Here is a 144,179-nt window from a genome sequence, read left to right as displayed (position 1 = left end):
AAATTACGAGGTAGTTAGGAGCAGTACAACAGGAGGTGGAAAGTATTGAACTGTCATTACGGAAAATTTAAGAATGCTTCGACCAAGCAAAGAAGGAAGTTTCAGCAAGGGCTTCAGTCAGCAGCTTAGTGTCGATCCCCAAAACACCTCGTACATTAAATAATTATACAGATCAATGGAATGGGACAAAAACTCATTTTAATATTTCTAATACATACAAAATAGAAATATTTCACAGACTGCAACAGCACTGGAAGAAAACAAATCAATGAAGGTAAATAACATAACAGGATGTGGAACTGTCAGCAAGCACAAGTACAGTAGATAAAGAAGAAGAACGATAAACAGCAGTTTTCAAGTTAAAAAGAACTATGGGGACACAACAGAAGATTAGACAGCAGACAGCAAGCTGAGGACAGCATTATCAGTAATACCAAAAGTAACAGTTTAAAGGCAAGAAAAGAGGATGAGTTAAGCTTTCACTTTGCAATGGAGGAGTTTGCTATACACAATCTGCTACACACTGTTTAATGTATTAGTTAGCATATAAATTGAGAAAACTAGAATAACTATTTGTACAATAACCCTGAAAATACAATGGTGGCTTACGTCAACTATTTTTCTTCAAAATATCCACAACCAGCAGCATCTATGAACAACTGCCTGTTCTGAAGACCACTCTCAATACATCTTTTTAAGCCACTGATGTTAAAATTGCATTTTACACTATCATTTCAGACACTTGTGTTAATCACCTCGGCAGGAGCACATTTTATAGTGTCGTTACAAAGTCATACAGCTCTATTACAATGGTGATTTTTGAAAGCTGAACAAAGAGAAGTGGTATACAATTCAAAGTAGAAGTATATTTTTTTCATCTCATAATATGTTAACATAATACAATTCCGATACTGAACGAGCCTTTCAATAAGCAAATGTTTTCAGTGTCTGAGATCTTGCACGGCAGTTTACTTCAATGAGGAGCAACTAGGTCACATTTTCTTCTTTCCAAATTTTTATATTGTAAATAAAACAAATTATAACTTGGTTGGCCTTAGTACAAGAAAATATAATAAAGTCACATTATAATGACTGTATATACGAAGGCAAAGTAGATGTAATGGTGAGAAAACTAAAATTATCCTTTAGCTTTTTTAAAGACTTTATAAAAGGTTATAATGGTCACACCTTTTTCTTTAAAACAGACTTATCTCTAATTTATTTTCCTTCCAGGAGAAGCTGTCTCAAATAATTAGATCACATTTTCTTCTTTTGGCACTGTATAATGTAAAATGTGCTTCATAGAGAAAAAAACATTTCTTACCTTTTATCTATTCCACAATAACAAAAGGACACTGATGTTTAAAGTCAAGCATTATATTTAAAATAAAATGCATTAAAGCATTTCAGTATTTAATTAAAATAAGGGCATGTAAATACAATTAGATTTTAAGGCAAGATACTTACAGTAGATAAGCCTATTGCAAACAGTACACTATGGCAATTGTTTAACTTAACTAATTTCTGCCATCTAGTGGCACAAAAGCGCATACATCAATGGCAGCACTTTGCTTTTATTTTTCACAGCAACAAAATTGAAAGGAAGTCAAAGCAATTGATAATGTGGTAAAGACTTTTAAAATTGCACAAAGCATCGTCCATTTACACCAAAAACTGTTCAGCAAACTACAGTTCTGGCAATGAATCATTTTCCAAAGGGGCACTTAGTTCTCATTAGAAATCCGGTCACCTTGTTTTTAGAACGAAACATTTATAACCGTCCGTTCATTTTCTAACTGCTTCATACAATTCAGGGTCACGGGGGAGCCGGAATCAAATTCTATCCCGGCCAGCAACAGCTGCAAGGCAGGGTGCACAATGGGCAGGGCACCAGGAACCATTTAAATAAGTTTAGTTCCCCTTCGAAAATGTTGCATTAAACTATGAGCGCAGTATTTTGAGTTTTAAGTCAGAGAAATCACAAATCAATCAGAGTCAATCAAAGTTTATTAAATGCACAACAATACAGCACGCAGCAGTAGTTGCTGGCAATAAAATGTCAAATCAGGTTCATCCCTTCCTTCACAGAATGCTTGATATTTATAATCAAACACCTGTAGACAGCAAAAACCAAATGCAGGCACTAGTGAATTTAGTATGCGCAAGGACAGTTGTTCAATTTAAAGGCTGTAAATTTACAAGTGGTACCAAGCTTCCACCAACTATACTGAAGGTAAGCCAAGTATCCATATTGACTTCATTCTCAAAACACTAAGCACGTCCGTTATTAGAAAGCTTCAGTGTGTAGTCCAGCTTGATTGTATTTTTGTAGACTAGTTGACATTTGGACTCTTGTGTCAGCATTGTTTTTCATTTTATGGCACCTATGTATGCATGCAAACAATTACCACTGCTTACTCTTGGCACTCACCATGAACTCTCACTAGTGGCACAATATCTAGAACTCTCTTCACAAAGCACACATTATTCACAAAGTATTGAATAATTATCACTTTTTAAATTCTCATGGTATATGACATTTCCAATAAAAAATGTAATGTTGCCTTAATTTGAAATTGAAATGAAATTTTTAATGATACTCAGAGTCTCAAATAATCCAGGATGCAGTATTGCAGATACAGGTCAGATAAAGGTAAAAGTAGCTTGTGTGTAGTGCAAGGAATCCAGCAGAACTTCTACAGTGAAGTAAAACTTCGCCAGTCCTTTGAACAGAACTTTGGTTGAACTTTGAACTGTGGGAACGTTCAGAAACCTTTGAGCATGAATGTATAAGAATTATATAGGATTAATGATACAGTTCAAGATTGTGTTTTAATGGTTAATTTACCACCTGCTTACTAAAAGGTAATTCTGTAACACTGCATACTGTTACTAATTACAGAGTTGTTTGGCTGAAAGTATTTCACAAGAAACCATTTTATCCATAAAAAAAACTGATCATTCTTTCAGAGTGAAAAAACATTTCTTCTGTAAATTCTTATAACAATATTCAAATGAATTATCTCCTACTTCAGCAAGATGACAAATACCTACAGTATGTTTCTGTGGCATTGTTGCTAAGGTAGTTTGTACCTAATTTTCCACAACTCAAATTATTACATCAGGTAAGTACAAAAACAGGAAGTACTAAACGCAGGAAAACTTACCTGAGCTTCCATTTGTGTGCGTGTGTGTCCTGGTTCCTTCAGTGGAACATCCTGGTAAGATTAAACTGCATTTGTTGTTACTTGAGCAGAGAGGATAACATACCCGCTTCAGAAATATGGCAAAGGAAGTTGCTGCTTTATATTACTACTACTTTTTTTTAATCAGTAAGAAAGTTATTCCAGTATTAAATTGCATTTTTATGGTTTTGTGCAGCTTCTACATAAGGAAGGCTCGTCTTTCATGACATTAAAACTTACAGAAACTCAAGCTTCAGCTGGCTTATTATACTGCCTGAAGAATTCACTAAATGCAATTTTACTCTTGGAAAGCAATTAAAAGATCTAGGCTGAAGAGATGTTATTCAAACAGGTTCATGGCCTTTTTAAGATTTTGGTTTTAGTTTGATGGTTGTGGTAACGAATATTTTAGGAGCTTGCATCAAACTGCCGACTTTTTCAGCAGTTCATCTCACAACATGACACCATTTTCACCCCTTTGAATGCATAATGTGATACATGTTTTCACAGCAGTAACAAATGGCAAACAAGTGCTCTCCAGCAGTGTTTTGACAGGAATGTGTTACACACAACACAACCCTGTACTATTAATTAGCAAAATTCCCTACAGTTGAGAAGGCACAAAGTGGTTTTAATTCATATCAAACCGTCTGTACAATTTACGGTTTCGATTTTCATAAATCATTCAGAAACAAATCTGTGTAAAAACTGTTGCTCTAATGCATCTACAAGATTATCAAGATTAATAACTTTAGTTTGGCTTTATCATGCCATGCACGAGGCATGGTTTTAGACTAAATATAATACTTAAAACAGGTTGAACAAGCTAAACACGTTCATTCTGCCTGTGATAGCACAATCCATAATACCCAGCTTGTAAATAATGAATCTACAGCATGGAAATCTGATACGTCTTTCAATTAAAATACGTATGAATGATAGCACATCATGGGCAAATCGCAAGAGAGTAGTAGTGCATCTTGTAAGTGCCACATCTTGATGAAATGTACTTCTAAAATGACAATTCCTTACATTTATACTGCTCTTTTCATTACTTAGGTTCCCAGAACACTATGGAATACATATTAAAGGCCAAGTTCATGCACATAAAACAATACATTTAATTCATCTATCAAGCAAGGAAAAGCTGAAATCAAATATAACAAAGACCACAAAAAAGAGGAGGCCATTCAACTCATCAAGCTCATTAGATTGCTAGTTGCTAACGGATGTGGGAAAAAAGGTGCCCTCAGCGTTCCTGAGGAGATGAGCACTAGAAACATTTTAATTCACAAATTTTCCCTCTGATGGGATAGTCTCCAAACCTTGTTAAAAACAGGGAAGTTGCTTGGAAATAGCGCTTATGTATACAAGAACTTACTACTGCAACACCAAGTGAAATCCATAGCACTCGAAAGTTTCAGTGGTCACTCACAGGGTACAACTATCAGACACAGCTGTATCAATCCATTCAAAATATTTATTCATCCCCAATGAAGAAATGTAAGTGCATCTAAATAGCTTATATAAGAAAAAACAAATTATAAAGGGATAACTTAAAAGCTAAGGGATAAGCTGGACATCTGGCTTAAAATGTGTGACGTTTTTTCCTGTTGTATGCATGGTCCATTTTTTAGAACACACCAAAAGTCAGAATCAATAAAGCTCTACTACAGCATAGAAACTTGTATACCAAAACACAAGTAGCAACTACCTGAACCCCAAATGCTTAGGACTAGGAAGTCAACTCCCTTTCTATTTTTTAGTTTCATCAAATGGGCTCCATAACAAACCTGGAGGCTTCTAAAAATATTAAAGTTGAAGAATGTGATGAGTTTTCCTTTCAATATTTATAGAAGTCATAAAGCTTTACCACCACCAAGAAAGGTGATTAAGGTACCTGATATTTATCTTCTTAATCTGGCAGTCTAAACTCATGTGTCATTCGGAGGTGCTTACTGCAAGACCAGAAAGACTGTCTAGAAATGTTGAGATAATAGTTGGAGAGGCTTTATCGACATTAACTGTAACAGTACGAACACCTTCACTTTCTGTACATGAAGCAGTCTGACCCAGTTTTTAACTTTCTCCCAATGTCTTATCCACAAATATACAGAACTTCATGCATAATGGCAGCCATGTTCGATTAAACAGATACAAATTTTCACAGAGATTTAACTTGTTGTTCACACTGTCCTGTTTCGGTCATTTCATTGTCCTGAAAAATACATTTTCATTTAACAAAATGAAACACTGATAGGAGAGATACCAATGTAAACCTTGTTTTGCCGACAGCAACTTTCAAGCACCCCGATTTTGCCAGAAAAAAATGATTTTAGAAAAAAATTCAAAAAGGCCTTTGCAGAGCTAAGAGTATAGGACACATCTAGAAAGTAATTTGGCTGTCTAAAATGTATGAATATTGACACCAACTCATTACATTTTTCATCTTTTTCCGTGCAGAGCTAAAGTATGTTTACTACAGTCCATTTCAAAAAGATCATAAGCCACTTGCCAAGACATACCAGTTATAGCAAGGCTAAATCAGGTATTCATGAATTTTACCTGCATGTAAAATATTTCTGAAGGCGAGACTGTCAATTTTGAGGGAAACATTTCTCAGTTTTACATTTCATAGGGTAATAGTCTTTCACAGGAAATACACAAATAGAATTAGGGTGAAAAATAGGGTGAAATTAAAAAAAATGTCGTCTTTAGCCAAAAACGTCTAAATTTGTCTGAAATTAGTAATGTGAATATATCCTGCTTTTGAATATCAAGCTCTGTAGGCAGGTAGAAAAACAGAGGGACACCATTAAAAAAAATCTTAATACACGTATAGCATGGTTGAAGTTTTTATTTTGTAATAACAGAAATAAACCAGAAAGGATGACTCAATGTGTCGTGCATCTTTTTTCAGAAAGTACTTCTCCATCACAAAAAACACCTTAATGCAAAACTTTTTATAATTCTGTTGCAGTGTCTAAAAAGGACAGGTTGAACATCCCTTGAACAAAGAAACCTTGAAGCTGGAACAGTAAGTCATTATAACATGGTCGCACACGTACAAAGATAAACCTGCTAATGGAAATAGTGCAGACCCAAATTCTAATATTAATGAAATAAAACCAGATTATCATAATGTTGATAACTGCTAAAACAGTTCTACCACAGACTATTAACGAAAACAAATGTGGTAAAAACGAGCATCTACATTTGATGAATAATAATTGGAATTTCTATTAAAAATGAATTTGTATTTTCAGAAATGTAAAAAAAAAGAGAAAATCAACAAAAACTTTGAAGAAAAACCTAGGTACAGACATCACTACTAAACTGGAAACCAAAGCACAAACTAAAGTTTTTATTGTATACCAATTGCTTTTTCGTACCCCAAAATTAATGTCTCATGATAATTTACTTCTTTGCTCCAACAAGCGATAAAAACTAGACACACAAAAGAAAAAAAACAGTTAGTAGCAATGTCACGAAAAGGTAGTCACTGTCTGTAGCTATGACGTCCAGTCATCGTTTCTATGTCCAGTCATGTTGAGGGTCATGTCATTTAAATCATCTCTGCAGAAACAAAAACATCACAACCATAAATACGCAACATTAAAAACATTTGTTTTTGCCATCAAGTTTTCCTGAACTAGGCACACACCAGACACAGGGCTTTTTTTACATAGCCTATGGTGGCAGCTGTTTAAAGGTAACTGGCATATTTGCATAGGTTTTAAAATACATTAACATTAAATGTAAAGTTCAATTTCAGAGTTCAAACCAACTCTGAAATGTTATCAGGTTCAGTAAATCAGAAAGAGGTCAACAGCCCAAGCTTTCTTCTAAATAATAAAATCAAAACAAAATCAATGTGTGAACGTAACATTCCTTCCAAGTTTTTTTTTTGTGTCTTACCTAGAAAAACTGCCACATCACAATTTGTAAACTACAACATTTGTCTACCCTTTTCCCATTTAATCATGTTTTGGCATCTTCTCCCTCTACTTTTCTAGCCTCTTACCTTTTTTATAACCATAAGCAGGACCACAAGGCTTAAAGGCCAGTAGTTAAACTGGATTAATGCTTTCTGAAGTGTGTATATACAGTATCTCAAACATTCACAGTCCTTCTCGTCTGCACTCATGGAGCGCATGTGTTTTTTTCAATTTCCTGCTTTCTGACTTATGAAAACAGATTACTGGACCAAAAAGCTACCAGCAATTGTCCTTGCAGCAAATGCCACAGAAACCAACCGTTTCACATGCTGGGGGAAAAATGAAAATCACAGGAACCTGTACACTGTTAACACAAAAACATCTGATCATGAAAAAGTATATATTATGTTGCCCTTACTGTATTAGAAACAGTCGAATATTTGCTTTTAAAGCAAAATGTACATCAAAACCTCACTTGGATTTAGGAAGGACCAATGGTGAATTCCATCAAAAATTAAACCTCTGAGATTTAAGTGTTCAAAAAAAGCAAGTTTTTATTAACTCAGAACAAAATGTAATCATTTTAAGATAGGAAAAAACTAAACAATTTTCCTATTTACTATTCCATATGCTTCACATGATTTTGCCAACAATTTTCCCAAACCTTATATTAATAAATACAACAACAGACCATTATTTGGTTAGACAATGAAGCATATTCGATGTAGAATTTAGTCCCTGAGAGGGAAGGAAGAATAGGGAAGAGACACTCTCATGGTGAGGTAATGAAATGGAATTGTATATGGTCTACCTCTCCTTTCCACACTCCTCTGTAAACACTCAGCTTACCCGTATTTGCACTTACCAAATCCACACGGATGGCGAATTAGTATGTCCGCTGACGCTTGTGAGACTCTTCTTTGGGGGGGTCCGCAAGCATCACCTTCAACTTCACGCCATTCACCACTTTGCCGTGCAGGGCCGCCATCGCGTCGTTGGCGTTCTTTCTTTCAGAATACTTGATATAGCCCACATTTCGGCCTGGCACTACATACACCTCCACAAGGGATCCAAATCGACTGAAAGACGGGACCACAAAAGGTTCGAACCGATAAGCCCACGTCAAGTACATTCTGCTTCAGCTTTGTGCGTTTTGATACTGAGAAACCACAGCAAGGTAACAGCACTGCATTTTCAGGATGAACTGGGTTAAGCATCTAATTATGTGCCCGTGCTTATCTATAACCACAAACCAAATCCTCCAATTACCATTACTTCCATCCTAGAACTCCTATCCCTACCAGACACAATCTTAAGATGCAGGCAGTTAAGGTTATTTTAATATTACTCCTAATGCCAATAGCCTAACACTGATCCAATTACTTTTTTTAGTTATACCAGTGCCAACCCCATTTGTAAAGGAAAGGGGTAGATTTACGTCCTTTAACTCTAACAACACTCTCCTAAAATGACTTTCCTGGGTAAACCCCCCCCACCCAAGCACCATCTCTGTTTGTATAGGGTTATTACCAGAACACATCCTCCAGCACGTCCACGGGTAAGGGAGCAGGGTTAAAGACCACAAAGAGCCGCTCTTTGACTCTGCTGTCGGAAGGGGCAAGCTTCTTGTGGGGAGGCAAGGCTACGTCTGTCTGGACACGGGGCATCTGAGGAACACTGGCTGCTGCGTACCCCTTCAAAAGATCAAGACGAAAGCTCTGGGCTCAGCCTGATGCTCCTTAACAAGTTTCCCTCCTAAATATTGATGTAATTTACAAATAATATCAAATTGTTACCTGGTAAAACTCTTCCGCATTATTCTGAATACAAAAAAAGAAAAAAATCCCCAAATCAATTTTTTTTGTTAACTGTCCTAGAGGAAAAAGAATCCTAAACCAAGTTCAAGCATGAAACGACTGACTGCGACTGGATATCATTTCTGCACCATACATCCAGAATATGTGGTGAAATCCACAGATTAAACAAGCTACTCTTCCGTCGACTACTTACGGTGTTTGCTTTCATTAACTGTTGGCCGGCAGGGCTATTCCACACCATAGACATCATTTGGGCTGTTACCAACTGTAAGGCCATCTTCCCCACAGGGCTGCAAAAATCAAACCAGTACCACTGTATTCATATATTACAGATGTGTGGCCACAACTACTATAAAAAGGAAATTCAAAACTCACCCACTTTACAAAAATGTCATAACTAGATTATACAGTAGAAATTACATTTACAGGTGCATTGAACATTTTTATAATTTCCATTGAATGATCAATACCCTTTTCCTTCCCTGTTGTATAAAATCACCTCAATGCTCTATAGTGACCAAGAGCCAGCTCACTCTTCAAGTGAACCTGCACCAAGTTCTAAGATTATGAATCAAAGCTCTGCAGGTATTTTGTGTGGCAAGATGTGGAAGACAGAAAAAAAAATATCCTAAAGTGTTTAAACAGTCAAAAGCAGTGTTGGAATAGAACGGAAGACATCTTGAAAATACGAATACAATTCAATGTCCAGTGTTTGCATATCAATAGGATGGCACAAAACCAAACAGCATCATTATGCATGCAGTGTGAAACAATGGATACAGTTGTATGAAAGAAGAATTTAAGTGACTTAAAGTGGACCATTACTAGATTTGCCAGTGAAGCTATTTTGCACCTCAGCCTGAATGCACTTGCACGTTTAGCAAGAAGATCAATGGTGCTTTTTTGGAATTGAGGCTTTAACAAAAAAAACACCTCACAATAAGAATAACTATAAGAGTTCAACTCTCAGCAAGGGCAAGAAACGTACATGCCAAAGCAGTCTACATGAAAGATGTGTCAAAGCTAAAGACCACTTAAATTGCTGTGTTCAGGGAACAGGTCAGTACACAAGTCCATCCACAGTACATAAAACATCACACATTTGCGTGCAGAACAGACTACTGTAGAAAAAAAATAATGCTATTCTGGTTTAATTCTACATTACTAATGTGGAAAAATTCCCAAACTCTGAAAACCTAAATGTTTTGCCTTACCTGGACCTGTCGTCACCATCATCTACGTAGACAACAGCCAGACGGTTTCCAGGAGGGTACTCAAAGCCATTCAGCTTCTCCTTAGCATATACAGCCGAGCCTAGGTTATTGTACCGGACCATAGCTTGACCTAGGGAAAATAAAATTAATGTTAAACTGAAAACTTTAAACATTTATAAAAAAATTCATGGGACAACAAATTATGCCAAAATATCTTTGGAATTATATTTCCAAGACAAAGTAGTAAACTCTATAAAATGCCTCTTTGCATGGCTATTGAAATAGTTATACCATTATGGAAAGTGAAGTAACCATTTTCCACTCAGAACCATTTAGCAGACCTGAAAATGGGTGATGGCTGAAGAGCTTTCCAGCCTACTTTTTGGCAGAACATAAGAGTTTTGGCCATGAAAGCAAATTAGGGGTTATTTTAGATTTGAAGAAAAGAGTTTTGCTTTTAGGTCCAACTACACATGTTGTATCCCATGAATGCATTTTTAGGTTTAGAAAACCATCATTACTTCTGTATGGAGCCACATTGCGGTCAGCTTGTACTAAGATTGGTCCAACGTAGAAGGGACAAGTGCGGATAGCTTTGGAGTGTAGAAGGGGTAAGCTCAGGGACTTGCAGTTTTTGTCAATTTGTGAACTGCAGTTAGTGAATCTGCTTGGTCAACCCACATTCAGAACTATACATGGCAAGTTATCAGGTGCTTCAAATTGGAGCCAGGATTAATTTTTAACACACTTCCTTTTATTTGTTATAATACCTTTGTTAAATCCATAAGGATCCCTCTGCATCTCACAATAGTCCATCCCAGGAATCAGATCAAAGAGACTGTAAACTTGCTCCTGCGTTATACTTGCTCTTGACGACACCAACAAGCACCGAGTTATAATATCCGTGCTTCGCATTTCTCCCATTCCGTAATTTACGGCCTCAGCTTCATCGGGTGAAAAAGAAACAAATCTTAATTCTGTGACCACAACCTTTGCAAGAGGAAGGGTTTCTAAAATTAAGCTTTTACACATGCTTAAAAGAAATACAAAACTGATTTTCATCATGTTCAACAAAAGTTATACAATATTCTGTAGACTTCAAAATTGAGTTGATAAGTTTCTTTCCAGAAGCACACTGCACATTACTGACAATTATATTACTATCATAAATGTATCTATCACAACTATTAAAGTCATTATCAGACCTAATTACTAGGGAAGTCATAAAATATATTTGTGAAATACTAAGCAAAAAAGTAATGTTACAAGATACAATTTAAATGGTGTTTTAAAGCTACGCTAAACTACTGGAAAAAAAAGGGTTGTCAGTTTCTTATTTCTTGATACAATGCATCATTAACTTAAATATATGGCTATACCAAGAACAGTTTTATAACATTGACATCTAGAAAATGTCCTTGTATTTAATGAACTATAACAACCTACAAAAACACTATATTCTGTAATCTCTACCAGTATTTTTGTATATTCAGAGTGACTATGTATACTTCACTTATTTCAAGCACGTCCACCACATTCTGCAGCAACCTACCAAACTGATATGCATTCATTCCTGGATCGCTGGTCACGTGGTCGGTTCTGACATTGCTAAAATAGTCATTTTCAGTGGTCACATTTTTGTTCCTGGGTTCAGCAAGAATAGCTCTGAAGGCTGAAAACAAAGGAGCTTGTGTTAGAAGATCCACTCTTTAATACTGCCATCAAAAGTGGAGTGTTAATAGACTCATTTAGGACATAACATTTTAGCCATGCATAAATTAACTAGCAAATGGGCAAAAACAACTCAATTGTTTTTCGTATGAAACATTTAACCAATTACACTTTTGTTTGCACAGATATTACAGAGTAGGAGTAAGTATTGCTTACTTTTGTCGCAGTTTTCAATAGCTGTTGCTGCTTGGGAAGGTTTGAGATATCTCACATAAGCCAAGCCTTTGCTCTCTCCAGTAGTTTTGTTTTTTATAATAACGCAATATTCTATGTCACCATATTCCTAGAAAACAAAGATTCACTCAGGAGTGTGCAAAAACAAATGACAAAATAACAAAGGAGAACGCTTTTCATAACAGCAAGAAATCAAAGGGTTTATCTTGAAAATGCCGATTCGATCTCTGTTTAGTCAAGTCTCAGAGGGTGACAATGTAGAAGGATGTAGTGCAAAAAGTAAATCCATGATGTACTTAAATGTGCCTCTATTTCACCAATTCCACACAGAAAGCAACACACTTTGTAACAGTAAATAAAACACAGCTCTTTGAGAGATCTACAGCTATCTTCTAATTGAATAAATAGTTAGTTACCTTGAATGTTTCTTTGAGATCATCTTCTGTAAATGTTTTGGGAATCATGACAAAAATTCTTGTCAGCTCCTCATCCTCTACATCCCGATGGCTTCCTGAGGACCTGGACTGAGCAATGAACACCTGCAAACAGAAGAGTCACGTAAAGCCATCAGCAGTCTACGATAAACCCTATAATGAGGAAACCTTAAAACATCTAGTGTAAAACTCAGGAAAGGCTTTTTAAAAAATTAAACTGACAAACAGGCAGTATGGTTGCACAGTGGTAAGTAATGCTGTCACACAGTCCTGGGGCCTTGGGTTCAAATCCCAAGGTACTATGTGTGGAGTTTCTATGTTCCATGGGTTTTCTCCAGATGCCCCAGCTTCCTCCTCAGCCCAAAGACATACTGGTAGGTTAAGTGATTTCTGTAAAATTGGCTCCGATACATGCGTCCATTTGTATCTATCTGTACCCTGCGATGGACTGCTGTCCTGTCACAGGTGTATCCCACAAGTGACTGTGGAAACAAAACACGACATTGTTTTTCCTGTCCTTCAAACTTGTACCAGTCAACAGCCACAATCAACAGAGCCTTGGAGAACAAGTTGTTTGAGGTCAGAAGTGCTAGCAAATCTTTAATTCACAGAGGATGGCACACAACTGACAGTCAAATGCAAAGCATCTGTACCCAGGTCTTTAAAAAGACTATGACCCATACACTACTAACAGCTGCCACATCATTAAACAGGTTTGTTCCTCTTCGAGACACTGAAAATAAAAAAAATGAGCTGAAAAAGAAAATATCCATGCTGTCACATATTTGCAACCAGTTCTCAAACTTGTAACAAAGAGGAAGTTGTGGTTGTCACAAAACTGTCTGCTGGGTTACAAGAATGCAGATCTCACCAGTCACTGATAGAGGTGGCAAAGACCTGGTAGTGCATACAAAGGATACTGCAAAAGACAGCAAGATTTTAGTGGGTTTTTTTGAGTAATGCCTTTCTTCCTGCCACTCTGCCATACAAGTTGGATTTAACTCACAGAAGAGTTCTCCCATCTCAGTCAGTAAATTCTGTAGCTTTTTCAAAGTCACTTTTGGTCTCACAATGGCATCCTTAGACAGTTTCATCCTCATACAGCTGCTCAGTTTGGACAATCTGATCTATGCAATACAACACCTTCCACTTTATCAATTTTACCATGCGCAGAGATATACAGTGGTTCTGATTTTTTTTTCACACCCTTCTCTTACAAAAGAGATTCCACAACTTGTTTTAAAAACAAAATGTATGCCACACTGAAGGTTTTGTATTTTTCATCCGTTTCGTTTTTTGCTTGGAAAGTGTGGAATATGTTGTGTTTATAACAAATATTAATACTTGGAACTAGCAATTAACACTGCAAGCTTTAAAGCTACAATGTGAAAAACGTGCAAGAGTATCAGGAACATATGCAGGGCACTATCTAAATGAAAGGAAAGTTAGAATTATCACATGGTCACGATGATAGGAGTCACTAAAATCTAGAAACAAAAGTTTGGGTATGAACAAAGTATTGGTGGCTATAATAGATTCTGGAAAGAAAAGCAAGACAGAAGTTGCCGTCTCAAAGCACTATACATCAAATGCAGTCAGTCAGAAGACAGTTAATATTTTAGAGGCTACATGGTTTAAATCTGCAAAGAAAGTTTTGAAAGGATTAGCAAAAGGGGTATGTTACCAAGTCAAAAGCTGAAAAGAGTGCTTTTTTAAACAATGTACTCTGGAACGTAAGTGATAAAGAAGAGGCCATTATTACCAGTGAGTTCAATTTCACTCCTATAGATCAGAAAGGCTGGTTAAGTCTGAAACAGAAATGTTTAATGACTGCTTTCGTCTCATTTGTCAGGACACGCTAACGGCATCGGCCTTTAATTGATTTAGTTTCTGCAAGCAGCATGATAAGAAAAAGAGGATCAGAAACCACTAGAGAATACTGTAAATATAACTCATAAAATGTCCTGTTTTAAAACTCTACAGCTAAAACCTAAAGCTTATCATTTCTGAAAAGGCGATTACGTAACACTGCTAACACTACAGAAGACTGGTATGAGCGAAGTTACAAAATGAAGATTTGGAAAGATAGTATACAGAATTTTGAGATGGGTGGCTAACAAATACTGCATATACTGCATACTGCTTGAAGCACAAGAGAAATACCTTACCAAATTCAGTTCCAAAAGCAGAGGCCTTAACTGCTCAATGGATCAATTCTGAAATAATGAGAAATTACTTCAGAGCATGCAAATGCATTTAAGAGCTAATTAGAGACAAAACACTGAAAGCCTATGTTAAAGGTTTATCAAACTTCAATACCTTCTAGGCATTCAGAATATCGAAGAAGAAAATGTAAAAACATTTTTAAAGCGGGGAAAAAAAAAGGTTGTTTTAAACCAGTTTCCAGGCTAAACTCCCCCGTGGAATTGAACAATCAGGTCTTCCTACAAATGCCACTTAATTCAGATGGGCAGACAATTCTTCAGTTCAGCCTGATGTGATGTGTAGGTGTTGCAGGTGAATAATAGTCTTTGTGCAACACCCAGGTGGGTACTGCACTAAAGTGATGGATGAAGTGGGATTCTTCTTTCATGTAATTCAGTTCTTCTGACTCGACAGGCCTCACTAACTATAGAACATGTTTCTAAATATTTCAGAGCTATCCCAGACTCTTTTAAACGTGATTTGTCAATTGCAATCATACTACACAACACTTACTTTAGATGCATAGTAATAATGACTTTTGGCAGATCAAGTAAACATTTAAAGCCTTTTTTGTGTCTTTATATCATCATAGCTTATATCTTAACCCTTTTTTGGCTATTACACCCCTTACTTTCAAAATAAGGATAGTTTGCAAACAATGCCACTACACATCATACAGCTCCCTACATTATAAAGAAACAGAAGTGCTGCAGTCACTGAGGCGTTAAGATCAGTGTGGCTTCACCCCCCCACTATTCTAGCAGGAAAAACAGAAGTCAAAACACTACAGCTCTTAGATTCAATATACAATCCCCACTTGTATTTCAAAGTAAAAAAAAAATATATGAACAGATGATTTTTGCATACCATTTCATCTGCATACATAGTTTTTCCAGCTAGTGATCGGGACCTGCAGGGGTTAAGTGCAGTTCATCTAGAAATATCACCTACTCCCCCATAACTAGGGCGAGCCATGCAGAACGCAGTCCACAGTTTTGGTCAGAACCATAGCCTTAGGTGGGGGACTCCTAGAACTGCAGTGTCTGGATTCATAGAGTCCAGTTTTTGATACCCTTTACTGATTTCAGAATTGATGACTTGTAGGTCCAGAATTAAACCAGGGCCCAGGCAGTGCGAGGCAGCAATAGGCACCACCATGCAGAATCAAAAACCAAATCCTCCTATACAAATATGAAATTATACACATGATAGGGATTACCCCCTAGCAATGCTGCCCATTTCTACAGCAGTAGAAACTGGGTGTAGAAGTACTTCACTCAGGGTACAGAGGCTGCAGGTCCTAAGCCCACAGTCCAAAGGTCATGAGTCCAAAGGTCTACATACTACACTGATCCCCGTTTCTTCAATAAACTGCATTAAAAATACATACACAGTTATTGCCAAAAGTTTATAAAAACTTTACAGTAGAAGCACAAGGCTGTATTCCAAAGAAAGTCACTTCCTTTTTACAGTATAGCTATTACCCACAGCAGGAACTAAACAGAGCTTCTCAGTCCCTTATAAAGAAAAGCATCTTACACAGAAACACCGTGCAAAAGTGACATACATAAAAAAATTAAATAACTGATATTTAGAATGCTCTTTTTTTCTAAACTCAAATGGTGTGAAATGTCAAATCTCTTGTATTCTCAAATTCAGTTGTTGGGGAAAAAACACATGCATTTAAATGCTCAATATAGCATTTAAAACGCATGAATGAACTTCCGGAGAAACCATTTTCAATCTAAATTTAAAGAAAAAAAAGCAGCTCGAGTGGCAATATAAAAAAATGATGTAAATGAGCACTTCAAAGGCTCAAACTTTCATGCTGCACTGTGATCCGGAGCTTGAAGGTCACATTTTACCATTTACCGCAAGGGCTGGAGTTGAAGCCAGGGCTCCATCATTTTCTTCTTCCAAAGCACTTAGTAGGATACCGTGGAAAGGATGATTTGGAACAGAGGATTGACTTGTGGAATCAACACTTTTTTCCCCCCCAATACCTAAAGAAAATCAGGTGTTTGCTGGCACCCTCTGTAAATGAATCTGTGCTACAAGCAGTGCAAAGGTGTATGCCACAGCTGTGATACAGCCATAAAAAGAACACCGATGAGTAAATAAGTACATTGTTTTATATTGCTGCCCAATATGACACAGTAACGCCATCATAACCACATCTGACTGGTACAGCCTTATGTTAATTGAACACAGATGTTCATCCACATTCACACAATGCTTCAAAATATTAAAAATCCTTTTCCTTCCTACGGGTGGTGGCTGGAGATTCTTCCAAATAATGATGCCGGAGGAAATCTCAATGGTCTGAATGCAGCATCCCTAAACCCTAAAAAATGCCCTAAACATAATGGCATTGTATGCTAATGCGCTTTACAGTTAAAATCCATTTTCAGTGCAGCCATTATCCATAACTGCCTCATCCTAAGGAAGGGCCTAACCCAGCCGGCACCTTGCTCAAGACAAGTGTACACCCTGGATGAGATGACAGTCTAAAACAGGGGACACAGGAGTAACTTACAGACACCGGTTTGAAAATTATGTTGAATACACGTTAACATTCTTCAATGACTTTACAGCCATTACAGATCATGTAGCTGAAACAAGGGTTTTCCATTAAACCACAATGAACAATATCTGGAACATGTTACCGCTTTACGTAACGTAAAACGGTTACCAACATGAATAAAACACGCTGTGGTATTTGCCAAACAGGCTACAACATAATGGTTGAGTTATGATCCCATTTACTTTTCTTTCATTTGCACACAAACACATTCAACAAGGGGTGTAGGGCTGTTAAATCCAGTGTACTGGCCAAAGTTCCCCCTGCCTTTATCAATCATGGCCTCCTAATGATCCCATCTATGAATTGGCTTCTCCTTCCTACTCTGTTCTCCACCCCACTGATAGCAGATGTGTGGTGAGCGTACTGGCGCACTATGGCTGCCGTCACATCATCCAGGGGCTACACAATGGTGGTGATGGAGGGGAGTCCCCATTACCTGTAAAGCACTTTGAGAGGATTGTTAAGAAAAACACTATTAAAAATGGTATTATATAAATCAATAGCCAGGCAGGACAATGTTGTTTCTTTGTTTTTACATTTAAAAAAATACCTTAGAACTAAAAATGAAATTAATGCATGCTACCTTACAGTAGAACCCCAAGCATGCAAGCCCATTTGTTTAGCTTTTGGTGAAAACATTTTGAAATGCTATTGTTACATGTCCTTCCACACATGAGATGGTTATCTGTTCGGGGAAAAATAACATACATCTCCCACCCTGGCCTTTCTATAACAAACACCAGTCATTGGTCCATCAGGTGACATCATACCAGAGCAGTCTGGCTGGTCACTTCACATCAAGTAGGACAAAATTAAAACAACCGCGTGTGTGCGTCTTAAAATCCCTAAATCCGATTAAAAAAAACTTCACTATCAGTTTGGGACTAACCTACCCCACCTATACAAAGATATTAATGCATATTTAAATCTATATATACGTATAATATTTACATCTAGATTCAATTGAGCTTTTATAAATACCGTCATTTTTTTAATCATTTTTACAACACCTAGGAAAGCTATAAATTATGTGCTATCTGAGGAACTTGTGCTCAACGCGTGCGAGAAAATAAATCTGCAAGAACTACAGTTACAGTATTTTGGACGTTTTGATGGCGAAGGAGCAAAGCACGGCTGTAATCCAGTTCGGCTGCATTTACAAAGACATCTTTTCTTCGGGATACGTTCAGAAGAACCGATTCAGAAGAACGTAGGTTCAAATAATACATTTTCGACATGTAAAGGGATGCCACATTTCAAATTAAAATTCAAATAACAGCCCCTCAGCTAAAAAGAAAACCTCAAACGTCAACAGGCATAAGTGGCAAGAAGTGCATGCAAATTTCAGGAAATCAGGGAAACACAATATCCATTCTGAAAATGGATTAGGACGCAAAATGAATTGCAGACATAAAATCGTTTAAAGGTGCAGTTACACGAACCTTTCATCTTACTTTGCTAAGAGATAGCCTTGAGTGGTATTTGAACGATATACAATAACTCCGGCTATATGCAAAATGAGGAGCGAGGCCCAGAAAACGCGAGCGCAGCTTAACGAAGCGCCTATGAGTTTAGCTTCACGCATTTCACTGTTTACGTATACAAGTTAGTGGGATACGAAATACACTATAAATAAAACCAATTCGACGGTTTGGCGAAAGAGCAAGCGTCACATTCGCCATGATTCCTCGAAATTCCATCCGCATTTTGTCAACGACGCTACGTGTGCTGAACAACAAGACAGCAAATGCAAAACGCCAGGAACTTGATATATACAAACCTTAATGGGTTTGGTTCCTTCTGCAAGACATTTCCCGTGCATTTCTTCCATAGCCCGACATGCTTGCGACGATTTGGCGAACTTAACGAAGGATACCCCTTTTGACTCTTTTGTTTGCTTGTCTTTCACCACCCAGATATCTTGAATTTCTCCGAAAACCGAAAAGTGCTCACGGATCACCTCTTCAGAAGTGGATTTGCTCGTCACTAAAAACAAGCGGCTGTTTGGAGGGTCGTCGAGACTGTCAACGGACGGCCTAAAACTATAATCTTCCATCTTCTTAACCTTAGGCCGCGGCTGGTTTGGAAATGTGCACTCTTACGGTTTGCCGTTTGTCAGACCAAAACCTAGAATCACTCGGATAACAAAAAAAATCAGACCTCACGCCGCCGCTAACCCTTTACAGCCACAAGAGCGCAGCACCTCCTCTTTTAATGCCACGGAAATTCTATAGCGCCATCTGTTGGCATGGATCCGGAATGCATCAAGTGGAAAGCACCACCGTGAACCCTTCTCTACTTCTCTACAGGCCTTCTGCTCGTGATGTCCTCCTCTTGTCGGTCTCCAGGCCCCCCAGAACAGGTTCTCTTCACCCCAGGGCATTTCCAAGACAATTGCTTCTGAAGAAGTGTTTCAAAAATATGATAAAAGCAAAGAAAAGAAATGCAACACTGACTTGGGGTGTGGTAGGACTCTGAGGAAGTGGAGGAAAAAATGCGGGGATGAGCCCAGCACTGAGACCACAGGGAGGAAGCAAAGCAAGAGTGACAAAGAGAATGCACACTGGCTGGATTCCGCAGACAACATCTAAATATATATCTCTGTCCTGAGACAACACCAGCTCAACCTGCCAAAGTGAGGGTTCCACTTTGATCTGACCAGTCACCTCTGAATTCACAAAAGTCAGTCATTCTCTACCATGAAGAACAGCCTATAATATACATGTAATATATTAGTATAATAATATACATGTATATATTCATTAAACACAAGGCTCTGTGGCTAAGGATCTGCGCCTGTGGCTGGAAGGTTGCTGGTTCGTATCCTGCTGCCGGCAGAGGAATCCTACTCTGGTGGGCTCCTGAGCAAGGCCCTGATCCCCAACTGCTCCAGGGGCAACGTATAAATGGCTGACCCTGCGCTCTGACCCCAAGCTTCTCTCCCTGTCTGTGTGTCTCTCAGAGCAAGCTGGGGTATGCGAAAAGACACATTCCTAAATCAAGAAATTGTATATACTGTAGCCAATAAAGTGATCTTAATTCAGTTTTAGTATGTGTTGGTAAAATTGCCATTTAAAAAAAAAATAATCATGAAAAAGTTAGTTATTTGTAGTCATTTTAATCAATATAATCACCTGCAGAATAGGTGGCTTGTCTTTGGACAGGTAATGTTTTCCTATTTTTTTAATTTCCTGTTTTATTCTGCAGAATTGTCTATATTAAAAACATCAATTTCAGTTTCTATATAAATATTTTATATTATAGCCCCGACTAGCTCTGTTGGTAGAGCATGAGACTCATAATCTCAGGGTAGTGGGTTTGTGTCCTACGTCGGGTACAAGGTTCTTTATTAACCCATACTGGGCAGCAGTATGGGGCGGTGTTGGCGGTGGAGGATTATGTTTCCATGACAAAGGCAACAACACTAGCACTATCCATGTGGAAGAAAGGCCTGGCAATCTACATCTGTCTCTTGCCATGAAAACTCTGTGGATAGTGATGGGGTAACTGTCCATAGGGTTGCCATGAATCGACAGCACTCATCCCATCCCATTCTATATTATAAATGGTACACCAGTGTGGTTCTATTTTTTAAAAACACATTTTGCTGAAGGACAGCGTGGCGGGCACAGTGGTTAGTGTTGCTAACCTTTGCCTCGCTGGGGCCTTGGATTCAATTCCCGACTTGTGGTGCTTTCTGTGTGAAGTTTGTATGTTAATCCCGTGTTAACGTGAGTTTTCTCCAGCTGAGTTTCCTCCCCCAGTTTAAAAACATACTGGTAGGTTAATTGGCTTCTGGGAAAACTGGCCCTGGTGTGAGGGTGTATGTTTGTGTCTGTGTGAGGCCTGTGATGGTCTTGTCCAGGGTGTACCCCGCCTTGTGCCTGTTGCCTGCTGGGACAAGTTCCAGCTCCCCCAAAACCCTGAGAAGCAGTTAGAAAATGGATAGATAGATAGATAGATAGATAGATAGATAGATAGATAGATAGATAGATAGATAGATAGATAGATAGATAGATAGATAGATAGATACTTTATTGATCCCGTGAGGGAAATTGCAGTGCAACAGCAGCTTAACACACACAACACAGCCACAGTGTAACGAATTATATAATAATAGTACAATACATACAATACAATACAAGAGTTACTCACAGTCCGGACACACAAGAACAAACTAGAACAGAACAGTACACAGAAAATCGTATCACACGTATGAATATAAATATAGATGTAACCATAGATATAAATATAAATGTATTGCACAGGTCCCTGGCATATATTGCACAAAAGTGGTTGTAAACGGGAAAAAGAAAAAGAAAAAGAAAGAGAACAGATGTAGCAGTAGATGTGTATATGCGTTTAGTCCAGAAACAGGTCACTGTCGCTGTTGCCTCTGCCAAGACGCAAGGTGGATGCGTTGTACAGTCTTATGGCAGACGGCAAGAATGACTTCCTGTAGCGCTCCCTGTCGCACCGTGGATGAATCAGACTATTGCTGAACGTGCTCTTCATTCCTGCAAGCCTGTCATAGAGGGGATGGGAGAAGTTGTCCATGATGGCCTCTAGTTTGGACATCATTCTCCTCTCAGCCACTACCTCCAAGGGGTCCAGGTCAGACCCAATGACAGAGCTTGCTCTCCTGATGAGCTTGTTCAGCCTTTTGGAATCTACTGCTCTAATCCCAGAGCCCCAGCACACCACTGCGTAGAAAATGGCACTCGCTACCACCGACTGATAAAACATGTGTAGCATCTTACTACACACATTGAAGGACCTGAGCCTCCTCAAGAAGTAAAGTCGGCTCTGTCCGTTCTTATAGATGGCCTCGATGTTCTTAGACCATTCCAGTCTATCGTCGATGTGCACTCCCAGGTACTTGTACGAGTCCACCATCTCCACGCCACTCCCATGGATGTAGACAGGAGTAGGTTTGACCTTTTTCCTCCTGAAATCTACCACCAGTTCCTTTGTCTTTGTAACATTCAGTTCCAAGTGGTTCACCCCACACCACTCCACAAAGCTGCTGACCAGTCCTCTGTACTCCTCCTCCTGCTCACCCTTGATACATCCCACAATTGCAGAGTCATCTGAGAACTTTTGCAGGTGGCATGACTCTGAGTTGTACTTAAAGTCCGAAGTATAGAGGGTGAAGAGGAATGGAGAAAGAACTGTCCCTTGAGGTGCCCCTGTGTTACTCACTACCAGTTCAGACACACAGTTCTGAAGTCTCACAGACTGTGGTCTGCCCGTCAGGTAGTCAGTGATCCACGAGGTCATGGAGGCATCGACTTGCATCTCCTCCAGCTTCCTCCTTAGAAGTAAGGGCTGGATGGTATTGAAGGCACTGGAGAAGTCGAAAAACATGATCCTTACAGTGTTGCCAGCCCTGTCCAGGTGTGAGTAGGCCCTTTGCAGCATGTAGATGATCGCATCCTCCACACCAACACTGGGCTGGTAGGCAAACTGTAGGGTGTCCAGTGATGAGCTGACCAGGGGTCTCAGGTGGGATAAGACCAGCCTCTCCAGTGTCTTCATGATGTGAGAAGTCAGTGCAACTGGTCTGTAGTCGTTGAGGGCAGAGGGGCGCCCTTTCTTTGGTACCGGGACCAGGCATGATGTCTTCCAGAGCACCGGGACTCTCTCCAAGCGCAGGCTCAGGTTGAACAGTCGCTGGAGCACTCCGCTCAGCTGATCAGCACAGGCCCTCAGAACTCTGGGACAGATGTTATCTGGTCCTGTGGCCTTACCCTCGTGCAGCCTCTTCAGCTCCTTCTTCACCTGGTCAGCTGTGATGGTCAGCCTGGCCCGGGGGATGATGCTCATAGTGCTTTCAGTGCTGGAGGTGTTAATGGCGGAGGTGTTGGAGAGTGGCAGCTGTGGGGGATGGGTGGGTGAGCAGCCGTCGGGGCTTGTAGCTGTAGGCGGCCATGTTTGTGGGGGGATGGAGGAGGTGTTGGGCAGTTGCAGCTGTGAAGGGTTAGGGAGCGTGTGGCTGTGGGGGGATGGGTGTTGCGCCACAGAGGACCCAGAATCAAACCTGTTAAAGAACTGGTTCAACTCGTTGGCCATCTCCAGGTTCCCTTCTGTTGCAACCCCAGCCTGTTTGAAGCCAGTGATCTCTCTCATGCTGCTCCATACATCTCTCACCCTATTCCTTTGCAGCTTGTCCTCTACCTTCCTCCTGTAGGCGTCCTTGCTCTCTCTTAACTTCTGCTTTAGCTCCCTCTGTACACGCTTGACCTCTTCCTTATCTCCCCCCCTAAAGGCTCTCTTCTTGTCATTCAGAAGAGCCTTCAGGTCGCTGGTGATCCAGGGTTTGTTATTTGAAAAGCAGTGTACGTCTTTGGTGGGGATGGTGTTGTCTACGCAGAAGTTAATATAGTCAGTGACACAGTCCACCATGCTGTCTATGTCGTCCCCATGTGGTTCGAACAGCACATCCCAGTTGGTGGCCTCCAAAGCACCACGTAGATCCTCCATAGCATCCTGAGACCATCTCCTCACAGTCCTCATGGTCACAGATTGGCGCTGGACAATAGGCTTGTATAGTGGTGTAAGCAAGACAAGGTTGTGATCTGATCTGCCAAGGGGGGGAAGGGCTGTGGAACTATATGCATCCTTAGCATTGGCATATAATAAGTCCAGTGTTTTGTTTTCCCTGGTCGGGCACTTAACAAACTGGTGGAAAGTAGGCAGAGTGGTGGAAATAGATACGTGGTTAAAGTCCCCTGAAATAGCTATAAAAGCGCTTGGGTGCTTTGTTTGTAGCCTGCCTGTGACTGTGTTTATGACGTCACACGCTACCTCTGCATTTGCCGTAGGTGGAATGTAAACAACAACAAAGATGGCGCATGTAAACTCCCGCAGCAGATAGTATGGACGCAGTCCTACGGCTACCAGTTCGATGTCCGGGTTACAGACGCGCTCCTTAACATGAATATGTCCAGGATTACACCATCTGTTGTTTACAAGCACCGCGAGCCCCCCTCCTTTCCTCTTACCGCTCTCGGTGTTTCTGTCCGCCCGCACCGTCTGAAAGCCGCCGATGGTAACGTTCGAGTCCGGAATAAGTTCCTGCAGATGGACATATTTGTTGAATACTTGCTGAATAAACACAAAAAATTGAAAATAAAATAGAAACCAATCCACAAAAATGCAGTTATCAGATGAAGAGCATTGCTCTGTAAGGGAAAAAGTAAAGGTTTATGCTGAAAAGAGAAGAAAAAAAACACAACTGTAATGAATGCGTCCTTTCAGGACCCTATGCAGATGACACAATCTGAGGAAGAGTGAGGAAAACACAGGGAAAAAAGCATGCAGGGGTCAGGATTGAAAACAGGGGGTGTGTCCATGGTGCGCAGGTGTTCTGGGGGGTGAATCCAAGGCAAACTGTCCAAAAGGGAGTCCAAAGGGAAATCCAAGATGAGGCAAATGTCCAGAGCCGGGTGGTCCATCCGAGACTAAGACAAATGGGATTAAAAACCGAAGGGGGATTCGGGGGATTCGGTGGACGGTCAGGGGGAAAAGGGGGGGAACGGGACCAGGCACTACAAGTCCCGGACTCCCCTGGAACAGGAACCAATGCAGAGCCCGGAACAGAGTGAGCGACTGGCTTTTAAGGTGGGCTGAATAGGAGGCTGGAACAGGGGGCAGGTTCCCACAATCAACCCAGAAGTGAAAGAGCTGGAGCACCCTTAAGGGGGAGGGACTACAATCATGACAACAACGTTTTGGCTGTGTAGCTTTCTTCAGGTGAGAGAAAAAGAGGAAAGTCAATAGATAATAAAGCATGGGAGAACAAAAGGCAGAGTGGGCACTCAGATGTCGAGAGAGGTGAAGACAGGTGTAAAGTGAAAACCTGCAAATGAAGAGAGAGGATTAGAAGGAAATGTGTCTGTTGTTGAGAGAAGGGGGAAGGATAATTTTGGTTTCAGATGTCTTTCTGCAATAGGAGCGTAGAAACTCCCCTTTGAGAACGCAGACGGAGAGATCAGTATGATCATGGCCATTGGAGGTGAAATGAGAAACTATGGGCTTGGAGAGATCTTTGATCCTCACAGCCCTGACATATTACCTGAAGCGGTCTCCCAGTCTCCTTCCTGTTTCCCCAATGTAGATACAGTAGCTGGGCATTTTCTGCAAGAGATCCAGTAGATAAGGCTGCTAGAGGTACAATATGTCATCTGGGTGATCCAGAATTGTCCAGAGGGGCCTTGAATGTGTGTGGTATTGGATATACAGTATACGTATTTACAGGTTATGCAGCGAATTCTGTTGCAGGGGAAAGTGCCTGGTGTGGATGATTGCTGAGGGCGGACAAGGGAGCTGTGAACAAAAATGTTAGGCAGATTAGGTGGTTTGAAATATGAGATGGTGGGGCAGGCATAAAAAATGGTACCAGTGGAGGGATCATCCGGTAAGATGGGGAAGTTTTTGTTAATGGTCCTGGTGATAGAAAGGATGTTAGGGTGACAGGGAAGCACCAATGAAATGCAGTTGTGAGACTGGAAATTCCTGATTGAGTTGATGATATGAGGGCTGTTTATGGCTAAGGTGAGGGCCCTGTCAATAACATGGGTGTATCCTCTGCTGATGGAAAAAAAGATGTTTTTGGAAATCCATGTCATCACTGCAAAGTCGTCAGAGCCTTAGGAACTGTGAAAAAGGGAGAGAATTTTTAGTTTGTGTGGGGTGAAATGAGCTGTACAAGAGATAGCTGTGTGAATCTGTGGGTTTGTAATAGACAGAAGTAGAGTCGTGGTTGGTTAATGGATAGGTTTATGTCTAGAAATGGAATAGAAGAAGATATGTTAACTGTATACTTGAGGGATGGGTGGAAGTTGATGAAGTGATGCTGGAAATGCTCTAGCTGGTCATTAGAGCATGTGGCGACACCGATGCAGTCATCAATGTAGACGTTGGGGACAACATTGGTGTAGGCAGCATAGAAGCATTTTTCTACCCAGCCGACAAAAATATCATAGCTGAGTCCCATCCTGGTGCCCATGGCGACTCCACTAACCTGCTCATAAAAAAGGTTATTGAATGAGAAAGCATTCAGTGTGAGGACCAATTCCGCAAGACGTACAAGATGTGATGTCCATGGTAAAAATGTAACATTCTGGGCCCTGAAACTGGAAATCATTAAAAAGTTAGAGGGTATGGTTGGTGTCCTTGATATATGAAGGAAGCCCTTCAACCAGCGGTCTCATAAGGCTGTCGAAAAAGGCAGAGATGTGAGTTGTGGGACAGTTGCATGCTGAGACGATAGGGTGTCCAGGGGTTGCTCTGTAAGGTCAGCAGTTTGGAGCAATGGTCAGAACTCTGACCAAATCAGGACCAACTTTGTAAGTGAAAGGTTGTGATTTCATATCCTAATTGAGATACTGCTATGGTACCCCTAGATGAAGTACTTCACCTAAATTGTTCCAGGGAAATGTCCAGCTATATGAACAGGTAAAAATGTAAAGTTGCTTTGGATGTTAGTGTCAGCCAAATAAAAATGTACAGCAACCGTAAAACGGGATGTAGTAGCTATTATGTGAAATTATTAACTGATTTTTGTATCATTCTGCAGAAGGTGATTTTGCAGTTTATTGTTTAACAATTCACCAGTTTTTAATGTAGGTCACATGGATAAATGGGTAAGTTAAAGAATTAAAAGTAAGAAAAAAAACACCAACACACAAGCCAGAGGAAAAAAAAGACTTGACACAGGTGTGCAAATTATAATGAGCTCTTTACTAACTCTTGCCTATAGCAAAATGCATCAGATAGAAGTCCTGGCACAAAAGATCAGAAAATCTGCCAGCAGCTCATTGTATCAAGGAATCCCATGAGATGCATTTCCCAATTTGGAGTGTAACATACTGTACATATAAACCTTATCTAGGCCATGGCAAAGTTGCAGTGTCATCATGAATCTCTTCTCATCCCTGGGTTGTGTTCTGGGACACAATTGCCTGTACATGTTTTTGCTCAATGAATCATACAGTATTTCTTCTATTAATCAAGTGAAGACAGCAATTTTCTGGTATGCTGATGTCAATAAAAAAGAAAAAAAGGCAATCACCTTCCTTACCATTATAATCCTGTGTCTTAGAAAAAATACAGGAATGAGTAGCTTAACCATCAAGTGACCTTCAGCAAACTTAATCACATACCTGGGAGCAGTTTTCTACATAGAGAGCAGAGACATTGGTCTTAACCAATATTGCATTACAGTAATTTATTTTACAGATAAACTGATTTTTTTTATCTATATATAAAAGAACTTTTCTTCTCCAGCCAGACTACCCATTTACCCACTGTTTAATGGCTGACTTCAAAGGCTTATGTGTGTTATTTGCTTATTGACAAACATGAAACACATTCATGTTCATTATTCTACTCGACCATGTACTTTTCTATTGCATAATTCATAATTCTTGGATGCATTTAATATAATTTAAAAAATATTCATGGTACAAAGAACTAACATTTCCTAATTTAGAATTTTAAAATGCTGTTATAGATTCGGCAATAACAATGATAATGGAAAAGGAGAACATGCAAATAAAACCATCGTCTTAGATCTATTTCAGAGGGGCTATAAAACCTTAACACACATGTCCCTTTTCAAGAGCTAAACATTCTTATTTCATGCAAAAATCAATCTTAAGAAGCCGCTACTCCATGAGATATAATAATAATACATTGAAAATATTCAACAGATATAACCACAAAGACCCCCAAATGCATGACGTGTGTTAATGAGCAAAACTCAAAGTTGCGAAATGTTATTTTGGACGACCATAGGGTTGCCATTCCAAAATATCTATGCATCAGACTTCTATCTGATGCATTTTGCTATAGGCAAGAGTTAGTAAAGAGCTCATTATAATTTGCACACCTGTGTCAAGTCTTTTTTTTCCTCTGGCTTGTGTGTTGGTGTTTTTTTTCTTACTTTTAATTCTTTAACTTACCCATTTATCCATGTGACCTACATTAAAAACTGGTGAATTGTTAAACAATAAACTGCAAAATCACCTGCATTTATCATGAATCTCTTCTCATCCCTGGGTTGTGTTCTGGGACACAATTGCCTGTACATGTTTTTGCTCAATGAATCATACAGTATTTCTTCTATTAATCAAGTGAAGACAGCAATTTTCTGGTATGCTGATGTCAATAAAAAAGAAAAAAAGGCAATCACCTTCCTTACCATTATAATCCTGTGTCTTAGAAAAAATACAGGAATGAGTAGCTTAACCATCAAGTGACCTTCAGCAAACTTAATCACATACCTGGGAGCAGTTTTCTACATAGAGAGCAGAGACATTGGTCTTAACCAATATTGCATTACAGTAATTTATTTTACAGATAAACTGATTTTTTTTATCTATATATAAAAGAACTTTTCTTCTCCAGCCAGACTACCCATTTACCCACTGTTTAATGGCTGACTTCAAAGGCTTATGTGTGTTATTTGCTTATTGACAAACATGAAACACATTCATGTTCATTATTCTACTCGACCATGTACTTTTCTATTGCATAATGCCAATCTACAGTTGTCTCGTTTTCCGCAGTTCAAACCTGCATATCTCATTATGAATCCATAATCTTAAAAATAGACATTTGGCCTTGCTAATTAACAAATCCTGGACAGAGAAGCCAATACATAGATATTTTGGAATGGCAACCCTATGGTCGTCCAAAATAACATTTCGCAACTTTGAGTTTTGCTCATTAACACACGTCATGCATTTGGGGGTCTTTGTGGTTATATCTGTTGAATATTTTCAATGTATTATTATTATATCTCATGGAGTAGCGGCTTCTTAAGATTGATTTTTGCATGAAATAAGAATGTTTAGCTCTTGAAAAGGGACATGTGTGTTAAGGTTTTATAGCCCCTCTGAAATAGATCTAAGACGATGGTTTTATTTGCATGTTCTCCTTTTCCATTATCATTGTTATTGCCGAATCTATAACAGCATTTTAAAATTCTAAATTAGGAAATGTTAGTTCTTTGTACCATGAATATTTTTTAAATTATATTAAATGCATCCTTGTCGCTTTCTGATTCATTCCGGACATATTTAGATGCATTTTTGCTCTCTTGGCAACTCAATATCTGGTAATAACAACTGGATTCTTTACAATAACGTCGTGTCAACGTTTCACCGACAACAGCACAAAAACTGCGCAATGCCACAACATAGACAATGTCCATTAAATGTCCTTTCTTCACCACACTAACCTTGAGATCGGTACTGTTTTAGATACACGCAAAGTAATGAAAAACAGATGAAGGAGCTGGTAAATTATTTGGGTATAACACCACAGTGTCAAATGTACATTTTTAATTTAAAGGTTAAAACTGTTACACTGTAATATCAAACTCTTTTAAACTTTAGTAACCCTGCTAGCAATAGAACAGTCTCCCTGCACGTAATCCGCCCTACAGGTATCAGAAACAGAACACGGACGTGGCACAATGGTTTCGTTTTTTATGATATCTTTAAATTCGCACTGAACCGATCACCCACACGCTCCCATCCTCTTCTCCCATATAAGGACGGGCTATAACTGCTCCCCTGTTTTCGTCACTGTGAGGAAGGTTGGCATGGAGCACATGATTGGCTTGCGCTAGTCTGTGACGTCAATTATCCGCGTCTGTAAATCGTGTGACCTTCTAGTAATTTGTGAAGTTTTTCTTTAACCGGCTGGAGAGGGTGCGGGTGGTGCATTGCATAAGGTTCTTTGTTCTGGGATTTATCATAAAGGTAAGGAATGTTGTTGTGTTTTTCGTCCTTTTTCCTCTTATTTTCTTCCCCATCGATGTTACGTTTGAGCATCTTGAAGTTACGAGTCGTTTAATATATTAAATGTTGTGTCCTTGTTGGAGGTGAGCAAAAAAGGCTTGCGGAAGAGCGCTCTTAGGCCGGCATGTCGATAATGTGAAACCACTGAAGAAAGAGTCCACGAGTGTTTTATTCTTTAAAGATAGATGATATGTCAATTATAAATACCGTCCAATTATTTTCTCTATTTAGTGTAAAATTGAAGCTTTCATTCGGATCACACCGGAAGCTTACTGAGTTCTGTCGCTTAATCGAGTGCAAGTGGCCTTAAAGGCGTGTAAGCGAGTATCGCCTTTTTTGTCATTAAAAACATCTCCAACAGGTGGATTAATCTTTTTATTGGAGTACGGACTTTAAAATGAAAGAAGAAAATGACAAATACGGAAGGCTTGATCAACTGTACAGTTTATATTTAAGTTTAAAATCTCCTTAAAGGTCGTTATTGTTCTGGTGTACTTCAATAGGATTGTGTGACTTGATTAAATCAACTCTATCCCATCTTAAACGTGTTAATTCGAATGTTTGTTCTTGAAAAGCTGTCTTTAGTCACCTTTGATTAACTTACTCCTGTAGCAGATCGTCAGATTATATTAACTTGGTCATAAAAATGTTTGTAAAGAAATGTAGCTGTTCACACATCATTTCAGAAGTTGACCTTTACCAGAATTTTATCACCTTCAGGACATGAGGAGTTTTAAAGATTTTATCATGTTACAATATTGTCAATTACAAATTGTGGTTTATACTTTATTCTTAAAGGATAACTGTTGGCTTTATCATGTTCAAAATAGGATGTGTCTGTAGTTTGAAAGAGCTCCACTTTGTTTAGTTTCATATAAGCTGTCACAAATCCATTCTGAAATATTGAGGTTCATAACATTGTCAGCTGTTTTGGATGATTTTAAATGTTTATTCTTTTCTTGTTTGAACAGGGAGGGATCATGGCTGATGCGGAAAAGGGAAAAAAGGTTTTTGTGCAGAAGTGTGCGCAGTGTCACACGGTTGAGAAGGGAGGAAAGCACAAGGTCGGCCCAAACCTGTGGGGTCTGTTTGGGCGCAAGACGGGCCAGGCAGAAGGCTTTTCTTACACGGAGGCAAACAAGAACAAAGGTATGTAGGTGGATTATATGCTGTATCTGTTGCACAAATGCAGTAACCTCTTGTTTGCAAGACTAATGTCTCTTCTCTCCTGTTTAAATTTCAGGCATTGTGTGGGGTGAAGATACCCTCATGGAATACCTGGAAAACCCGAAGAAATATATTCCAGGAACCAAAATGATTTTTGCTGGCATCAAGAAGAAGGGAGAGCGGGCTGATCTAATTGCATATTTGAAGAAGGCAACGTCTGAATAGAAAATGTTCATCTTAAATTAATTGCAGTGTACAGTCAGCTTTGATGTTATGTCTTTGTTAGTGGACTATATTAAACTTTTTAATCTCTAACAATCACAGTCTGTCTTGTCTTTCTCAGTGTATTATTCTGTAGTTCGCCTTCATCTGTTATGTGAATCACTATTAAATGTTTTATGTTGAATTATCTTAAGTTGTAAATTAAGGGTACAACCTCCAATTCTCAAAGGCATGTTGCACATAAGTCTACCAAAATGATACCCAGATTGTTCCAAAGAACCTCCAATTGGAAGGAGTAAACTTTTTCCCTGGTTCCATGGGTGAAAGTGAAGTTGAGACACTTTTAATCTGGAAATACTAAAATTCTAAAACTAGTTTGTGAAAGCAGCTGTACATCTTTTAAAATAATTATCATGATTGAACTGATGCATCTTTTATTTCAGTTTTATGATAGATGGGGGGCTGTTGTATGTTAGCAACATGATACGGTAGTTTCTTGACAGCGTGCTGATTAAAGCCTTGATTAAAGCTTGGCTGAGAAATAACCTCAGGATCTGCTTATCCTTGAAGAGTTAATACACTTAATAGAGCCTCTCTTCGGGGTTTAATCAGCAATATCCATTTAGTTAATTTGTTTTTAGGTTAATCTAATATTTTAATTTGTTTCTTTCTTCCCTGGTTTTTAGCAAGGACTAAAATGTAATATCTGGCATTTCAGTGTTCACAAGTTTTAAAACTTAAATCAGTTATTTTTAAAATTTGTTTTTTCTTATGCTTCTGACCTTGACAGTTAATTGAATCTGCTCTGTCATTTGCTTGTTCCCACGAAGGATTTTGCCAGGTTTCTACTGAATATCTGTATCTTTGTAATATCTTACAAAGATATTCTAGCGGTCTTCTGGACCCTAAGAAGTGAATCTGTTTAGCCTTAAAAACAGAAGACCACTAGGAGGAGCTTATCCAAATACATTGTTTTTCAGATATTGGACCAAAAAAGGAAAACACTGGGTAATCAGGGATGTCAAGTAGATTAAAAGCAAAGGTTTCCATACAGATGTGCCTCATGTGTTAAGTAAGCAAGTATCATCCCAGCATTCTTTGTGTCAGGTACAAACATGTAAGACAGGCCTGGGTGCCTATAATTACGGCTGCCGTGGCAACAAGAGGGGAGCTCTAACTTTGAAAGTGACAGCATTTAAGGTGCTGTCAGTGTTGAACTCCAAACTAAAGATATCACTGGCAATGGGGAACAGTGCGTGAAAGGGCATACTCTGCGATTGTGATATCCACACATTTGTGTGAAGTGCAAGCCAAAACAGATGAGCAACCCTGGTTGCAAGAAGACTGTTTTATCAAATACATTCTGTTGTGAACTACACAGGGTGGGATACCATTGTCTGGTTGCAGTGTACAAACAGGTTCGGGTGGGTCTGTAATGCTGTGGGACACATTTTTCTGGCATGGTTTTGGTGCACTCAATCCCTTAGGAAGCAAGCGTGTTTCTAATTACTACTTAATGGTACAGAGTGATCATCTCTACCCCATGTTGCAGTATTTATTGTCTTTCAGGATGCCAGTGCCCTCATTCACAGAGCTCGTTTGGTTGCTCAATGGTTTGTTGAGCATTGTACTGATGTTATCCATATGTCATGGTTTTCTCAGTTACCGAATCTGAACCCAGGTGTGTATTTATGGGACATTCTGGTGAGACAATCTTTTCCACCTCCATTAATTAAACTTGAGTTGATAGACATTCTCATTGAAGAATAGTGCTGCATCCCTCCTGCAAAATTCCAGACATGCTAGAGTCTATGTGTACCTACACAGGCCTTATTGGTCACACGTGGTGGCCCAGTGCCTTTAAGTGATTTTACAATATTTTGCTGTTTTCATTATTTTTTGTTCGCTGCCAACACCCTGTGCTTCTCCAGACCAAACAGTGAAACTCAAAGCAGAGCGTAAAAGTAGAAATTACAAGAGAGTGCACTGTAAATTAAAAACAGGGGGGTACTTCTTTACACAGAGGGTTGTGGGAGTGTGGAACAGGCTGTTGCATACATGTTATTGAACATGTTGTAGCCGGTACCTTGTATCTTTTAAGAAACCCTTGGATGAGATCCTGGATCCATTAGGTGATGAAAATTCAATCGAGTCTTCTCTCAATTGTTTGATTATTACACAATTAACATTGTGGATATGTAATTATTATATCTGAAAAGTCAAATGTCTAACGAATAGGAAAATGTAAAACCTTTCACACTCTCAGTGTTTGTGTGTCTCTTCTTGTGTTGCTTTTGTAAAATGTTTTTGGAGGTTATTGTGCTGAAATATTAAAAAAATGTACATCTGCGTCAAAACTACAATCACAGGGGACATACTGTAACCATTGTGAGGCTTTGACAGAATAAACAATTTCACATCTGCTCTGGCCACTATGGTCTGCTATTAATGTTCCATAATGATAGTTCGAGGAGTCAATGCAAACCAGTAAAGCAAAAACAAAATCAGAAACAAAAACAATAATGATATAGTAATGAATAAAGTTAAATACAGGAAAGTACATAAATGTTAACCTTCCAATGGCAAGCTATTTTATCTGTTTATCATTCATGAGTGTTAGTATCATCTGAATGGAAGGATTAGTAAGCTTAAAATCTAAATTTTTGTGTCAATTGCTTTACCCTTTAATTTTCTTTCAAGGTTATTTGACCTGCTTTCATAACCATTGAGGTGCACTTACAATAGGAGCAATCAGAGGGAAATACCTGCCAAGTGCCAAAACTGTCTTCCTGTTCTCTTGTCTCCTTATACATGTAAATATTAAGAGGCCTGAAGGAAATTCATTTCTGCTGGCTTTTGCCCTTTGAAATACCTTGGTAGAGCAGTCAGAATAGTTAATGAAACAAGTACACACCCAGGGTTCCTTGTAGAAATGTTCAAAATGTACGCAGAGGTCAGGCTATTAACTCTGTACTTTTCTGTCAAATTGCTGTGTTGAGAGGCTTTCATGTAACCCACTGTAGATTTGCTCTTCCGCATTGATTTAGCTTACACAAGCTTACAATCAAGCTTACAATACGGCCAGCAGCCATATCACCCTGCAGCTCACAACTGGCAGCCCAGTGAAGCTAAGCAGGTGTGTGGCTGGCCAGTTCCTGGATGGGAGACCTCCTGTGAAAAACTAAGGTTGCTGCTGGAAGGGGGCGCTCACCATGCGGCCCACGTGGGTCCTAATGCCCCAGTATAGTGACGGGGACACTATACTGTAAACAGGGGCTGTCCTTAGGATGAGACAGGGCGTTTCTCGAAAAGAGTAGGGGTGTAACCCTGGCGTCTGGGCCAAATTTCCCATTGGCCCTTACCAATCATGGACTCCTAATAATCCCCATCTAAGAATTGGCTTCATTACTCTGAGTGTTCTGGTGCACTATGGCTACTGTCGCATCATCCAGGTGGGGTTGCACATTGGTGGTGGTAGAGGGGATCCCCATTACCTGTAAAGCGCTTTGAGTGGAGTGTCCAGAAAAGTGTTATATAAGTGTAAGCAATTATTATTATAACAAGAACAATAATGGTGATGGTGTGTGATTGTTCTGGCTTAATTCCACATTTCTTGTCCTATAATGGCTGCAGAGTGTAAAGAGCATCAGCTTGATAAAGAAATCAGCTGGGCCTCATCAATCTTGTTTTGTTGGAGAGCTGAAGGGAAAGGGAAGCTGAGCAGTCTGGACTCCACGGAAACCCAGGCTGGGAAGTAATTTCACAAATAGGTTAACATTAAATTTGTTTCACAGGTCTGAAAAAATGAACTCAAAATATGTTCATAAAAACTAAAATCACATGATTTTAAAGTAGTGTGTTTTAGAGAATCCCACACAGGCTTTATTACTTAACTCTTCCATGAGCTGTATATTTAAAGAAAAAATATGAAAAGGATGATAATGTACCCTCATATGTAAGATTTCTTGAGTAGTTCATCAGCATTCTGTTTGTTTGGTTTTCTTATTTTTAGAAGTAACCAAAACCTCTCATACATCTTTCATCTTTGTGTCTGATTTTGTCATTTTACTTTTATTTCTAGAAGTATTGAAATCCATGATGGGTCTGTTTTGTTAACACCAGAGAAAGCGCACCTCTCTCATTACCATCTGTGGGAATGAAAACCAAAGGAGAGCTTCTCATTACAATGTTACTGGAAGGGGGTGTCTGGATTGAATGAGCTATCACAGTTGTAATCAAAATACAGTAACAGAACTTCAAGGATCAAACAAAAATGCATGCAGTCTAAATCAATTTATGTTGTATATGATTTCTGTTTTCTCAAGAAGAATACCCTTTATTTTAACATTATACTCAGGCTTCAATATACATTGCAGTTTATCACAATCAGAAAGCCGTAAATAAATGTCATTTCCAGAGCCTGTATAAGGGGTAGTTAATTTCTGGAGTATGGTTCCCTCTGGTGGTGTCTTTATTTTAAATAAACGTAATCTATTTTGTATCAAGGAAGTCATTAAGGCATTATAAAGCTGTATTTTGCAATATTTTCATGGTTAAAAAAATCATTAACTGCATTTGAATGTGGTAGTTTATTCTATCAGCCTGGACTAAAGTCTTCATTATGTGTGATCCTTTGTTCTGAGATTATCATGCTGTACCCAGTGCCATTGCCATATTTTAAATTATTGCTATAATTTGATGTCTATTTAATATTTGCAGGCTTCAGTGTGATTGCAGGCTTCAGTGCTACACTCACCTGACCACTGGGTTGTGGGTTCAAATACCAGGCTCTCGTATGGCTGCTAAATCTTTGAACTTTACCTTGATAGATGCAGCTGCATAAATGTATATGTTGGGTTTGATTCCAGTCTGGGCTGCCATCTTTGTGTCATGGGGTACATGTTCTCCTTGTGCATGGGGTCTTACTGCTGATATTCCACTCTCCTCCCACGGTCCAATACCATTTTGTCTTGGAATGTAAGAATGTTTACGAATGAGAGAAGGCCATTCACCTCTCCTAGGCAGTTTAGTATCTAACTGATCTAATTAGCCATCTGTTGTTTCTTGAAGAAAACCAGGCCACCAACTTCAACAACATGACTAGAGAGTATGTTCTGTACTCCTGCCATCCACTCCTCTGGGTAAAGAAGTATCTATCTCCTGGTATTGCTTTTAAATGCACTTCCACATAGTTTTCACTTGAGTTCCCTATTCCAGGTTTCACAGATTATTCTAAAACAGATCATTGGGTTGATTTTGTCAGTGCTTTGGAGCAATATGAATATTTGTGTCAGGTCCCCTCATAGTTAATTTACCTCTATATAACATCCCCGGTATGTGGTGTGAGTGAGTGTAGCCTACAGTATACTGGCATCCCATCTGGGTTGTAGTCCCACCATCTGCCTTATGCCTGCCACATCGAACTCCAGCTCATTGTGACACTAAGAATAAAGTTGTTACTGAAAATGGATTATTGCATTCCTTATCTTACACTACAGCGCGCACAGTAACTTAAAAAGCTTGCAATATGCTACAGTATTAGCAACACATTATTTAAAAGGAGAAACTATTCAAATTCTGCAATGTTTTCGTATGTACCGGTAGTATGGGAATTTTCATAGTGCAGGAAATGATTTAAAAAATCCAATAAACAGAAGACAACGTAAATAAAGTGTACTGTATAAGCACCTGAGTCAGCAGCACTGCAGAGTAGTACAACAGGCAGTAGACAGGAGTTGGTGGAAGAGTGCGGAATGCGCAAGTACAGTCTCAAAAGCTGAGTTTTGTGGACACGCCAGAATGCCAGAAAATGGAGAGGGACAGGACAGTCCTGATGATCATGGGTAGTTGGTTCTACCACAGGGGATGAGACGGAGAGGTCCTGAAAAACTGAAGACCAAGGGAAAGGCACAGTCGGCAGAGGTGATAATAAAGAGAGCTGCAGAACAGGATGAGAAGTGTACGAGAAGCAGGAATGTGAAGTCGATGGGGCAGGGGCGGACGAGTGTATCACCCCTGGTCCTGGGGGTTTCCTGGATCAGCAGTTTCTCAAACAGAAACTGAGAGAGTGTCCCTGGGAAAAAATGTGCTGAGACAGAGAGAGGAGAATTTTAAGGGTAACAAGAATCTTGCTGATGGAGTAAAAAACTAAAGAAATTATAGCACAGACAGAATCATGGGCATAAGGCATAAACAGTAACATTTATTGTTCTATTAAAAGTGTAAAGGATTTACTTTTGTGTTATAGACCCCTCGTGGGTACATGTAACTTTAAGTTCCTTATTGATAATTCTAATTATCTTAATTATTTTGGTAAAACATCTCAACTAACCCTTTCTGCACACAAAAGCTTCAGCGTCCACTATTACATCAAGAAGCAATAAAACTATAAAATAGTATAGCACTCTAAAGCAGTAAAGGCTCTCATCTCGTATGAAGCAAATTATTTCCACCAGACCTAATGACATCAATTGAACTCTTCTCCAAGTGGGAAAATATAGCATGTGAGGAACTGGACCTAGATATTCAAGCACATCACATGAAAATCTTAACAACTACACAAAGTGCTCCCACACCTAATAAACATGCAGAAGCTTCAACAATTGGAGTACACTGATGGAAAAACCCAAATACAAACTAGTTTAGTCCTCTAGCCTGATAAAGTATTTCAATTGTGATTACATTCACATTTTCGATAATAGCCAGGAAAGTACCCTTTTATACAGGTGGTCTTAGAATTTAGGTATTCTGCTTCATTCATTTAAAAAACTTACACGTACTTTGGTAGATATATTTGATATGTTCTAAAAGTAAAAAAAAAAACCCAGAAAATTCCAGCATTTGACTAGATAATTGACAGTGAATTTTGTAGCTGTTCAACTTTATAAAGCTCTGGTGGCCATCCTGGACTGTCTGTGGGTTTTCTAGGTTTGCTGACAGAACAGCCCCCTAGGACCATAATTGAAGAACGCTGTCATAATGCACGGTTGACCAGCTTTGGTCTTAAAGACTGGCAGTTTATCGCATGAAGCACAATATCTAAATCACCACTATCAGGGATCTGCAACTTCTTCGTACGTTTTAGAAATCAATATACCTTTCCTGATGCAGCAAATAATACTTAAAAGCAGCGGCGAAATGCTGCATATGATTTTTTTTTCAGCTACGAATGTCTTTAAATATACAGTATGTATGATTATTCACACTGTCATTTTCAGTGCTTCCCTGGTAGGGAACAAAATAAACCACAGTGGCTTTAAGTACATTTCTAGTATAAACATTAAACGGACACATTCATGTTGAGAACTGAGAAAATACGGACTCAGGAGTTGTTGTAGCAAAAATACATTTCGGATTCCGTTTTAATTCATGAAAAATAGGAGCGAGCAGGGGGCTTACCGAGGTCTTGTGCTATATAGAATTCCCTTTACGGTGAAATATTCGTACATAAACCCCTCTCATAATGACTATATTACGTATTTGTTCTGTGGCTCGTCATTTACAATAGAGATTTTACAAGATTACAAGATTCTTATGGCAGATCCCTGAAACCAACATAACGTAAATTCAAACATACATGCAAAGCTTCCATCCGTATCTTTTTTCTCTGCACTGTAAAGCATAAACTATCTTAAGGGGTACAATATTTTCATCGTCTGCATTCTGCAACCAAATAGCGAAGCAATAGCAGAGTCTTTATCTTTCTCTGCTTTAAAGGGGAATACGAAGACGTTTTAAAAGTACATTTCTGTCGATTCCAGATTATTATACAGCTTTCGTTTTACGTGTAAGTGAATGTGTTAAGGACGTGGGCGAATGTGTGAAAAACAGACCAACCTACAGCAAACGTCACACCGCTACGGGGAGGATCCAATTTCTCTGCCTTCACTGGTCCTACTGAGCTACGCAGCATCAGCGCTACAAGCGTTTCAAGTTAGAGGATAGCACTGGATTTTCGCTCCCTTGTACACCAAAGAACATGTTTCAGAATCGAGTTAGTAAGTAGCGAGAGAGAACCGTCTTTCCGAAATATTTTATTGTACTATTCAGAATGTTATTACTTTTCAATACTATATAGTTTGCATTGGATAGGATTATATGCGATCGTACGCTGATTGTTTAAAGTGACTCCAAATCGTGCTTTTCTATGCACAACTTTCTTTTTCGCATTAAAAAAACGGCTTTTGTTTTTTTTTTAAATGTTCATTAACTTAATAGTGTGGCTTGCCTTACATCGTCAGTATGGACTTTTCGGAGGTAGAAAGTTTTCTGGACAAACATCCAGAGTTATTTGAAGATTACCTGAATAGGAAAGGGAAACCAAGCATGGTGGAAAAATGGCTCAAAAATCACCAGGTGAATAAATCTCCAGGGAATCCGAGCCCAGATGGTGATAAAACTAGTAGCAGTAAAGACTGTTGGGTGAACAAGGCTGGTGATGGCTTGCACAGACGTGCGTCGCAGAAGGAGCTGAGGAAAAGTTTTGCAAGATCCAAGGCTATTAATGCCAACAGGACATATGATGAACATGTAAACTCTAGAGCGCAGGAACCCCTAACAAGCATGAGACGGAGAGCTCTCTTGAGAAAAGCCAGCTCCCTGCCACCAACTACCGCTCACATTTTGAGCGCTCTTCTGGAATCCCGAGTTAACATACCCCAATACCCTTCAACGGCTATTGACTACAAGTACTACCTTAAGCAGCATAACGAAAGGGAGTTCTTTCTTGAATTGGTTAAAGACATTTCAAACGACTTGGATCTAACTAACCTCTGCTACAAGATTCTCGTTTATGTCTGCATCATGGTAGATGCAGACCGCTGCTCCTTGTTTTTAGTCGAAGGCACCGCTAACAAGAAGACTCTTGTGTCCAAATTCTTTGATGTTCATGCGGGAACCACAGTGTTACCTTCTTCAAGTATGGAGAACTCAAATGAAGTACAAGTGCCGTGGGGAAAGGGTATAATTGGATATGTTGCTGAACATGGGGAGACTGTTAATATCCCTGATGCCTATCAGGTATGTTTGGTTATATAACATTTTGCGCATTAATACAGTAGTAGTGGGACATATTTTTTCATTTCCAGGTAGTCTAGACGTTGAATAATAATAATAATGATAATAATAATAATAATTGTGAATAGTACAGTGGAGTGTACAGAATGTAAGAACACATAAAGATGTCCTCACAAGTAAAAAGAAGTGTTTAATACTCTATACAGTCCATCGTTTACGGTTTTTCTGCCCGTGTGAAACAATTTTCTCAATCAAGACGAGCAGCTGTGGACATAACGCGAAAATGGTAAGCGTGTGCGGTTTCGGTGTTGACCAAAACCAGGTTTCTGTCTTGCAGAAGAAAAATGCAAGAAAAAAACCCTGTGATGACGCAAACAGTCCTGAGACTACAATCAAGGACATATGAAAGCGTTTCACGTGCCATTAACTTGGTGATGCACGCGGATATCAAATACACTTTACTAATAAAATTATACCTGCGTACGACAGCTGTAAAATAATGGTTTAATAACAATCTGAACTCTGTAGTTTGCTTTGTATGATTATTCATTATAGAATTTCTAATCCATTTTTATCTACTTTATATGGATGCACATTTGTAAAACAGTTATCTTAAAATGTTACTTTGTAAAAGCTCCAGGATACAATAACAGTATTGCACTCACGCTATGCAACGCATTATTACACAAACAATCGTCCAGAGACAAGCAACAGATGTTCTTTTCAAAAACGTTGAAGTATCAACAACAGAGGATTTTAAAAATTCAAACGAGGCTTAGGGTGCTTTATGAGTGCTTTTTTTAATGACAGTGCAGGTGCAACAGCGGGCATTTAAAATAACAAAAACAAACGTCAGAAATATCTGTCAGCAAAACGACACAACGCACCACGGGTATATTGATAATTAATGGGTTTTAAAAACTGCACTGAGTCTAATGATATTATGCTGAAAGCCACTAGTCTGGGTGATGAAAATAACTTGTCACTGATGTGTATTAATGATACCCAACATTACTTTCCAAAGAATGTTTGATCAAAATAATTTAAGACGAGGAGGAAATACGGCGTAGGAGACAGCATAAAATAGATTTTATCTATCACTGTGCTTAAACAGCCTGAAGGATACTGTTCGGAATTTGACACTAGGTGGCGACTAGAATGTGGCAAACGATTTTTTTAAAGATTAAATATGTAATTGCAGGTCTGCTACTAGACTGTAGTTTCTATGAGGCCACCCCCAAAGTATTTTTAAAGTCACAATAAATCATTAATTCAATAATGTTTTTCCCCATGAAATAACCTTGCAAAATACCATATTTACCCCAGTAATTATTCAATACAGCCTTATTCATATCACCTCTTTACAAGGATCTCAAAAGAGCTTTATATACAGGAGGGGATCCACTTCATCCGATTCACTGAAGTGTAGTACCCACATCGGTGACACCTGTTTTTGCCACAACACAGCAGTTTGGGCTTAGAAGAGAAAAATTGCTGAATTAAATTTAGGGAATCCAGATTGTGCAAGACCAGAGTGGAATTTAGCCAGGAAACTGGGATTAACAGTTTTACTGTCATGTCTGTTGATGGGTGACAACTTTTATAGCACAGTGTTCCCAGTCTCCATACGCTATAGACCACTGCAGAAATTCTGGAACAGTGGGCTAAGTGGCACCTACTTAATGGTCCATCAACTCTGTATCCACAGCTTTATTTCCTTGTAGGTTGCCCATCACATCACATTGAAGCATCCAGAATTTGAGAAGTGAAGTGAAAAGCTGGTGCTCTCAAAATTCCCAGTACATCCTTTTTCCAAACACTTCATCCAAGCATTTGGATGAAGACACAGACACGCATACACTCAGTTTTTGCCAGTCTTTACCAGTCTTGACCCTCTAATAATCCCCATCTATGAATTGGGTTCATCACTCTGTTCAACTTCCTACTGATAGCTGATGTGTGCTGAACATTCTGGAGCACTATGGCTGCTGTCGCATCATCCAGGTGGGGGCTACACATTGGCGGTGGTGGAGTGGAGTCCCCATTACCTGTAACGCATCCAATGTCCAGAAAAGCGCTATATAAGTTTATTATTATTAGGTCTGGTTCCCCTCTGACACTAAATTGAATTAAATTGTTAGAAAATGGATATATTATTATTAATCATAATCACTGTATTATTAAGGTTCCCTAGAATACTGTTTCAGAACTCTTATTTGAAGGTGATGTTTTTTAATATAAAAAGGTGATGCCAACAAATTACCCAAGAAAAAATGAAAATATAGTTGTTGGTTGTTAGTTATTTTATTGTTTTACTTTAAACAGAATTTGTACTGGGTTTTACTGGTTAAAGCTTACTGAGGTGTACAATATGTTTTCCACTACTTGGATTGCATGTCAAGTAAAAAAATATAGTTTTGTTTCATAGTTCAACAGTTTAAAGAATCCTTCAAAATGTTATCTATTTCAGTTTGCTCTTTTTTAGGCCTTAATCATCTGAACTAGTTTTTCATTATCAAGTTTAAAGCAAGTGGTATTAATAATTTCTTTTGTGTTAAAAGAAAAGGAAAAATCGAATTCCGATAATTGTGATCAATTTAATGCAGGGACAGCCTTATAACACTCAACAAAATGTGTCGTATTTAAAGAATATAGTGTTGTAATTAAAATAATGGCACAATTCCAGTGAATCGTGGGAAAAATGTCTCGTGAAAGAGGCTGAGGTAATTAATTATTATAGGGTTGCTTACCATAAGATGCTTTCATCACCTCAATTATTTAAGAAATTGTTTAGACATGATAAAAAAAGGCTTTCCAAAAACTGAAAGAAAGATTAAAAAATGTGACATAACTCTTAACTGCAGTTTAACCTGCATGCTGGTATATTATGTTTTTATTAAGGGAAGCATAGCAAGACTATATAATGTTGGTGATTGCATGTGTGGTTATTTGATCATTTATCAATTTGTAGTAGCAAACATCTGTTATGTTTCCTTGGTTTATTAAGAACATAGTGAAATCAGTGACATGTTTGAGTCCAATAAATGCTAGACAAACATCTTAGTTCAATTAATTTCCATTCATTGCGAAGGTATTGAACTCTGAACTTCACCTGATGCAACTCAGGAAACGTAATCATCACCAAAGGCAACCAATCATTGAGGCACCAAACTAACTGAGGCTCATAATTTTTCCCTAACCACTAGTTATACAAAACTCACAGTTTGGACTATGGGTACTTTCTGTCCTGTTATTGTAGAAGATCAGATTTCATGACTGACAGATCTTTTCTCCCATTCCTTTTAGTATTCTGGAATAGGCGCAGCAAAGTCAATTTGGCCATAGGCCAGTTGTGTAGCACTGGGTATAAACATCAAACAAGAGAAGAGGCAAACCACAGCCAAACTGTCTGGCTACAAAGTGATGCCAGGACATCTTGAAAAGTTTATTGACCAGTAAAGGCGCGGTATCGATCAAGGTTATTTAGGGCCCAATACAGAGTCTTTTGCAGTACAGAAAACATGCAAATGCATTCTTAAAGGGGAAACTTTGAATAAATGCACCGTTAAGCCTGAGCACAGTAAATAATTGCTTGCATTTTTATGGTTGGTTTTTATAGTACATTGTCTGTTTTTTTACTGTCGTAGAAATGAAAGGTTTTAAAGAGAATATAGAGGACATGGGATCAACTGTTGTTGTTCACAACAAAATGCTAAAATTAATCTGTAATTAATTTTATCCCACGTATTTACAAAGAGATTTTTATTTCACACTGAAATCCCACTTTAAACGTATATGTTATTTCTGAAAAGTGTTTTGTTATTCTTATCCTGCTCTTCCATGCTTCATAGGACCACCGCTTCAGTGATGAAATTGATAAACTGACGGGATACAAGACTAAGTCTCTGCTGTGCATGCCCATTAGGAACAGTGATGGGGCGATCATTGGAGTTGCTCAGGCTATAAACAAAAATCCAGGTGGTGGTCTTTTCACTGAAGATGATGAAAAGGTAAGAGTACCATAACTGTGTACAGATACAGTAGATAAACAAATGTAATCATACAGGAAAATAAAAGGTTAATTTCCGGTTCTGTGGTTAAAGACTGTGAGATTTAGGTATGTTCTGTATTTTTGTGTAACTATTTTATATTTTTTACAATGCTTGAAGTTGTTATGCAAGCCTACCTGAGACATTTTACCATAGCAAGTTAGTAAAATGATATAGTTGCAAATATTCCATCATATATACTTTCAGAGAATACAGCTCAGAAAATATATGTTCTGCACTTACAGTTGTACTTGAAAACTGAAGATAATAGCCTGGAAAATTGAGTGCTTGTGTGGGATTGGGGTGGAGAAATTTGCACACTCCTCTGAATTTCAGTGATTTATACATACTAAAGTGTAACAAGCAGGAACATCCATTTCACAATGGCTCTGATCTGATTTTGAATGCAATATATAATTTTATCTGGTACTTTCTGCAACATGGCACAGTCCCAGAGACTTTCTCCCACACCACATTATGCTGTAAGGATATGTATGCTGAGGGTCATCAAAAGTACAACAAATTCTATTTATTCCAATACTCATTCATTGTGTTTTTGATGGCAGCCAGTATTTTATCCAGCCCAACATTTATTGCATTGTCCTTCAAATGGAGGGTGTTCACATATTAGCGCAGCAGACACACTTTAAATTACAGAATGTTTTATTTGCAGTTTACACTATTTACAAACCGTAAGTAAATGGCAAAGATGGGGTTGTTTTTGAACACTGCATCATTTCATATCACGTTTGTGAAATTATATTTGAATGCTTCATAACTAGAGAGAATCAAAACCCGTTTATCACAAGTTTTTTTTAAAAAACAAAGGTTTTGGTAAATACAGGACAGGGATTTTTTAAAATAAAATCCAATCCAAAACCATATTTCTTTCACTTACTTTGCTGAAGTCTTATTGTCAGGCTGAACTATTGTCATGAACTTCCTGTTGTTCATATAAACTACTACTGTTCATCACTCTTAAAAAGTGGAAAGATGTATTTGATAAGGTTATGAAATAAAATGGTTATCAAGTGCTGGCTAGAAAAATTTCACTTCAGTTTATTTGAGTTCACCACTGTAAAAATGTTGTATTATGTGACCATTACTAACATAAGAACACCATGTAAACCTTTTTCTTATTACTTTTCTCCTTAAGCCCAATGTTCAATGTGATTGTTGAGACCTGTGATAAAATAATCGTTGACTTTGTATTAAGGAGGCACCACAGTGTGCTGTTGCATTGATCTGATACAGACTACACCTCAGCTTTTTTAAGATTAACAGTGCTGTTACTGTATTTCTTGAAGCAGGATAGATTAAAGTGACTGATATTTCAAGATATATTTGTGGGAGTCATTGACCATTTTGTGCTTTTAAAAGCAGGTATTTGGAGTAATTCATGGAATGCAATTATGTACGGTAGACATTCCAATTTCTGTACATGAAAACAAATCATTATTCTATCATTTTCTTTTTATAAATGTTATATTTAATAATAACCTTTTGCCCTTGCTGGGTTTTCATGTACTATATGTACATGTACTATAGATATGTACTATAGATATAGATAAACCTATATTTATTAACAGGCTTTTATCAACCCTGTACTTAGTAGGTTATTCAATTATTTCTATTTCATAAAATAGAAAGAACACACAAGACACTTATGTGGTATTGAGTTGTCATTTAAAATATGTACCAGTGATTCCTACAAATCAACGGTATATAGATAAATTCCCTTTTAAAAGAGTTTTTAAACTTGAAACATACACTTCACTTTATACACTTCATACACTTTATAAATTAGCATAAGATTCTGGCTGGTTTGCTAATTTTCTGTGAATGGCAGTTGGGTATAGTCATAGTGTCATTTTGCAGCTTTCCTAAGACATTTTGTGTTATCTGTGTAGTAGTGACTTTTTCAAGTTTGGTAAACAAGACAACTGACTATTATTAAGGAGAACTGACCTGATCATGCATTCATTAAAATGACACAAAATTGTCTCTCATTAAACTTCACGGATTGAATTGATTGATTGAACTGTTACTTTTGTTAATATCTGAAAATGTATTTTGTTTTATTATAAATTTCTGATTTGGGAAAATCAAAGCAGAGGCATAAAACGTATCACCCATTTAAAGACCATCATTCAGATATTTGTCAGTATAACTGCAGTTCTATATGATGACATATATGTCTTCTTTAAAAGAATTTACAGCATAAAAAATTGCTAGTAACCCATAGTTTATTATAGGAGAACTGTTTTTACTACCCACAGTATTTTGTAATCCTTACTGTAGCAGTCACTTTTAAATACCTTAAACTGCATGGGAAGGTTTCACAAATTATTTGGAATAAACTGATCTTCTCCTGAAATCCTTGTTTGGTGTCTGCAGATCAAGCTTTAAAAGGCTGAAAATTAATTTAGTAATTTTCAGCAAATTAGAGTTAAGTAAATATGTATTAAATAGATCAAATAGAGGTTATTTTTCTTCATCTTTTACCTTCATGACTGCAAACCCCACATTTAAAATGTGGGGTTCTTAAAAAGATAATAATGATAATAATTGTCAATGTTAATGACCTCTGGTTTTTCCTTTAAAATGAAACATATAACTAATTATTTCTTATTCTGTGTTGATTTCCTATTTCAATTCATATTTCATACCATATTTAAGCTTATTACATAGGAAATATTAAGGAAAAGAAAATTAGCACAATACCATGACCGGTTGTCTACTGTCCACAAGAGGATTGTGCTACTTTAAAACCATGTCCTCTACTTTAGCTTTTAAAAGTTAAAGATATTAAACATTTTAAAGGGGAACTTCAAAACTATTTTTATATTTCAGGGTTAGACAGAATCAGCATGGATGAGTGCATTTAATAAAAATGTAGGCAGAACTTATAATACTGCCAGTTTACATCACAAAATAGATTAAATTTCCATGCGCAGTTCCATGTTCTGCGATTCAGAACGAGGCAACAAAACCTCTGGTCACATGAAGAGACCCTATTACATTGTACACAAGCAGGCTTGTGAATACATCTGTTTTATTCCATAGAAATGTTGCTCTTGACTTTGAGATGCTTTTGCCAAGAAATACTACTAACTTGTTAACTCTTGTTAACTCACGTTTGAACCTTTCTGCAGTGAAATGTCTGCTGCACAACCTGTACTGTACTTCTTCACTCGGACATCACGTGACATTAGCCATTACAGTGACTAGTGAGCAGGAAAGGCCGCGTCACATCACAAATCGTGGCAACTCACACTCTCACCTGTGGGGTTTGCGACAACATGGCAGCTTATAGTACTTTCACAAAGTTCTAGACTTTGTGCTTCGTTTCAAATGTAAGACTTTGTTATTATAATATTTTGTTATTGGGATTTAATAACCAGTCTGAGAAACTGGGACTACAGTTCCCCTTTTAGGTCCAGTTTTCTGTGAAATTTTAAGCAAATAGAGTGCACATTTAATCAGAAAGAAAATCAGAGGACATTTACCATAAATAAGAGAGTAAATGAGTACATAAGAGAAAATGAGTAAATCAGAACAGAAATAGCCTCAAATACACTTCTAAACCTTTTTCCACCAAGACAATTTTAAATTTTTATACTCTGTGCTGCAAAGATAAGTGAATTAGAACAATGAGAACCTTTGAAATACATTTAAAATGCTTGAATGGCAATATTCAAAAAAGGTGGATGAAAATATTGCAGTTTCATTATTTCCACTAAAATTAATTTGGTGGAAAGATATTATACAGTATATCTTCAGAGAGGCACAACCTTCTTGCTTAGAGTTTATTGTCTGATACAGGCAGTTCTTTTCGCAAAAGCCAATAAAGCTTATTTAAAATACTGCCAGGGTCTCACATCAAACTGACACAGTTTGCATTACGAGTAAGAAGCAGCTGACCTCTGCTTTTCTTGTGTAAAGACTTATGTTCTAATTATTTATTAATTGTGATGTAGGCATTATTAGCAATGAGGGCTAGTATTTATTACTCAATAAAGAAGGAGCTGAGCAGGACAGATAGGGTTCCACTGCCTTAAAGTGCTGTGTTGTCCCCAGGGTCTGGAAAAAAGCATCAGAGATCAGCGCATTTTAGATTCTCCTTGTCTCTCTTCCCACACTTTCTGAATTTCCACTGCTTACACAGGGGTTTCTTGTGCCCAGGAGCTGTTGTCAGAGTGTCTGATTGCATTTTTTATGTTTCTGATTGCCAACTTAATCTGTATCCACGAGGACTGGGAAATCAAAGAATTGTCTTTATGTGAAGAGGGGGCAAATTCTATCCTGACAGTATAGCTTAGGCTTCCATGCTTTAGCTTTGTTCTAAATATATGATCCAATCCGTGAGAATCTTATGGTACGGTTGTCGTCTTGGTCGCCTGTTTCTATGACAGGAAGAATGGGGGTGGGTTCCTATGTCAAGGCCATGAGAACCACATGTGCTTGAAGCTTACATTCTCATTGTGTCTTCTTAAAGGCCAATTTATTCCACAAGCGTTATGCACCCATGAAAAGACCTCTCAGCACAAATAATTACTGTTTTTATTTACAAATGCCACTGTCTGCTGTGTTCATATCATATTTAATTTACTTTTAAAGGCTTCTTTGGCTTCCGGAATGTTCAGATTTGCACCTCAGGGCAGCCAGGTCAAGGATGAAAAAAAAACAAGAGGCTGTGTGGCTGACAGATATCTAAAAACAACTGAGAAAAACATAGTCTGTTAATGACAGTGTATTGTACTTTGATGCTGTTGATATTAGTGGTGAGTGCAAAAGGACCTAGGATGCAGGATGCCCTAGAATTACTTCAAATTGCCTAATAGAAATTTAACACCTTGCTTAATGTACAGCTCGAGTTCCCATCAGTTTGCACAATATTATGGAAGAGAAATGTGATTTTATTTTCTGAGTTTAAGAGAGCTCTTAGATTGTAATTACATGTTTATGGAAAGTAATTGCTTTGAAAACAGAACCAATTGACGTATGCAGACACCTTAGCGATCATCTGCATCTAAAATGTACAAAATGAAAAACAACATAGAAAATAATCAACTAGGTTTTATTTTTTAAATAAACAACATTCATCACAATACGGTATGCTGTGCTTTATAAAGGAGGAGTTTGTACAGATCAGCTTATTTCTAGTAGCATGTTCTGTTGAATATGCACTACAAGATCTTGCTGTTGTTTTTATCTGATATGGTAATCTTCTGTTCCAGAACAACATAGCTTCTAAACTGGTTCTCAGAGCTTATTGGGAGAAAATACAGTTTGAAAGTATCATATACATGTATGAGTTTTACAGACTCTAATTGGTAATGCCCTAGTGACCTGACAAGACATGATCATACATGCACTTACTATGGGGATGGCAAGAGCATAAATAATAAACGTAGTTCATGTTCCCCCTGTTGTAGACTCACTGAGGAATTCAGATGTATTCTGCCTTGTGTGAACATAATATGCTGTGCTTAATTTCTGAATGTTTGAGGACAGGCATCCTCTGCAGAAATGTAATTTATAACTCTGTTGGTTGGATATGGATATTTAAAAACACATGCAGTATAAGCCTGCTTTTGTGGAGTATCCTCTTCAGGAGAAACCAAGTATGATGTATCTCCCAAGCAGGGGGATCCCAGTTTAAGTCACAACTGGAGATGATCATTAATTGCCTGCTTTAACTCTTTACAACACAGCAACTTTCCAAATCAGTAGACTTCTAATTTACATCCCTCACTCACTTTGTATTGGTAAAAATACAAAAATACAAAATACAAAAAATACAAAAATAAAACTAACAATTGAGACAATTTCAGAGAATCATCATATAAACAACAAGTAACAAATGAAACAACATGGGAGCATGAATTGCACAGAATGCTTCTGCACTGTTATACAATTCCAGCCTAGGTTAAAAATCAGCCTTTGTTCAAAACGTCTTAACCTGACAATTTTGTGAGGTGAACAGAAACTGTTTAAATATTACTTCACTGCCATTGGTACTTGGTACATTTGTCGGTATGGACAATGACTTCATTTTCTGGACTTCAATCAATAAGGATTAACATATCTGTTTGTTTTTTTTTGCCTCAGGTTCTAAATTATGACTTGGAAACCAAGGCCCATGAGACCATATGGATAGATTAAATTCCAATGCTCGTATATTCGTTTTCGTAGTATTTGCTTCACAACAAGGGCCTAGCAACGCTTAAAAATTCCCCTTTGTGAGTGTGTGTGTTAGTGTCTGTCCAGGATGTATCCTGTCTTGTGCCTATTATTGATGGGATAGGTTCCAGCTCTCCTGCGTTGTGTTGGATAAAGTGGTTAGAAAATGGGTGGAATGATGGCAGTTTTTTCCCCATTATCTTAGACACTTATTTTATTCACCCCTCAAACTGTGGGGAATCTTGAATTTGAGGTCTGAAGAAGCATAGTAACTGATTGGTCTTATTTGAATGACTAATTAGTTCATTAAGCTATGGTTCTGTATCACATTCATAGCATGACTTGTGTGTGCAACTTGATTTTTGAAAATACAGTGCACCCTGAAAGGTAATAATAACAATAGCAACAACTCTCCATTAAAATGGCAGAAATACCCATCAATATTGTTCATGTTTTAGCTGTGGCTCGTTAGGCAATTGATATTATTGTTTGTATTCATAAACATATTTCTATAAAAGGAACATGATTACACTCTCAGTTCCTGCATCTCTCTATTAAAGCAAATATGCTAGAAACATGGTTTGATTGCCTCATAAAATCACAGATTCTGTACTTGTGTAGAAATCTATCCAATCTTTTGCTTAATGTATCAGAGTTCAAAACAGACTACAGTATGTGATAGCTACAGTTATCAAACAAGACATAGGAGCCTGCATGGGTTGCTTTGAATGAACATAATGGAGAGAACTCTGGGTAGGGAATCGACTACTAACACTGATCATTCTGACAGAGCCTGCTGATGTGTAATGAGGCATTATTTTGCACAGTAACCTATTTAATTCCACATAATGTACTGAGGAAATATAATGAGCTGCGATGAGCTACACATACTATTGGCAGTGTAGATGCAAGCAGTTGTGCACTGATGTGATTTTAAAAAGATTCAGATTTATGGAACAGTTTTCCAGAGGCTTTCAGCTTTTCAAAGACAATTTCCACATTTTATGTTTAGCTGTGAATTTTGTTACGTACTAAAAGCAATACAATTCAACAATTGTTTGGTAAGCAGAAATTAAATGGAGTTTAAATCCTACTGAAGGTTTTTATTTCAGTGTACTGTAGCTTTTGACAGTATTAACAAACCAGAAAATAAGTGGCCTGTTGTAATGTTTTGAGACTTTTACTATGCACATAAAAGCTGAGATTCTTCATGCTATGCTTCTACTGTGCACTCATTAACACTGTCGGGGAGGGTACCTTTAAAATAGTCATTGTTCTGCATTACAGTTTGAGAAATGCAATTTAAATATTACAGAACAAATTTATTGCTTAATGATTTTTCCAGACACTAACACTGCTGCAAATGTTAGAACCTTCCATCCATTTTCTGACCTCTTTATCCAATACAGAGTCACAGGGGGGGCCAGAGACTATCCCAGCATGCAACTGGTGCAAACCTAGTACACCCTGGATAGGATGGCAGTCTACCTCAGGGCAAACACAGACAAAGACACACACACACACACACACACAACAGGACTGATTTTCCCAGAAGCCAATTAGCCTGCTAGTATTTCTTTGGACCGTGGGAGGAAGGAAACTGCAGCACCCATGAGGAAACCCACGCAAACACAGAGATAACATACAGTATAACCTAAATACAGATAGGTGTTGAACCCAGGGCCACAGTGCTGAGAGGCTGCATTGCTAAACACTGCACCACCAGCCACTTGCAAATGCTAGAGTTTCCTGTTCAAATGAAAAACTTAAGGTAGGCTTCATAAGGAGGGAGGGAGGCGATGAAATGTAACTTTTTGAAGTTGGAAATAGTAGCAATGGGGCATCACAGTGGTGCAGTGGTTAACTTGCAGCACTGAGTCTCTGGGTTCCCTACGTTGTACCCATTGCTTGCTTGGATAGGCCCTGACTCCCCTGCAACTCTGAATTGGAATTGGAAGAAGTGATTAGATGGATGGAGGAATAAGCAGCCATATCACCCTGCAACTGGCAACCCACTGAAGCTAAGTAGGTGTGAGCCTGGTCAGTACCTGGATGGGAGACCTCCTGGGAAAAACTAAGGTTGCTGCTGGAAGAGGTATTAGTGGGGCCAGCAGGGGGCGCTCACCCTGTGGTCCACGTGGGTCCTAATGCCCCAGTATAGTGATGGGGACACTATACTGTAAACTGTAAACTATACTGTAAACAGGTGCCGTCCTTCAGATGAGACGTAAAACCCAGGTCCTGACTCTCTTTGGTCATTAAAAATCCCAGGGTGTTTCTCGAAAAGAGTAGGGTTGTAACCCCGGCGTCCTGGCCAAATTTCCCATTGGCCCTTACCAATCATGGCCTCCTAATAATCCCCAATCTATGAATTGGCTTCATTACTCTCTGTTCTCCTCCCCACTAATAGCTGATGTGTGGTGAGCGTTCTGGTGCACTATGGCTGCCGTCGCATCATCCAGGTGGATGCTGCACATTGGTGGTGGTGGAGGGGAGACCCCATTACCTGTAAAGCGCTTTGAGGCTTTGAGTAGAGTGTCCAGAAAAGCTTATTATTATTAATAATAAGCACAATGCACTCATTTAAGAATTGTTTACAACCACAATGTTTTTGAAGAATTCATTAGATGGTTTCTCTGTTTTGTCCGTTTTTGTTTGTTTTGTGCTTCCCATGTATTTTTCCTTGTGGCCCAGACAGCTGCTTCTTCCATTTTGTCAAATCCTTATCAGCCTGATTAGAAAAAGTGTTTCAAGACTTCCAGCTCTTATCATTAGGACATGGTCCATGGTAACAATTCAAACGTTTTAAGCTTCAGCAAGGAAAAAATGGCCTTTTGCTAAGGCACTTTTGGTTGTCAGCCATAACATCAGCAACAAATTATTATTCTAATAGCTGCTTTCCCAATAATAAAAGATGGCATTTCAGTCAGGCATCTACAGAGCACAATAAAAAGACTTGGATAATAATAAAAATGAGTGTCTAGATAGTGATTCAGTGTAAAACATTACTAGTTGAGTATCATACTTCTGGAAATGAATCTTACGCAAGAGCTTAAAGGGCCCCAGTGTTCTATAGTTGTTTTTTTTAGTTTTGTCTGGCAAGTGCAGAAGCACAGAAGACACATAGAGAAGGTATACACAGGAAGTCACTAGATTTGAGTTACTAGTGAGGCATACGTGAGACTGGAATAGAGTCTCCATTAGAACAAATACACAAGAAAAATGGGTTTCTAAAGTAAGAGCAAGAGCAGGTGCCATGTAGATATTTGGAGACTGAAATATATATAAATTCCTAATTATATACTAAAAGGCATTAAAAATTCAATAAATTAGAATTGGACCCAGTAGCATTCATTTTGTTTTTAATGCCCCTCTGTATATGAAGTAAAGAACAAAGGTAATATGCATCATGTGGATAATTCATATGTACTTTTGCTTTTATTTAAAAATATTTCTTAATATTTGACCATAGGTGAAAGTCACAATATTTGTTGTTCATAGGTTTATGAAAATATTAATTAATCTGTTAACACAGTGAGTTAGGTGCATTGTAAGTGGCGTTGTGGGATACTAGGATCCACATAGCTTAATGCTGAAAATATTTTAATGTAAAAAATGTTCTCATTATTGCCTGGTTTTCATATGGTTTTCATTTCCATTGGTATTAATGTAGAATTGGTGTAAGTTCCCAGCAATACTAGGTGTTAAACTAATTGATTCACTAATAAATGTATAATGTTTTAGACAGAAAAAAAAATGTCTGTCATGCAAAGTAATTCAGGCATTGTGGTGTCAATAACTATCTGCACACACTACAACGTTTCCTTTAATATTTTTTATACAGAATTTATACAGAGTTATACAAGTTATCTCTTTCTTTAGTCATGCATTACAGTACTAAGACAATCATTTAATTTGATATGAAACTCAATATAACATGTCAAAAATAGTCTTTAATTCCAAATTAACAATGACTTTGTTAAAATGTTATCTGAGCTTGAGAACTTTATATGAATTATTTTACAAGAAGCAGATAAAAAGTCTGAACTGGAACACATTTATATTGAATTAATGGACACATTATTCTTCTTTGCCATCAAATGATATTGGCCTTTGAATTGTGTTATGTTGATTCTCAGCAGTATTAAATTGCTTTTTAGCTGTGACTTAATTGTGTAAAAAAAATTCTCATTATCTGAATTCCCAAGAGGTGTGGAATTCACATATTTTGTTTCATTAATGTACATATGGCTACCATATGATATTCAAGTGTTTTGATAGCACAGCATCAAAAAATGATAGCTCATTTTTGCTAAACAAATTAGGAATCTCTTTTATTATAGAAATAATGGAGAATTGAATGTATTAACCTGAACTTGGAATTGCAAGGACATGTATCAACAATCTCTATTGAACTTTATAGAAACGTGTAACTTTCCAGCCATTAAATTAAATTAAATTAAATTCTTCTTTTTTTTTGCTGTAGTTTTATCTGTGGTAACAATACTTAAAATTTTAAAATATCAGCACAGATGAAATGGTATTATTTATAATGGTACTTATTACATTATATAACCATACCCGATGACCCTTTCTTCCAAACTCTGTCTTTTTCCTGCAATTCAGCTCTGTACAAGACCCAGCCAGGATATTGCTATATGAAGTTATATTCAGAACAAAATTCCTTTTATATATTTTGCAAATGAGAAAGTCACATTCTGTGTAGTCATCAGTTCTGCATCTAAGAAGTATTTAGGATGAAATTATAAAGTTAATTGATTTGAAGGGGGCAAACAAAGTGAATTTCTATCATGCCAGCCTTCTTGATTGTACAAAAACAAAGAGTTTTCAGTGGCAAGCGGCTGGTGCAGAACAGCCATGCAAGCTACAGCTTGAATTTTGAATATCAGTTAACATTAAATGCAAGATGAGTGGTGCAGTGTTATGGTGGCCAACTTTGTTTCACAGAGCCTTGGAGGCTGTATTTGATTCTGGACTGGAGTGAAGTTATCTATCAAGGGTGTATGTTCTCCCTGTATTTGTGTAGATTCTCTCCGTCTTCTAGTTCTATCTTTCCAAAGATATAGGCTAACAAGTGTTTCTTAATTTTCTGTGTCGCCTGCAATACACTTGCATCCCACCTGCTTTCAAGGATAGGTTCTGCTTTGCTGCAGCCCTTACCATGAGACTTTTTCATGAGAAAGAGCAGGCCTGTGCTTGTGTCTTTTAAGCGGTGATGCATTGTCAAGAGCCGAAGTTCTGATAGCAGCCATTAAGAGAAAATTGCTGTGGATGTCAACAACTTTGCTCTGCTGCATGTCCTTGAATAATACATACATATACTGCAATTAAGTTGATAGATGTGGATATTTACACACAGTTTTGTTTTCCCTGGCACATTTACTCAGTTTCAGTTGTATCTCTTAATTCCCAAACATTTTGGCAGACTTGTAAAGTACCATAATGTTAGAATACCAGGAGCCCGACTTTGTAGGCACGAAATGAGATACAGATTTTGGTGCATTAAAATCTTCCCCGAAAGAAGCGTTCCGTTAATCTTTTCTCTTTTGGCAGCACTGTCATCAGTCACTCCAACCAAGCTCTTTGAATTTGAATCTGAATTAAAAAACTTAGAAAATGCATATGAAATCCTTCTTGGAAATGGGGATCTGGAATTTTGTTCTGGCGTTCTCTTGATGGAAAGTGCAAAAACAGCAAGTGCTCACCTCAGAACTGACCCATACATTGATCAGTCCATCTGGGCCTCTAAGGATCCAGGAAAGTAGAGCTGGGAACTTTGTACTCTAAATTGTTCCTTGTACTATTTAGTTGCAGGGATCCCATTTCAATTTGCATTGCAAAAAGAGCCCTGGAATGTGGTACTTGCCTGTTCATTACGATGACTGTATAAAGTGCTTTGACAAGACAGTTTGAATTAGAATTGCCTCAGACTAGGGTGTAAATGGGGAAATAATATGCATCACTAAATTTAAGTAGATAAATAAATAAACAAATATACAGTAACATAGACACAGGTCCATCATCTGTCTTTTAGGCAATAATTAAAACAGCAGTAAAATGAGTCTCCCTGGCACACATTCTTAAATTTCCATTCCTAGATACTACTTTTCTTGTCAAATGGAGTTGAAGCAATACTGTAATAACCCTTCCATGACAGGTACTAATTATATTTATCTACATAAAGCAGAAATAATGCATAATTTCACTTTGCAGCCAGCTGAGTATTTTTAGAAATATCTCAACAAATACAATAAAATTCAGTAATTCATTATTTGTATTGCGATTCCAGCAAATGTAGAATAATGGAACAACTATTGAACTGAACTTTTACCTTACCAGACAAGAACCTAGTTATGAAAACAAGTCAACAATAATATCAACTTTGGCCTTCTCATCATATTTAAACCTTGTCTGTAATGTGGAGACTCAAGCTTTCAAGAGGCAACAGCATCATGAAGAGAAATTATTCAGATGCTTTTCAACAACCTGAACTGGTTGGTTCATGAGTTAGAAGAAAAAAGACTAATCAAACGTTTAGCAGGGAAATCATCTGGTAATACTCTTTACTTGTCTAGCTAATTTCTTATTAGGCAGCATTAGGCAGCCAGTGACATTAAATTGTATGAAAGCTTTTTATAAATAGATGGAAGAAAAATAGAGATTAGTGAATTGACAATACATTAATGTGCATGTTCATGGGAACATCCTGTAGCTTGTCAGGTACAGTATGTAGAGATTGTCTGAGTGTATGTGTGAGTGTAATAATATGCAATAGAGAGAGAAATCTAAAAACCAACTGATAGAAGATATTCCCATTATGAGAGACATACTGTAAAATGTGGCAGCCAGATATTTTGGAGTGTATTTTGATTTGGTCGTTTTTGATTACAAGTGTTGAATGGGTAAATAAACATCTGTATAACTCCTCTTTACTTTTCTTTTTCACAAAAATGATACAGCTGTGTATGGTACAAACAGAATATGTACAGCACAAATGTGTCTTTTGAAATTGACAAATTGCAAAAATTATCTTGACTAAACCTACTTTTGTTTGTCAGTTAGCATAATTGGCCTACACCACAGATGGTTTATTTGGGGGGTAAATTAGGCCACAATTTTGTTTGTGTGCAGATTTTAATTGCCGGAGTTTGCTGCAAAGAAGGAACTCATTACAAAGGCGCCTCGCAGTAGGAACTGTAACATGTTGTCTTGATGCTGATGCTGTCATTGAGATTAAAGATACTGTGAATACCTTTTTCTGTGGGGAATGAAATATAAAGAAAAAAGGGAATGACATGTTGGTTATATTCAATGTTTAATTTTTGGTGTTATGTAATATAGTTAACTTTCTTGGATTTAGGTCAGTGGTCCTGTTAAAAGCTAACAATGAATTTTAGCTTGTAAAACAAGTGTAAAAACTCTTAATTAATATTTCGATAACATATGTTAGCATTTATGAAGGTAAAAGTAAGTAATATGATTACAATTTAGATATGTCAGAAGTACAGCAAATGCAAAAGATAAATGCAACAAATACACTTTGTGCAATACTAATGTTGAATGTACATTAGTATATGCAGTCAATTATATGCATAACGTTTAGCATTTTATTATTTTGTTTTTATTCTGTCTTCTACATTTGGAAAAATGTAAACTACAGACATCATTTTGTCTTTTAGATATAGTATTCTATGTCTATTGTCTATATCTATTAACAATTGTTATAGTATTCTTTTTTACTCCGTCATTTGCCGAGGATGGGACTAATGTAGGTGGTAGCTGATACTATAATTGTCTGAGTATCAGATTATTAAAATAATAAAGCCCTTTTTTGACTGATAGCTTTTAGTCAAACTTCAGAAAATTCTAACAGTGTTAGAATTTTGTTAGCAAGGCTTTGTATTGACTATGACCCTACTAACAGTTGACTTTAAGCCTCTGGTACCTGACCTGCACATGCTGGTAATTTAAAGTAATTGCCACCTAAATAGTTATGAATTAACTGCTGGTATTTACCACCACTTACTAGTAGAATAAAATGCTACAGTGCTACTTATTCAAGCAACTGCACTGATTTTCCAAAAGCAATGAATGTCTGGGCAGACCAAAAACAATTTTGACATTATTAATCTAATGCGAGGCAAGCAAAATCAGCAGCTATTGCCACCATACTTTACATTTTAAGTGTTTATTGCTTTTTTTGTAGCTTTGCATGCACGATTTGCTCTGCCATAATGTCCATTGCTGGAGAAAGTGCTTTTGCGCTGGAAAAGTCATTTATAAAGAAGAGGTAAGGTGCTTTCTGTTGATTTGTGACTATAGTATTGCAGCATAATTAAAGGTGTTTCAATAAATAACAGGAGTTCACTGGTAAAGCAATTATGATAAATAATAAAACTTAATGTCTTAATGTCCCACCTTAACACCCATGCAATGAACGCAGACTAGTAGAAATCTCTGTTAAACTCCTGGAGACAAGACCTGACTGTCTGCTGTATTTCATTATTGGATGCAAAATATGTGCTAGACAGCAGTGTCTTAAAGGGCTTTAAGAGATGGAATCACTGGGTTACCAGGTCAGGGCTGATAGAGGTTGCCAAGGACACTACAAACACTTTTGGCACTATGCAATTGCCACTATGTAGCCTGGGATTAATATGACGTCTTGACACAGCAGCAGGTGCCATCTTAGCTACCAGCTACCTGCAACTGGTATACCATGTAAAAATGTCACTAAGAGTTGACAAAAGGCATTTCTTACAGTTTTGAACCTCATTGTGGGAAGGGGATGGAAGGTATTTCCGTATCATGTATGCTGATTTAGGGTAAACTATCCACATTATATCTCTGAAAAGCATTCACCGCAGGAACTGACTACTTGGTAAAATCATACACAGCAGTGAGAGGCCTGTCCTGTTGGATATTTGAACATCTGTGAGTTGATAGTGCTTGCAGAGGGCACAGACTCAACCCATTACTTTCAACGGCTGATGGTGGAGGTCCTTGGATATCCTTCATGATATTCACGACATTGAACAACAAATTTGTGATCATTGATCCCTATCTGAAATATGTGAACCACACGGATTTCTCGAATCAGAACTAAGGTTAGCTAAGTTAAGCTTAGCTACAATGGGCTAAGAGATTCACACTCAGGCATATAATGAACACCTGCAAGTCTATAGAGTTACACTAGCTACAGCCAGATCATTGTATATCTCACATACAGTCAGCTTTGGGCCGGGGAATCATAAAGTGCATCATAAATGTACAGCATCCTTGGGTTATTAAAGTTATTCATCCTTCATCCTTCCTGTACAACATCCATATTTGATTCTATGGCAAGACAGGGGTCTGTGGATCCCATGACATCAATATTAACGTACAAAACAATACTATTGCACCCCACCTGTTCAGCCACCAAAGGCAATTTGTTTTCGACAATGTTTTCAGCCATATTTATTGAAAAACACGCATGTACTGTTCCAGTTTTAGCATTTAACATCTATAGACCAAAGGTCTGATTTTTAAGGTCTGATTTGAATCTCATAAAACAAGGTCTCTGCTCTGAATTATTTGCATTCTTCAGTTTAATTTATTCATAGAATGGCTTGCTTAAAAGAACTGGTTCATAATATCTGTTTTTCATCAAAAAAGCCCCCGTAATCTGCCATTTCAGTTTTTAAAATGCCTTGTATACAGTTTTAATGATATCATAAACAGCTCGAGGGTGATGTCCAATGAGATAAATTTTATGAAAAAGAATGGGGCCTCAAAATATCACAGCAGTAGTGTTGATGATGCCAGCTTATTTGTTCTGACACTTCATTCATTTATTGAGATACTTCAGTAATCATCTGTGTTCCTTAATTAGGGAACTCATAACCACAGAGCAGTTGAGATCCAAATATACCCTATCGTCTGATTTATACAGTACCTTTTTACTGTAGATAGGCTCTTGGCACAATGAAATTGGGTGTATGCGTCTTTTTCTTTATTCTTTCTGTTATGCTTTGCAATCCAATGCTGTATATAACTGATTACTTTTCAGTATAGAGGTGTTATTCTTGAAAAAGATCCATCTTTTAAAATTTTTTACCTTGCAGAGATTTAAACAACATACAACCCTGCTACCTCCACCAATACATCACCCTCCATTCCAGTTATTATGGTATAAAAAAATCATTTTATCTGATGAGGTTTGTAGTTTTGAACTGGGCATTCATTCTGGTCTGTTTACTGCATATCAGCAAAGATCTTAGATCAGTAGTCCTTTTATTCATCTAAAATGTAGTTGGAACAATTACAGAAAATACAATAAAGCAGAAAAGAGAAGGCGAAGAGCCAACAGAGGAAACTGGATAATTCATTTCAGTTTGATCTATGAAACAGTTGGAATTATTTATAGGAAAATCAAATAATGAGGAGCATGAGGCATTGTGAAATTTGTCGCAGTATGGATTCCTTTTACATAAATATTTAATATTACATCTGTAATGGGCAATCAGTGTTAAATGCATTTGTAATGCACTATGTACACAGTCAAGAGTTTAGAAGCCCCTCTGTGATGGAAACTAGCAATACAGAGTGAACTCTAGGCTAGAAGAACAGATTTGTTTGTTAAGGTTTATTATCCTTAGTTGGTGAGATATTGACTCGTGTTTGAGTAAATGTATTAACACTGCTTTCTGTACCTTCCTTCCTGTTGTTAATAAAAGTGTCATTGGTTTTGCCCTGAGATAGAGTCCAGAAGTGTAAGGAAGCCTGGTCTTAGCTTACAAGGCACTTCTGTAAATAAGAATGGCACTTGAACAGCAATTCGCATTTCTTTAGTGATTTTATAGCCCATTCTCTAATAGTATGCTAAAAACAGAGAAGTTAATGAACAGAAGTGCATATATTCCACAGTACTGACTGCCACAATACTGCACATCTGTCATTCTCAGTCTCAGTTAGACAATTTCCTTACACATGCAAGATTAAAGACTGGATGTTGAGGTTTATTAGCCTTAGTTGACTCATGTTTCATGTTTCCTGCCATAAAAAAAAACATATTAGAGTTTTCTATCAGCATTTTTGTGATGTCTATATAATCAGAATGTTTAGAAAGATCACTGGAAAATGATCTTTCTAAAGATTATGTAATGTACATTTATAAAAAGGATAACAAAACTGAACCCAGTAACCTATAGACAATTGCGTTTGACTTTACTATTATGAATATAGTTATGGAAACAATTAGGACTGAACTGGAAGATCATCAATATGGTTTACAGAGGATAATCAAGATTAATTCTCAAAATTAAAAATCTCATTTTAAATGTTGATCACCATGTATTTCAAAAGATGTTACTGCTCAGAAATCAACCCAGCCCAGCCCAGACATGAGTGACCATCTAAATTCCCGGGCTCAGCCTGCAGGCTAAAAGAACTGAAACTTTTTAGTCTTTAACATTCAGAGGACCTGAATCAAAATCTTCAAAAGCATTGGAGATGCTGAATAGACTTCTTCAGAATGAACAGTGAAATATAAAACCAAAAGGCTGATAAATTGGGATGGTGTGCTAATAAGTGGAAACTATGTGGAAGCACATTTAAAATTGAGAACAGGAGGCACACCTGTTTTTGTGCAGCTGTTTGTGGAGTTTTAGAACAAGATACCCAGCCCTGTTTTTGAAGCCGGTACCCTGGCTTCTTTTAAGAAAAAGCAGGGCGAAATTCTTTAAACAATTAGTAACTATCACCCAATGGCTGATTTATTTGTCTTAACAGCAACTAAAACAGGACTAGTGTTGCCTTTCTATAATTTCTCCTGATCAGCCTTATACTGTATGGGACAAAGAACTCAAAAAGTTAGATATTAGTCCTGCCAGGGATGTGGTCCAGGAAAAAGTTTTGTTTATCCTCAGATGCTTAATACACCAGCTAGTTCATTTTAAACATGCATGCAGAATGTATACAACACAGAATCAACCACTTTGATAAGAAAGTTCCTGAACACTCTGGCCAGAAAATGCCTCTTTTGGCTTTAGAATGTGGTCCATAATGGTTCCAAGTTGAACCCCATCTGAGACAATTGAGCTTGAATTGAATCTGAGACAACTGACTTTGAATCTGAGGCTTCCTGAACTCATGCTCTGAGGCATTAATTAGGGAACTAACTTGCATTTTCTCCATTCTTGTGCCTTTCTAAATTTAAAGTTTTAATGCACCTTCTAACATACAGCTACTAAGAATAACTAGGAACTTTGGTTTCTTGTTAATTATAATCAATAATGATAGGGAATCAATAATGAAGGAGAAAAATGTTAAATATTCATTTATTTGCAACAATGGTGCAGCTTTTTCCTGAAATATTTAAGATGTGTTAATCGCTTAACAATGCTTAACAGGTACCAAAGTAAATCATTTTTTATTAAACAATGGATCTTGCTTCTGAAACAGGTTTCTACTAATTTTTTCCCTCCATTATATCGTAAAGTACGATTTAGTTATTCATACAGTTGATCTGTGGGAGTTGTTGATCTGTAATCAGACCTTCATTTGGAAACAACAAATATACTGTAGGTTAATTCTGATAATCACAGAGTTTTTTAATCACGAAAGTTGTTTTTTTTAAATCTTGCACCGTCAGTCAGTGTAATATGGGCTGCAGACTCCTTGCATTGGTGAGAGACAGGCTTGCACAAATGTTTGAATTTGAGTTGAAATGACATCTTCTACAACTCATCAGGTATATTCAGTAAATGATTTGTGAATAGTGGTGCTGACGTATATTCTTTCAAGATAAGACAACCAGATATGCCATCTGTCATCATACATTTGCTTTGTCTAAGAATATGCAATGATACTTCTCTTCAACATGTTATTAAAGTCAATGCTGCATTATACAATTGTTGCGAAAAATAAACTTGGTTTCATTTTCAGCTTACCATACTGCATTGAGTCCTTTTTTTTTGTCATGGTAATGGAATGTCCTTTCAATTATCTCTCTGGCGGTTTCATAATGTTAAGAGATAAAGTCAGCTTTCATTCAGTTTTTCACAAGAAACTAAATGCTGCAAAATAGAATAAATAAAAAATAAACGTGCCTTAAAGCTTTCAAGGTTGGAGGCCTGGAGGTTGAGATGTAGAAAAAGGTAGAACAGACATCTTTCCCCATAAATTACTATCAGAATTGCCAATGTTATCTACATGATAAAGTGCTGGAGTGTCCCTAGCACCTTCTTGGTTTGTTGTTCTTGTGTTAGCTTCAGTACATGTCATGCCGAGAGACCAGTTCTGTCTTGCTATTCTGCATATTCTTTCGTGGGTCTGTTTGGAACAATGTGACCTGAGAAGAAAAATTACATGGTCATTACAGGTCAACAACTGAGTGATGTAGTTTTGCTGTTATAGGTCAGATGCCGGCAGGAAATAACATTGATTCTTCATTTTAAATCATTTTCTGTACAGTGCTCCGGGTTATACAGTATACAGTAGTGCGGTTTTAATATAAGATGGCCAAGCACAGCCTTCATCAAAGGCTATGTAAGAAAATACCTCCCATTTCAGCATCCATTTTGTGAAACAATAAAGGCTATTTTTCTACTACTGAAAGTAAATGTGACCCCTCTTTTATAATTATTAATTAATTATTTTGACTCTTTTATAAAAATTCTCTAGAGATTTTGTTTTGTCTCTCTGTTCTTGAAAATATACAGTATTGAGGGTATTAGGTCATATCTGCAAAACAGCTAAAATATACAGTAAATGCTGACTACAGCTCTTTTAAAACTTTATTTTGGATCTTATCAGTAAGATTGTAAAATTGATATTGATAATAAACCTCAAAAAGCCAAATATTAAGATGATATAATGTATTGTAATGGCCAAATCATTAAGCCTTAAACCCAATTATTTTGACATAATTTATTTAATACATTAACAGCCATTTCGCATCTGAAATGACTGTAGCATATACAGTACTGTACATGACTTCTAAATAAAGGCTGAAAATAATAATTATCTATCGATCAAAAACAGAATAAATGCCATTTACTTGTTGCAACATTAAGCTAAGACAGCTAAGACATATCTGATCTCAACTATCTTTATTGGCATGTTTAATAATGATAATATACTGTAAGGGCCTACATGAGACATACAGTAAACAATGCTTTGACATGAACCAGTGAACTGTCCTTGGAGAGTCTAAGAAGAAACTAATATTTATTAAGTACATGTATTCAAAGATCCTTATTGAGTCTTTATTCATGATGTTGAAAACAGATTTCAAAGGCTTTTATTGTTTCTTTTTTACACTTACAGTTCCATTTAAACACAAATTCCATTTTATGTCAGATTCTACTGCTAGGCAACCACAAATTTTTTCCTATGTTGTTGTCATATTCCATTTTCATATCACTCTACAAATACATTTCTGAAGACTGGTTGAAAACAAATTCACATATCTAGAAAACACAACATAAATAATTTATTTAAACATATCTGTAACATTGTAAATCAGAGATTAAAATGGATTATGACTTTGTCTGAACAGTTTCCTTTCCTCACACAACTAGAAAACAGGATGAAAAATGCGATGTAAGTGAAAAAAATGTGTATGTAACACTGACATATACAGTATGAGACGTCTGCATGTAGATCTTTTTTTAATCTTAACAAAGTCAGTGGAAATGTTTACCAGTGTATCTCAAGAACTGAACAGTTTTCCCTTAAGTCATCTTATCCTTTGGACTACTGCAATCAGAAAATCCATAAATGTAATTTTATACAGCAGCAGGTAGGAGTAATTTTAAGGGAACATGTTCATTTGCTTTTTAGGGCTTTATCATATTTGTAACACAATGTGAAACATTATAAGAGGCAGGGCAATGGTTACTCAATGCTGCATTATTGTTCTTAAACTGCTGTAATTTATTTTTTAATTGGTGTCTGTCAGTTATTCAGCTATCCATCCATTTCTTATCTGTTTTTTCACTTCAGGGTACAAGGCAGGGTACACCCTAGACTAGATGCCATTCCACCACAGGGCAGACACAGACACACACTCACACTAGGGCCAGTTTTCCCAGAAGCCAATTAACCTACCAGCATGTGGTTGGACTGTTGCCGGGAAACCAGAGCACCCGGAGAAAACCAACACAAAGATGGGGAAAACACACGCACTCCACTCAGATAGTACCAGGGTCTGGAATTGAACCCAGGACTTCAGCACTGCAAAGAAACAATGCTAAGCACTGTGCCACAGAGCCTAGTTAAAACCTACAGTAATACTCTGCAAAGACATCAACCTCTTAATCTGCTCTCTGAGCTAAATAAAGGGAGAACCTTCAAACAGTGCTGAACTGAGAATAACAATTTATTTTCCCTGCCAAATGCAATTAAATCTAAAGTATGTTTTTGCTTCATAAGTATACTACTGTTTAGAAGTCTTACTTAGACAAAATAAAAATATATGTTATATATATGGTGTGAGCATCGCCAATCCACTCAACTACTATAAAAACTCTCACTGTTATTAATACAGCTTATTTTGTTTAATTTTTTTAATTTACATTGATCAGAATCTTTGAAAACTTGATCATCATACTACCATAAAGCCAAAAGGCTATTTTTGTACTAGAACCTACATCCTGTCAGGTTTCACCATTTTCCTAAAAACAAAATAGCTAAATATTCAACAGAGCATTACCAGAGATTTTTGTTTGATAAGAGAGATAGCAGCACTGTAAAAGGATTATTTCATTTTTTACATGTTATTTTTTTCTCAGTTAATATAATGAAACGTAGCCAAAATATTAGCTATGTATTCTGATGCATAGTTATTTTTAATGAATATCTTATCACATGTACTGAAATCTACAGTGCCGTTCCAATTATTTTTAATTATTGACTGTTACAATGATGTTTTGACGCCACACTTTTCTATTTCTATAATCGGGAAATTTGAAGATGCGCTGGCTCCTCCTCCTAAAATCATAGCTCCTCTCCTTTGTACAAATTTAGAGAGACACTGCCTGTACCAGCTGGATCCAGGACTAACACATACTGATGCTTCTTCTGTACACCTACCCAGCCTACAAAGATGTAACTGTGTGAAACCCAGAGCACCTTCAACCCATCCATTTTCTAACCATTTCATCCTGTTCAGGATGCTATCCCGGCAAGCAACGGACACAAAGAGGGATACACCCAAGACAGGACACCAGTCCATCACAGGGCACACATAGACACAGACATACATTTTTTCCAGAATTTTTTCCACTTTTTCCAGAAGCCAATTGACCTACCAGTACTGCATGTCTTTGGACTGTGGGAGGAAATTGGAACACCTGACAAAAACATGCATGAACACAGGGAGAACATACAAACTCCACACACATAGCACCCCACATCTGATCTGGAATTGAACTTAAAGAGCCAGTACTATAAAGCTGCAATGCTAACCACTGTGCCACCTAACTCATTAACTCTCTTGATATTCAGTCAGAAACATTTAAGACATCACTCAAGCCACTGTTACAAAATTGAAAGTGCAACAGATTGCAAGCAAATTAATGAACTTGTCAATTGTTGGCTAATAATAGTAAGACATGATTGTATTTCTTCAGCAACAAATACATTAAGGTCAGAGTTAACTGCACCACTTTGGCAGTTCTTTTATATGGTAAAATCTCCAAATAAAAGCATGTTGTTATCTCACTATATTTGTCTTTGCTATTTTATGAAAAATGTAAAGTTTAATTGCTTTGTTCTGCATGATTTCAGGGCACTGTGAGGGTCTTGTTACAATTGTACCAGTAATGTTATACAGAAGTGCATCCAAATCTGCACATTTGCTTATTAAATACACGTACTGTACAAAATATCTACAAAGCACAAATGATTTTTAGCAGTTGCTGGCTTTGGGCTGTTTATTTTTACATAGCGATATTAACGCAATCATTACCAAGTAAAAACTGTATTGTGGGCCTTTTTGTGTTGTCCACTCTCCAGTAGTTCTTATTTGTTTACAGTATTTATTAAAACATTCACTGACAACTTTTGCTTCACAAGGAATTTTTCAAATGTCAGTCTTGCCATTGCACAATTTTGTAGAATAAGCTTACTTATTCCTCTTTATTTTAGTGTAGGCTGAAAATTAGTAACTGATATACTGTACCTGTCAATCCATTTTCAATAACTGCTAAAGCCTAATACAGGGTCACGGTGATCTGTCTCAGCAGAAAACTGGGGCAAGAATATGTCTTGGACAGGACACTAGTCCATCACAGGACACGTTCAAGGAGGACAATTCTGACATGCCAAATAATCTAGAAAATGTGACTTCAGGCTCAGGGAGGAAACTGGAGCGCTCTGAGAAGACCTTCAGTACTTGGCAGCAAGGAAATCATGCAACCTTCATGTAGCGGTAAACCTAACTGGAATCAAACCCATCCCTTACAGTCTTCAAGGCAGTAATGTTAACAGTCACTTCACCATGCTGCTTAGTAACTAATATAAATGCAATTGTAACAGTCAGAATACAAATCTGGGAAGAACCTTAGACCCAAATCTTGCACTTCCGCTTGCGTGTATAGAAGTGTTGTCCCCAGGACTTCCCACAATACATCTCTCTCATAAACCTGGGATACACCTCTGTAGCAACTCCCTGGCACGATCCAGGGAGGGGGCAGCTGGGCAGTATCATCCTTCAGCAAGGCTGCCAAAATTCCCTTAGCCAGCGGAGCTACACCAAATACACTTATAAAGTCTCTCTCGTCTTTACAAGGATCTAACCAAACTGCTGAGTGATTCTGAGTTATTCTTCACATGGGTTTCAATGGAGAAACATAGAAGGTTCTCAACGAATAGAAGATTACTTGATTCTTTGTGATTAGCAGTAAATTTCACATTGGGACGGACCATACCTGTTAGTATGAAAATGTTCATTATATTTTACAAGGTGTGCACTTCTCCTCAGGACCTGCTTAAGATCCATGTAGGCCCTGGGCACCTCTGTTTTGTGGGCCCTTTGGTAGATATATGTTTTAAGGGTATATCAATTTTTGTAGGTAGAATATATTCAATTATCTTAAATATTTTTTCTGATACCCTGTTCTTGATATATATATACAAGAGGTGATCTTTGACAGTTTTCATCACAGAAATAAAAAAAAACATGACAAAATCATCCCTCCACCAATTTTCTAACCACTCCTACAGCTTATCCAACTCAGGCTCAGCTGCTATAGGTAACAAAATTATATAGCACAAAAAAAATCACATAAAAGACAACTTTATTTTTTACTGTGCCTATTGGAAAATATGGCCCTGTTTCTCCTCTGCTGAAGCCTTACGGCTGCTGGTGACTTTTTGATGTGGAGACTTCCATTGTTTCAGGTTCTCACCGTACAGAAAGCAGTAATATCCTGTCTAGACCCCTTTCTTTCTCCAGAGTAACAGTTGTACACAATCAATACAATAAGTGGATAGAAGAACATATGTGAAATATCAAATAACTGTAGCAGAAATAGGATGAGGCATGGAGTGGTTTTCTCAAGGTTGTAGGTGCACACCACAGCTAAAATCATTGCTGTTTATCTAGAAAAAGGTTCTTTAACTACATTTTTCTAAATCACCAAGCTGAACATAAGGGTACCAGGCTTTTCTGGAGATCACCCTCCAATCTCCTTGGGAGATGGACCCATTCTTTGCTGCGTCTGGATGTGATCTGATGACTATGTGCCACAGTAGCAAGGACAATCTCAAGCCTGAAGTCTTGAGTGTGTGTGACAGACAATGTATTCACTGAAATATCAGAAAAACACAAGAGACAACTTGCAATTCAAATTCTTCTTGAGTTAGGAAGGGTTAATGCATTTTTACAATCAGCGAGTATGTGGGGGTGGATGTGTTGAGCATGTCTCTGGAATTGAAGGTGAAAGTGGATGGTTTCTCACCTCTGTCATGGGCCATTAATGTCAGTCATGTTTATCAGGGTGAATTCTTTGATCTATAAGTATTGACAACCTTGTTACATAATGCAGAAGAGAATGTAGATTCACTCACATAGAATGTCCACAGGAGAAGATGTAAAGTCTTTGGTGATGCTATCCTAGACTGCATTCTTATAGAAATCATAGATAACATTAAGCATTACATTACTACAGACACCACAGAACAAGTTTATGTTCATCTAAAGCAAACAAGATTCATTATCCAAAATCCAAGTAAAGACGGGAGTTTTTTAAAGGTGTTTTTATAAAGGTGAGGTATGTTTACTGAAATGCTGTTATTTCTGTGTTTGATCAATTATTCTTCATCACACTTTTTAACGTGTCTGTCACCTTGTATTCTAATGTTTTTGCAATGCAGTAGTATAAAATCTAATATCCACACAATATACAAAATTACAGATTTGCAATAAGGTATTTTTTCAGAGGAGTGTTCCATCATCTGTTGGAGTTCAAGACAGCACTAATGCTTTGTCACTTTTCTTCTTCATATTATTGACCCTGGAATACTACAGTAAGTGTTAGTTTTAGCTATCAGAATCCACAGAGTCCACATAGAACTCGGGCCTTTAGCAAAGCATGTTAATAGGCAACATCAGCTCTAGTTTTATTAGCTCTGAGGCAACCTTCACTGGAAGATATGGGGCACTGGTAAATATTTGGAGCTCTGAATTTTCCTGTCATTCACTTCCCAATATTAGCTGATAAATGTAAAATGTTTCAAGCAAGAGCATAAATAATTATGCTGTATCATAATTTAAAGCACAAAATAGTAAAAGATTAATGAAGAAATACTAATATACAGGTTAACACAATACAGTGAAACGTAAATTTGTCTAGAAATTATGATTCGTTAATCCATGTCACCTTTCAAGCAATTTACATGGACTAAAGTAGTTCAGGTGGGTAGCTGCGTCAGCATGCGTAGGCTGCAAAGGAACAAGTAATACGTTTATTTAATGCTGAAAAGAAGAAAGAGAACACCTGAAGAAGGCTCCACGGCCGAAACGTTGTGTTCTCTTTCTTCTTTTTTTCAGCATGGAATAAACCTATTACGTGTTCCTTTACATGGACTAAAATTTGAAAAGTATAATGCAAAATATATACAAGGAAAAAAACAATTAGTGTTTACAATTAGTTGCATTGTGCATCATTTATTCTATTTATTCTACATAGAGTATATTCCACATATATTCTGTGTAGAATGAATAGAATAAATGCATAGTATCAAGGTCTGTAGGCCTGTAGGTCTGTAGTTAGGTCGGTAAAAATATTAGATTGTTCTGATCGAAAAAGTATTAGAGGTAATTGAACTTTTTCAGCCTTCATCAGAATGTTCTGCTGTGGAAACAGGTGTGATATACTGTGAAAAAGGTTCCTGTTGTAACTGCATTGCTTCCTGATCTGCGTGTGTTTCCAGGTGCTGCAGATGTATCTTCCATTCTGTGGGATTGCCATATCCAATGCCCAGCTGTTCGCTGCCTCTAGGAAAGAATACGACAGAAGCAGAGTAAGAGTGAATCCAGGACTCTGGACAGCGGATTGCTAGTGTATCCACTTCCTCTAGCCCATCACTCACTGCTAACAATAAGGTTCAACATTGATCCCCTCACATCCCACTCACTGTCACTGTGTTATATGCTAAAGAGACACATGTGTTTTTCATTAACTAAATGGACTCTTTCCTGAAACATTTAGTGCTAAATCTATAGAGTGGGAAGCAAAGGTTGGCATAGAGCTAGTTGGTCCAAGAGATAAATCACAAGAGATAATAACTGATCCTCAACTAGGCATCCATAGACTGCTTTTGGCATTATTTCACTGACTACTGATACAGTACATAAGGCCAGCGGTGGCCATTTAGTGCAGCCATGTTGTAATTGTCATTGTAAGTCCTTAGAAATTTGTAAATTGTACTTAAATCGGTAGAGTTTGGGGTGTGCGAGTCCTTGTGCCTCAGAGAAATAGTCCCCTCTGGATTCTAATGGAATGAAAAATATAAAAGTGTTTACAGAACCATTAACACTTATCAGCAGTATTATCATCGTGTAACAGGGCAAACAAATGGGGAGCAGACAAATGGGTCTGAGCCACTAGGGGGCGATGTTGAGACACTGTCTAAACAAGAAATGCCAACATTCTCACAAGGACATTGGAGAATGGACTGCACGTGTGGACACTGTTCCCTATTAAATAGTCACTCAGAGTAAACAAGTGTTGTCTATTCAGACTCACACGTGTCTCTGAGATGGTGTGAACTTAAATCTGGGGGAGAGTTCCATAGGAAGAGGGTGAGGGTAAAATAATAAGGTTTTGGTCACCCCCTTGGTATTGTATTTATTTTTAAGGGGAGTGACATATTTTACCGTTGCAGTGCTAGACCACCAGTAAGCATGAAGACAGGTACAGAGCCAACTGGCCTAAAAGGAACTAGCACGTTGGGATTTCCACGGTTACGTATTGGGGATGAAGGGTTAGGCGAGTCATTATTTGGACAGGTATGGGGAGAAGGAAACGTAATATCAGGGTATTTCCAGATGCCACCTTGACACCAATATATTTGTGGCCGTTCCCTCTGCTATGCTATCAATTAAGGGGGTTCTTTGATGCCCTGTAATATTATACATTTCAGACTACTTTTCAAATGCAGCTGGATGGGGGTTTAGAGCCCGTGGCCCAGATTATTTATTAAAGAGTTTCTGCACTTGATGACAAAAACATTTGAAGAAAATGTCCTTTTCAAGAGCAGAAAATGTGACTTAAAGAGCTTTAATAGGAACAGATAAATATTCATTTGTTTGATGTGTACTCATGAAAAGATTTCTTTTTTCTTCCAGTTCAGGTTGCAGATGTTTTGCCCCAGGTATATTTTGCTTTGGGAGAACTACTCTGAATTTGTCGCCATTGCCCCCTCTTCAGAGTACAAACGAGATAATATTGCTCTTCTGCCATTTTATCAATGTCCCTTACAGTTTGTAAATACTGTACATTGTAAACGTGCATATGTTCTTTAAGTTATCAATTCTTTATTATAATGTTAAAATATTACTTTTCAAATGTATTTACCTGCTCCAGCACATTTATGGGGAAGCTTACAGGGAATAATTTGAATAATAGAAAACAACTGAATTAAAAAATGGAATACTATATTACTCAATATGGATCTGCTCCATTTGTGGATTCAAGAGCAGACTCTTATTCTTGTTTTTTTTTAAGATAATGAGAGCTGCAAAAAAATATATGATTACACTAATTTAATGGAGTCAATAACAGAATTTTGCGAGGAAGATTAGATTCTATTCCTGCACACTTCCGCTCACCTACATATATATATGTCTCGCACCCAGGACTTCCTTTTGCATATCTTGCATCCCCATTTATGCTCTTGCAGTAAAATCCCTTGGCTCACACCTTGCAATGCTGCAGGGGAGGTTAGGATCTAACCAAACTACTGAACGGCACATTTCAGTCATGTTAATGCTTGCACTAGTGTTTCAGACTCTCTTTGAAACACTACCACCACCATTTTCGGTGGCTTTGGATGCCGACAGTATCCCTCCTGACAGTTCGTTTCTTATCGCAATTTTTTTTTTTCTCCTGCTTTCCGCCTAGGCTTTGCTCGAAGTTGTCAACGACTTATTCGAAGAGCAGACAGACCTGGAGAAGATTGTGCGGAAGATCATGCACCGAGCCCAGACACTGCTGAAGTGCGAACGCTGTTCTGTGCAGCTCCTTGAGGACATTGAGTCCCCGGTATGTAGGGAAATTACATTTGTTGGGGGGAGGGAACCCCCCAGGTTTTTGAAATACGTTTAGCACATTTTTTGTGTCATAACAATCAAAAAGTGGTTACTGCAATAGCAAGGACTAGATCTGTTTTACCAACAGAAGATGTTTCTCTAAGAATTATTTTAACCATTACTCTTTGAATTAAAAATATTTTTTTTCTTATAAAAGGTGGTGAAGTTTACCAAATCGTTTGAGCTCCTCTCTCCCAAATGCAGTGCTGACACTGAGAGCAGGTATGTCCTATGTATAAATGAATATTCAGTGTAACCTGGATTTCCAATATCGGTTAGCTTTAAAATACTCTTCTGCAAATAATAACCCCATGCAGCATTTTTAATCACATTTAACCAGTTAACAGGTGAATAGGTATTTTCTCAGGCAACAGTCAACGATTGAATAGCTCTTTAAATTCTAGCGGGGGAAGGACCATCAGCACATTGATTTTCTTATATTTTCTGCCTGAATATTTTTAAAGAAAACAGAAAGAAATCTGAATTGTGAAAACTAATTAATTCCTATCTCCCCATCAGGTAAAACTGACCACTGAGCGAATGACTGAGATGGTCACATTGCTTAGAGAGAAAATAAAACTTGTTGCCCCAAATTGGTTTGTGATGTTTCTGATATTATGTTAATGAATTATTCTTGCACCAATCTTAATCTGTTCCTCAAAGATTTAAAGTTGCTGTCCCTCCTCTAGATCTATGATTACAGAGCATTTTATGTATAAATTACCTTTAAAATAACCAAGCAATATGGAGTGTCTGTGGCAGAAGTTCTGTTTAATGTGCAGATTTCTACTGTCTACTTTAGGAGCAGTTATTGTAATGCAGTCTTCTTTTTTCACAATGTATAACATGCATCAGTACTCTGTATACTGACCAAAAGACTTGACAGAAATATTATTTCTTCGGTACTTATATTAATATTAATATTAATATTAATAGGGCAGTTTGTTAATAATGGCAACATTGTTGTCAAGGAGGTATGGACCCAGTCTTAAACTGTTTTAAAAAATCATATTTCTTCCTCATGAACATAAAATGTAAAACAGTGCCATAAGAAGAGGCATTTTTCTAAGAACCAGGTCTTGTTGTAAAAGCCAGTTGTTTTTAGGGAACATCTGGCATCTGATATATTTTAATTGTACAGCTGTTGGCTATATTACCACTATCAGTTCAATCTTGAGCAGAGACGTACTGTAGCAATCCCTGCACCATTGAAATGAAGCCAACTGATTGGGATTCAGCTGTTCCTTCATAGGTTTTCCCAACACATACTGTCAAATACAATGACAGAGGTAAGGAAATTAAATGTAAAAAATATAATAACATTTTATGTTAAATGTCCATTCTCTAAAAGAAATACGTTACATCTCATGAATGTATGAATTCCACTCCCACAGTCCACTTTGTCACGAAAGGAACCCAGGACCTAAAAGCAAAATTCCACTTGGAAATTGGAAATAATACTTCCCAAATATTTTGTACATTAATGCATCAAGCGTTTTAGATTCCTTAAGCTTGGGTGTGTGTCTTCAAGTAGTCTTTCCAGTCAAAATAAAGTATTCAGGCACCGGAACATGCAGAATGAAGCAAATTGTTGTTAACAATTAAAATTATTAGTCCAATTTTAAAAGCGAGAGAACAGTAAGCTGAAATAAAAACCTGGAAAGTGTGAGCTGTGACTTCATCCATCACTAACTGGAAAATGTCTGGGCAGGGATTTAAGCTTATAGTGCTGGTGTTTGTCTCTGTGCACACAGTAAAAGCTATTAAAAAGGCATTCTTTGCAATAATGTAGCAGTAAGTAATTTGTCAGTTTGCAGATTCTGTCTTTTTTTTTTGTGAAGAAATTAGGATATGAACTGTTTTTTCCAGTTGTTTAAAAACTTCAAGTTGCTGTCATTTTCATTTCATTACATAGCCTCTTTCATAACTGCAAGGACCCCTAACCCAGCCTCATGTTTGTCTGTGGTACTATAATATGTTTCTATTGAGAACATGCTTGGGGAGCTTAGTTAGACTGCTTTTCTCTGTACTTCCACATTTGTGAGAAAACTGGCAGAAACATACAGTTTGTTGTATCTTGCGTGTCTCTAAAGCTTGGTCATACTGTAAGTACCTAAAGAACACAACAGAGGCCTACTCTCATTTCTTTTAATTTCTTATGTATTATGTAACTTGCCTTTTAAGATGCTAGTATCTAGGAATTTCCGCATTCTCATGGTTAGCTTGTTGCAGAAATCTACTAAACATCATCATGGGCATGGAGAAATAATTGTCTCAGGAGACCCTTTAAATTTCACGGATTGACTAAATTACATTTTTTCACTAAAGATGGAGTTGTATATTTGGGTTAATACATTTCCTTGGGCATGTTTTAGCAGATCAAGCCCAACTGCGATACATCTTTGTAAATTATGCTGAAGATCTCTGAAAACCAAGTTAAGTGATGGAAATCTCCACTTTCCAAAGAAGGCTGACAATTAGAAAATTAACTTTTCATTACCTCATCAGATTCCAGAATGCTTAGCAATATTCATGAACTACTCATTAAATATTAATAAATAGTTACAGACATTTGCTTACAGCTAATGTCAGTGTGTTATGGGCAGGAAACTGCTGTGAGTTTATGTAAACACATAAATCCCTGTGAGATCTGACACATTTTAAATTTCTAATGTGTATGTATGCTTATCATAAATCAGTTCTGATACACAATACCTGTAAAATGTTTTATTTGTGCATATTGCATTTCTGCTACAGGGCCTTTTTCATTATAAAGGTGGATTTTTTGTTGTGAAATATTGATGATTTGGGCAAGATAGCTTAAAACATAGGCATCATGATTAATAGAATACTTTATGAATTGCTTCATCTATGGTATAAGAAATGCTGGGAGCTTTTGGAAGAGAAAGAATAATACTTTAACCTTGCCTCATACAGTGATAATAGACTTTCAGCATAATAAACAATAATAGTTGCTCAGTAGCTACAGTTATAAAATATTTACTAATAGATATGGAGAGCTAGCTTTACAAATGTCAGAGTTAACAGTGCTGATAACTCAATGAACATTCTGTGTCATCTTAAGGAAAATGCTGTGTATTATGAAAGTATACCACTTTCAGCTTTTAGATCTTTGTATCTCTTAGAGACTTCAGAAGTAGAGCAATGGACTCACTAATAACAATTTCATCTACTTAGTGTAACCCCAAAAGTGATGACTACATTCCATCCTTTCCATATATTAATAATAATAATAATCATCATCATCATCAATTTTACAGTACCATAAAATATGTTAAGTATACATATGTATTTTGTGTAATGTAGAATTACAATTGTTAAAAACTATTTTTTAATCTTAAAGTAGTGTCCATTGACAGATACTTTTCAATTAGTCTTTCTTTATTGTTGTTTTTTTTCCTTCTTCTTTCACGTTAACAAACCTGTATAGCTTCAAAGATAGCATAGAGAAGTCATCTTACTCAGACTGGCTTATCAACAACAGCATTGCTGAACTTGTGGCCTCTACTGGTCTTCCAGTTAACATCAGTGATGCTTACCAGGACCCTCGCTTTGATGCAGAAGTAAGTGTCTTCATCTGCGTTCGTCTTCCATACAGAATGCATGTAGAGTATATGAACAGAAGATTAAGTGGTGTGGAAAATGTGTCTATTAAAACTGAAGGTCACCTCAGCATATCTCAAATGAGCTTCAAACAGCTACACCAAAGAAAAAATCCACTGAATCAGTGGAGCCTTAATATTGTAGCCTTTTCTTATTATGAGCTGTGTTTACTCACCAACACTAACCCCAGCAAACAGCAGGCATCAGTCTGTCTGATCAATATTATATACATATACATATAAATGTAGCTTTTGCAGTCACTCCCCAGAAATGATGCACTGCTACACCTCCTAGCATACAACTCACATAACTCAAATTACGAACTACCATGTGAAAAGGGTGGTCCATTAAAGTGGACTAAAGGATTTTCACACTTTTTGGCATCCTGTGATGAGATGGTTTTGTCAAAGTTTCATTGTAAATTATGAGGTTAGTTTTACATGGTGTTTCAGGAATGAAGAATTTGAACTAAGCCAAGGCATATACTTCATCTTGAGTGGTCAAGACACACAAATCCAGTTAACCCAGACCTTAAGATGTTTGAGAAGTTTCCACCAAGGTATCTGAAAAGGAAATGATCTTATCCCACAGCAGTGAAACTGTTTGTCTTTTCTTTTTTCAGATGTGAATGACTGTTATTTTGAGGTTATGTTAAGCATGTTTAACACTGTCTGGCACAAACACATTGAAAATTTTACACTGAAGTGTTATTCACAACTCTTTTGTGAAAGGAATCCATTAACATTGCAAACTAGGTGTTCACAATCCAGGTGTTTCTTTTCATGTTTTAAAATAGTTTTGAATATAGCAGTGGATATAACAAATTGTATTTCTTTTCAAAATATTGGATACATGTTATACTTTCCTACATAGTTAAATGTATACCCTCTCTTTTTCTTCATCTTATTTTGTTATATAGGTGCTCATAAGCAGAAATTATTTGAAATGTTTTAAGAAATACTGACCTCCCTTTCAGTTCCAACCAGTTTTAAAATTGATAAGAATAATAACTAAGGAACGGCACTCAACATAATCTAAGATCCCTATGTAATCCAGTTTTGGCATTTGAATATATAATATTATGGTAAAAAAAACTATTTATTCTTGGAAATGTACTGTTCTTTTTACATAAAGAGGCTTAAAATATCTTTCAGGAGATTCTGTTGCTGTTGGCTTTTAAAATAAATTGTTGCATTTAAAAACCATTTTGTTTAAAGCTTATTATCTCATTAGCTGATCTCTTAATTGTAATCTAAATACATATTTTACTGTACATTAAAACTTTGATTAAATGTATGTCAGATGATTTGAAGCTCCATGTCAGAACAGTTTCAGTGTTCTATTTATTTTTTATTTTAGGCTGATCAGTTCTCCGGGTTTCACATCCGTTCTGTCCTTTGTGTGCCTATCTGGAACAGTAACCATCAAATAATCGGTACGTTTGCACTGTTACATTTCTCATTCAGGCTCTTTACAGACCTTTGTTCATTCACAGACCAAGTGACTTGAGATTCTGACAGATCCTTAAATGAAGATGTTCTGAATTTTTACATGATCCTTTGTTATTTTAATACAGAGAGAGAACTATCAAAAGCCGTATTGTTGAGTTTTTTATGTAAGACATCTTGGTGGAGATTTGATTAAAGCGTTTTCAAGAGAAAGTAATACTGTTATTGTAAGCATGACTGGAGTTTGTAGGTTTTCTTCTATCGTAAAAATAAATTTGTTGTGACCACTTTTTGACTTTTCAATATTTTATAAAATTCAAATTACTGTATGAAAATCAAGGAAATAAATTTGACTATACAGAGAATCCCTTATAGTCATACAAATGGATGGCAATGCCCAAACCATTTAGCAGCTGTTTTATTCAAATGAAATAAATTAGGCAAAAGAACATTCTCGATTCAGTAATTAGTTGCCTTTTTGTAATTGTGGAATTTCAAAATGTCTTCCATGGGTTTCTTGGACTGTAATATGACTATTATGGCACACCTGCTAATTTAGGCAAATAAATCTATATCTGCAGTTTTATCAGATCCTGTAAAACTGCTCCGTTAATTTTGAAACTAACCTAAATATGAAAACGTAGATTAACTTAATTTAATTTAGATGTGGTCTTCAAAGCTAAGCTGCTTTGTGCAATAGCCTTCAACTCCAGGACTACATAAGTGGAAATCTAGGAAGGAATTGAGGCATTGTTCCTTGACATACAGTATTAAGATATATATATATATTTAATTTCAAAACAGCTAATATACGTTGTTTCCATTTCATCACTCTCTGCCACATCCATAATTAGGAGTGCAAGCCACCAGATTCTTATTTTCAAGCTCTTGGATGAAACTAGCATAAGCAGGACAATGCTGTGTTTAAAGCCCATGAAGATCTCAGTCTGGAAGTCATTAGTTCTGTTTGGTAATACAAAGTCACAGGGGGGTGTCAGGGAGGCTGATGGAGTTGGAAGGAGACATCATGCCTATGCAGAAGGTCAGCAAAAGGGAGACAAGCTGTAACTCAGCAATGCGTAGGTGGAAGTTATCAGAGCTGAAAATTAAAGTCTTTGTTACTATACTACAGCATCCTTTGGTAAGCCCTGCACATTTTCACAGATAACAAACAATATCAAGGATACACCATTCAAGAGGAGTATTTTTCGTTTTATTAATTTATTTCTGGGATTCTTTACTGTTTTCCTGAAGACCTTTGAAATGCTTATGAAACAGGGCTTACACCTGTGATTGACTTTGTGTCAGTTTATTTTAGTTGTCAGCTGTATGATATTATTTTTTGAGGAGGCATTTTAGACCTTGAGAGACTTTGTCAAAAGGAGAAACGTTAGCTCTTGTAACAAAGGCACATGTCCTTTGATAACACTCATCATCTATCACAAGACAAACAGGAGTGAGTATAGGGGAGTTTATAATGGACAATCAAGGGATAGTCATCTTTTAAGTTTTCATAGTGGTGGACATTTTAAATAGAAAGCTAAGGTTATGTCTTTCTGAATGTATACATTTTTAAAATGAAGTATGCTTTATCGTGTGGCAAAATGCTGCACTCAGTATTGATATTCCAAATGTGTATATCCCAGCTGCGTATTGTTGTTTTGATAGGCATTGAAATATGGAATTGCACACTAATTTTGCTGTGTACATGCAGAGAATTTTTGTTATACCTGGAGAAACAATATTCGAAGCAACAACTCTTAACATCTTAAAAGTTTAGTCTCCAAACAGTCACTCACACTGTCACAAAAAAAATTGAGTAGGACAAATAAGGCAAAGGAATAAATATATCCAGTCCATTCTTGTCATTTGCCTATTATTGTACATACTGCAACAGAATGCATTTTTCTATGAAAATTGTTGACCATAGAAAGTGTTCTAGCATGACATCCAAATATCTATTAATTGCAGATTCAAAAAGTACATCAGATTTGTAATGTGGCCTGTGCAGTACTTAAGAAGACAGAACAAGCAGCAATGTATTAATGATAGGAATTTTTCTTTCTACACACAGTCGTTCCATTACTATCTAATGATGTGCCTGATCAAATATTGGGTATGCTCTGTGTTGGAATGTTCCAACAAGCAGTAGCAAACTTCTACCAATGTCAATAAACACCATCAGTACACTTCTGAGACATGATCGTATCAATTGCAACATCATAAATACCTGTATAGCCCATTTAGGACATCCACAAGAAATGACAGAGGCACTAGAGAAAAGAATTTCCTCCATAATTACTTTCCCTTTCACTAGTTATTTTGTTGTGTATCATATACAGTAGCTCAACGATAAACACCTGTCATTTCAAGCAGGTTCTTTTTTGAAGCCATGATTATGCTTGTGTTTTCTCTCCCAGTTAGGCGCTAATAGGACTCTGTATTCCAAAGGCCATATGAGTGAATGGTAGGCTCTCGACATATGCGAATTTAACATTTGCAAGTTTGCTTATTCGCAATTTGGTCTGGCCGACATGGTGTTGTGTGGAAGAAAAGCAGAGAGGGATGAAACCAAACTCAAGGTTGTTAACGGCAACTTTCAAATTAGCGGAGCAACAGATTAGGATGGTGAGAAGGACCGCAATAGCGGGTGAACCTCTCCCTGCTGCCTGCCCAAGTACACACTAACCAGCATCTGCAACTTAACGTGGTCTTGTTTTTATACTGTAATGCACACTCCAGACTCTGTCTCAGCAGTGTGGTGAATGAAAGAGTGGAGACAACTTTACAGGCTCACTGAAAGCTTTTATTGCTCATTTCACTGCAGCATGATAATCACAGAGAGAGAGCAGGCGAATGCAGAGGAGGGATTCATGTTGTTTATTTTAACGAATTGCTATATTTTGTGTGATTACTGTTGTTTCTTTTTGTTGATCAATGTTATTTAACTTCAAGCCAATATCCTAATCATCATATAATGCAGGGTTAATTGTGTATTTTAACTACTGTATGCCCACTACATACTATAATAAATTATGGTATATAAGGTACAGTATATGGGTGGACATGGTTATATGCAATATATACAGAATACTGTTTATTTGTGATAGTTGTCTGCTTCGAACCCTTGCAAATGTTGAGACACTACTGTACATAGAAACCTCAGACACAACTGACTGCTAGCATGAGGAGATAAACGTTTTAGGTTGGGATATTTTGTTGTCTATGCAGTGTGGTAGCATTTATAGGTCAATACATCCTCTAGGGAAGTGATTCTAAATTCTGGTCCTGAAGAACACCTGGCCTTTAATTCAACTGAGCTTGTAATCATAGAGGCTTATTCATCCCTGTAATTAAATTCTTGTGTAATTAGACATTACGTTTCTATGCTCAACCTTTGGTTTCAGAAAGGCTCTGTTTAGGTGTGCTGTTGAGAAGAAATTTAGCAGTCATAGTTCCATTCATGCTCTCCTTAACTTGTTTACATGGTTGCTGCCTTATTTCTGTCTAAACAGCTCTTCAAAGGTGACTAATTAATGATGTCCAGACATCTGTCAGAATGACACTGTCAGGCAATCCTTTAAAAAAATGGCTGTCCTCTACAGACATTCAATTACTTGCATTTATAATAACATAGGATAGTTTGCAAGACCATCTATGATTTGGTTGAGTTTCAGAAGTTAAGTGAACTAAGGGTCTCAATTTGTTTTTCAAACAAGTGACGGTATTGGATAAAAAACATAGCTAGACTTCCATATCTGTTTGAATGAAGAAGCACTATCTGTTCTCAGTTCTGTACTCAGTCGCCTGGCAATTTTCTATTAATGTATGTTTACAAAAATATAGTTACTAGGATTATGTAATTGTTAGGGTAATATAGTTAGCGTTAGTGGGCCAAGTGTCTCTTTTCTGGACTGGTGCCAGGGCATCTTTTTTATATGGTGACTAAAAATAAATATTTTCTGAAGAAAATCGTGTAAATGAGGGCAGAAAAGTCACACAGTGGTTATCACTGCTGCCTCACAGTGCTGAGGTCATGTGTGTGTCCTGTGATGGACTGGCGTCCCATTCAGAGTATGCCCTGCCTTGCATCCGTTGCTTGCTGGGATAGGCTCCGACTCACCTGTCACCCTGAATTGGAAGAAACTTTTAGAAAATGGATGGATGGATTTTTTCAATAAGGTTGTGCATTATGGAATGTTAACACAACATCCCCTCTTTTGAATTCTACACTGTTAACACAGATACATACCCTAGCAAGCTGCATTTTTGTTGCTTTCCAGGATTGTGTAGAAGAAGAAAATGATGTATGCAAATGCCTGAATGAGTGTAGACGTGAAACTCAGAAATTAGCTGATGGTTGATAATTACTAAGCCCATAGAACTTCTAAAGAGTCTCAATAACCAACTTATTTATTAAGTGAGTGGAGTTAGAATGATAACATGGTTATCCGATCTGTGTTGAGAATCACTTTTTTAGGGAGGATTTCAAGGAAATTGTTTTGAAGTATAAGGATGATTAATACCCCAAATACTTCATTTAAGCTTACTATAAATGTCCTTGTAATATATCAAGTCCTTGATGTGTAGACTTTAAAACTTCTTTAGAATCCTTTTGGCATTCAAGAAGTGTCTTTCAAACACAAGAAACAAATCTATTAAAGAAAATTAAAAAATGATCCCACTGAATGGCATCTCCATTGCATTGTACTTAAAATAGAAGTTAAAACTGACTACTCTTAACCTCAAGGGGCACATCATTTATGTTGTGATATTTCCCCTGAAACGGGCTAATTTGATAAATCTGACTTTCTTTCACACCTCCTTGAAGACTTTTAAACATTTTTGTAGAATAAAAAAACACGTATGTTACTTATTATAATCTTCATATTATAAGGAGTATTTTAAATTGTACATATCGTACTTTGTGTCAGCAAATTAAAACATTTTGGTCCTTTAGATAGAGAAAGATAATGAAGAAAGTGGTAAGAAGCCTTTTAGAGATATCCATTGTTATTAAGTTTTTCCTAAGCTGAGTTAAGATCGTTTTAGTGTAGAATAGTGCTGTGAGCAGCCAGTGTTTGTTCCACTTAAAATCTTAGTTGAAGGAGTTGTTTCTTTATTTCAGCACATTTTTGCTGGCCTACTCTGTCATTTGAGAATCATTCTTGTCAGTCTTAGTTGAAAATGATGTTTGCCTTGCTTATTGCTTGCTCCGCCAAATGTAGCTTCCCAAGAGTCTTATTTTCTCAACTGAATGAGATTCATGAATTGCACCACTACTACACTGATTTACAAATGTACTGATAGTGGTGTTGCAGATGTGTTTGTTACCATTTTCCATTAATGTGCAAGACTAAAATACACAATATGTTTACTAAATATTTTTTATATATACAGTAAAACAGCTTAATTTGGAATGGGCATTACAAGCCTTTTAGGTTTTTACAGAGGAGAGCAATTATATATTGCGCTGGGATACATGATAAAATGACCAACAGGATTGATATACATCAATGGCTAGACAGGACTATACAAATGAGTCAATGGATTTAAAGCAAAAAGTAGTTAATTTCCAGTCATGCCCAAATTACATCTTCCTTTATTTAAAATACCTCTTGACAATTTAGAGCACTAAAAACTAGTAACAAAATAATACACATTTTTTTATATCAAGAATAGAGATAGAAACCAGGAAAAAGAGAAACAATGAGATCAAAATAAAATATAATATATACATTATACTGTATATAAGCATAATTAACTTGAAATGAAATACAAACTGTGAGAGCCAAGGAGCAGTGGAAAACAATTTTAACTAAATGCCATTTTCATACTCTCAAATCTAGAGAGCCAGCAAGATCTTAATGCATCTCAGCAGAAACACACAGATCTTTGCTTAAGACCTTGATACCATACAGATATTTTTCTTCAGCATTCCTTCACAAGTCTCAGCCATATGTCTCCACTTCCCTGGTCTGCTTTCATATGAAATTTCAGATTCAATTTACAGGCTCTTTCCTATACCCTTAAACTGAAATCGTTCCATTTAGTTAGGGTTTTTCACAGGTATTCACTTAAGTAGCTCCATATAATATTGTGTATTCTTTCAGTAACAAGAAAACATAGTGAAATTATTTCAGCATTTAGTACCGTCGTCTTATTTTACTTGTATTACACTTATGATTGTTTTCTGTATTCTCTGAATGTAGAATAAAAAGTACCTAAGAAATTATAATAAGAAGCAACTGAATCTTTACCCTTCCAATTTCACAAGTGCACAAGGAGAACTGGTTTATCAATTACTTTAATTAATGTGTGGGTGTGATTTCCTGCTAACTGGAGTGTGAAGTGTGAAAATGGATTATGTATATGAAACAGCAGTGGAGTCAAACTGTACATTTGGCAAAGACAAAACAAATGAGCTTTTGGATAAGAGCTAATTAGAACAGGTTTGAACAGAAACGGGCCTGTGAGAATTCAGCGGCAGCCACCACTGTGATTTGTCTTTTGTGTGCAGGGGTGGCTCAAGTCTTGAACAGGCTTGATGGGAAACCGTTTGATGATGCAGATCAACGGCTCTTTGAGGTACTGGCTACCCATGCTGTATAACTATATGTACAAATATTTATTTGATTCTAATCCTGAGCTAAAAATAAACTTGTGTTTTTAACCCCCACAGGCTTTCGTTATCTTCTGTGGACTTGGAATCAACAATACAATAATGTATGATCAAGTGAAGAAGTCTTGGGCAAAGCAATCTGTGGCCCTCGATGTAAGATGTTCTTCCCCTTCATCTCTCCAGAAAAATGTTCTTTTAGTTCGGAAAAAGGGAAAAATGTGCTTGTTAGGTCATTTTAAGCCTTTTTATACGAAGCTGGTAATATGTTAAGTGTAGTGAGTGAAAACAGGAGAGGTACCATATTCACAAAAACTGTGCACAATGCATTCTGTTCTAATAGAAATTAGATTATGTTGTTAAAGTACAAATTGCGTGATTGATGTTCTTGTATATGATTATAGGCTTAAGTTTTGTTTTTTCAGCATGATTTTTGAATTTTGGTATGCACATAAAAGGACCGATCATTCTCCTGATAAAAGGTGGCATTTAATATATTTCTAAGTATCTTAAGACTTTTATCCAGAGCTTTCTAAAATTTCTGATTTTGTGCTCTTTGTTTAATAACTTCACAAGCATCTTACTATAGGATAGTGATAACCATTAGTATTGACCAGTTGATAGTATTGTAACATAATGTTTACACAGTGATCTGATTCAAACATCCAGCCTTTTTGGCTACCTTAACCCATTCTTAATGCTGGTGAGTCACAGCTCTGCTACATTAAGTATTTATTGATACGCTAAAAAGTGAGACAATAATGTTTCTTAAAGGTGACTTTTGTAAAGCTTTTGATGTGGAACAAAGGTTCTGACAAAGCAGACTAAATGTACTTTTTTTCTGCTGTTTGAGTTGACACTAACATAATGAAACCAATTCCAGAGCCACTATTCCATTGTTATAATTAGTATTTAATACTGAACAGTGGCAGCACCAGTCATATTTTTGTTCCTGCTGGGTGGGATTAAATTGATGCTATGTTTCATTGTATTTTAGCTAGTAAGCTCTTTTAGGGTGAGGTAGAAGGCACCTTCCATCTTTATTTTTAAGTTTCGTTTAAGAGTCAAGCAGCCTTCAAAGATCTCTAATGTGTGTTTTGTTAGTGTCTCAACAAGCAAGAATTCTGAAAATAAAATTACTTAGTTAAGGCTTTCACCATAAGAGTAGGTAGGAACTATATTGCTTTTCCTCCAGTGGAAGAGGGTGTCAGGCGTTGTTTTTCTTTAATAAAAAGGTGAACTGTACATATCGTGAAGATTAGGCACTTCTCTTCAACAGAGAGAATTACTTGGTTGTGCAGACAAACCCAGAAGGATTTTTAAATGCTTCAGCTATTTATTCTCTATCTTTAAAAGCAATAATGTACATTGGGGAAGCATTATAAAACGAGTAAGGAGGCAGATCAGAGCTTTTGGCAGCACTGAATAAACATGAGTATACTTCATCAAATAACAAATGCATAAGCTGTAAAAGTTATTTCAGTGTAGATATGAGAAAAGCACCTGCAGGGACATCGGCTCTAAAAATGATGTGGATCTGAGCTGACAGCATGTTAGTCTCCGTTGCTGTACAGCCAGGAACGTGCTTAGCACATACTTATTCAAAAAGCTTCTCTTTTGATCCATACCTTTTCTCACTTCATATAATGCATTTTTACTTTGTATTTAGTTAAGAGAATATGCCTCAGAGCCGATAAGCCGATAAACTCCAGAGTAAACATTGCTTATTTACTCTCCACTGGAAATAGCCGGTCATTTCCTTTGTTTCACCATCACCAATAGCCACCTCCAAAACACCTATTGAATATAATATTTGTGGATTACTACTAAAGGTAATGGATTAATACTTTAAGGGCTGCAAATTCCATTCATGAACACTTTACAGCTATCTATTAAAAGAGTATCAATACAATATTTATAGTCTGGTAAGATTGAATGCCTGCTGATAACATTACAAATAATAGGAGGACATTAGACCCAATTACAGTAACTTGTTTGGGTGCAAGTTACTGATTTGAGGATCTCATCCTGCCATTTTATGAAAGAAGGCAGGTTATGAGTTACAACAACTAAATTGGGTAGCTTGTTATAGACCCTCACAACCTTCTCAACCTCTAAGCTGAAGTAGAGTGATGAAAACTGTGCCTAGGACCAATTATATTTGATACAGATACAAACAGGTTGCAGAGTCTGCAGTTACATTGCTGTTGAATACATACAAATAGAACATTAGTCATTTACATCATTGATATTTACTAAGCTCACTTAAGTGATAGTGGTGTGAGAGCTATCTTTCCATACCAGTTCCAAACGTTGTCTGAAATGATTGTGATTGAACAATAGTTGTTGCCTCTATTAATCTTGCTACATGACCTTGCTCTAAAGGAAAGAGCAATAGAAAAATCCAAATATTTCTTGGAGGCTTTGTTCTGGAAGAGAATATATACATGCTTCTGCATCACAGTCTGTTTAATATTTTGTAGTTAGTTTGTTGGTTAGTTATCTTTTTCATATGCAGTACATCTAAAAATGAAAAATCTGTTTAAACCTATACTCCTTTGACAGGTCCTGTCATACCATGCAACCTGTTCCAAGACTGAAGTTGATAAATTTAAGGTAAGGGACATCATATTTATGGAAGTATCAAAAAGTGTATTTTTGTTCCTAGAATAAATGACACCCTAATACCAGACAAAATGGATTTTGTGTCTTTTAACATTCCTGCCTTGAATATATATATTGCAATATTTTTAAATGAATACCTTGTCATTATTGTTATTTTTATGTACAGTATGTTATGCAAGATACCATGACTGAATAAGGTGATATTTGGACATTATTATGTACCTAAATACTATCCTTGTGGCTATTTTATTATCCTTCAGATTTCTTTCTTCATGTTGTAAAGAAGTGGTTTTGACTAAAAAGGCTCCAGATACTGTCTTTATGATAATAGGAGGAATTCTCCCATCTGTGGCAATGTTATGGATGTTGAAATTGATACTTTTAGTGGTTGTGTAAAAAAATGGCTTTACAAAAGTGAAGAAGCAATTGGCTATTTAATTCGTTCATTATACTGCTTAACTTTAAGTGAACAATCTTTTCTTGTCTTTTGATATCTTTACGGAGCAGAATTAGAATTTTATACCACTTATATACATTTATAAAAATATGTATGGGCTTAAATAGGTTTTTATGTTAAAGCTCAAATTCTTTGTTTAACAGGAAGGAATAGCAGTCTTTGTGCTGGTAATTATATCCATCCAAGTGCATATCATCACAACATACAATTGAGACTTTTGCAGAGTTGTGTGTGTTTGGTAAATCTCCTGATATCTCCTTTTTTAAATATCAACTACATTACAATTTTCATTAATTTTTTTTGTTTTACTTGTGTAATGCCTGTAGAGAGTGCTGTATTAGCATATTGGTATGCCTTGTAATACATTCCTGACTTAAATAGCCTTCAGCCCTAATGGTTAGAATAGTTTCTTTATTAATGTCATTTGTACTACATTTACAAGATTTTCCTGTAAGTTATTCATTCTGAAAAACAAAATATTTCATAAAAAGTAGTACACATGAATTAACCTTTAAATAAAACTTATAGTTGTCCCTTAATCTGGAAGTCTTAAAAGCAAAATATTAGTAACAATTAAATCTGGTAAATTTTATGTTAATTTAACCATTAAAAGTGGGAACAACAGCAAGACGATAATCCATAAACAAATTTCTTTGGAAAATATTATACGTTTATGCGAGGCATTATTTAAGTACCTCAGCATATGTACAGTAATTCATGACAAAACCTTTTCTAGAAAACTGCTCATGGGGGCTGATTCATCAGATTTTCTGTTCCAATGATGAAGGGAATTCTTATTCGATGTTTTCATGGTAAATATGAATATATGGTTGCCTTAAAATAGAAAGTATTGGACAAATGTAACTGCGACTTACACAGAGATCTAGTATTATTATAGAAAAACTAATACTGTATTAAAAACGAATATTCCATGAAAAATCCCAATTTTATTGAGAGTGGTATAATTTAATATATGATGTTTTATAAATATTATTTTTTTAAATAAATGTACACTAGCCATTCATTTCACAAATATTTGATAAATATGCATTAACATACTTGAAAAATGAATACCCTTTGTTATATAGAAAACTTGTTAAGCTATAACAAAAGGCCACTGAGCCATGTGTATATTGTGCACTATAACCTACTCAAAGCTTAAGCCACATTTAAAAGTTTTGTCTCAAAATATCTTGCCCTACATCGTGAATTCCAAGTTCTCATATAAGTGATTGTTTTTCCCTTTATTCTGTATTATTGTTTTAATTAGTATTGTTTATTGTAATAAACAGATACTTAAATGGGTACAATGTTTACCTTTATTGTTAATGTGTATTAACGTAGGTCACATATATGTTATTATTGCCTTTAATTAGTGGGAAATTAATTTTCAGTTAATGTATTTTCTCTTAATAAACAAGTTTCAGGGAATAGATTGCTTTTGTAAAATGAGATGATATATTGCAGATCCCTGTTGTCCGTGAAGAACACAAATTGCTTCCTAAATAATAACTGACCTTCATGTAATACAGTAATTACTCCTTTATTTAAAGTAATCTGTTTGAAATTGATGGAAGAAAATCGCAACTTGACTGCAGACTTAATTTTTTCAGTCTCATCTTACCAGCGTTCAAATACAGATTTGGTTGGAAATGTCATGCCTGCATTTCAAGATTTTTTATTTTTATTGAATGAGCTTTATATCATGCCCAGCTGCCACAGGCTTTCAGTGTATCAGAGCTATACAGCATGCGTAATATCCCAGAAGGGGAAAAAGGGAAAAAAAATATATCAGTCCATAATTCAGCTACTCTGCAGTTTCTGCTAGTAAGAAAGTAATTGGTAAGGACTTTCATGTTTAAGCTAGATAATGAGCCTCAGCAATATTCTTTTTTTAAACACTGGTTAAAAAAACATTTTTTGCAATGGTTCGTTAGTTATCTTCACCACACCATACATCCAACAGACAGAAATAGTTGCCCTTAGGCAAACATCTTATAGTGTAGTATATACAGATGCAGCCATTCAAAATGTGCGGTACAAACCCGTACTGCACGCAAGTACACACAGGTCACTGCGTTGTACCGCAGTACATGACTGGCTGGCCAAAATGACCAACAGGGGCACTCATGGTGCATTGGTCATTAGTGAAAAGATTTAATCTCTTTACTGTGCATGTTTTAATCCGCTTAGTATTGAATATTTATATGGAATTTTACAACTAAAGGGTAATTTTAGTAGCTGAGCATAAAAAGAAGAGGAGCATAATGCGTCTGATGGTCATAAACGATATTAATTTAGGAACATAAACATATTATGTAAACTGAATATGGCTGGTATTGAAAGTTTAAAGAAAAAATACACACCAGTATTTTACTTTCTTCCTAAACATTTTAAACATCAAAGTCTTACACGTGGTTATTTTGAAGACGATTTTACGTGCTCCTTCTGACTATTTTAAGTTTATATACTTTGTAAAAAGTTATAATGTTTTAACCTGTTCTGCAAATTGCTTGTCATCGCAGTAAACTAAAGCATACTTTTAGAATTTGATTAATAGGGAATATAATATGGAATCGCATATCTAAAGAAATTAATAATAAGAACACAACAATCCCCAGGATTATGTCACAGCACTATCCTCTACACTATTTAAGAGCAATTTCTGTTTAGCTTCATCCAGAAAAGTATGCTTTCTCAACTAATATCCAGAGACTTATAGAGAGTGATTATTATGAAATGCACAATGCCCTTAACTCTGTTAAATCTTGTCACAAAAGAAAACAAATATGCGAGCATACTTCCTCTTGGTGTTGTGGGACATTTCTAATTTGTTAGATACCAAGTAAGGGATTTTATTGTTGGCATGTGTTGTAACAGAGAAAAAGATGAATGTGCACATCAAGCAGAAAATCTCCAGTCTTGCAGCAGATTTTGAACTATTCAGTTGCAAAAGGCATGAAAGGAATAAGGCAGCAATGCATAAAATAGATTGTTTGACCATGGCAGTAAAGGCTCTTTCAGTATTGTTGTGCCTAATTCCCATCTATAAATGGCATTTAGTGGCTTGGTAGCTACTGAATATTACCAGGATGAAAAGCAAGCCACACAAAATACCTCTTTTTGTCTTATCTCAATACCCTGGATGTATGTTATAAAAAACTGGTAATGGTAAATGGCTTTCACCAGTATGCAAAACACAACCTATAATGGTCTCTATAAGGTAGACCTCCCATTTAGCCTGGAAATAAACTGGACTAAAAATAAGTTACAGACTGAAGTGACATAGCAACAGTGCTGGAGTGATAAAATCATTCACAAGTCATACCTGCAAATTGCCAAATATTATATTGGCCAGTACCTTTAAAATACAAACTTATACCTTTAAACTGCAATTTATTTGATATGAGGCGTGGTAGGTGTCTGGAAAAAAGATATGCGGTCATATTACCAAAAAGGGCACTCTGATCTCTTTCAAGAAATGGCTAGAGTATATATTGAATTGAATATTAGCAATCAAACAGGCTAGAGGGTGGACTGACTCCACTTGTTTATATGCTTTCTAGTTCCTTGTGCTCAAATTGAAATATTGAATGTTTAGAGAATTGTAGCTTGGTACATTTCTCTCTTATTAATTTCAATTCCACAAGCTAATTCCACAACAAATCTTGCCATTATCATTGTCATCAAACATGGACACTATTATTTGCATATTTTCCCATGAACTTCCATCACTTTCAATGACTCAAGGCCGTGACTATCATGTCATTTACCCTGATGGTGGTTTTATGAATGAGGTGTGGAGGCAGTCACAGTGTTTAACAATGCAGTTGAGGCAGATTGCCTGTTTTTATTAATAACGTTCAAGGACTTTTATTTGTATCTTTCACTCTGGCAAACAAACTGGAATCTGCAGTGCATCACAATAAAGAATGTTCTTAATGTTGTATTCATGCAACTGAGCAATTATGACAATGGTGAACAGAAAAAACCTGTACAATTAATAGTAAGTGTTTTTCCTGTGATGGAGTGGTGTGCCATCCAGGCTGTACCCTGCCTTGAGCCCACTGCTTGCCAGGATAGGCTCTGGCTATCCCGCGCCCCTGAATTGGAAAGAAGCAGTTAGAAAATGGATGGGTGGAAGTGTTTGTCCAGCCTCTGCACGACACAAGCTTCTATGTCTGAAATTAATCTTAGACTCTTGAGCCACATCTTACTGCCTCCTGTGATGAGCTAATTTAATTGATCCAAAGATCTTATAAGATCACTTTATTAGCAATATACAATTTCTTGCATTAGGAATTTGTCTTGTCGCATATCCCAGCTTGCTCTCCATGAGACACACAGACACTCAGAGAGAAGCTTGGGGTCAGAGCGCAGGGTCAGCCATTTACTGTATATGGCACCCCTGGAGCAGCTGGGGTTAAGGGCCTTGCTCAGGTGCCCAACGGAGTAGGATTCCTCTGCCAGCCGCAGGATTTGAACCGGCAACCTTCTAGCCACAGGCGCAGATCCTTAGCCAAAGGATTTTATAGCACTTATAGCACTTTCTTGATCAGTTCCAACAGCATGGCAAGGTAGCGTTTTTCAGACTCTCAGACTTCCATCTTGAGCATAACAATAAATATCTTTTACATATGATGTTGAAGGAATCCTAATAAAGTACCAGATGACACTAAATGTTCTGTTTCTCACTTTGCTTTCTGACACCTACATCAGGACTATCACCTGGAATAAATCAAACAATTTCTCAACCCTCCTCCCAGAAACAAAGAAAACTCCAAATCTGTATCTGATGGAGAGTTCAAACTCAGCAGATGGAATGATCCAATATTTTTAATTTCATACTCGTCAAAATTTCAGTTTGTTTACTGGAAGTTTTACGTCTGTATTAATTTTTGGTTTCATTAACCCCATAACTGGGGTTTGTGTAGCATGAAAAAACAACACAATGGATTATTTAAATTCCTATTACCCATAACCTTTGTGTTAAAAAACCCTACAGTTCAACCTTCATTGGCTTAGTTATTTAAACAGATGCCCACATTCAGTTTTTATTTCCATTTTACTTGTAACACCTTACATGTGAATTTTATTTTTTTAAATGCACGTTAGATCAATATTTAATGATTTCCTTTCAATATATAAGTAGCTGAAAAAGCACTATGGAATGTACAGCCTCTGTTGTGAAAGCATAATGAATCATATAACTCCACTATGGATTGTTTGGTTTTAAAATTAATGAATAAATATTTTACTTTCTCTTCATTAAATATCATGTGGACACAATCCACCAAGCACACGAATGTGTTAATCTAACAAATAAGCAAAATGAATACAATCCTAGGCACATTTGACCATAAACTATCCTGCTCTATCAATCTTAAATTGGCTAAGAGAGTGATGTCTGGTTGAAGCATCTTCTAACCATTAAAAAAGGAACTTAGAAGCACCTTAAAGGGGAACTGCAATGCTATTTTTACATTTTGTGGTTATAATGTATGAATGAATACAATGATGAGTGCATTTCAAACCACAATGAAACTACCAAGCACACGGTAATGTATTCCAGCCCTATTAAATTGTAAACATGCTTTAGACCAAGCAAATTTTGTTACTATAATAATAGTAAATATTTTCATGAAACTGACGAATACAAGGTGACGTTTTTTAGATATTTTTAAGTATTGCAAAAAAAAAGAACAACCTACCAACCAACAAAATTACACTCATAATAATTAACATTGTTAGGACAATTTTCTTAGGGTGACTAGTGAGCAGGAAGGGCCACTTTCATGTCACAATTCACGCAAACTCTCCCTCTTGCTCATGGCGAGACCACTGGTTTCTTGTCTTGTCTTCGACTATGTGGCAACCTTGCAGTACTTTCACAAAGTTCACGATTTTATTGAAATTTGTAGAACTTGGCGATACTGTCAATTAATTTATTTTCTAACCCAGATTTTATTGCCATTCTGAGAAATATGGACTGCAGTTCCCCTTAAATTATTGATTTTTGTTCTGAGCTGGTGAAAACCTTTGTTGAACCTGAGCCCAAAGCATAGCCCACAGGACCTGACGCAGGCGATTCAGACCCTAGGTGAATCACCAGCAGTGGCAAGAATTTCACTTTCTTCACTCAATGCACCTGCAGTGTGTCAATGAAATACCTTATAAGGATACTTGTTATTGCAGTAGTTCAGCACATGATATACACAACATTGTGTATGCAGGACAACATTGCATGCTTCACTGTCCTATACAGTAATCAGCCTCCTTGCCCAGTCATCAGTGGCTTGTACTGTAAGCGGTTCTCTGCATTCAGTTTGAAAAAGAGAGTTCAATCAATCAATCAAGGTTTATTTATCAAATGCACAACAATACAGCGTGCAGCAGTAGTTGCTGGCAATTAAATGTATTTTCTATGAGCTCACTGAAAGGGGGGATATACGTTGGTACATGTTCTGGAGGTCTCCAATATACTGTACATTGCGACTATAGACCAGAACATCACGACTTATAGTGAAAATTTTTTTTTTAGTGGCACATTTCCCTGTAACGCCAGTGTAAATATAGGAGTGTGTGGTTTAACAGCATAAAGATTCCCTATGCAGTTTAAAGTGAGGAGACATTTCCCATAAGAATCAAATTCCCAAAAGAGTAAGACTTGGAACCACAAGGAAGAAGTGTGTGTTTCTCTTACAGTACAGCTTCCCAAACATAGTACATTACTGTGCATGTAACATTTTTAAACCAGTTTTACTCTAGCCTGTTTAAATGACAAAACTCATTTATCTGATCTTACGTTGAGAAGTGAATGAGGTGTGCTTGATTGTTAATGATAGTGTGCTTCATTTTATTTTCAGCCCCTGCACTACACTTAGAGCTCATTGTGGTACAGTTGTTATGTTAATTTATGATAACGATCATTGTCTCCTTTATTCTCCTTCAACTTCACAAAATGCAAGACTTTTTCTCAATTAAATCACTAAGTCGAAAGCGATGTCTTCAAGTATGGTGATTTTTTATGGCATGTCCCAAGATGTTAGTGCGGAGACATATCAGGGCAGACTATATTAGGGACATCCAAAACCAAAGATCTTTTCTGAATGGGCAATCAAAACCAAAACTGAAATGGAATTAACACTATTCATCCAACTACCCATTTTCTAACCACTGTTACTAATGGGGGGTTATGGAACTGGTATTATTCAGGTATTGACTTAGCAGTTAAGTCAATAAGTTAAATAAATATTCATAACCCCCAACTTGTAAGTGATTTCTCTAGAATATACTTGAGCGGTTGGTATAATTAGAGGCACGTGAATTCTTTATTCTCTGGCACAGCTTTGATGAAAAGAGTAATAATCCAGGCACACTTGGTTAAACAAATGTTTATTAACGATTACTAGACAAACACTACGCCACACACAACAAAACATACAACACACAAGTTACTATATTTACAGTATGTACAGACAAGGCTTTTCAAAGCTAACATCCTACTGATCCAGAAAGCCTCAGACTGCTACCACGTATTGAATTCTTTAAATAATGCCCACTGAGGCTGCAATAAGAGATATGATGCCTTCTTAATAAATGCAATACAACCTGCAGTTTAATCATGTCTCTAACCGAGGTATCTTTTACCCAGGAAACCCAAGTTCCTTAAAACACAGAATAGTAAGCTCTAGGCAAGGTTCAAATACTTAGTCCAATCATGAAATAGAGGCTCTGGCGCAAGCTTCCAGTTCCAAATCCTCCTGACTTTTCTCTTGTGGTCTGACCTTCTTTCTTCCTCCCCTCCTTGTCCTCTGCTTCCCTTTCTGTTGTCTAGATGTGATCATACTGTATATGGTGTGTTTCTCAACTGCTCATTGACAACCATTTACCAACAATTTAATTAACTAGGTACACCAAGGAAAACTTTACAATTGTTTTTGATCATGGGACCCCCACACCTCACATCTCAACAACATCCCCTCTGCTTTGAAGCTGGAAGTGTTTACACTACCAAGTGTCACACACTTTATCTAAACAATAAGAGACACCTAGTCCTAGATTTTTTGGTCTCACTACTACTGTACATATATATTTATTTATACAACATATTGTTCCTGTTGTCTACGTTGTGTGGTGCTGTCTGTTGTACTGTGTATGTCCCGAGAGATGAGCATGATTAAGAATTTCATTGTATGTGTACGTATGGAAATAACCTACTCTACAACACTACATTACCCAATACAGGGTCGCAGGGGAGCCTGGGCCTATTCTGGCAAGCAACGGGTACAAGACAGGATACACCCTGGATGAGACACCAGTCCATTGTAGGGAATACAGACACAGACACAAACGCGCACACACGAACAATTTTACCAGAATCCAACTTCCAGCACGTCTTTGGACTGTGGGAGAAAACCGGAGCACCCAGAGGAAACCCACGTGAACACGAATAGAACATAAAAACTTGCAGATAGCACCCCAGGTTTGGAATTGAACCCAGGGCCCCAACACTGCTATGGTACCACTGGACCCCTCATGTCCGAATGCCTTGAACCTATTATTCTCTTCTAATGCTACCAGAAAGGACAAAAAAGTATTTGAAGCCATGGTAATTACACACATACCCGAGTATCTGAACCTAATTCATTCCTGAAAATCTGTTTGGAAGGCAGGATTTCTTCATTATTTCTTATGGGGAAAATTTCACCCCTGTACCGAACCAAAGTTCACTCAAAAACCACCCAAAACATATAATGATCTGTATGGTATTATAGCAAGCTTAGTGGACAACACAGTTCTACTCAAATAAGCCAACTATAGCTGTAAAATAATTAATGATATTGTATTTTTCATTCTTTCGTAATAGATTGCTATCCAAGCAAGTGTCCTAGAACGATGTGCACACTGTTGTTGACTATTACGCTAAAAGATCTTTTACTCATCCTTAAGACCCCATAATGAACAGCAACTATGAAACAAACACAGAAAAACACTTTGAAATGAGAGCACAAGCTTTAAATGTGATTGTAAATAAAGCACGGCATCTTTAAACGCAATGCCTTGCACCCACACAGAAACGAGCAGCTGTTTGGTGGCGCTGAAAGCAAATGGCTCTCAGCCAAAATCGATTACTCTCGAACATCAAAGCGAAGTTTCGTTCTTGTAATGAATAAGGCACAAATTCTTCGTGTTCAAATTAGCGAAAGTTTATACACTGAATGGTCTTATACCGGGGTTGAGTGTACTAGAACCATTGCAAGCAATGTTCTTAAGCATCCCAAATATGTTGATGCTAGTATGCCATTACACATAGTACTTATTGGGGCGGACTGTGGATATGGCAGCTGTAATGTTGCCATAGCCAAAATGTAATGTAGTCTCTGAAGGCACCAGTTCTGTAGGGTTTGGGCATTTACTGGGACAATTATTAATTGTAGCAGTAAATCACAAAGTTGATTCTTTTGATGGCTTTAGAATCCAACCATGCGACATAACTCAAACAATGCACACACACAGGTACTTATACACGAGGACACATTTATTAATACATAGAATATATATAAACCTAACAGATCTTATCGAGAGGGTTATCAGAATACAAAAGATATATATTCAATCAGTTACAAAGAGTTACATATATCAAGAGGACATACGTTCAGTATATCATTCATTTAGACCGTTTCATAAATGAACTTGGTTATAACTTCTATATTAGATACTCAAAACAAGTACATAACTCTTAGGAATTAAATTGATATCAACTGGTTGGGATAACAATTGAATTCTGCTGTAATGGATTGAAGTTGAATACTCATCCAATCTCTGGGGATTCAGATCTCCTGCGGACTCAAAGAAACAGTTGCAGGCTGTTGCTGTCCAATCCGCGCTCTCTGGCTCCGTGCCAGGCTGTGCTGTGCGGCTTGCGACGGTGCGCTGCTGATGCTCACTGACCGGCTAGTTAGTGTTGGATTTAACTAGCAAAGTTTGTGCACGGGAGAAAAGATGACTGTGGGTCCCAGCAAGTCAGGAAAAGGACCGGTTCGTTCCTGGTGAAGCGCTAGTTCTGAATAGTGATTCAGCTGTCCACAGTTACGACCTGTTCACGAGGCTTGGTGCTGGTGCTAACCTCGGGTGGATCCTCTGGTTACGCTCTGGCAACCTCCACTCTAGACTCTTAGAACAAAGGAAAGTTCTGGCACTCGGACACACTGGCCGTTCCATGGTTGTCCGGGCTGAGTCTCAGGATGGTCAGGAGGCGCGCTGCGAGAATGTCCTGCCCTTGGGAGCCTTCTGCTCCTGGGCCGTCCTGCCCTGGAATTCTCCTTTGAATTCCCTTTAGAATAGTCCACAGAATTCTCCTGAATCCTCCATTGAATCTCTTAGGCTCTCTGTGTTGCCTGTTTTTACCTGGAGGAACTTCAGGTCATTGATTGGCTGAAAGTTCCATGGGCATCAGAGTCCCACGTGGGTTACTCAGCACTACCAGTCCCTGATTGGTTGATCAAGGTGAGATATGAGTCACTTACTCCTGACACTTAGGAATGCAGTCCAGATGTCCATCTGGCACTCCCTAGACAGATAGGCGCCAATGGATGACCATTGATCATGATAGCCAGGCTTAGCTAAGTGCATCCCCCTTTGGGAGCTGACCTAGGAAACCTTATCAAAGGAACCTTAAATCAGCCTGCATGAATAGTTTCTCTGTGGCTGCACCACAGAGGTAAACAGAGAAATGGGGCTTCATTTGGGAAAGCTCAGAACACAGCCATCTTTGATTATGTGCTTTTACCTTACAGTGCAACTCATTTTCCACTGATGAGCTCAAGAGTAATTTTCTTACTCAGTGTGGTCTTATTGATTTTATGTGCTTTTGTCAATTCAAGATTGCCACTGTGGACTGATCAAAATCATTGTTGTGAAAAAGAAGTTGCTTGGAATTCCAGAATATGTCATATACTAATAAATACCAAAATGGACCTGTACCTGAGTGAAAATGGTGGCATTACATCCCTGGTGTGGCAGCCATATTGTGTTTTTCGAAGTCTTTCAAAACTCTTCTTGTGATGAGCACTAAATAGTGCAGCTGAGAAACTGTTACCATGTTTATTGCAGCATTACAACAACTACTATTTTGTATAGGTTCTTTAAGTATAAGATAATTTACTGTATATAAATCATGTTAAAGTTCCACCCCACAGTTATAGAGCATCGTCATTGCAACATTTTCACAACACAATACAATCCCTTTTTCAAATAGCACGGAGTCCTTTGTTTCAAATTGAGCCAATTAGTTGTGGAAATAACATGTGTGGTACTTTCCTTTCATTAAAAATTAATTTTATTTAATATGTAATGAATTTTGCATTATTTAAAAGGTACAATTTGTGCCAAAAAATGAGAAGCCATTTCAGCATTAGTTAGAACATTTGCAAAATTCAATAAAAATGATTTTTAATTACTATTTTCTTATCACTGTCCTAACCATTGTTCTTTTTTTCTTTTAGAATAATATGAGTATGTCTGCTTGATGTGCTAATGAGTATGCAATCCTCACAAATTGTGATGTTTGATGGCTATTGTTAGTACTGTACATGACACATCTGCATCATTTTTCTTCGAAATGTTCCTCCTCCTCCAATACATGTTAAACAATTCTACTCCTCTGCATTTCTACAATTTCAAGGCCTCTGGGAGAAAAAGAAGGCATTATTAACCAAACAAGGATGGGCACCATTCGTTCACTATCTGTTACCTTATGAACCAAACTACAAATGCAAAAGCTGCTGAGTTTATTATTCAGATTATGTAAAAAAAAATGTGAGTTTTAATTACCTGGCTCCTCTATATCCATTTTGATTTATGAGTTTATTTTCCAAATCATTTATCACTTCTCTTGAGTACTGTGCTGCCTCTGTCCCGGGGGTATAAAAGGGTTTTGACAGATTGCTCATGTATAACTTCTATTGAGGTTTTGTTTGGAACCAGAGGCACTGAGTTACGCACTCATTGCTGGTTGATATTTAGACTAGATGACATCAGCAAAGCTTTTTTTCTTGTTTTATTCCACCAGCACTTGGGGCACCTTTTTGTTGCTATCATAGACAGTATAGAGTAGGTAGGTGCGAAGAGCTTGCCAAACTAAAATTGAATCAAATCTACCAAAAAAAACGTTATTACAACTGGAAGAAATTATTCACAACTAGAACAATATGTAAAAGAGATTCATTGCAAGCTCATCAAGGTACAGATGCTTTTTTTTGTTTTTCAAGCTACAGATGCATTAGTAAATAAGGATTAACACACTTTAGTAGGCGATCTTTGCAAAGTATTGTACATATGATAGTACTCCTGATTGTCTCCTTGCCTCCAGACATTTAATTCCTATTCTCATGCATTAGTTTTATTTGTAAATACTCTTTTGAGGTGGTGAATTATCCAGAGCAGAAAAAAAAACTAACACTTAAGTTAAAACACACATTTCTGATTAAACCCAGTAGAATTTAGCCTTAAGTATTAGTAGCCAGTTCAGGATTGTCAATCAGACCACAGGGGGTTTGTTCTGTGAGAGACTACTGATAAAAGTGTCTCCTTTGGCTCTTAATTTGTTTAACATTTTACAGTTGTTCTGGTTGCCAAGAATGCGAATAGAACCAAAGTTTAGTTTGCACTACCTTTTTGGCTTGTGGGGATTGTCTTTCCTCAGTGGATAAGTGTTACAACACAGGTATAAACTCAGATTTGGCAAACATTAAGAAGAGATGGCCTGCTGGATAACATAACTCTGATTGCAGTCTGAAATAGGGTTCAGCCCATCCATTTAGTTTATAACTGCTTAATCCATTGTGGGGTTGTGGGGGAGCTAGAGTATACTGTACGCACATTCACATCAAGTCCAGTTTTTCCCAGATGCCATTTCACCCACCCATATATCATTGGACAATGGGAGGAAACCCACGTGAACACAGTGGGAACATACAAACTCCACACAGATAGTTCCCTAGCTCTGGAATTGGTCCCAGAGGCCCAGCACTGTGGGATAGCAACTCTAACTACTGCAGCACCGTGATGCTGGGGCTTTAACACAAACTTTTCATATTACAATAACATGGAAACACTCCTCTGGGAATCAGACATCAGAGGATATTGAATTAGTGGTACAATATAAAAATTAATTAAAGCAATAATTATGTAGCAATCCAAACAGGACAAGAATACATTTTTATTTCTGCAGATTAATTGGTGGTGGAAACCTCAAAGAAGGGTTAGAACAGTTTAGGTTGGCTGCTCAATCCTTTCAGATGATCTCTATGTTCTATACTGTATGTATATTCTATAATATCTATTTTCCATGAAATATATTGAATAGTCCTGGTTATATGTTCTACAGTGTGACTTTCTACCAGAAATGTGCCATCCTCTGGTTGCTATATATAAAGTTAGAAAAAAAAATGAAGTGTTCATGACGTCAGTCACAGTTATCAATGATCTCCCAAACAACACAAACACATTTACAAACCATTTGACAGTTCTCCTTTAAAGAAGTAATCACCCCACTAGAAATCGTAACTATTTAAAAAAAAAAATAATTAGCAGGTTCTCGACCAGACGGAAGAGTTCTTAAAATAATTACTGTTTAAAATAAAGTATTTATGTTGGCTGCACATAAAAGACTGCTCATGACTGAAGTCTTAAAGGGAGATTATAGTAAATGGGCTTCTACAGTAAAGGCTGCCAGTACACTGAAGGATTATTGTTAGACTTTATTGTACTAAAGGGGAGATTAAATATGCTATAGTTCCAGCTTTTAATGCACATTTAAAGTATCTGCCATTGCACAATATTTTTTCCTTTTCAGCTTTGATTTAAAAGGTGACTATTCTGACGAGAATATTAAAACAATCCAAGATTTTCCTAAAGGTTTTCTTAGTTTCCTTAGAATGACTGCACTCAATTGGATTCAGTGATTAGTCATTCATGGAAGGCTGAGAGGATTAATAGTGTAAACCTGGGTAAACACTGCCATTTTGCATAGTAATAAGACAAATAATAAAATTTACATGTCCTGAAGAAAACCTCAATGCAAACAACTGAATTTAAATTGTATGTCTATATAATGGGCATGGTTTTATAGAAGTACATAAAACTTCAGGGACACAAACTCATACTTGTATTTGTAGATAAATCCGTCTCCAGGATTCAAGGTGGCTTTGAATTTTGGTGTGGATGGAAGAACCTTGTGAGCTTTCTGTAAAAATGGTGAATGCTAATGACAGAAAGTCAGTCATGTGAGTCTCGTGCTCAGTGCAGTGAAATTCATAGGTCAGGAGTACAGTGGCCATTGGCTGTTCATCAGTTTGCTCTGTCAATATTAAAGAGAAAGAATAGAAGCCTATTTCCGCACGTGGGCACCAAATGTAACAAGGCCTTTATTACCAAATGTATAAAAAACAAAAGGCATATTTCTAGTCAGTCCTTATGTATAGTGTGATCCTCCTCAGAAGTCACCCAGCTGCACACTTGTGTTTCAGATGCAGTTTTAAGTGAATCGATTATCATGGGGCGGAGCGGTGGCTCTGTGGCTAAGGATCTGTGTCTGTGGCTGGAAGGGTTCAAATCCTGTGGCCGGCAGAGGAATCCTATTCTGTTGGGCCCCTGAGCAAGGCCCTTGACCCCAGCTGCTCCAGGGGTGCTGTACAATGGCTGACCCTGTGCTCTGACCCCAAGCTTCTTGGGTGACTCATGGAGAGCAAGCTGGGGTATGCAATAAGATGAATTCCTAATGCAAGAAATGGTATAATGGCTAATAAAGTGATCTTATCTTATGTACCAATTTAACTTAGTTTTGACAATAGTTTCTCCAACTGAATCAAACAGAGATAGTCAGATATCTATTAACAACATTTTTATTCCATGGTTTGTTCCCCTGTGAATATGTTTGATATATTCTGATCCTACTGATGGCTGAGGAACAAAGCTTTGCAGATCAATTTGTTGGATCTCTCCCTCAAATATGCATGAACCCAATTAACCCCTGTCAAAGTTCTAGCTAATTGTCTTCACTAGTTCTGCTGCAATATTACTGGAAAAAAGCCCAACGTTTGTGCTTTCTGCTCTAAAGTTCCTTCACTGCAGTTTGTAAAGGTAATTATTTCACTTGGTTAATACAGTAGACTGTAGTAAATCATAGCAAAGTGGGATTGTAAACCAAGATTCAAACAATGGAACACTAACAAAATGCATAGTATAAACAAAATGCATCCATCATTCCATTCTGTACCTGCTTTATCTGATATAGGGGTCGCAGAGGAACAAGAGCCTAAGCAAAGTACAATCAATCCCAAAATGCTATCATGGTAAATTTTCCATGGTAAACTCGTTAAATGGAAATAAAAGAGATAACTCTAGACAGACGGTTCTCTTTATTCTTCTTATTCATTTAGACTTATCATTTATTTTTGATACTCCCAGCCGATTTGAAATAGCCCTCCTACCTATGAGTCGGATGTTCTTCAGACATGCGTCACAGGCAACACAGCCCTGTATCAGAGATTGAAAACTAATTTGAGGAGAGGCGTGTCGGAGAGCCGCATACCTGCAATCACCCAGGAGGCCACAGGGGACACTGTCGCAGAGCTAAGAGAGCCCTAGCTTACTTATTCCATAGTACTTATTCTCTTGCAGAAAATGCCCAGCTATGGTGAGACAGGAAGGAAACTGGGAAACTGTTTCAGGACACATGTCACAGCTGTGAGGATCAAAGATCTCTCCAAACCCATAGTTTCTCATTTCACCACTAACGCCATAATCATACTGATCTCTCCGCCTGCGTCCTCACTGACGGGCTTCAGAACTCCTATTGCAGACAGACATCTGAAACCAAAATTATCCTGAAACAAGGATCACCCCTTTTCCCCCTTTTCTTAAAGGCAGACTCGTCTCCTTCTAATCCTCTCTATTCATGTGCAGATTTTGACTTCATACCTTTGTTCCAGTTCTCCTATCCTGTCTTTTGTTCATCCATGCTTCATTAAGTGCCAGGTTCCTTCTGTCCCTCAAACCTGAAAAAAGGCTTCACAGCCGAAACATTTTATCTATTTTCTTTTCAGTATGGAATAAACCTCTAGCTGTTCTTTATTCTCTATAGTACTGACTAGGCACTGTCTCTAACTGTGAAAAACATTAAATATAGGAAATAGGGGATTCATATTTACTGTGCATCCTGAGTGAATTAACAATAAAAGGTTGAGGTTGGGTCATACAGTATCACTACCATCAGCTTATGACATGACCCAGGCTCAAGTCATGAGTCCTACAGTTGAGCATTTGTACCAGCTGATTCATTTGGGATGCTCAGTAAATACTGGGATCTCCTGTTTTCTTTATTTAAAGGTTTGCACAGTACAGACAGAAAGCAGCACAATATTTTCTTAGTAAAACATGGAGAAGGAGTTTATATTTTTTAAAAGATAACAAGTTTGCAATTTTCTACTCCTCTTGTAATGTGTGTTCCTAGATATGCATTATGTTAACTAATTGCCTAGTTGAATAACTGTCTGTTATTGTTTTATTTTAATCTTTTTATCTGTGGGTGGACTCGAATAAATGATCCTACCTAGTTAAGCCAGCCAGCACAACACAATCTCACTGTAGGCCTCATGGAAAAGGAGCTTTGATCTCTCAGGGAGAGCCTGGAGGGCAAAGACAGTTCATGAGGATTTTTTTTCTGTGAGGAAACGAGATGAAACAGTCCAAGCAAAAACCTTACCTTTGAATTATTTAAGTATAGTACTGAGAATTCTCTCCCTACTTTTCTCTCTTCTTCTGTCTCGTCTTTATTCACAGGCTGCAAACATCCCTCTTGTTTGTGAACTTGGTATTGATAAACTGTCCTTTGATGACTTCTCCTTGGACGTGGACGCCATGATAACTGCTGCCCTGCGCATGTTCATGGAATTGGGAATGGTGCAGAAATTCAAAATAGATTACGAGGTAAAACATCAAACAGTCTGATAAGGGCAGGCTGTCAGTATTCACAGATGAAGCTCGACTCACTTTTGCTTTTTTCACTTTCAGACGCTGTGTAGGTGGCTGTTGACAGTGAGGAAGAATTATCGCATGGTGTTGTACCACAACTGGCGACATGCGTTCAATGTCTGCCAGTGCATGTTCGCGATGTTAACAGTAAGTTCAGCAAAATGTATCCTAACAGGCACATTGTGAAGGGAACTGGTAAATATGTCCTGCATTTCAAAATGTTTCAGAGCAAGGCAGAACGGCGGCGCAGTAGCACAGTGGTTAGCATTGCTGCCTCACGCCATTGGCCTTGGGTTAAAATCTGGACCTGGTGTGCCACCTCTGTGGAGTTTTACTGTCCTTAAAGTGTTCACATGGGTTTTCTCTGGGTGCCCTGGTTTCCTTCCACGATCCTAAGACATACTGGTAGGTCAGTCAGCTTCTGGGAAAATTGGCTCTGGTGTGAGTGTGCGTATTTGTGTGCCCCTGTGATGGATTGAAGTCCCACCCAGAGTATCATACCTGGAGCCTGTTGCATGCTGGGATAATATTTTGATCCTCCATGACCCTTTATTGCTTATAGCAGTTAGAAAATGGACAGACGTTTCAGAGAAATGTGAATATACTGTCTATTTCTCATTTCAAAATCATTTTGTTTCATTGTATCAATCGTGCCTCTGTTCATGCCTCACACTTGTTGTTTGTTCTACCTACAGTACATAAAATGGTAGAGTACTTCACATCTAGAATTTTCAATCTGCTGCTTCCTACATATTTATGCAAAATACAGTAGTGTATGGTATTTTTTTCTTAAGGGCATCATCTGTTAAATATTATCAGTGAAAAGTTCCTCAAACCTTTCAGCGCAAATATGATTCAATTGGTCCCATGAAATCTAACAATTAGTCACATTTGTTTGGGCACTCTTGAGGATAATCCTGTAGAGATATAGCATCTTATGTCTTTGAAGAGGCTCTTGGGGCTGCTTCTAATGCATGCTTAAGTGTTCCACATTTAATCACACAAAGCATCTATATAAGGATTAGTATCTAAACAGATTTATTGGTAACAAGGTAAGAACACTGCAGAGAGTAAGCTATTAGAACCAATTTATTTTTACCAAGATGATATTTTAAAATAAAGGCACTGTCACAATCTATTTCTCTGCCGTGATTCATGCTTATATACTGGAGCTTCCCAATTGTATGGCTTATCCAAATGATTAATTGTTCTTTTGGCACACTACAGTAAAGGGATTACTTACCTGTCTGCAGGCTGCCATTGTTGATATAAAATCATGGTTGCAGGTTGGCCTGTAGGTGGAACTCTAAGTCAAAAGTTTTGGAACAGCGTTAGTCTAGTCTGTAATGGGTAGATATCAAGTGTCACAAGAAACAGCAGATAAATATAAAAAATAATTTGAGGGATTTTCACTAAATCTATTCACTTAAATATACTTAGTATTCCTATAATGACTACATTCCACAGTGAACTGACACCTTTATCCAAGATGAATTTAAATAATCACAGTTTGTACTGAATGATTACATGTCACAGATAAGTGTAACTAGGCTACATAGGGCAATACCATCATGTAATTCAGTGAAGCTACTGTAAGGATACAGTACATCATAACCTAAAAATAATAAATGTAATGTACAGAATAAGCATTACAGTTGAATCATCAAGCTTTTTCATGGGTTGTGTAAAAATAAATTAGTCACTTGTTCTCTAACATCAATTATGTTGTGCAATACTGGTATTTTGGAGGAAAAACAAGATTGGAACTTTTTTGCCAATATCAATTACTCCTATTAATGCTGCTTCAAGATGCTAATTCTGCTCTGCAGATGGCGTTTTGGACATTATTTTGAAATACTGTAGAAGATCATGTGGTAAATAATGCAAAGTCCACATGACAGAATAATATATTTAGTAATGTGGCCTAATTAGACTGATTATCAGACTATTACCTGCCAAACCAGTATAACCAATTTGTACAGGCAGGGATTTCATTTTAAACTTGAAAATTAGAGTTCATTACAAAGGAATTGTGAAATCAGTGTCAGTATACAGTGAGTCAAGTAATTCACTAACGTTTAACAGTGAATATTCTTTATGTGATAGTCACCTACTCTATCAAGCAGAAATCTTAAGAGTAACCAAGAACCCACAATGTAGCATCCATACATTTTCTAACAGCTTCTTCTAATGCACGGTCTCGGGGGAGCCAGAACGTATCCCAGCAAGCAACAGGCACAAGGCAGGGTACAACCCGGACAGAACTCCATCACAGAGCAGACAGGCGCAAACACACAAATGCACACACTCATACCAGGGCCAATTTTCTCAGAAGCCAATTAAACTACCAGTATGTTTTTGGACTGTGGGAGGAGACTGGTGCACCAAGAGGATCCTGAAAATGGGCAAAACAGATTGTATAAACTCCATGCAGATAGCATCCTAAGGCCTGGAATTGAACCCAAGGCCCCAGTAATGCAAGGAAACAATGCTATCCATTGCACCACAATGTAATTTAGCATTCCTTCAAGAACAGTAACATACATAACATACAGCATGTACTGTAATTATCACTAAATGGTCTCAATTGGCATACAGCTGCTTGGAAACCTTTGCTTTTTCTTAAGGAAGCTTAAGTATTTTAAGCGCTTAGAACAGCCTTGAATCTGTTCTTACTTTCACCCTAATATGCTGGTTTGGTAACCTGAATCTGAGAAGCAAGAACAAACCAGGCAGACTTGTGAAAATATGTCAGAAGGTCATTGGTTCTCATTCCTACCTGTAGCCATATCCTTAACACTTGACCTTCAAAGTAAATATGTGTATATTGTGGTTCCTTTCCTTCTGTCTGTACACCAACACTGCTGCTGTAAAACAACTTGCCCCCTCCCATGGGGAAAATAAAGACACTCTCTCTCTAATAAGAGGCAGGCAACAAAACAAAGAGTGAACTGAAACAGTGACAGTTTGAGTTGTGGGGCAATTATCAGCTGGAGTTTGTTTGAAAGCAGGGTGGAGAGTGGTGTAACACCATTACAATGTTGTTATTGGTATTATTGGTACTAACAACAGATACAATAAAGCATTAAAATGGATCAATATAAATATATGGCTTTCTCTCGGGTGTCAGAGCTTTCAGAAAACTCAGGATAACCTGAATGCAGTATATAACTGCAATGTTTACATTCTGACCGACAAACCATCTCCTGAAGAACACACCTCACGGCAAGATATCACTTTTCAATGATTCAATGCCCCCAGGCATACAACCAGCGTAGCAAAAATCTACCTGGGACGTAATGAGGCTGATGGAAAACTCACACAAAAGGTGTATCTGAAGATCCTCAAGGCCATATAGGGTTACGTGCATGTTGAGAAAGTTAAATGCTAACCAGAGGAATTACGGAAAATGTCACAAGTCATTTACATCAGCATTTTCTCATCATAATTTTAATCTGTTTTGAGCTGTACCTGCAATTTGATATACTTGGTAAAGTATATAGTACATTTTGTGCAGTAAATCACTCCTTCTGATGTTTGTTCTTAATTTCTCTATTAAACTAACAAGACCATATTGTCCTGGGCTTGAACTTAATTTTATGGAGTCTTTATAATTATGATTTGACCATTCTTTTTCTTTAGACTCTGAATCCATTGTTCTTGACATGCATAATTCTAGTGACAATACAATTACATATGGAGATCAAACTTCAGATTGCTCCTGTTCAAAGCAGTTTGCATATTAAAAATGTGATTTGGCACCATTGCTGGCACGATAGTATACACTTTTTAACAGTTGAGCCCCCGTGTTAACTAGGATTGCTGCCTGACCATTGCTTTTGATTTCCATTTTATCCTGAACATTTAAACTGATCACGGTCAAACAATGAATTCACAGGTGGAGACCTACACTACTAATTTAATCAAGAAAATGATGTATAAACTTAACTACAATATTGCATTACAAATCTTTTAAAGGTGTGACATTGATTTCACAGTAGTGAAAGAACAAGAAGTAGTTTACTGTATATTATTTCTTAATAACATCTGTTCAGTGTCTATTCAATTTAGTGATGTTACTGCCAAGTTGCTTTACTATAGTATTTCATGACATTGGAACTTTCATGTAAGTCTACAAAACTGCTTACAATTTTCTGTTGTTTTCACCCCAATATCAAACTGGACCTTGTGAAAGACTAGAAAGTCAAGCAATTTCAGTCTTGGCTGTTATCCCGCATCAGATAAGCCATTAAATATTTGATCAAAACTGGAGTCTCACATTAACAGATATGACAACTGGAACCACATAATTTAGAGATCATTCAAGATGTTCCTCTTGGGAACTGCTGCAACGTGTAGAAGTGAAACTTTCCAGATATCATCGCCATCAACATGTTTTAGATTTGTACCTTAAGATTTAATGCCATAAATTGTCATATTACACCTGATTATCAGGTACAGACCATACTGCAGACTGCTACTGTTCAAAACTTGATTGGCCACTTATCTCCACATGTGATACTGCTGGTATCATTCTGGTGCAATAACTGTGTAAATCAAGATGGACAATTTCGTCCTCATATTCCTATATTTAAACTGTTCGAATCAGTGTAAATATTAAATTTCATTTGACAGTGTAATTTTTTAAAGAAAACAACTTTGAACCTGCATAGGTTAGTACAATAGAGTGCAATGTAACTTTGAGTGAGTTGGAAAACTGTGTTAAGAGTAAATCCCAATAATGAAGCTATTCAAGCATAATAAGCTTCACAATTCCAAAATGTGTGTAACTGAACTATTGCTGAAAATCTGTTTAGCCATTTGCCTTCAAACACAGTAATCATAATTATGGGGCAATGCAATTTTATTATGCATAAACTGTAACTCTATATTTTTTTATTAATAAGAGCTTAACCATTGCCATGACGCTTTGCTGCCCTCTTGTGGTTTTATTCATTTTAACTATAGTAGCCTTTCAAACCATAGAACAGAAGATGTTTCTCCCTAATAAACATACTGTACATCTGTTTACAGACTTGTTGCAATACCATGTCTCATAATTGCAGTAAGATTAAGATTTCTATTTTTATAAGTGTACTTGTAGGCAAGGTAATATTTTTATTTTTGTAAAGGCTCAGTAAGTGTACTTGGCATTAAGCCTCCATATGTTCCTTACCACAATTCTTCCAGATATCAGCGATTACATTTTTGAAGCCAAATGATGCATTTTTCTATATTTTCTACAGCTAATATCCATTCTATAAAAACCTGCCAAACTATTTTGCTATATTATTTCGTAAAAGTTGCATTTTTGTAAGTGATATGTTAATGTTGCTGAAGATACAAATAATGCTAATGCCTGCTTCCTTTGCTGTTAATGTCAATCCCAAAACAATGTTACTGAAACATTGCTTTACTAGAAAATGGTATATCAATGGAACATCCTGTACTTGAAAAGCAGTCAAAACCGCTTCAGTTTTGTTTTACTTTTAAGATGCATCTGCGTTTAATTTAAAATCCTTTACAACTCTGTAATGCTCGCTGTAACAAAGTCTAGAACCTTGCACTAAATTATTGTATTCATTTCCAGACTGCAGGATTTCAGGAAACCTTGACAGAAGTGGAAATTCTAGCGCTCATAGTGGGCTGTTTATGTCATGATCTTGATCATCGCGGAACAAACAATGCCTTCCAAGCAAAGTAAGTTCATTATTTGTTTGTTGTACAGAAATAAAGTTAGGTTAATAACCACATTCTGCTGCAGTGCACTTGATTGTATAACATTTTTTTTCTTTTTGATATTGGTACAGTACTGAGCTAGTAGAACACGAATTAATTTACAGCATGACTTAAGTTGTGTTGCCTTAAGTGTCCTTTGTGCATCTTAAATAAAATACTTAAGTGAAGTGTTCTCATAAATGTATAAGACAATGCTAGAATCTCAGAGTTACGGCAACACAAATCACTTTAAAGTGAAAGATTCTCTTTGATCTCATAAAGAACTTTTGTCTTGCGTTTGGTCAAGGAATGCTACACCATATCACAAGAATTCAGAAGCTGTTTTTCAATATCCAAAATAACCTATTAAAATAAGTATTTTAGCTTCATCATGTATGTTTTTCTTCATTACATGGTCTAATATTGAAAGCACACTCTTAATGAAACTTAACAGTCTAAAAAGCTGTATTTACCATGGAAAGACCAAAGGTATTACACTGATAGCTATCACACAGTTAAGAATGAGGTACTTAACAGCTAGCTGCAATAGTTTTCTACCATACAGTTGCTTTATGAAGCTGCTACATAGGTACAAACTTCATCTATTGTGTTTTTTTGTTACATTGATTGTGTTAAGTTGCTGGAATCAGTACATTAAATTTTTAAAGATTGATTACAGAATCTAGTTTTAAATCACTCCTTTGATCCAAGTAATTTACTTAGCACACCTATATGTCGGTGACAGTGACTAATGTTGAGAATCTCTGCAAATCCGTTTATTCAGAGTTGCTCGCAGGTATATAGAAACACAATGGCGTTACAAAGCTTTTACATGTGGAAGTGCTAAGTGGGGTACTAAATAACAGTAGACGCAAAACAAAACGAGGCTCGGATCAAAAAACTTCACACCAAATCGCAGAAACGGCATTCGTGGGGATACGTGTTTTTTTTTCCCTCTTACCGTTTATTGTTCTTTTTTGTCTTGTTCTTTAATCACTACGTACAGCTTCCCTAGGTTTGGAAAGGTGGTATATAAACAAACGTTATTTCTATTTAGTAGATTTATTTGATCAGGTTTTACAAGAAGGGTTAGGCACCCAACTATAACAAATCAATGTGGTTCTTCTTCCTTCATCAGGACGGGCTCAGCGTTGGCTCAGCTGTACGGCACCTCTGCCACTCTGGAGCACCACCATTTCAATCACGCCGTCATGATTCTCCAGAGTGAGGTACAGTAGGCTAGCAGTCTTCCTTGTGGCTCGCTACTGTGCAATTTCCACTACCTGCAGCCCTGGCCAGAGTGAGCAAAGGTTGATCTTGCTGATATATCCGAGATTTCCCACAGGGACAAAAGTAAAATGAGGTGAAGAAATGGGGAAAATATAAAAAATAATGTATACATTGATTCATACTGTTTCTGCGTTCATTATTGTGGTCTCTGATCTTACTTCAGACCCTTCTTCAAGTGCTGTAAATGACAGAGGACATTCCGTGATGTTTAAGTATATCCAGAATATGGCCGATTCACATGGTAGAATTGACCCAGCCTGGTCAAAGAGAATGTAGCTCTGTAAGTAGTTCCGTGTTGTGGGTGCTGCTCCACGTTGGTAGTTTTAGCTTACTTAGGTGAAAAATGGATATGAAGATCGCCCAACAATAATTCTGTAATCTGTCGCAGAGGTGTTGTGGGGGTTAATGCATCTACCACCCTGTCAGAGTTTGATTCTAGATTTGTCTCTGTGGAGTATGCATCCCCATGTTCTCATAGGTTTTCTGTGGGTGGTCCATTGTCTTCCCACCTACCAAATATATGCTGCTTAGGTTAATCAACATCTTTAAATCACCCAGGGTGATGTTTCAGAGATAGCTCCAAGTTGGCATGACCCTTACCAAGAATAGGTGACTTACTCATAGAAAATGGATGAATATATACAGTAATATGTTACACCAGAGCAGGTACAAGGTGGAGATGAGGTGGAGGAGGGATTCTTGAGACAAATGCAAAAGGGAGCTGATTGAGTTCAGTTGATAGAGCTTGTTTGGTGGCGATTGTGAGTAGGTGCAGCTGTGTGAGTGTGACTTGTCATTATTATCCCTCCCAAACTTTAGTTAAGAACTTCCGTTGTTTGAATATGTACAACATTAAAGCAGAGTGATTACATATCAACTGATTTTTGCGATGTCTGTGAAATGTATTGGAAAGCTGTTAGTTAGGACAAGTAATGTACGCAGCATACAAACAATGCCTTTCATGTAGAGAGCAAGATAGGGAACGAAGGCACAGTCCATTCTGGTTATTGATTTCATTGCTTTATCAAAATGATCAAAGCTCTTTTGTGACCCAGTATACCAATATTGAGCTGTGCAAATATAACCTGGAAATCATCTATCAAACTGGGAGGCAGAAACTCGAATTCATCAATCCCAACTTGATAAATTGTTCTCAACAGTGATTTTTAGGTCAACAACAATACACACAAATGTGCATATTGTATAGAAAAACAATACTGTAAAGATTTCCATATTAGCTCTCATCTTGATAAAAACATCAATGTTTTTTTTTTGACTAAATGAACAGCAGTCAATAAGCTGTTGGCAGGAATAAATCAAAGGCAAAGCTAAATTGTACAACCAAGTACTCATTTTTTGCCATTGTTTAAGGCTCTTGTACTTTAAAACTAATTGGATCACAGACATGTCTGTCTAGATTAGAACAGATTGTATTTAACACTTAAGACATGCAACTTTTAAACCAGGTTACAGTATTTTTGTTTCTCTTTTCACTTCAAAAATGACATTTGACCATGACACTTTTTCACTGTGTATGCTCTGTCTTCGTTTTGTATAAATGGTCTTGTTGATGTAACAAATAAAAAATGTCACATACTGACCAGGGTTAACATGTACAGTATGTTGTATATCCATGCGTCTAGATACCCTGCCCTCTTGTGGACATTAATATAAACAACATCAGTCTATACAAACTGAAGAAGCATGCTTAGTACACCAAGACCTTCTTGACTTGGTCATACATGAAAAATTTACCTTGATTAGCAGTAGATTTTGTAGTTGTTTTTCCAAGTGGTGTTTAAGCTTACTGACATTTCACACGGTTTTACTGTCAAAGTGGACTCAGACTCACTGATAGTGCAGTCAGAAATTTGTCCCAGAACATTACGTACCAGCAGAAGCCCTCTGAAATGTACTTTACTGTAATTAGATAGGTCTACCCTGCTGAAGCTCCTTTAGGCCTTTTTTAGTCTGCTGGCAATGAGTTATATTATACAGTACATGTACCATTGTTTTCCTGTATCTAATTTTTCTATACTGAAAAAATGGGCAGTAGGAAAGATTATGCAGTATGTACCATTTCCAGTGACTTTAGAGTTATAGAACTGCAGATTCATTTCTGTTGCTAATGAATGCTTAAAAAGATATATCCAAAAGTATGCTTTTTTGAAAGACTTCATTTCAGACTGAAACAGGGATTTGGAGCAAAGGATCCATTAAGTTTCTTTTCCTGTCTATAAGAATATTGTAAATTGAGAGATGTCCAGTTGGTCAGAATACCATCATTTTTTGATGACACAATAAATGTTGACAATTATCTTGACCATCATTACTAGTAATTTAATGACTAAGTCTTTAATTAAAACATTTAATAATTATGCATCATTATGCTCAAACCTCCATTGCAAATTAAGATTATTGTGGAAGTAAAAATATCTAGCATTTCTTTTCATACAACAATACCTGACTGTCTTTATAAACAATATTTAGTGATACCAATCCCAAAGAGCTGGGGCTGTAGATCCACATTTATAGACACACCTGCAAAGCTTATCTCTTCTGATGAGTAATGATTTTGAACATTGATCAAATCATTCTGGTCTCTGGTGCTATTTAATGGACATGTGGCTTAATTATCTACTCAGTCTGTCACTTTGATATCATAATATTATGCATTATGAAACTATTTAACAAAGTAATCCTAGACAAACATTAGATGAGCTATTTTTTATTCCATGGATTTAGGCTGTGACACCATTAATCATTTCTGACACAAAAGTCTGAAAGAGGTTAAAAATACATTAATTAATCTGCACAGTACTTTAGTTTTTAAGTTTTGTCATCTTCGGTGCTTTGCAATGCATTGAGGGCAACGTGATTTTATATGCTTTTCCAGAAACTTCTGATTTTAGTGCTGCTTGTGGTGATTTGTGGAAAAACGCTTATGGCAGAACAAATATAAGCACTTTGAAACTCATGCTGTGAGACAAAATTGTGAAATGTGCTGGAATCAATATGAAACAGGTCTGCCTTATCTTGCAGGCAGCCTTGTTTTATGTTCAGAGTCCACAAGTTGGGCCAGGTTAATCTTCATCTTTGTTTTTTTTTCCCCAATAAAAATAACATTTAAGAATATGTGGTGCAAAAACATAATACTAACCTGTATAAATAAGTTTCGCTGGTTAAAAGGATCACCCAGATAAATGAGGAAGTCAGTAGTCAGTTGTGCAGGCAATTGGAGGTAGAATCTAAAGGCCATACAAATCTGTATGTAAGTCAATTTAAGACACACTTTCTCATTATTTTCTTGTGCAAATGTATAATTACTAATTAATTTGATTGAAAGGTATAGGAAGACCATGGGAACTTTTAAAGAAAAGCTGCAGATGTGTTTTGTGACTGGGTCAGTTTCATTCTTCTAAATATCGTGTTAGTATTTCAGTTGAAGCAGGTTTCCTCTCTTTTCTTTACAGGGCCACAATATCTTTTCAAACTTGTCCTCCAGAGAGTATAGTGACCTTATGCAGCTTCTGAAGCAGTCAATACTGGCGACAGACCTAACCCTCTACTTTGAGTATGTTCAGACTTCCTTTTCCTCAGCTATTTGCATAGCATAATCAATATGATATTGAATGTATTCTTCAGTATGCACGAGTGACTTAAGAAGGATTTTGTGTCCAATTCCTACGGTGTACTATAAATCAACTTACAGATATTCAGTCACTGATAAAATTGAAATGTACTGTGTGTTTAATATTTTTGTTTACCAAAGCAAAGAAGGGTCTACTGAAAAGAAGGTATCCAGAGATTTTGAAATGCAATATGTATCATGCAGCTGCACACTTTGTCTACATTATTGTTGTAAAAAAGGAAGGAAATGCAGAGTCTTTAATATCAGTAATTTGAACTTTGGGCAGTACAAAGGAATCTATTACTGCTTTAGTTTTACCATCACATAATATCAACACTACTACCTATTCAGTTTCAAATCAGTCTTTATTTCTTCACTGTTCAGGTTTTCCAATTGTGTAGTTTATACTGCCATCTTGTGGAAGATGCTTTGCTTAACATCTTTAAACTACAAAATGCCCTGACAACATTGAACTGATTGGTTTGGCTTACCGTACAGTATGTTGTCTTTTACTCCATCTTCCATTATTCTTACTAAAAGTTACATATACTTTAATAACTCTGGATTTTGCATATAATAAAGCTTTATTGTTATGGTAATGTTTACTTTTCTCAAATGACGGAACTAATGAGGTGTTTATATATTCACCTTGTGTATGGCCCACTTGCATTCTGGCATAGTTTACTGTGGGTTTGGCGTCTTCAAATATTTTTTACAGAGACGTTCATGAGAGAGATTGTGCCCGTCATCAGTGAATATAGTGAATAAAACCTGAATTGCTGATGTATTCTGCCTGTTTTTTTTGTGTTTTTTCACAACAGTGTACCCTTCAGTTGCTTTCAGACATAAATCATGGGTGATTAGAACTATATACCAATTAGTTAAAGGCACTTAAAGTGACCCAGTTTTCATACTCCCTTAAACCTGTGCAAAATCCTCAAGCTTAATTTGCAGATTTACAACAAATAGTGAACACAGAACGTTCCTCCACTTAGAAAGCCAAGTTGAGCAAATGAGTGAAATCTGAGGTCACCCAAGCATCTTTTTATAATAATTTCAGGTTTTAGAAGAAATTTAAATTGAAGCTTCATGCATTCCATGAGATTTGCCTTTAGGTCAATGTCATATTCAGCCATATCATTGGTTTGTACATAGTCTTAATGAGATCAAAGGAAAGTAGTGAGTTACTAGCTATCAAGCAGATTACCTTAACTGCCCCCATCTCTGTTCCACAATAACTTATTTCCACATTTTTATAGCGGCTTTTGGAGTGGAACTTGAATATGTTCATTAACTTGTTTGCTTTTGTATTTGCTTTCATAAGTCGGCATAAGTTTTTGTGAGAATTTCCTTGAATCTCATGCAAAAACCTTATTATTTATGTAGATGCTGGTCATTTCGGGGGATCATTTATGCGCTTATCAAATAAATTTGCTGTAGCTGGTTCACGCGAGAAAAAAGACCCATATTTACTTGTTTATCATTTTGTTCCATGTATATTTACACAGCCATCCGTCTGTAACAAAGCAAACACAATAGCCATTATAGCCGTATAAAATTCACAGTGTTTGGGAATCACTTTCAGTTGTTCCTGTAAAGAAAATGTTAACAATTATTCATTCTCTTTTAGGAACCGGACCACTTTCTTTGAACTTGTTCATAAGGGAGAATACAACTGGAATGTGAAGGGCCACAGAGATATGTTCAGGTAATTACTGTTCCCTTGGGACATGTGACACAACATATCAATCAATTCAGTACTTCGGCGATGTCTTCCTTCTTTCGTTATGGAGTGGTTTTGAAGTTCAATATAGTTTCTATCATTCTTCAATCGTCCCTTTACGCTTCATTTGTTACTGTTGGGCACTGACGGATTTTGTTGAATGTTAAAAGAATCGACCACAAGAGAAATCCTCTCTGTCTACAGTCTGGGTGCACCAACCCCAGATTTCCTTCCCTCCTCCATTTAAAGGTGTTCAGTTAACCCAGCCCAACTACAGTACCACGTTAAGTGCTACTTATGCCACTGTTTCACAGTTTGATGACTTAAACATATTCAAAAACAGAGAGCAAAAAATGTCTCCCACCATAAAATGGAAAATGCCAAGGATCTGAAGATTGTCTCTTGTTTTCTCTGTGTTAATTATTCAGGTGTATAAAAGGATGTTGTACTACTAAACCACTGTTGTTTTAATGACGAGAGGAGCCATGTTTTCAGAAAGCAATTGTTTATATGTTCATTTCCCACCTTTTAGTCTGCCTGGATTCAGGGAGCAGTATTTTGTATATCTGCATTAATCTTGTATGTGGTTAACTATGACCATATTTGGTGCTTTGCAGGTCAATGCTGATGACGGCATGCGACCTTGGTGCTGTAACAAAGCCCTGGGAGATTTCAAGAAAGGTAGTATGTTGCATACAGCACATGCGAAGACATTGCAATCCACATAGTCTCATGAACATGCTGTGCAGAAATCACATATGTAAATCCCTCTGAGTTACTCTGCCCCCCCAGCTGGGGAGAATTTACTTGTTTGTCTTCTTATTTCTTCCTTTACTTTTCCTCCTTTTCTTTTTCTTTTTAACAATGGCTATAATGAGTAAATTGAATGAAAGATTCCTTCCTCATCATGCAGTTGCATCAATCTTTCTTATTCTGTGCAATAATCTACATCATGAATACACAATGTACTGGTTCAAACCTAAAGAACATTACTATTAGTATTATTATAAAAATGTAAATATATATAATAAAAAAGAAAGATTGCTGCTGGAAGAGGTGTTAGTAGGGCCAGTAGGGGGCACTCATCCTGCAGTCTGTGAGGGTGCTAATACTCCACTATAGTGATGGAGATGTCCTTCAGATGAGACACAAAACCAAGGTCCTGACTCTGGTCATTAAGAATCCCAGGGTGTTTCTCAAAAAGAATAGGGGTGCTACCCCAGTGTCCTAGTCAAATTTCCCATTGGCTTTTACAGATCATGGCCTTCTAATAATCCCCTTCTATGAATTGGCTTCAAAACTCCTCCCCACTGATGTGTGTGGTGAGTGTACTGGCGCATATTGGTGGTGGTGGAAGGGAGTCCCCATTACCTGTAAAGTGCTTTGAGTGGAGTGTCCAGAAAAGCGCTATATAAGTGTAAGGAATTATGTGTAGAAAATACCAAGAACAATTGAACAGTTGCAAACAAGAGAAAACCATTTTGCCAATCTAGCCTGTTTAATAGTTACAGATTGATTGGAGGATGTCATCCAGCTGTTCTCATCCACCAAAAATATGGATTCTTGTTCTAGGTTTTCAATACATTTCCATTTACATCCTCTGGGTCATTTTCACTGATCATTATGAAGAACTCCTATGGGTTTGAGGATTTTGAATACTTGTATCAGGTCCGCTCATAATCCACTCTGTTGAAAACTGTACAGGTCCAGTTCCTTCAGCCTGGCAGTGTAGGACATACTGTTTAGCCCTGAATGTATCTGCTTTCTCTTCTCTGGACTGATTCCAAAACTATTTTTTTTTACATGTAACGTGTTGACCAAAAGTGTTCACAACATTCAAATTAAAAATTCCTTGATATAAATTCTATGCTTTTAGCTTTACTACATTTTTCCTTACCTTTTTAATTGGTTTCCACATTGTCTAGAAAACATAAATGATTGTCAACATAAACACCTAAGTCTAAGTCTTTCTCAATAAGCAGCCTGTTCTAGCTCAGTGTTTCCCAATTTGTTTTTATAGGTCTATGGCTTGGCTTCCTGCATGCTAACCATGCAATTGTCTATGCAGTTTGCCCAGTCTTGAATTTTATCTTAACACTTTTTATTTTCACTGGCTGCTTCAAGTGTTTGCTAATTCACCTAATTTGGGATCATCTGCAAACTTGAATCTAGATTGATATAAATTAAGAAGAGCAGTTGTCTTTGTATAGATCCCTGTGAATCACAAATTACACCACCCTAAGTTAAATATTCACATGTTGAGAAAGGAACTAGACTGCTGATTTACTTAACATTTCTCATGAAAGCAATTTAGGTTTAATAAAGATTAAAACTTTCTGCTTCAGCTATGATGTATTTTCTGATTTCTGTATTTGATTACATTATTGTGTATACTGTATTTAACAGAAAACTATTTGTTTTCCTGGTCAAGTAGAGCTGAACAAAACCCCAATCTATTTCTATTTCTGTTAGGTGGCTGAGCTTGTAACCAGTGAATTCTTTGAACAAGGAGACAGAGAGAGATCTGAACTGAAACTCACTCCTTCGGTGAGTTTGATTTCAATGCTGTCCTCTCACACTCGTCATCTGAAAATCTCTCCACCTTTTAACTCCTAGAATTTTTCATAAAAATCCAGGATACTTCCTCTGCACAACACATGTGGAGTCAAGTGCCCCTTTCTTCCTCTCTCTTACTCTGAAACTTTTTCAATAGTGCACTTAGAATTAAGAACGTATCCGACTATTCCATGTTGTTTTAAAACAGAAAGTGGCATTCTTAAATGAAAAAAATCCCTTGCAACAGAGACATCTGCCTCAGCAGTCCTTCCAAGTCTTTTTTGTTGAGTTTGCAACTACAAATATCAAGTTAAGTCCTCAAGGCGTTTCAACTAACTACCCCTATTTTTGTTGTATCAGAAAATGTTTATGCTACCCCTCTTAAATTTACAGTGTAAATGGTATTTTGATTGTTATACAGTATATTTTTACAAATAAATTGGTAACTCACTGGGCATGCATAGTGACACAGCTAAATATGACCAAGGTGTTGTGAGTAAGTGTAAATCTAGACTTCATATTTTGGGCTCCAGGGTTCATATATTCAGGCTGCTGGTGTATCATTTCTTATTGCTTTGTCTTAAACTTTATCCAGTGTATCTTTGTGTCGATGCTCTTTATGGAGTGCCTGCAGCATTTTAAGAATGAACAAAAACTCTGCATCATTTGGTGTGACCTAGAAGGATATGGTTTATTCTCCCTGTGTGAGACCCATTGAATTAATGACTATAAATACAGACTGCTCAAGTTGCCTTTAGGAGCTTTCCAAAAGAGCTAGCTGCTGCACAAGTTAAATTGAATGTGATTATTTTTGCTATCTTGGAAGCTGTGTGCCTTTGGCTACCAGTTAAAGTGTTCAATGAAATGCACTTATATTGTTTTAGCTTCCTTTCCTCAGAAGAAAAACAATTATGTTATAAATTGTTTTGGTTTGATATAAACAATGCCATGGATTTTTTTTACCCCCAATGTGAAACTGAATGTCTTTATTTTTACTGTTTCCGACATTTAAAAAAATTGAAAGGTTCAACTATAGTAATGTGTTGTTTGTGTAAAATATAGATTTCTCTGGTAATTACTTTGTCATGCTTACTCATTTTTCCTCCTAGTGTTGCTTTTCTTTTTGTTTAGAAGTAGTGCATTAGCCTCAGGTTTGGAACTGGTGCCAATCAAGTTATATACGTGGGTGTTACAAACACATCTAATCCCAGTGTAAACTATCTCTAAAGCACAGCCCTTTTAGCCTTCACCAGGTCCAGAGGACAACATATAAAAGAAACAGTAAATTCAGAACAGTTCCATGAACAGTTCAACATTGAGGCAAATTTTCATGAATGAAAAGAGTATCAGTACTGGAAAGTAATGTATATTGTATATAGCTTATTGCTTTCTGATAATTAAAAAAATAACAACAGCAAGTGTTGAATTGTGAATAGCACCAGTGTCTTGTTTTATTTGCCTGATGTGTATTTCATGGGGATGAATATTTAAAATATCGATGTGTAGTAAAGCATGAAATTATGTTTTTGTTTCAGGCCATTTTCGATCGGAACAGGAAAGATGAGCTGCCTGGCCTCCAGCTGGAGTGGATTGATGTGATCTGCTCGCCTTTATATGAGGTAATTCTCAAGGACTTCTACACCATGCTAATATTCAGGCTTTGCGCACACAATAAAAGAAAAGAGCCTTTCTTACAGCTTTTTCACTGTTTCCTACTCCTTTTTTCCTTTGTCACCTCTCTTGCGTAGTCTCTAGCATTAGTCCTTGAGAGGCCCAGTGTATAAGATTGTATAGGTCTGAGTCTAGCCTTTCTATAGGCAGTGATTTAAAAAAAAAAAGATTTACCAAGTAAAAATTCAATGGCTATTGAAACAAGACACCTTAGATATTCCACTGGAAGCTGAATTTTGTTGTAATTAAAAGATGATGTGATAACTCGCTAAAGACACACTTGCACAGTATAAATGCCATTCTTACATACATCTTCAGAAATGCTAGACTGCTCATGACAGAACTAGCTATAGACTTTCTCAGGCTTTGGGTGACATTTAAGTACTCTGTCATGACTTGATGACAGCTCCATCAGTTACATCTGAATTCTTCACATGCTTTCTTCATAGGTCACTGCACACAGCTTGTTTCTGGGTACTGTTATGCATGTTGTTGGCTTAAGCTATTTATCATTAATGTGTATTTGATTTAGCAAGATTAGATTTAGTGAGACAACAACGGATACATCCTGTAATATGACATTTAAACTGGATGATCTCAGAATACATTGATCACATTGAAAAATAATATGTATGCTGTAGGTATTGTATGTAGCATTGACATTATAAAATGTTGTCAAATGTTTGTAATTCCTTTATAATATGTCTGACAAATATCAAGCTGTATGAATGCTATTTTATGGCTGTTTTGTTTTTTAATAGACAAAATTTAAACTCAGTCCTCACAGTTAATGACAACAATAGCCGTAAAAAAAGATGCAATATTTGCAGACTGGCTAAACATATTTTTTTCCTGGATCTTTTCTGAAGAAATATTTCTAAAAAACCCGGAATTGTAGTTCAAAACAAATAGAGTAGCTCAATGCATAAAACTAGCACGCCAGGTACTCCTTTCAAACATCAATAATTGCAAGTAAATAATGCCACAGATAATTCAACTTTTGGTTCTTTAAATGAGGGTGTCCTGATTCATATGTGGTATGTATGCCTTCGAATTATTTAAAAAAAAAAAGAGCATTTATGAGTTTGGCCTTGCAGATGCCTAGCTGATGACGTTAGTCTTAACCTCCACCTCCCAACCCACAATCACATCCTCCCTCCCTGTGTCTCTCAGTGTAATGCAGAGCCCATGGCAGCACAATAGATGAACTCCAACAAAGAGCCCTGCTGTGAGAATGAAGCGTATTGACTTTGAATTGAGGTCAGGAGCACATCAGCAGCTGTTGCTTAGAGAATAAGGTAGCAGTGGGAGTGCAGCTTGGCTTCTCTGCCGTTCTCAAGATGGGCCTCTGCAAGGGTTTACTCTAGTTATGCGAAACTCTCCTTCGGCTGTCTTAACTGCACAAGGTACTTTGCAAAGTGAGGGGAGGCATGCCCCTGTGCAGGGATAACTATTTCTCTCCCAGTCAGAACAATGAAATAAAGAAATAGCTGTGAAGTCCAGTAGCTTCTCCTGAGCACATCCTACCTCTTACAGCTGAAGCTGTATTGAGCGTTAACTGTGTGGGTGGACTTCCTTTAGTCGTGATCTATGCTGAGTGTATTGATTTAGATTTGTTATGAATGAAAGTACCAGATTTTATTGTACTGATTACAAGGAAGATTAGGTATTCAGGTTATTTATTTTTGCTATTTAAACACTTTGTGAAATCGGAAGGAAATTACTGTATGTATATTATATATATATTATTTTCATTTGTATTTATAACTCTTTCTAAAATCATAAATTCCTTCTTTTCCTTACATTTGTTAAGAATACAGGACTTGTTTGTAATTGAGCAGTTATTCTACTCTATAGACAAGGCCTGGATTCTTGTACAGTGTACGTTCAGTTTGTGTGATTGATACCTAGTCTATAAGAAAAAAAGCACATATTATGTATCTTATTTTTTGCTGTGTTTGTTTTGATTTCTGTCTGTTGGAATGAAAAGTGTGGAAAATAGTGACTTTTTTAAGTCAACAGACTCAAGCTTAATATAAGAATGTTCCAGTAAATTGCAGTATGATGTGAATTTCATTGTTCATAACAGGGTCCTGTTAAGTCATAATATAACCAATTAAAAAAAGATAAAGCCTTGAGTGAAGCAGAACTTCACAGGGGGTTTTGGTTTTGTATGTGGGAGGAAGAAGATCCTACAGATCTATTTCTTCTGCTTGTCAGCATGGTGTAGAATATTAATCTGGTGTTATGCAACCTCCCTTCTTCAAAGCCCTCCAGATACCCATTAAGATCTTTCACTTTCCCAGACTATGAACTGTACTGGAGTGCTGATGCACAGTAAGGAAGATCAGAGAAAGACTGCATGCAGTTGCATACATGCTGTACACACGTACTGTATAAATAAACACAATATTAGAGAATGGGAAGAAAGTCTGATATAAGTGACCTTACAAGAAGCAATAGTGTTGAGGCATGTACGTCTGATGCCTCTGTGAAGGCAAAAGCCAACCTGGCTGTTGTGTAGATTTAGACAGCCTCAGTGATGTGTAGATGTGGCTGATGGTTTAAAAGTAACAACAACAGGGAATTAAATTATGGCGGCGGGAAGTTGCCCTAAATAACAGATATTTCCAGATTTCATATTAAAAAAGGACCACTGAGTAGTTCCACATCTCTACAGATGTCTGTGGGCGTTCGCTGGAAACACTGGTATGTGGTTCTGTAGCTGCAATCACTGCTGGAGGTAGACTGACCTGCTGTTGGGATATATTTAGTGAGATATGAAGAGAAGGAGGAAAGAGAGGTAAAAGACATCCAAGAAGTGTTGCGATAGGAGAAAAGTTAGGGCTTTTGTGTCTATATTTATGCAGAGTTTGTGGAAGAGTTACACTTAGAGTAAAATCAGTAAACCTTGTCAACAGGAATGCCTCAGAAAGTTGTTTACTGGGAGGCTATCAGAAAAATGATCTGGAATAGTTCACATTCACAAAGAACAATTGTTCACTTGGCCATTTCCTATAGCAGAGTTGTGATGCTGTGACTTATTGTGGGTGAAACTTAAGTCTGTGGATGTTCACAACTACTCATCTACAAAGGAACTGCAGCTTCTCTTTTGAGCTGTCTATGCCAGTGGCTGTTAGCCCTAAGAGTGTGATGTTGTTATGGAATATACTGTAGTACTCCAGCACACTTTGCCCAAAGAGATCAGAAGGATACACATGAGAAAAGATTCTTGGGTCCATTTTGTACAAGGAGATAGAATGAGACACAATTAATCATTGGGACAGCATTTTATTAAAAGTATAACTGTTACACAAGTTTAGTTAAATTTTTAACTCCACTTTTGATACTAATCGCCATCATTGGTTGCTGTTTAACAGAAAGGTTAACAGATAACAGATTTACCTGCGAATGAGAGTGTCCAGACCAGAACAGTGTACAGTATATATACTCTTATATTCTGGCCTGCAAAACTCTTACATATTGTAGTAAACTAGAATGCTTTAAGTTAATACATCAGATATTTTAAATGCTATCAGTTGTTGTTACTTCAGAAAGGGGGGAATTTCTAAATGATTTTTAAGGCAGTCTGTTAAAGCAACAGAAGACTCACAATCCACATTGATATTAATCGTGTTTTTACATCACAGTATTTTGTCTGATGATTCTTGTGAATTTTCTCTATACTGTAAATCAAATGTACTGTAGGTCTCATGAGTTAGGTACAGACCTATCAAGTATAACTTGAGGAACAGCTTCTAAAATAAGTAAGGAAAAGCTTATAGTTTGCTTGGATTTTAGGCATAAAATACTATAACTGACAGTTTATGATTTGGAATATTCATGAATAGAGTTCCTTCAGTAATTGATTATATCTTCAGTGTTTTATCAAAATGAATCCAAAAAGAGAAACAAATCTATTTGTGTCCTGGAGTGCCTACTATTTCACTTCAAATGCCTGTGCATTTCTAACCAGTAGAGTCTTCCGAGAAATTTAAACTTTCTCCAAAAACCCACTCACGTTCACACCCCTGATCCTTAAGCTGTCAGACTCCCCGTTTTCCATTTTGAATAGCCCATGTCAAGAAAATATTGGTAAAGATTCAAAGATCGGATCAGTCTTTTTATATACTAAGCTGATCTGGCAGAGCACCGTTCCCGAACATTTTATTTTAAAACAAAAAATATGATTTATACCCTTGTGAGTATAATTTTTAATAGTCATTGTTTTTATTGTATGTTAACTCAACATGTAACACTTTAGAAAGGAAAAGAACAGCTCCCAAGATTTGTCTAAAAGGGTAAAATGTATACTTAGGTAATGCAGACCTGTTAATGATCTAATGAACAGCTTCAGCCAACTAAATATGCATCCTCGCCACAACTGCAGCTCACAACTGGCAACCTACTGAAGCTAAACAGGCATGAACCTGGATGGAAGACCACCTGAGAAAAGCTAAGGTTGCTGCTGGAACATGTGTTAATGGGATCAGTAGGGGGCGCTCACCCTACAGCCTATGGAGGTCCCAATGCCCTAGTATTGCAACAAGGACACTATACTGTAAAAAGGCACCATCCTTCTGATGTGACAAAACCAGGATCTTGACTCTCTGCAATCATTATAAACCCCAGGGAAATCATTAAAAATCCCCAGATTTCCCATTGGCCTTCTCCCCAATCACAGCCTCCTAATACTCCCCATCTATGAATTGGCTTCAACACTCTGTTCTCCTCCTCACTGATGGACTTTGGCCCCTGTTGCAACATCCAGGTGGATGCCTCCCATTAGTGTGGTGGAGGGGAGTCCCCATTAACTATAAAGCACTTTGAGTGGAGTGCCCAGAAAAGCATTTGTGAAAGATCCCCTTTCAGATAGGTTGGCAAGAGGTTTTCCCCACATGAGCTGTAACTGTAACTGTACAACTCCCCAGATAGCAGTGGCAAGAACCTCACTTGGTTGATTCCGGTTGGCCAGGTGCACTCATTAACCACTTTCTTAATTACCAGTGCCCTAACCCGGAAAACAACCAAGGCTGCTACCAATATTACCCCCCACTATAATCATTCTATGATTCATTGTACAAGAAGCTCTCTCTAACTACCATATCTTTCTTCAAATGTTCTTCTTAACCATGAAGGTCTGTGTAAAAGACCACAGGAGCTGCTTTTATAGGAAGCTAGAGATTCCAGGTGCAGCCAATTCAGTGATTTCCTTGTGAGAATTTGAGGAATGTGACTGGCCTAAATGAAATGACCCTTCCCCTTGGTGCCGCCAACACCTGCTGTGCTACAGTGTTATATAAGTATAAGGAATTGTTAATTTTTACTATCTCTATAGGTGCTTCATGAATTTCAAAATGTGCTACCTTAAGGGTTAAGAAATTACAGAGGATTAACAAATTGAACTAATTTTCACAAATATTTAGACACAAGGTTGACAGTGTACAATGTTATGATGTATTAGTTCTAAAACTGCTCTTTCTTAAGAGCCCAGAGATAAACTATTCACTTAAATTTGGGCATGTCATGTTATAAAATAGTCATTTTGAAACTTTTGTATTTACCCTAATCGTTCAAGAAGTGGGGAAACTTCATATTCATGTGGAATAATTTGTTTACAGGTACTGTGTCACTTGGGAAGCTCTGTACATTTCTCTTAATAGGATTTTGAATGTCTCTTGACTGGTTGCTTAGAACATGTCACACTTACTGTATGTCTACTGCATACAGCTATAATGAAAGATACAAGTAATAGGTTTATTCCATGCTGAAAGAAAGAAGAAAGAGAACACAACGTTTCGGCCGTGGAGCCTTCTTCAGGTGTGAGAGAGACAGGGCAGTAGGCAAAGGTAAAGTAGCGGGAGAACAAAGGTTGGGAGGGAGGAGGAGTGAGAGGCGGGAGCAGGGGACAGAAAGAGAGGCCAATCAAGAGGTGTGAAGTCAGAATGGGTGCAGAGAGGTGTGAAATGAAACTTCCAATGAATGGAGAAAATTTAAAAGAACAGTAATCTGTCGTTAAGGGAAGGGAGAATGTGTGATCCTAACTGCAGAATAATTTTAGTTTCGGTGGTCTTTCTGATGTATGAGTTCGGAAAACCGTCTTTGAGAACACAGACGGAGAGATTAGTGTGGTCGTGGCCGTCAGAGGTGAAATGAGAAACAATGGGCTTGGAGAGATCTTTAATCTTCACAGCCCTGACGTGTTCTCTGAAGCGGTCTCCGAGTCTCCTTCCTGTTTCTCCAATGTAGATGGCTGGGCATTTACTGCAAGAGATACAGTAAATAAGGTTGCTGGAGGTACAAGATGCTGTCTGGGTGATCCGGAATTGTCCTGAGGGGCCTTGAATGAGTGTGGTGGTGGCTGTGTACTTGCAGGTGATACAGCGAGCTCTGTTGCAAGGGAAAGTGCCTGGTGTGGATGGTTGTTGAGGGCGGTCAAGGGAGCTGTGAACAAGGAGGTTACGCAGATTAGGTGGTCGGCGATATGAGATGATAGGGCGATCAGAAAAGAGGGCCCCAATGGAGGGATCATCCTGTAGGATGGAAAAATTCTGGTTAATGGTCCTGGGGATAGGAAATGTGTTAGGGTGGTAAGGAAGCACCAAGGGAATGCGGTTGTTACGGCGGGAGTTCCTGATCGGGTTGATGGTCCGGGGGGTGTTTTTGGCTCGGGCAAGGGCCCTGTCAATCACACTGCTGGGATATGCTCTGTTGATAAAAAATGAGTACATTTCGAGGGCTTGGTTCTCGAAGTCGATGTCGTCGCTGCATAGTCTTCGTAACCTAAGGAACTGTGAAAAAGGAAGAGAGTTTTTAGTGTGGTTGGGGTGAAATGAGCTGTACAGGAGGTAGCTGTGTGAATCCGTGGGTTTGTAATAAACTGAAGTGGAAAGTCGGGGGTAGTTGATAGACAAGTGGATGTCTAGAAACGGAAGAGTGGTGGAAGATATGTGAACTGTATATTTGAGGGACGGGTGGAAGTTGGTGAAATGGTGCAGGAAGAACTCGAGCTGATCGTTGGAGCATGTGGCGGCACCGACGCAATCATCAATATATCGTTTGTAGAGGTCAGGGACATAGCCAGTGTAGGAGGCGAAGAAGCGTTCTTCTACCCAGCCGACAAAAATGTTGGCATAGCTGGGTCCCATTCTGGTGCCCATGGCAACTCCACTGACCTGTTGGTAAAAAAGATTATTGAAAGAGAATGCGTTCAGTGTGAGGACCAATTCTGCAAGGCGTACCAGGGTGTGGGTGGGTGGATCAAGCACTGTGCGTTTGTCCAGCGTGTGCTATAATGAAAGATGTACATGACTCCTGTAAATGAGAGCAATATCGCTTACGGTACTCAAGATATGTTTCGCTTGCAGGCAGGTTAGCTTATGTTACAGTATGTACATACTGTACATTCACAAGAGCCTTTCAAAAATCAGTGTTAATGTTATATAAGAAGTTGATCTGTTTCCAAGAGGCTAGTAAGTTTTTTTTTTCCGTATTTTCATAAAATTTTAAGCTCTGGGTGTAGTGGTCAGCAGTTCTCCTCATGGGTTAAAGATGCTAAATTAATTTTCATGTGTATAATCCACATTTATGACGTGGGTATAATATCTTTTTGGATTAAAAGCATTTGGCATTATTGGCAGAAAGGTATGAAAACCCTATATCTTCATACATATTTTTTCATTGCTGCAAAGACTGCAGGATGACGTACAAACTCTGTTATCTATAGTTTGCGGTGTAATTGTGATGTCTTCATTTAATGATACAGGATTCATATACTTATAGTATTACAACAGCCTGTACACTGTATATGCTGTACAGTTTATACTGTATACAGTATGGCTAGCAATAGCAAGCTGACTGCAGCACTGCAAGAATGAATTCAGAATGCTTCATAATGGAGAGGCAAATACACTCTTGAGAGAGGGAAAAAAATACCTGGTTTAGCTTCTAGCAGAATGTCTCTTGGGAATATTTTCTCTTTCTCTTTACCTCATATTTTTGCTCTTATTGGCCTGCTTTTAACAGAGAAGATGCAAGCTGAGAATACTGCAGCAAGCATTAGCTTTAGGCGACTGCCGTCATGTTAATGAGGTTATGTAAGTCTAGTGAGAGTTAGTAAGAAATATTAAGCTTTGCCTTATTGTGTGGATCATGCATTGAGAGAGAGTTGGTATCATCTGGCAAATGGGATTTTATACAGACTTACAAAGCGCAATGAAAAAAGGCAGCACAAATTGCAAGAAGCACAAACTGTCAGTCATTAAAATTTCTGTATTATTTGTCTGGTTGATCTACGGTGCTTTCTGTCTTTAATTTCAAGTTCTCATTTTATATTGAAACTAAACTTGTCATCCTAAACCATACCGTTGATAAAAAATATTGAAATAAAAAACAGTGAGTCATTTATTTATAGAAGGAAAAGAAACCTAGTGTTAATCAAAAACCCTCTGCTTCATTCATGAATAATAATGAATATACAGCATGGTTGTTCCTAATTTATGCAGTTTTTTTGATTTAACACAGATCCTCCTAAAGTATAAATGATACCATAACCTCTTATAACAAATGCTTTATTATTAAACATTTCAGCTTCTAAAAAATAACAATTGATCCTTAACTGGCATAGTGGCATTGAGGTTAGCATCACTTCATCACCTTTCTGGGGAACTGGGTTCAATTCTGGACCTGGGGTGGTATCTATGTGGAGTTTGTATGTTCTCCCCTTTTTCGTGTGGGTTTCTTCCAGTTTCTTCAGTTTCATCCCATAGTCTAAAGAAATACTGGTAGGTTAATTGGCTTCTGGTAAAATTCTGGTGTGGGTGTGCACATGGTTATGTTTGCGTCTGTAGCCCGGTTATGGACTGGTGTCCCATCCACGGTGTACACAGCCTTACGCTCGTAACTAGCTGGGATAGGCTTCGGCTCCCCTGTGACATGGAATTAGAAGAAATGCCAAGAAAATGGATGAATTGATGGATAGTTATTGAGCCAAGGATCTCATCCAGCCATTTCTTGAAAGAAGCTTCAACAATATAGCTAGTTCCACACTCCCACTTCTCGTTGTGTAAAGAAGTGCCTCCTCTTCTCAGTTTTAAATGCACTTAGATTCCACTGGATTGTGTTTCACTATTGATTCATAAGAAATCTATTGGCTTGATTGTCTCTATCTTTGAAGTTTTCAGGTCCCCTCATAATATTCTTGAATAATATTGTTGAAGAATATGTTTTGTTTTATTTTGTAATTTTGTTTGTGTTGTGGGAATCACCTCCAAATTGGCTAGAGTTGATCAAATGTATGTTAATTAGCAGTCCTGACAAATGCTCTCAACAGTTATTCAGTTGCCTCTAAGAGAAGCTGCCAGCTTTGCAGCAAACAAATAAAAACAGCCATATTGCTTTTGAGATAATTTGCCAATTACTTTATGAAAGAAAGGATATTAGAGAGGCTTAATTGGCAAAAAGAGGCAAGAAAAACAGAAAACAAAATTAGAAGAGTGATTGCATTCTCACTAAGGTTGCTGTTTGGTTCTTATTACACACAAAGACAAAAGTGAAGAAATCAAACAAGTATGTGTGGATTAGACCAGAATTTCTGGAGAAAAAATAAATGATTTTATCAGTATTATAAATTGTAACTCATCACTTTAATAATCACTTTATAATTCTTTGACTAGTAAAGCTCTCTGTTCAGTGAAAGGGATGATAAGAACATATTCAGCAGAATCTATACAAAAAAAAGGTACTGACACGACAAGGGCAGCTCTTCAGAGATAACAGTGATTACAGCGGTAACTTTGTACCATATTTTTGCAGGTCTCTCATGGTTTTACCATGTGTGTATCTTGGATGTCCTTTGATTTGCTGTGCCTTCCCATTCTTCTGTATACTTCTATTTTGTTTGCCTCCCATATTTTAATTCTCCCTTACAACCTTCATTGCAATTTGCCTACCACAGTAAATTATATGAAGTTGCTTTTTCTACGAGAGAGGTTCTAAAAACAGAAGGCTTTTGTTTGCAAGTCTTGTTGACCTTATCTAACAAAACTTCTTGGCCCACAATGTTAATCTTGCTCTATGTAATTTCACCTTTCATTTGTGCTCTGTGCCTCTTTGTTAGCCTGCTGAGCCAGTTTTCATAGTGTGGGTAGCTCTTTTGTTTTCCATTTTGAAAAGCCCATTGCCACCGTTTGTAACCGGCTTTATTCCACAACGAAGATTCTCACCACACCATAGCTTGTATTCCTGTTTAATTCTGCTCTAAATGCTTGTTTCTCCCCTGTAGGCTCTAGTAAAGGTGAACCCCAAGCTGCAGCCAGTGCTTGACGTCATGAGTGCCAACAGAGCCAAGTGGGACGAGCTGCACAGAGAACGACAGCGCAGCCGAGAAAATGCCACAGCTAGTACCAGCAGTGACAGTACAAGTGCTGCTAGCAGTACAGGCAACAATAGCAGTATACCCCGCTGTAGCACATCTCCTGAAAACACCAGCTAGGTTGTAAGGATCCTCTGAAGGGTCCCTTGTCTGCCTTTTAGCTTTATTAAATACAGCCCAAGGAAAGACGGCTGTGCTTCCGGAGTTCTGCGCTCTGTCCTTCGCTTTCGCCACTCAGATGGGATTTGCTTGACCGCCCATTAGACAGATGTCAAGGTAGAAGTTTCTGCTATCCAGCTATTGGCCCGTCGATGTCAGAGAATTAGAAAGCCACATTGGAGAAAAGTGTCCGTTTGCACAATCAGCTATTAATTGCGTTTAGCTTGCAGCTGTGAGTAGAATATACAGCTGACGTAGTGCTGTTTAGTTTTTGGCAAAAGGAGTTAACCAGCACCTTTAAACAAACAAAAAGCCAGACTCAGATCTTTCAGTGCACTTATCATCTAGCCAAGCAGCTGAAATAGAAAGCTGCTGTTTAAATACTGAGGGAGAGGGGGAGAAAATAGACGGTATCTCTGTTCTCACCAAACTGATCTCTATTAGGGGTCTGTTATTGTGTGCTTAACACATGTTGCTTAAAATATCTGTTGCAGGAATGGTTTGGGAATTTTGTCTATTTTGTACTGTACATATCTATTTTTTAAGAAATGGAAGATGCAGGAGCCATCTCTTATTTACGTATCAAAGCTTTGGACTCTGGGTTAATTAAATTGTGTTATTTCATTGGTTTGTGCAATTATTAAGGGTTGTCTTAAGGCCCACAGCAATGCTTGCAATGCAAATACTCAACACAGTGTCTGTGCCTTGTGTACAAACATACAGTATGTATAAATGCATGAAAACTATTTGAAAACATTTGACATAATCACTTTTAACCTATAGTTTGTTGTTTCATGAAAAAGAAGCAAAATGCACATTAAAGATTTTTGTTTTGCTTATTTATTTTGACATTTTTAAATTGTGCATTTGTATTACCTGAAACTGAAAACGTTTCATCCTTTTTTCTTGACTCAAATGTAGTGTTCCATGCTTTGGTGCTTATTTTTATGACACGTGATGTTCCTTTAAATGTGCCCTTGGCTGGTTCTGTTTCTTTGTTAACATACTAAAATCCTGCTGGTTATGGTGCACAATTAATTGCTAGGCTGCTTTTTTTACACCACAGCCACTGACGTTTAGCGTAATCAAACCCTCAATTTCTATTTGTTAACATACTAAAATCCTGCTGGTTATGGTGCACAATTAATTGCTAGGCTGCTTTTTTTACACCACAGCCACTGACGTTTAGCGTAATCAAACCCTCACACAGAGTTTACAGGTGACACTGATCTTTAACCCTAGAGCCCATTTTAACTCCTTTTCACACCTGTAGTTTATTAGGGGATATATGTGTGTATGGTTGCACATTTATTTTGCTAGTTGTTGAATAGAAAGTCCAACAATATTTCTTTAAAGCGAGCAGAGATTTATGTAGTCTATAATAATCATAATGTCATTGTTAATACTATCACCATAATATGTTATCAATATAAAATAATCACAGGTAATAAAGATAAAAAATCCTATATTCAAAGGAAATACAAAAGGTTTTGCTCATTTGGTAAATAGTGCAAAGACAGTGATAACTAATTGCTTTTTAAAAGAAAGTATGTTGTTTTAAAATAAACACAAGAAATACAGGATACAGGTTGTGTATAACTATAGAATAATTTTCTGGTCCTTTTACCACAAGTGTCACATCAATGTGGATACTATTCTACTTGGTGGTTAAAAAAACATGCTTCAGTGGACATGAAATGAGATTATCCTGATTAACTACTTTGTATGTTTTGAAGTCTTGTTTTTCTTTAAAAGACAGAATTAAAATATTCCCTTTCAATTAAATTGATAATGAAAACAGGCATTTGGACTAAAGCAATCAAAATGAAAGCAACAGCAATAATTATATTAATTAATAATAAGTAATTCATAAAAAAATAAATGATGAAACAAAGCACATTTGGAATAAACAATGTTGTCTCAATCATCTGAAAGATATCTCTGTGTCATAAATTTCTGACCCAGATATTTGATTAGAAATATATCACAATGAATCTGTTATTATTTTCAAGCAATCAAAGAATAATTTATCATCTATTTTTTAAATAGTTGTGCTGAACCTTATCAAGGACTGTTGTTATCGCTGACTCTCCTGACATTACAATTTGACTTATAAAACTGATATCATTTGAAAATTATCTTTTTAAAAAGCAAACCTTCCAAAATACAAAGCACTAATTAGAGATGGGAGAAATTCAGAAGGGGGGTTAGAGTATCATTCCATTCGAGTTCCACTGCCTCCAGAGGCAGCCTTAACTAACTTAGGCTTAAAATTATATTGATCAAATTGTCATGGTAGACCGATTTCAAACATAATGATGTTAACATGTTAACTGTTGAGGTCTTCTAAATCACACTTGCAGTAACACCTAAATCAAATGAATGCAGAGTGCAGATTGAAAATCTGCAGTAATTTTGGTCAAGAAAAGCTTAGTGAAGATTTTTTTACCTAATGTAATGAATTAAACACATAATGCTTGCGCATTAACCTCTGGTTAATGCAGAGTAGCATGACCTTAGTTTTGTCACAGTTTTAAGTGAAGGAAATTTTACATCCAGGTTTTTGTATCACAGGTGTAATTAGAGAATGCAGAATTAGATACATCAGTGTCAGGTATTTATGGCCAAAGATTTGAGTATCATCAGCATAGAAATGATCATTCACACCATGTGATTTTTACATTGACCAAGGGGGCACAAATTTACTCAGAGCCCAGTATCGACCCTTGGAGAACTTCAGAACTAAAACCCCCAAGAAAACAAAGAATCAATCAGTTAGATACGAATTGAACCAAGACTGGAGAGTAAAATGTCATGATCAACACTGTCAGAAGCATTACTTACAGTAAGTCTATGAGAAATAGGATAGACAATAAACTAGAATCAGCAGCCATAAGAATATCGTTAGTAACTTTAACAAGGGCAGTTTCTGTGCTGTGTAATTGTCTGAAACCATATTGGAAGGGTCTGAAGAGGTTATTTGCAGTGAGCTGATTGTTTCCAGACCAGGATCAAAGACACTGGAAGTGTAACAGATGGATAGCAAGTCTGTCTGCTGGCAGTCCAGTGACTGCTGATAAAAGTGTTTCAGTGCTGAGGGGGAAAAGGGTTTTATTAGGTAACAGCAGACACTTAAACACCAGAGGTGCATGGAACAAGTACAGTTTCCAATTCAAAAGTGTTACAGTGTATTAAATGACACTTCAGTGCAAGCTAATGAGGTGTCTATGTTTCACTCCTTAAAGCTTTAAGGTACTGTAACTCCCATCTGCAGCTTTGGTGAAATTATTGTCAAAGACAAAAGTATTGACACATTTTAATTATCATTGCATTTATTAAATACTAAATGCCGTTCATATTATACTGATTTATCAGTGATATCTTTAAAAAAATGTTTTTTAACTTTGCTTCACCATAGTAAGTAGCTAGCATAAAGACTCCAGGTTTCTAAACTGATTTTGGTTTGGGTTTGCTAGTACAGTAATTGTTGCTGTGGTGCAGTGGCACTGTGTCTTAGGATCTATGCCTGTGGCTTGAAGGTTACTGGTTCAAATCCTGCAGCTGGCAGAGGAAGCCTACTCTGTTGGGCCCCATGAGCAAAGCCCTTAACCCCAACTGCTCCAGTGGTGCTGTATGATGGCTGACCCTGCACTCTGACCCCAAGCTTCTCTCCCTGTCTGTGTCTCATGGAGAGGATGCTGGGGTATGTGAAAAGATTAATTCCTAATTCAAGAAATTGTATATGGCCAATAAAGTGATCTTATCTTATCAGCCATGCTGTAAGCAGCATCCTTTCCATAGAACATAGTTAGCTTACACATCTCATATGAAATTTGATTACAACCAACATTTCATTTGAGACTGCTGTGGTCAAAACTAAAACTGCTAGTCTTAAGGTTGACTTGCATAATAGATGACTGCATAATATAATTATTTCTCCGGTATTGGTTGCAATTATTATGTGTCCTGGACTTCTGTTTAGAATAGGGGGTTTCAAATAAAAAGCCAAGTGATTCACTAAGTGAGGGTTTATATGGCATGGAAATCTGAAAAATATGGATCCATTTAATATACATGTGATAAACAGAACAAAAGAGCCAGCAACTAACCGTAATGCTTGAGACTGAAGTTTTCATCTTTTATCATTTGGCACTAAAAAGATTCCTACAGTATGTACCTTTGAATGTAACTGCATGGGATTTAGTATTGCATCTGCAGAGTGTGTGGTCTAATACATGCAAAGAAGTTGAGATTCTGTTTTTACATTTGTTTTCAAATGTATGACTTCTGTATAATGTAAAAAAAATCCTTGCTTTTGCATTGCCATTTGATGACCGTCTGAGTTTGTTTATTTCTTTTAGTTTCATTTTCTTGTCACAATTCAGTGTTCCTTTGTCTGTTAGCAAGGTGAACTCCCTGAAAGAGTGAAAAGGGGTCTTCAAAGGCATGTTACTTGAAAATGTGCAATGTTTTGTTAAGTTTGTTGAAATAAATCTGTGCTGCAATTTTTTTATTTCACTGTGGGGTTTCTGCATTCGTAGTCTCTTTAGTTCTCAAAAGCTTTTATGTCTTGGCTTTAGTGACTTACTGCGCACGATTCGACAGCGTAGCCATGTTACAACACTGCCCCCGTGTGGCAAGACTCACTTTTTCCCCCATCACTGAAGAGCCCGAAATGGTAAATTCTTCCATACTTGCTCATTTCAAGTGTCTTCAAAGAACAGGTATAGCATCAAAAAAGTATTACATCGTCACTACATGTGTGAAACGTCTCTACCTTCTTAATTTGTTTATAATGGCCAGAAAGAACATTTGCACAAAACAACCCTACAAGTTTCTCTGCGGATATCAATCCAGTTTAAAAATAAAGAGCACAGTTACCTTTTTTGTTACAGAACCCTAATCATATGCATACTTGTTTCTCCTGCAGAATAAAAAAATATAGAGTTGGGACTGCTGTTATTTTTTATTTACAGACAAGCAATCTGTATTTATAATCAAAAGAATAATATGAATGATAAAAACAATGTAATATATATTTTATTTTTAAGTAAGTCTATGCACACATTTGATCATATTACATCATATACATTCAACTTGTTCAGCCAAGTGATTTCAAATGATCAAAAGTCATAAAGACACATTCACATGAACTCAGTAGCTGGTTGCATAACCCATTTAGGCTAAACCTCCCTGAATTCTGATACCCACTGAGATTACCACACACTTGTGTAGCCATGCAAGTAGCTTTAAAGCAACCAATTTTTTCCTGTTCTTAGTGTGTTCTAACTTAACATTTTTTTTTCTTCAGCGTAGAACATGAATGAGCAATAAGATTTCAATCTGGTGAGCGACTTCACCAGATTTCCCATTTTGTTATCCATTAAAGTCCTTGCATTGGCTGGATGTTTTGGGTCGTTGTCATGGGGCATTGTGAAGCACAAAGATGGAAGCATGTTCTCAGAATTGATTCTGCCACTGCCATGACTAGGCCCAGCACGAATAAAGACAAGCGATCCAGCTCCAGAAAAAGCTATGCCTGACCAGGCCAGGCCATGCTTTTCAGATAAGCTGGAGTTCTTTGGAGCATCTGCAGTTACTTTCTTTCTTTACACTTTAACCTTTCAATCACTTTGGTAAAGGCTTGTTCTGATTACATCTGTCCATATATGGTTCATTTTGTGCTTCCAAGCAAACTCTGAAGCATGGTGGTAATGATTTGGGTTCTAAGTCTTCTAAGACAAGTAGCTTCTTGAAGCTCAAGCTTCAGGCTTCCCCTTTTGTATCTATAGTTTATGTTTCTCCTACCCAAATAATAATAATAATAATAATAATAATAATAATAATAATAATAATAATAATAATAATTGCTTACACTTATAAAGTGCTTTTCTGGACACTTCACTCAAAGCGCTTTACAGGTAATGGGGTCTCCCCTCCACCACCACCAATGTGCAGCATCCACCTGCATCCAAATGCAGTGCTCTTCCCTTAAATATCTATATTTAATATATATATATATAAAATATCATTTTCCACTATTTCCCCTGTCTTGATTTCTATCTATACATTTATGAATTTCCTTTGCCACTTCTAGAGTTTTTTGCTAATCCTCTTATTTTAGTTTATCCTGTGAGCTTGACTAGTTCAGTAACTATACCAGAATCAAGATTGTTCATATAAATTAGGAAGAGCAGTGACTCTCCACTAATTCCATCACCTCAGTAAGAGCATTCACTACTTTATCTGTACTCTCTGTTCAAAATCTAAACCAACTTCCTGCAAATTAAGATGTAATCGTTTTTGAGGAACTTAATCAAAAGCTTTCTAAAAAAAGTATACCATATTATGTGTGTCCAACAGAATGTTCTGCACCTCTGAGGTATGGTTCATTGTTACAACACAAAGTTTGACAAAATAAATTAGTCAAATCGTCTAAATCCAAAGTTTCTTTCATGCAACTTTTTTCTCTCTGCCGTTTAATTAAACAGATTAATTATTGCCTCCTCACCAGCAAAGAATAAGGTCAGTCCAACATACTAATGAACTAATTTCTAATTTTCTTTGTATAATTATAGAAAGGTGTTTCTGTGACTTGTAATTTAATTTGGCACTAAGATAATTTCCTTTCTCTGAAAATATACTTGCTTCATTTTTCCCATGTGGTTTAAGGACGACAGGGTGAGATATGCAATAATTGCTGACATTAAACAAAATCTATTATTTGGAAGGAACAGCCTCTTCATTGAAATCATTCACCAGCAACACTTGTGTTTGTTTTATGAAGAATCTCTTACAATATTCACTGAATAGTGCAGATATACATTTATATACATCATAAATGTACATTTATATGATTACTAGTTATTAATAAAATATATAGTAAAAAAACAAATCTGAATGTCTTAGAGAAGAGGTACAATTAGATAAAAGTACTGAATAACAACCTGGTATAGGAATAGAATAATGCCTATGAAGTCCTGTGAAATACTGTGTGAATTTAATCACTATAGCTTTGCAAAATAAAAATCACTAGATCTTAATGAAATGAACTAATACAAATTTGAATTTGAACAAATCACACTTTTTGAAGAGTGTTTTAGTGTTTTCAGGGGTGCCAATGAAATCTGGTGTTCTGTGCTGGAATATAAACAGGTGTGCTTTGATTCTGAACATTGTTTTCCACCTAGTGGAACTATTAAGTAATATTAAATATAACTGTTCAAATCCTCCTCTCAGGTCACCTGTAAAAAATAGGAAACATTTCAAACAACATTCCCCTTACTGTGTGACAGCTTATTACAAGCATCTCCCTCATCTCGCCCACAGGTTTATCGTGCAGATTTTAAATCGTGTGGATTTGAAATTAAAGTTTCAAAGTGACTAGATTCAAGTCTTCGATAATCTACGATTTGACTTTCTGAAAGGGAAAAAGAGTCTGTGGTTTCACTCCTATATTTGCTTAGCTGACAAGGTTGTGATTTTGAAACCACTTTAAAAGCCCTTCTGTTGAGACGGCGTTGTATTTCTTCTCAAATTCATATGTACTGTAATACCAGGCCGTCTGCATTCTGGAGACGCTCCAAGCTAGGAGAAGACTGCACCGTGCCTGTCGATGTGTGCTGCAGTAGGTGGGTGGGTGAGTGGGCGGATTGAATCTCCTGGGAACCTTTAGAAATGGCTTTAACAGAAAATATACAGACACTTGCATAACTCCTTGGTGAATTACCTTGAGCATTGCATGGATATAGTCACAGCATGTCTAAGGCTAAGTGTGTGAGTGGGTGGTACACTGTATAATGTTAATGTGGACTAAGCCCTTCGGTGTGCAGTCCATACAACATTCTGACAGTGTTTTCCGAAACAATTCAAGGAATGCATGATCTTCGGAAAAGTTATAAGGAAGCAAAGGAGCAGAGCACTATTTGTTTCACATGGCACTTCTCTATAGATGATGATGAAGAAAATCTGTGTGACCTACATATTTCCTTCATTTGAGAATTCTAGGTTTTTTTTGCTTCCAGGAAGTTAGATTAATTCGGATTTTAGCTTTGGTGGACTCATTCCTTGGGTTGCGGTGTCCTGCAAAAGGACTTTGATACAAAGTAGAAAGACTGAAAGAAAAAAGGGCTACTCAAATTGCTGTAAGATTTTACATTAGCAGACCCACATTTGACAATCGGACATATTAGTGGGTAATAATATTTTATGTGTTTAGTTGATCTTACTTTTAAAGACTTCGTACTGTATCTTTGCTTAACAATCTAGAGATGCTACCTGAAGACATTTTACTAGTCATTTCCACTGCCCATTGTCCTTGCCCAGTACGAATGTCAAATATCCTTACATTATCAACATAAATCTAATACATTTTAGAAGCATGCCTTATTTAATTAAATTACATTCAATTACGTAATGGTTACTAGTATGCCAGTTAATCCAGTCACAGGAATCCAAGATAATGCAGTTATATGGATAAAAAATTAGTTAACTGACAGGAAACATTGTGTCATCCTAGGGTGTATAGCCTCCGCCAATTACAGTAGGTATGTAAACATTGGTGTTCTTCTCGGATCCATTTTAGGCGTCTTTCTAGATCATGTTGGAATCTACATCAACAATTTAGATCCTGTTTGTAGTAAGCAAACTATGTTCATCCATCCAGCCATTTTCTAACCATTTTATCCAATACAGGGTTGCAGGGGAGTCCAAACCTGTCCCAGGAAGAAATGGGCACAAGGCAGGATACACCCTGGATGGGACACCAGTCAGTTCTATCTTCCATGATAAAAAATAAAGTGGATTGCCAACCACATTGAGAGCTAGAAGGGAATTGCAAAAATCATGGATTGGACAGAAGTTTAGCAAATTAAAGTCTTTTATAAAACAGGTCTGGGTTTTTAAGACAATTTGTTTTTGTCCTCATCAAGACATAAAAACAATAGGAAAGTTTGCAAATGAGAGCTTTACTTGTTTGTTTGGCTTCAATAATACAACTGGGTAGCTTTTCACCAACAATCCTTTGTTTGAAAAAGTGCTTCCTGTTCTGTGAACTTGTCTTTACAAAGGTTGGCAGTCTGACCACCATTTTGATCTCTAATTTTGAAACTGCTTCAGTTCAATAACCGTTTTCACCTTTAGCAGGTGTCACCCCTGGCACAGTATGTCTTACATTTTATGGTCCCAGTTGTGCCATAAACATTCAAAATATGTTTCATCCTGGATAAAATGCTATAAAAAGATGGTCGACCTGTATAAACAAAGATGACCACTATAACTAACAGTGCTAACACGTACAATACAAACAGTACAGTATTCTGAACACGCAAACGGCTCATGATCAGACACAGCAACCACTCACCTTCAAAACCGGAATAATAATAATAATAATAATAATAATATTGTTTTATTAACCCTTTACAATTTCTTGCATTAGGAATGATCTTTTCACATACCCCAGCTTACTCTCCATGAGACACACAGACAGGGAAAGAGCCTGGGGTCAGAGCACAGGGTCTGCCATTGTACAGCACCCCTGGAGCAGTTGGGGTTAAGGGCCTTGCTTAGGAGCCCAACGGAGTAGGATTCCTCTGCCAGCTGTGGGATTTGAACTGGCAACCTTCTAGCCACAGGCACAGACCCTTAGCCACAGAGCCACTGCTCCGCCCCTAGGAAGGTGTGCACCGTGCAATATTATTAATGCATTTAAAAAGAGCATATAAAATGATATATTTAGATTTCAGGACGGATTTTGATAAAGTTACTTATAAAATGACTTTAAATTGCAGGACGAAGGCAATCAAGATAAGAGGGTGATGAATTGGTTAATGGATAGAGAAGATGCAGTTAAGGGATGAATACTCCAATTAGGGTGACTTAATTAATAGAGCACCACAAGGGACCTGTATCAGGACCACTGCTCTTCATCATTTATATCATTGATCTAGGTCATGGTACAGTTAGTAAAACAGTCCAGCTTGCAAATGGTGTCAAAAAAAGAGAATGAGGGAACACTGTAGAAGCAGCAAAGGAAATTTAAAATGACTTCAAATTCAAGAGTTCAAACTCAAAATGACTTCAAATTGCAAAGTGCAAAACCTCTCATTTACTCTAAACAAACACAGAGTGTTACATTCAGATAGTGAAAGATAAGGTGGCAAATACTGGACCTAAAAAATATTTATTCAAAGAGGGGTAAAATAGGTAAATGGAATGTTACAATATACAAACATATAGAATTTAAAGAGGTTCAAGTAGGTACTGTAGCTGTGTCAACATGGGCAGGCTGCAAATGAACTAGCAAAGGTTTATTCCATGCTGAAAGGAAAAGAAAGGAGACACAACATTTTGGCTGTGGAGCCTTCTTCAGGTGTGTATATACTGTAAATAAATCTTTACTTTTTCCTTTATAGAATTTAAATTAAGGGATGTTACGTTAAAATAAACTAGCAGTACCTCATTTAGAATACCATGTACAATTTTCTTCAACATAGCACAAATATTATAATTGCACCAAAATCGATCCAGACAGAACAACCTGATACATTCCCAGAATTAAAGGAATCTTTTCCACTTCCAGGCTAAAATAAATATATTTTTTTAGTTATTTTTTAGAAGACCTGGGAACCTTCAAGTATTGTATGCAATTCAGGTATACAAAATTCTTTAGAATTGAGCAAAACATAAACCATATTGCACAACTAAATAATAAAGTTAAAACTACAGGGAAGTTAATCCTGAGCATAGAAAGCACTTTTATATACAAATGGATTAAATTGTCTGGAAAAAAACATATTGAAGCTTCTTTCAAGATATGGCTGGGTGAGACCCTCAGGCGCATTAGCCACTGGTAACCAAATAATTTATTATCAAAAATCTTGATGGGTCAAATATTTTTTGCAACTTTTCCTAAGTTTTTAATGACTCTATCGATCAAAATTGATCAATTATCTATTGATTTTACTTGAGATTGATCTAAATTGATCACAATAGTATTTTTGTAAAATGTCAAGCTGAAACTACCGAAAAATTGTTCAGGTAATCAACTCCAAACATGTTAGGAATAAACCTGGTGACAAATCAATTCAGTTATGCTGTACGTATAGTATTTCTTTTTCAATCTTTTTTTATTACAATACTCACACTAATAACTTGATTGATATATCTTACTATAAGCACAATGATTTTTATAAAGTATAGTAGCCATATTACCCTGCATCTCACAACTGGCAACCCACTGAAACAGGTGTGAGCCTGGTCAGTACTTGAATGAGTCACCTTCTGGGAAAAACTAAGGTTGCTGCTAAAAGAGGTATTAGTGGGGCCAGCAGGGGGCACTCACCCTGTGGTCTATGTGGATCCTAATGCCCCAGTATAGTAATGGGAATACTTTACTGTAAAAAGGTACCATCCTTCAGATGAGACGTTTAAATCGGGGTCCTGACTCCCAGGGTGTTTCTTGAAAACAATAGACGAGTAACCCCGGTGTCCTGGCCAAAATTCCCATTGGCCCTTACTAATCATGGCCTCCTAACAATCCCCTAATAAATAAGCTTAAACTACATAATCCTAATAAGCTTCATCACACTGTTCTCATCCCCACTGATAGCTGGTGTGTGGTGAGCATTCTGGTGCACTATGGCTGTCGCATCATGCAGGTGGATGGTGCACATGTAATGGTGGAGGGTAGTCCCC

At 37.2% G+C, this 144,179-nt stretch overlaps 3 protein-coding genes across 4 annotated transcripts; 2 read left to right on the top strand and 1 right to left on the bottom strand.

Moving 5' to 3' along the window:
* Nucleotides 1-6,027: 6,027 nt before the first annotated feature.
* Nucleotides 6,028-19,468, bottom strand: rbm45 (RNA binding motif protein 45). Of its 2 annotated transcripts, XM_015359045.2 has the most exons (11): nucleotides 19,063-19,468; nucleotides 12,476-12,598; nucleotides 12,042-12,168; nucleotides 11,707-11,826; nucleotides 10,925-11,098; nucleotides 10,155-10,284; nucleotides 9,134-9,230; nucleotides 8,920-8,943; nucleotides 8,654-8,817; nucleotides 7,989-8,202; nucleotides 6,028-6,761 (listed from the first exon to the last, which is right to left on the bottom strand). In XM_015359045.2, exons 1-10 carry the CDS (start codon nucleotides 19,336-19,338, stop codon nucleotides 8,010-8,012), a joined length of 1,428 nt encoding a protein of 475 aa, XP_015214531.1. In that variant the 5' UTR covers nucleotides 19,339-19,468; the 3' UTR covers nucleotides 6,028-6,761; nucleotides 7,989-8,009. The 2 variants fall into 2 exon arrangements, with proteins under 2 accessions (XP_015214531.1, XP_006636549.1); XM_006636486.3 differs by lacking the exon at nucleotides 8,920-8,943 and having other exon boundaries at nucleotides 19,063-19,467.
* A 10,478-nt stretch (nucleotides 19,469-29,946) lies between these two features.
* Nucleotides 29,947-31,579, top strand: cycsb (cytochrome c, somatic b). The gene is made up of 3 exons (XM_006636487.3): nucleotides 29,947-30,055; nucleotides 31,066-31,243; nucleotides 31,338-31,579. The coding sequence occupies exons 2-3, from the start codon at nucleotides 31,075-31,077 to the stop codon at nucleotides 31,484-31,486; spliced, it is 318 nt and encodes a 105-aa protein (XP_006636550.1). The 5' UTR covers nucleotides 29,947-30,055; nucleotides 31,066-31,074; the 3' UTR covers nucleotides 31,487-31,579.
* A 7,833-nt stretch (nucleotides 31,580-39,412) lies between these two features.
* pde11a (phosphodiesterase 11a) lies at nucleotides 39,413-136,993 on the top strand. The gene is made up of 20 exons (XM_015358865.2): nucleotides 39,413-40,501; nucleotides 44,350-44,508; nucleotides 71,176-71,265; nucleotides 73,368-73,508; nucleotides 73,713-73,777; nucleotides 77,007-77,139; nucleotides 78,539-78,614; nucleotides 85,148-85,215; nucleotides 85,310-85,402; nucleotides 87,812-87,862; nucleotides 105,174-105,320; nucleotides 105,405-105,512; nucleotides 110,956-111,065; nucleotides 112,222-112,312; nucleotides 115,847-115,947; nucleotides 117,635-117,712; nucleotides 118,345-118,408; nucleotides 120,200-120,274; nucleotides 121,819-121,902; nucleotides 132,237-136,993. The coding sequence occupies exons 1-20, from the start codon at nucleotides 39,725-39,727 to the stop codon at nucleotides 132,444-132,446; spliced, it is 2,721 nt and encodes a 906-aa protein (XP_015214351.1). The 5' UTR covers nucleotides 39,413-39,724; the 3' UTR covers nucleotides 132,447-136,993.
* The last annotated feature ends 7,186 nt before the right edge of the window (nucleotides 136,994-144,179 follow it).

This window comes from Lepisosteus oculatus, chromosome 12 (assembly GCF_040954835.1).
Source record: "Lepisosteus oculatus isolate fLepOcu1 chromosome 12, fLepOcu1.hap2, whole genome shotgun sequence".
In the NCBI taxonomy this organism is placed as follows: domain Eukaryota; kingdom Metazoa; phylum Chordata; class Actinopteri; order Semionotiformes; family Lepisosteidae; genus Lepisosteus; species Lepisosteus oculatus.
Note: the sequence above shows the minus strand (reverse complement) of the source record. Positions and strands in the feature narration are given on the sequence as shown.

Bases quoted from the DNA above. Each gene is read 5' to 3' on its own strand.
- rbm45 (XM_015359045.2), bottom strand. From the start codon at position 19,338: ATGGAAGATTATAGTTTTAGGCCGTCCGTTGACAGTCTCGACGACCCT. The intron at 11,827-12,041 runs GTAAGCAATACT...CTTTGTTTTCAG, and splicing joins TATTGAAAACTGCGACAAAA to CCTTCAGAGCTATTCTTGCT. The intron at 9,231-10,154 runs GTAAGGCAAAAC...TGATTTTTGCAG, and splicing joins GATGGTGACGACAGGTCCAG to CCCTGTGGGGAAGATGGCCT.
- cycsb (XM_006636487.3), top strand. From the start codon at position 31,075: ATGGCTGATGCGGAAAAGGGAAAAAAGGTTTTTGTGCAGAAGTGTGCG. The intron at 31,244-31,337 runs GTATGTAGGTGG...TTTAAATTTCAG, and splicing joins GGAGGCAAACAAGAACAAAG to GCATTGTGTGGGGTGAAGAT.
- pde11a (XM_015358865.2), top strand. From the start codon at position 39,725: ATGGACTTTTCGGAGGTAGAAAGTTTTCTGGACAAACATCCAGAGTTA. The intron at 78,615-85,147 runs GTACGTTTGCAC...TTTTGTGTGCAG, and splicing joins CAGTAACCATCAAATAATCG to GGGTGGCTCAAGTCTTGAAC. The intron at 112,313-115,846 runs GTACAGTAGGCT...TTTTCTTTACAG, and splicing joins TCATGATTCTCCAGAGTGAG to GGCCACAATATCTTTTCAAA.